Source organism: Camellia sinensis, chromosome 1, assembly GCF_055761805.1.
Source record: "Camellia sinensis isolate YWXY chromosome 1, ASM5576180v1, whole genome shotgun sequence".
Taxonomy (NCBI): Eukaryota; Viridiplantae; Streptophyta; class Magnoliopsida; order Ericales; family Theaceae; genus Camellia; species Camellia sinensis.
The window spans coordinates 247,478,093-247,609,819 of NC_138961.1; the positions used below are offsets into that span (position 1 = coordinate 247,478,093).

A 131,727-nucleotide genomic window follows, 5' to 3' on the forward strand; every position below is an offset into this window, starting at 1 on the left:
CTAATTTTATGTGCTTCCTTATGGTCTTCTGGCAGCTTCCCCTTTTATGAATGCGATGATTGCATCCATCCAGCTTGGTCCCAAGTCTACGCATAATGTTTCTTGTTCGGTGCTCTGTTTATCTATGCTCGGGGCCGACATGTAGTCGATCATAATTGTCCTTGTTTTTCCAGTTTGAATTAAACTGGCTAGGTTAGCCAACGCATCGGCGTGGGTGTTGTCATCTCGGCTAACTTGGAGTAATCTGTAGTTCTGAAATAGTGCTGCCAATCTGATGACTTCCTTTGCATATGCCGACATTCTTTCGTCCCTGGCTGCAAATTCTCCTGTTGACTGGTTAACAATGAGTTGTGAATCACAAAAAACAATTACCTCATCTGCTTCTACTGCTGCTGCCAGTTTTAGCCCTGCAATTAACGCTTCATATTCTGCCTCATTGTTTGAGGCTTTGAACCCCAAACGGATAGACTGTTCTACTATTTCTCCATCTGGAGATATCAACAGTACTCCTGCCCCTGCTCCCTGGCGGTTTGAACTTCCATCGACGAATAGTCTGAATGAATCGCCGATGTAGATGCTGCAGGGTCTGAGCTTCTCCTTCTCTTGCTTTTTTGTTTTTGGCTGGGACTCTTTTTGCTTGTTGGGACAATGCTCATCTTGGCTCGACGGAGCCTGACGTGTGATGGTTTCAGGTGTGAGTTCTGCGACGAAATCGGCCAAGACTTGACCCTTTATTGCTGTTCTCGGCCTGAACTCCAGGTCAAACTGGCCCAGGGTTACTGCCCATCTTGCTATCCTTCCTGTTAAGTCTCCTTGTTGCAACAAGGATTTCAATGGGTGCTCTGTTAGGACCACAATCTTGTGTGCCTGAAAGTAATGGTTCAACTTCTTTGATGCCATTACTAAGGCCAGCATTAATTTTTCCAGTGGCAGGTATCTTGTTTCTGCGTCGGCCAAAGTTTTACTTACATAATAAACAGCCTTTTGCTCCCATTTTTCTTCTCGGATTAGAACTGCACTGATTGCGTGTTCTGAGACTGCTAAGTACAAAAACAGTTCCTCTCCTGGTACTGGGTTGGAAAGAACCGGAGTTGTGGTCAAGTACTTTTTTAGGTTGGTTAAGGCGGCTTCACATTCTTCTGTCCATAGGAAGTCTGTGGCTTTTTTCACCAGGTTGAAGAAGGGTCTGTACTTATCTGAGCTTCTGCTGATGAATCTGTTTAGGGCTGCGGCCCTTCCAGTAAGCATTTGAACTTGCTTTGCCGATGTTGGGCTCTGTAGTTCCAGGATGGCCTTGATTTGGTCTGGGCTGGCCTCAATGCCCTTTCTTGTTACCAGATACCCCAAAAATTTACCTGATCCAACTCCAAAGGCGCATTTCGAGGCGTTGAGTCGGAGCCGATATCTTTTGAGTATGTCGAAGACCTCTTTTAGGTCGGCAAGATGACCCCTTGATTCCTTGGTCTTCACGACCATATCGTCGATGTAGACTTCTACTGTTTTGCCAATCAGGTGTTTAAACATCTTTGTCACTAACCTCTGATAGGTTGCTCCTGCGTTTTTCAACCCAAAAGGCATTACCTTGTAACAGTACAGGCCTTTAGGGGTGATGAACGCGGTCTTCTCCTCGTCTGGAGGGTACATGGCGATCTGGTGGTACCCTCTGTATGCATCTAAAAAACTCATCCTTTCATGTCCTGAAGTAGCATCTACCAGTTGGTCGATCTTGGGCAGAGGAAAGCTGTCTTTGGGGCAGGCTTTGTTGAGGCTGGTAAAGTCTACACAAACCCTCAATTTGCCATTCTTCTTTTTTACTACTACTGTGTTGGACAGCCATGTTGGGTACTGAACTTCTCGAATGGCCTTGGCCTCCAGGAGTCTGTCTATCTCTTCTTCTACTGCTTCGACGTGCATCAATGTCGGTCTTCTGGCTCGTTGAATCACAGGTTTTGCCGACCTGTCGACATTCAGTCTGTGGCAAGTGACCTCGGGGTCAATGCCAGGCATTTCGTAAGGTGTCCAGGCGAACACCTCTATGTTTGCCCTCAAAAAATCTTCCAGTTCTCTCTCTTCTTCTCTAGCTAATCCTGAGTCGAGAAGAAAGAAGCGCTCTTCGTCGCCCTCTTGGATGAAAACTTTTTTTAGCGCCTCTTCGCTCTTTTCGGCTGGTTCTTTCCCGACGTCTTCTAGGACCTCCATGTCCTCATCTTCAACTTCTGCTTTCCTTGGCTCCCGTATACTACAGGTGGACTTCATTGCTGTCATGGAGCAATTTTTTGCTTGCAGTTGATCTCCTCTGACTTCTTCAATCCCATGCTCTGTTGGAAACCGTAGTAGTTGATGCAACGTTGAGGGAACTGCCCCCATTGCATGCAACCACGGCCTTCCCAAGATGATGTTGTATGGTGAGGGCGTGTCAATTACCAGAAATTCCGTCTTGATTTTCTTAGTGCCGGCTTGTACTTCCAAGCTTGTTGCGCCCAGTGGCCATGTCGGCGTTCCATTGAAGCCGACCATCGGGCCGTTGGATTGTTCTAAGTCATCAGGGTGAAGGCCCAGCTCCTTGTAACATCTGACATACATGATGTCACAAGAGCTGCCTTGATCCATTAGGATGCGTTTCACTTGGCACTCCCCTACCTGGAGGGATACTACCAACGTATCATTATGCGAATGTTGGACCAATTCCAGATCGGCTTCAGTAAAGGCTATTACCGGCCCTTGGTATTCTTCTGGCCGATGTCTCTTCTCCCCGACTTGGTAGACATGCTGTAAATGTCTTACCCTCTGGGTCTCCCCTCTGACTTCGTTTTCGTTGACCCTTGAGTGGATCACATTAACTACCCTCGGTCCTCCTGCTTGTGGTAGTTGTGCTGGGGGAGGCGGTGCTGCTGGTGCTTGAGGCAACCTTGCCTGTTCTTCCCTTGTCCTGGCTTCATCGACCAGGTCCCTCAGAAGGCCTTGTCTTACCAGGTCCTCCAAGTGTGCTTTCAAGGCTCTGCAACCTTGAGTTGGGTGCCCTTCTTCATTGTGGTAGGCACAACGTCTACCAACGTTCCTTCCCATGAATTCCCCTGGTGCTCTTGCCGGAGCCCTGAAATAAGGTTGATTTCGAATTTGATCTAGGACTTTATGGATTGGGATCCGGAATACCGTCGTTACCGCCTGTTTACTTCTCAACTCTGTTTCTTGTTTGGTCGGCCCATTGTTGCCTCGGCTTCGCTTCGGCGAGCCGTTTCCCTTTTCTTGCTTTATCTCTTTGTTTCCCGATGTATCTTCTTCGGCTCTGGCATACTTCTCAATTCTTGCCATGAGTTCTTCCATACTTTTTGGCAATGTTTTTGCCAAAGACTTCCGTAGCGGGCAGTCATCTTTCAGGCCGTTCTTGAAAGACAAGACCGCTACCTCTTGGTTGCATTCGGGTATTCGGTTGAACACCTCGTAGTACCTCTTCGCATAAGCCCTAAGGCCTTCTTCCTTGGTGATTCTTAGAGCCATCAAGGCATCAACCCTCAGGGGTTGCAGCTTGTTGGTCACGAACCTGGCCACAAACATCTCGGCCAGGTCTTCCCATGTCTTTATGCTTCCCTTTGGTAATTTATGGAACCAATCAGATGCAATTTCCCCAAAGGATGAGGGGAATACTTTGCAGAGCAACGGCTCGTTCCCGCTATATAACACCATTGAATTCAGGTATAGTCCAACATGAAAGTTTGGATCTGACTTACCATCATAAATTTGAAACCTCGGCATACTGAATCTCTTTGGTGGTTCGAATTTGTCCAGTTCCACCGAGAAGGCTGTCTTCGGTTTTACTGGGGAGTTTACCTCGGCTTCAACATTCTGCTGCCTCCTTTTTAGGTAGTCCCTCAGGTCTTCTTTACTCCTCCCTGGAGCTCGGCTGTCTATGGATTTTAGTCTTTTTGGTACGCTGCTTTCGGCCTCGTGGTGGGCCCGTTTGGATCTTTCTCCATGGGTTGTGTCAAAACAAAGTGCTTGCCTTTGAACATGCCGATGTTCTTTGGGCTCTGGATTCTTCATGTGGTGGGTCCTTCGGGACTCCTCTTGCCTCGGCTCTTCTCGTCCGACTTCCCTGGAAGGCCGGTGAGAATGCCTTCCGCTTCTGGTATGTTGAGGGACGTCGGGGATTGTTTTTCTTCCGCCCTTCTGGGCGTTGGTTGCTGGCATCGGCGTATCTTGCAGCGGGTATGGTGGCTGCATAACATTATTCTGCATCATGAAGTTGACGACTGACTGAAGGTCTGCCAACTTGTTCACCAATTATTTTACTTCCTCATCCCTCCGTAGGCATCTGTACCTCCATACCTGGAGGTTATCTTCATTGTAGTACTTTCCTTGGTCTGTCCTTTTTGACGTGTCGCCCTCCTGAATGACGTCTTTCTCTCTGTGACCCTGGTCACGGGCTTCTGTATTGTGGTTGTCTCCTTCAATGTCAAGGTCAATTGGTCTGCCACTCCCAGCGGGAGCGTCATCCCCAATATTTTCCTGCTGTCCGTTACTGGCCATCTATTCTTCCTTCGTTCCCACAGATGGCGCCAAATTGTGTGGGTGAAAACCTGACCACACTGCCTGCTTAGTGATCAATTGGAGAGCACAGGCAGAATAGATGGCTTCAGCAACCTGAAACAGAAAGAAAAGGCTCCGGCGGTGGTTCTTCCACCCGGGGGCATTCCGACGATCAAGTCAGTATATCTCTCAAAGATAATCAAGTGCAAACCTTAATACTCAAAACATAAATTGCATACCTTTGACCCACGGGGGTGCCTCTCTTTTATAATATATTCAATCCAAGTCCTACTAGAAGTATGACTTCTATGAATTCCAATTCAGTGTCTACTTTGGACTCCTTAAAAGATAAAGATAAACTCCCTAAGAGCTTTATCTTTATCTTGGTTAAGTCCCCTCTTCGTCTCAGGACTCTTGTCCCTTATTCGCTTATCTCGGATTCCGATATCTTCGGAGATAACCTCGGCAACTCCGAGATCACCTCGGCCTAACTACCACGACACGTGGCACCTCGGCTGACACATCGGCGTCACCATGCCACGTGTTGGTATTCAGAAAATATATCCCCACAAGCATTTTAATTTTGGAGAGAATTACATGCAGGTGGGAGACAAAAAAAAATTACAAACATATAGGAGTGTAAATGTCACTTATGCCTCATGTGTTTATAATTTTTTTTCCTTCTCCCATACGTATTTTCCACCTTTATGTAATTCCCTCTTGATTGTATTTGAGGTCTGTATTTGTTTTAGTCAATTATTTGGGCTGACTTAGGACTTGTTGAGTACATTTCAATTCTTCAATACTACTACCTTTTGTTTTTTAAATAAATAAAGGGGACAAAGATAGATGGCATCCGCCTACTGTTTTGTAGTAAACCAAATATATATATATATATATATATATGTATGTTTAAGATTTTTTAAATATTATTTTTAAATTTGGGAATGCATCCTCTCTATATTATTATTTTTCATATTTTATCATACTCTATTTTATGGGCCTTATTCCGATCCTACAATAATAAGCCAAACATTATTTCTGATGTACCTAAAAAAATAAATAATAATAAGCCAAACTAAATCTCATATATTAAATCATCAGTACAAAAAATTAGCTTCATTGAGTATCAATAAACACATAATTTAAAATGGACAGCAACTATGAATTTAAACTTAAACACTAATTTTATAAAACAAAATATGATTTGTTCATTTATTCATCAATATTTGATGAAATTGATTTTTGGCACAGACAATTTTTACTATGAAATTTACAATATGAATGGTTGTCATTGTGATCCCAAAATGAAACCATAAAATAGAGTATGGTGAAATATAGAGGATAATGGTATCTCTTTAAATTTATCTTCAATAAAATGGAGTATTACATACAGTTCTTAATTTATTATAAAATAAAAAATAAAAATAAAAATAAAAACTAACTAACTAACTAACTAAGACTCAATCCTTTACCACATCAGTGAGCCCTGAGGCCTGATTTGTAAAATCTTTTTTAAAGAAAAAAAAAAATCTTTCTTTTAATTGGTTCTTTGTGTTTATGGGCATATCACGATTAACATTCAATTTATTTATTTTTTAAATTTTATTTATTTATTTAAGTTAAAACATAAAAAACCTTATATTAAAAAAATGTTCTAATAGTATGATCAGAGATTATAGCTTAAGATTCTTCTTAACCACCTAATCCATCCCAATGCCCAAATCTATTTTTCAAACCCCCCCCCCCCCCCAAAAAAAAAACAAAAAAAAAAACGCAATTTCTCATGGTCGCGTGAGGTGAGAGTCTGATTTCAACTGATATTTGATGCATCAGACTAAAATTTATGGTCATTCGACCATATATCATTTGGCATTTTAATCATGTGCACAAGAACCCACCACGTGGCAAGTTGTCATTAGATAAAAACAAGAAAATAGGGTTCCAAAAGTAATCCAAAAATGGAGGGACTGTGGCCAATAATACAAATAAAAATTGGAAACTAATGAGGGGTTTCTTTCCTTCCAAGTGGCTTCCTAGAAAGTACGAAGAATGTCACATTCTGGGAATAATAATAATAATAATAATAGTTCTTATGTTTTTAGGTTCGATACGAAATCTTAAAAAGCATATTCTCTAATAGAATTAGGATATGAATCATAGCCTCATTATGTGAGTGAACAAAATCAAAAAAAAAAAATTGGAGTAAAGGAAAAAATTGTGTTTTGGATCACTTTGTTGCCAAGGAAACTAACTTACAAACAGAATTTTCATGTAAAAAAACTCTTCAGTAATGGCATTTTTTAAATTATGAGTTAACATAGTAAGTATTTTAATTTGAAATGAAATTATCACAACAGAGTATATTAGTTTGAAAAAATTCCACTTTTAAATTATGAGTTAACATAGTAAGTATTTTAATTTGAAATGAAATTATCACAATAGAGTATATTAGTTTGAAAAAATTCCACCAATGAAACATGACCAAAAGTACAAGATGCAAAACAACTTTATCAATATTACAATTTGAAAGCGATTACATGTGTTTAACATTTACCTTGTTTATTTCATTGAATGAAGGCCTTTGATCAGAAGAATGAACAAAACACATAATAAGATTAATTAGACTAAAATGTTTGATTTTAAATCTTTGAAATGGATTAGTAGTTGACAACAAAGAAGAAGAAGATAATATTATAAATTAATAGCATGTTCATGGAAGTTAGAGAGATTGTATATATATATATTGATAACCGAGTATCTGAGTTAGTTTACTCGCACTTCGATTAATTTTAAGAGACAAATCCCATCACTCACTTGCGGGGGGACCCATTTAAATTCAGGACGAACGCCCTGTATGGACATGCCGCCAAGGAGCTTACTGATGCTAGTAGATATTGAACTGAAAATTTGGAGAGAACACATTCCTAGATCCCAAATTTTGCTTACTAAGCCAACCTCTTGAGGTTGAGATTGTATATATATACACCTATGTATAGAGGACAAAGGAGATACTGTTGGAAAAATGGTTTAATATAAGCATATTTTTTAGTTCAATTTGAGTGGGCCCCAAACGTCTTTTGGGATGGGTCCGAAGAGGTGACGTGTTCCTTGCTGCGTGGCAAGTCACACACGGTGAAGACGGAACGTCAAAACCATTTATGAGTGAATGGGAAGTTGACGTCGTTTTCGGGTTTAACATTAATTTTTTAGATAAAAATTCTTTTGAATTTTTTCAATAAAAATTATTGTGGGAATTTAATTTAATTCTAAATTTAAATTTTGGATTCCTAAGTGGTTTCCTAAAGTTTGTAATTGTGGGAATTTAATTTAATTCTAAATTCAAATTTTGAGTTCCTGAGTGGTTTCCTAAAATGTTTACCTCTTACTTTATTTATTAAATATTCAATTTGTTTAATATATATATATATTCAATAGTGTAATATATATATATATATATATATATATTATTCGGAGCCTTCTTCAAATTGGTTGGTTTTTTGCAACGGACAGAACAACTCTAAATAGTGTTGCACCTGTTCATTTATTGAAGCACCTTTTCACTTCATTGTGAAACTTGATCGGGGCTAAGGTTTTTTTTGCCTATATATACTGCTATGATTCCAGCGGTCTGGGTTGGGGAAAAAATAAAAATATTGAGTCTGAAATTTTGTCTTTTTGTTTTCCATTTCTTTTTAGTGCATTATTTTTCATATGTAATTTTAGAGATAAATATTTAGAGAGTTAGAACACAGGTTTGGTTCGCCGAACAAATTGTTTGGAGTGCTACTACAATTTGTGAAGATCATTGTATCCTGGGAGATAGACGCTAACCGTAAGCACCGTAGCGGGGCGAATCTGTCTTAAGAACAAAGTGTCACACACTCGACTTGGTCTTAATTATTATGCGGTTCGATAAATAAATCCGGTATGTTATTTATTTATTTTGTTTGAATTTATTTCAAGTTATTTTATTTACACAGAAGATTGTTTCAACAATCTTAAGACAAATTCGAATTATTTTGTTTACAGAATTTTTCGTTTGTTTCCTTTTCTCTTTCTTCTTTTAAGAAAATTATTTTCTATGGATTTACAAAATAATATTCTGGTTAGAAAAATAAATAGTGATTATATGCTATTTGACAGATAGTAGTAATATACTGTCTATTTTCTTTGACAACTAGTAATACGATACTGGTGTCATTAACAATTCAGAATATATTTTCGTAAAATTTTGTCAGAAAATTAATTTTGGTTTTTAGAAATTATTTTCTGAGTTTTTATTAATTAAAATTCTGTTTCGGTATTTTAATTATTGAAGTGTTACAGAAATTTAATTTTTTGTGTGGAATTAATTTGGTTAAATAAAATTTTATTTTATTTCTAAATTAATTGGAAAATAAAAGTTACATTCTTGTTTCTTTTATTTTTACATAATTTAATTCTGTGAATTTGGATTAGTTTTCTGTGTGGAATTAATTTGGTTAAATAAAATTTTATTTTATTTTATTTCCAAATTAATTTAAAATAAAAGTTACATTTTGGTTTGTTTCTTTTATTTTAACAGAACTTATTTCTGTAGTTTTGGTTTAATTTGTTTAAATAAAATTTTATTTTATTTTTAAATTAATTGGAAATAAAAGTTACAATTCTTGTTTCTTTTATTTTTACAGAATTTAAAATTCTATGTTTTTTAGTTTAAATTTTCTGTGTAGTATAAAATTCTAATTATAATTTTATTTTATAATTTAGAATTTATGGCTACTAAAACTGGTCAAACTAATGTTCTAACCAATACTGGTATGGTGATTGCCATTACGCCAACCTCTCCATATGTTGAGACTGTACCAGTGAATCATGGTGAAAAACCAGAAAAGTTCTTAGGTACTGTTTTTAAAAAATGGCAGAAGAGAATTCTATCTAAAGGAGGGGAAACTAAGAAATACAAGTTTAATGACATTTGTTACATTTGTAACAAAGAGGAACATCGTGCCAAAGATCGCCGTTACAAACGTAAAGGCAAAGGAAGATCAAGTAAGAAGGTTGCTAAAGCCAAAATGACCGAAATGGATAAAATTTCCAATGGTGTAGAGGTCATAAATCTTTTTGCAGTTGTTTCTGAAGCAGATCTTGTCGAAAATCCTAAAGAATGGTGGGTGGACATTAGTGCTACTCGCCATATTTGTGCCGACAAAAAGATGTTCACATCTTATTCTATAGTGGACAATGGTGAACAACTCTTTATGGGCAACTCCTCAACTTCCAAAGTTGAAGGACAAGGAAAGATTGCACTCAAGATGACATCTGGAAAGGAACTCACTCTCAACAATGTGCTGCATGTACCGGACATTCGCAAGAATTTAGTTTCTGGATCTTTGTTGAGTAAGAATGGGTTTAGGGTAGTTTTTGAAAGTGACAAGTTTGTACTTACCAAAAACGGGATGTATGTAGAAAAATGTTACATGTCTGATGGCCTTTTCAAGTTAAATGTAATGACCGTTGTACCCTCAATTATTAATAATACTACATCTTCTTCTTACTTGCTTGAGTCTTCAAATTTATGGCATGGTAGACTAGGACATGTTAATTATGGATCCTTGCGTAGATTAATTAATATGGAATGTTTACTTAAATTTAACATTGATTCAAATCATAAATGTGAAGTTTGCGTTAAGACAAAATTATCTAAAACTCCTTTTCATTCAATTGAAAGAAGTACGGAACCATTTGAATAAATTCATAGTGACATTTGTGATTTTAAATCAATTCAAACTAGAAGTGGGAAAAAGTATTTTATCACTTTTATAGATGACTATACTAGATATAGTTATGTTTATTTAATTCGAACCAAAGATGAAGCTTTGGAAACTTTCATTCAACATAAGAATGAAGTTGAAAATCAACTTGGTAAGAAAATCAAGAAACTTAGAAGTGATAAAGGTGGTGAATTTGAATCACCTTTTGGTGAGTTTTGTAAAGAACATGAAATAATTCGTCAAACCACCGCTCCTTACTCACCTCAGCAATATGGAATTGCGGAAAGGAAAAATAGGACTTTAAAAGAAATGATGAATTCCATGTTAATAAGTTCTAAATTACCTCAGAACTTATGGGGGGAAGTAATACTTTCTGCTAATTATATACTTAATAAAGTACCCCGAAAGAAAATGAATCAAACACCTTATGAATTGTGGCATGGAAGAGTACCATCCTACAAATACTTAAAAGTGTGGGGGTATTTGGCTAAAGTAGCTATTCCTAATCCTAAAAAGACTAAGATAGGTCCTAAGACCATTGATTGCATTTTCATTGGTTATGCTAAGAATAGTAGTGCATATCGGTTTTTGATTCATAAATCAAAACATACCGAAATGCATGTAAATACTATTATTAAGTCTCGGAATGCATCATTCTTTGAACATGTATTTCCAAAGAAGACTGGACAAGAGACTAGTACTAATAAAAGATCTTTTGATGCTATTACTAGTCAGGATCAAGAACATGATCAAGAACAAGAGTTAGATCAAAATGAGGAAGATGAACTTAGGCGTAGTAAACGTGCTAGAACCTCAAAATCTTTTGGTCCAGATTTTCTAACATATTTGTTAGAAAATGAGCCTTTAACTTTTAAGGAGGCTATGTCCAGTCCTGAAGCTCCTTTATGGAAAGAAGCTGTCAATAGTAAAGTTGAATCCATCTTGCAAAATCACACTTGGAAATTAGTGGACTTGCCACCAGGTTGTAAACCTCTTGGGTACAAGTGGATTTTCAAAAGAAAATTAAAAGCGGATGGATCAATAGACAAATACAAGGCAAGACTTGTGGTCAAAGGTTTTAGACAAAAAGAAGATCTAGATTACTTTGACACATACTCACCGGTTACTAGAATAACATCCATTAGAATGCTAATTGCCATTGCATCTCTATACAATCTAGAAATTCATCAAATGGATGTTAAAACCGCTTTCTTAAATGGTGAGTTAAATGAAGAAATTTACATGGAACAACCAGAAGGGTTTTCTGTTCCAGGGAAATAAAAGAAAGTATGTAAATTGGTTAAATCATTATATGGTTTAAAACAAGCGCCAAAGCAATGGCATGAGAAATTTGACAAGGCAATGATGCCAAATGAATTTAAAATTAATGAGTGTGACAAATGTGTTTATATTAAAAACATAGATAAAGGTTATGTCATTGTATGTCTTTATGTAGATGATATGCTCATCATAGGTAGTAATAATGACATGATTAAAACTACCAAGAAAATGTTGAATAAACATTTTGACATGAAGGACATGGGCATTGCTGATGTAATTCTTGGTATGAAAATTACCAAAACGTCAGAAGGATATGCATTGTCACAATCTCATTACATTGAGAAAATACTTGACAAATTCAGCAAAGATGATGATCATCTTGCTAGAACTCCTGTAGATGTTAATTTGTATCTTTCTAAGAATGTACAGGAAAAGTATTTCTCAATTAGAGTATGCCCAAATTATTGGAAGCTTAATGTACTTGATGAACTGCACTCGTCCAGATATAGCTTATGCAGTAAGTAAATGAAGTAGATATACGAGTAATCCGGGAGTAGAACACTGGAAAGCAATTATAAGGGTTCTAAGGTATCTCTGATTTACTCGTAATATTGGGCTGAATTATACTAGATATCCAGCATTAATTGAAGGATACCGTGATGCAAATTGGATATCGGATACTAGAGACTCGAAGTCCACCAATGGGTATGTCTTTACTCTTGGTGGGTCAGCTGTATCTTGGAAATCTTCCAAACAGACTTGTATTGCTAGGTCTACTATGGAATCTGAATTCATAGCTTTAGACAAAGCAAAGGAAGAGGCAAAATGGCTTCGCCACTTTCTTGAAGATATTCTAATTTGGCCAAAATCGGTGCCTGCTATATGCATACATTGCGATAGTCAATCAGCTATAGGTAGAGCACAGAGTCATATGTATAACGGTAAGTCACGACACATTCGTCGTCGACATAACACCGTGAGACAACTACTCTCTAATGGAATTATTTCCATAGAATATGTTAAGTCTAAAGACAACATAGCGGATCCACTAACCAAAGGGTTAGCAAGAGAGTTAGTTGAGAATTCATCGAGGGGAATGGGACTTAAGCCCATTAAATAAGAGTTACCACAACGGCAACCCAACCTAGTTGACTGGAGATCCCAAGATCTAGGTTCAAAGGGACAACCGAGTTATGAATGACTCAGAAGAATCACTGGGGAGTCTAACTCCTACCCATTTCTATGATGAAATGGTGATGTCTGCAGCGTTTTAGGTTAAGTAAAACTTTAAATGATTCTTATATCTAGGCAAACCTAGTGGAGTATGGCAGGATACTTTTCATAAGAATCACCTATGTGAGTGTGAACTGGGTCGGTTCTATAAGATTTGTGAAGGGTTACAAGTCTTTAGAGCACTCATGAAAGATCAGGTTGTTCAGGGCCAAAATGAACACAATAGTGAGAACTAAACTGTGTCTGGGGATATACTGTTTGAGTTCTATTGTCTTGGTTTACACAAACGGCTGAACAGTTCAAGACATCATGTTCACTGGTTAGCTAGTAAATCCGATAGTGTCTCATAAGAGAAGGTTCAAAGCCAAAAGCTACCTATCCTTTGCAGAATATTTTCGATTTCTGTACTCTCTGTTTTAGATCATGTTGTTGCATTTTCTCTCCGTCAAATTCCATTCATGTGGGGGATTGTTGGAAAAATGGTTTAATATAGGCATATTTTTTAGCTCAGTTTGAGTGGGCCCCAAACGTCTTTTAGGATGGGTCCGAAGAGGTGACGTGTTCCTTGCTGTGTGGCAAGTCACACGGTGAAGACGGAACGTCAAAACCATTTATGAGTGAATGGGAAGTTGACGTCGTTTTCAGGTTTAACATTAATTTTTTAGATAAAAATTCTTTTGAATTTTTTCAATAAAAATTATTGTGGGAATTTAATTTAATTCTAAATTTAAATTTTGGGTTCCTAAGTGGTTTCCTAAAGTTTGTAATTGTGGGAGTTTAATTTAATTCTAAATTCAAATTTTGGGTTTCTAAGTGGTTTCCTAAAATTTGTACCTCTTACTTTATTTATTAAACTATTCAATTTGTTTAATATATATATATTCAATAGTTTAATATATATATATATATATATTCAAATATATAATAAAGGTCCAACAGTTCTTAAACTGCTACAGTTTCGGAGCCTTCTTCAAATTGGTTGGCTTTTTGCAACGGACAGAACAACTCTAAATAGTGTTGCACCTGTTCATTTATTGAAGCACCTTTTCACTTCATTGTGAAACTTGTTCGGGGCTAAGGTTTTTTGCCTATATATACTACTATGATTCCAGCGGTCTGGGTTGGGGAAAAAATAAAAATATTGAGTCTGAAATTTTGTCTTTTTGTTTTCCATTTCTTTTTAGTGCATTATTCTTCATATGTAATTTTAGAGATAAATATTTAGAGAGTTAGAACACAGGTTTGGTTCGCCGAACAAATTGTTTGGAGTGCTACTACAATTTGTGAAGATCATTGTATCCTGGGAGATAGACGCTACTCAACCGTAAGCACCATAGTGGGGCGAATCTATCTTAAGGACAAAGTGTCACACACTCGACTTGGTCTTAATTATTATTCGGTTCAATAAATAAATCCGGTATGTTATTTATTTATTTTGTTTGAATTTATTTCAAGTTATTTTATTTACACAAAAGATTGTTCCAACAGATACAACATAACTAGAATCAACGAAATGACTTTGAATTATTATTACAACTATGAAAAAAAGATTGGATTAATTAAGACTAATCCTTAATAAAGTAATTCAGAACACGGCTAAAGAAAGCGGGCATTGTGGACTGTAATTTAATTAATTAAGAAGGTGATGTTAGAGTTGAATGGTAAGTAATGAATTATTTTGATTGATTTAAGAAAGCTCATGTTGCTGAAGTTTTATAACTGAGGTTTAAATGATTGGATAATTAAAAGGAGCAATTAATTAATGTACCAATTTAATGTAATTTTGTTGATAGCAACTATATAATATATAATATATGAACAAAGTAAAGAATACAGAAGGGTTCATGTAATGAAAAAGACAGGATGACATGTAATTTAATCAGATTGATATAGTCCATTATATAATTGGGGTGACAACGAATGATTTGCTCGAATCATAACTTTGCTTATTGAAAATGATTTTATTTTTTGCATTAAATATAGTTGGACGTTCAATACATTTCCATAAACTCGAATTTTAAACCTCTTCCTAAAAACCTAGAGGTTACAATCAAATTCAATAAATTTGATTTGATATAGTACAAATCATAGTTTGCGAAGCAACTTATTAGGAAGTCAAAACATTTTATTGATTTGTAATCTTTAATTTGTATCAATAGTTTTTCTAAGCTTTACACATTCATTAAACAAATTTAGTCTTAACTATTATCTAAAAAATATACAAAATGTTTATGTCAATCTTACTTAAGACATTTGAAGAGCATTAGGAGGAATTTATCACACGTCTCATTTAAATGAATGGCGAGACATGTAAAATGCACATTATTTACAAAATAAAACACATCAAAGCCTTTCACTTCGTTACTGAGAGCTGAATACAAAGCATGCTTGACTATTTACGTGTTAGCATTTAACATAAATAGGTGTGTTAAGAAATCATTCCTGCCCTTCAATGTTTGATTAGAGTTTAGTGCTATTTGTTAAAAATGTCATATTCAATACATAAAATTCTCACTAATAGCATGATGGAGAGAGCTAGCTATCAGCTATAACATAAGCAATAACGTAAGTAATCTTGTCTTGTTATTTTGTCAATAGATTGATATGTTGATTTTTATGACACCAATCTATAATGTATATCACTACAAGAAAAAGCACAAATGGCGACTAAAATTCAGAATTTCGTCGCTGAAAGTTGACCAAATGGCGACTAAACTGGATGTAGTCGCCAAAAATGAAGCCTTTTGCCGACTAAAATGAATTAGTCGCCGAATACCAGGGTTTTAGCGACTAAACTGTTTGTTGGTCGCCGAATGTAGCAGTTTTACCGACTAAAGGTTGTTTGGTAGCCAAAAGCGACGGTTTTTGGCGACTAAAATAATTTAGTAGCCAAAAGTGATGGTTTTGGCGACTAAAAACCATTTTAGTCGCCGATTATAGGTCTTTTGCCGACTAAAAAAAGATTAGTCGCTGAAAATAAAGGTTTTTGGCTACAAAAAAAAATTAGTAGCTAAAAACAGTGAATTGGCGACTAAATTTCAATTTAGTAGCCAAAACGGGACGTTTTTGGCGACTAAAAACAGATTTAGTCGCCAAAAGTGCTATTTTTAATTTAAACATATTTTTTTAGCGACAACAAATTAATTAGTAGCCCAAAAATCATAGAATTGGTGACTAAATAATTGATTTAGTCGCCAAAAGTGGCCTACATTTTTTTTTAATAAATAATTTATTTTTTACATAAATTATATTCAATAAAAATAATTATATTTACATATATGGTTTTGTATGAATACCGGTCAAAATAGTATATAAATAATATATATTGCATATATAGTCATGTGATGTTCAAGTGGCATAGTGGAGGGAGTATGTTGGTAAAGGTGTTGGCAGTTGGAATGGTTCACGGTTCGAATCTCAGAAAAACCCAAGAATTTGTTTTTTTTTTTTTTTTACGGAAGAACCTTTGGCGACTAAAATTTTTTACGGAAGAACCTTTGGCGACTAAACTTTTAGTCGCCAAAAGTGTTATTTTGGGCGACAAAATTGTTTAGTCGGCGATTCATGGACTATTGGCGACTAAAATATTAGTCGCTAAATGTGTGCTTTTAAAAAGTGTAATGCACCAATGGCGACTAAACAGTTGGTCGCTAAAGAGCTCTTTTTTGCCGACTAAAAAAAGTTTAGTCGCCGATACCTCTCGCGACCGTGTATGCGCGACAAAAGGGGCGACTAAAAAAATTAGTCGCTGAAAGTACAAACTCGACTTTCGGCGACTAAAAGTGGACTTTTGGCGACTAAAAATTTAGTCGCCAAAAATGATTTTTGTTGTAGTGTATGTATATTTATATTGCATATATGTAGATTTTTTTGAGCTATGCATAGATTATCTTGGGTGAGAGACTACTATGAAAATTAGTCAATGATAGCCCTCCATATGTCATATTAGATATTGACTTGATTAGTTAGTGGGTGTTTGGGAAGTGGCTATTATATTTTAGTAGGCTACTTTAGTTTTTGTGTTTGGAAAGATATGGCGAATTTTTATTTGAGTTGTTGCATTGGAAAATGTATTTGAAATGATGTGAGACTGAAATGACAAATTTGTCCATAATCTTAGTTTTTCCAAAATTGGTCTAAAGGGGTACAATTGTCATTTCCTATCTATCGGACTAGTCTCAACAGTGTAGGCTGCCCACTGCCAGTTGCTCTTTTTTTTTTCTTTTTTTTTTTAAATATAAATAATTGATTTAAGTACTGTTGAGACTATTTAGCTTTTTTCTTGAATAGGCCTAAAATAGCCTCTCACTTCACTTCCCAAACACCGCCTTAAATACATGAACTAAAGATATATATAATTTGCTTTATTATTGTGAATTTTGATAAAGATTTCAATATAAATCCTTCTCTGTGGTTTGTGATTATAAGCTGAATGACTAAACATATGAAATTAAGAAAAAGAATGGCATCTCCAATACAATGGTCAAAATTAGTTTCAAGTATGACAAGATTTTGAAAATTAATGCAATATTTTGATGGCAAGGAGTTTACTTAATGAGTCATAGTAATTGTGTGAGTGATTTTCTGACCACACTGCAATCTTAGTATCCAGCTGGAGAGCACCGACAGAATAGATGGCACCTGACTAACCTGCAACAGAAAGAGAAGACTCCGATGGTGGTTCGCCACCAGGGGGTACTCCGACGATCAAGTCAGTACTCAATATCTCTCAAAGATAATCAATAGTGCTAAACTTTCTAGCTTGAGCATAAAATGCATACCTTAGACCCATGGAGGTGCCTCTCTTTTATAGTTACCTCAATCCTAATCCCAATAGAAGCCTGACTTCTATAGATTCTTGTTCAGTACTTACTTTGGACTCCTCAAGAAATAAAGATAAACTCCCTAAGAGTTTTATCCTTATCTTGGCTAAGTTTCGTCTTTATTCTAGGACTCTTGTCCCTTATCCCTTATCCGCTTATCTCGAATTTTGATATCTTCGGAGATAACCTCAGCCTAACTGAGATGACCTCGGCATAACGACCAGGACACGTGGCACCTCAGCTAACACGTCGGCGTCACCTTGCTACGTGTTAGTACTCAGAAAATATATCCTCACAACTGCCCCCTAGGTTCTATTACCTCAGCATTCTGAGGTGATGGAACCTACATTGTTCGTCCATCTGTGCCCTTTTGTCCGAGATCAAACTCGCCGATCTCAAAGTTCCCTGGACTTTACTGTCCACTTGTGTCAAGTATCAAGTTTCATGCTTTCCAAGCTGCTTGAGATTGCTCCTCCTAACCGAGGTTCCGGTTCCATTAATTCGTAAGCTCCAAGAGCTTTGCAACTGCCCCATTTACACTCTCTGGTGGGCTCCTGATTTCCAGTCATCTATTTGACTCCGGCGATTTTCATATCGGCGTTCATTTCACTTGGTAATTCAGCTATTCTTTACTTGCTTTTAAGCTCAATCTTTCATAACTCTTCTGTTTTACTTTGAATCCGTTTATTTGCCATCTGTTGCATTCTATTTTCGTCTGTCTTCAAGTTTTGAATTGTTTATTGTTTGAATACCTGGCACTGTTCTTGTCATATCCACTTTCTGTTGCTAGCATCGTGTCTGGGTCATTACTTTCTTGTTCTTCACATACTTACTTAGTTCCTGTGCACTTGGCTTTATTCTTGAACTTTGTTGTCTTCTTGATTCTGAATTTTCTCTTTTTGTTTTTCTTGTTGTATTTCCAGATTCTTGCCTTCGTTTCTGTTTTCTGTATAGTCTTAGAACCACGTCCCCTTTTTTGCAATTGATGCCGAGATAATGGTAAAGAAGCTCCCCCAGTTGATTGTCGAGGCTGAACCACTGTCAACTGTTGAAGCAGATCATTCTGACGTTCTTGCTTTAGTCCCTAGTTCTTAGGGTCTTCATTTTTTGTACTTTTGTTTTTTCTGCATATGTAACCTTTTTGCTTCTGAAAAATGTCTGTCATTGGCCGATGTGCTGCTGCTTTGATCTTGAACAAGGAATCACTTTACTAGGTCGAAGTGCCTTTTTTAATGCACATTTGTGTTTTTCTGAATGTTGAATGTTTTCTTCTGCTGATTGCCTGTATGCTTCCCCATACTTAGAATTTTTTTAACTTTTTTCGAATATATTCTGCAAATCATTTCGGAGTAGTACACCTCGGATAAGCATCATTTCGGAATTATCATCAGGTGGACACCTCGGATCAACATAACCATGGTATTTTATTTCTACAAGTGTGCTCTTTAATAGAGATATTCAAGTGTTGCTTCCTTATTTGTATTTGCTTTCTTTTATACATGCTTCTCCTTTCCCAACCTTTTGAGTTTTTAACAAGCTAGTTGGTCATCTTGGATGATTATATTTCGAAAACGTCTTTCGGTGTAATCTCGGCTATAACAAACTTGTAAATTGCTAAAAATTTCAACAAGTGTTAACATTCCTTGCTTATTCCTTCTTCCTGTCTACTAATGTAAACATAAGTTGCACAGACCCTTTCAAGCCAATGTGTTCTTCTTTTTACTCTTGTATGCTTAATAATTTCCATGTCTTCAAAATACACTCTAACTGTGCAATCTCCTCGAGGTGTAATACCTCGGTTGTACCCACTAATCGGTTTTTCCCAGCCTTGGCTTAACACTTGAAAATAATATTTTCACAAGTGTTTATTTACAACTTGATACTCCACTTTTAACAAGACTTCTGTCTTCAAATTTCTTCCAAGTCTCGACAATATGGTAATCCCGGCAAGTATGTAGATACTTCTTTCAACATAACCTTGGCTTAACTTGTAAATTTTTATCAAAAATTTCAACAGGTGTTCAAACCAATCTTTTTTCCCGGCTTAACTTCAACTTTGTAAATTCTCTCAGAATTTCAACAAGTGTTAATCTTCGTTTCGGTTTAACTTCAACTTGTAAACTTTTCTCAAGTTTAAACAAGCGTTAAACATCATCTCGGTTTAACTTTGCTTGTAAGCTTTTCTCAAGTTTCAACAAGCGTTAAACATCATCTCGGTTTAACTCTGCTTATAAACCTTTCTCAAGTTTCAACAAGCGTTAAACAACATCTCGGTTTAACTCTGCTTGTAAACTTTTCTCAAGTTTCAACAAGCGTTAAATATCATCTCGGTTTAACTCTGCTTGTAAACTTTTCTCAAGTTTCAACAAGCGTTAAACATCATCTCGGTTTAACTCTGCTTATAAACTTTTCTCAAGTTTCAACAAGCGTTAAACATCATCTCGGTTTAACTTCAACTTGTAAATTGCTACAAATTTCAACAAGTGTTAAACAATAATCTCGGTTTAACTGCAACTTGTAAATTGCTACAAATTTCAACAAGTGTTAAACATTATCTCGGTTTAACTTCAACTTGTAAATTGCTACAAATTTCAATAAGTGTTAAACAATAATCTCGGTTTAACTTCAACTTGTAAATTCCTACAAATTTCAACAAGTGTTAAACAATAATCTCTCTTTTCTTTGCCCCCTACATGGCTTTCACATGCTCTTTTGTGGACCTTATAAAAGGTCTTCAACCTGGCTAACTGCAGTCTGACCTTGTATGTTTTTTTTTTATTTTCTGGAATCTGAGATCTGTTCACTGAGCTCTTCTCTTCTCGGGCTTAAGTGCCGAGGTCTTGTCTGCTGGAATCTTGGATCTGCTCTCTCAGGTTGAGCTCTTCTTTTCTCGGACCTACTCATCTAGGCCGAGATCATGCCTTCTGGGATCCGAGATCCGAGATCTGCTCACTTAGGCTGAGCTCTTGTCTTCTCAGACCTACTCATTTAGGCCGAGATCATGCCTTCTGGGATCCGGGATCCAAGATCTTGTCTTTTCGGACCTACTTATTTAGGCCAAGATCTTGTCTTCTGGGATCCGGGATCCAGGATCTGGAATCCGGGATCTGCTCACTTCCGTTGAACTCTTCTATACTTGAATGCCATCTCCTTGGAAACACTCATGCCCCCTGTCTTTGTGTCCCTTCTGGAAGGGTCTTCACTCCGTTTATGTCGACACATTCTCCATCTTTGCTAAACTCGTCATTTTCGATAGGTTGATCTTGTACAGTGATGGCCATCTATTCTCCTTTCTTTCCCACAGACGGCGCCAAATTGTGTGAGTGATTTTCTGACCACACTGCAATCTTAGTGTCCAGCTGGAGAGCACCAGCAGAATAGATGGCACCTGACTAACCTGCAACAAAAAGAGAAGACTCCGATGGTGGTTTGCCACCCGGGGGTACTCCGACGATCAAGTCAGTACTCAATATCTCTCAACAATAATCAATAGTGCTAAACTTTCTAGCTTGAGCATAAAAAGCATACCTTAGACCCATGGGGGTGCCTCTCTTTTATAGTTACCTCAATCCTAATCCCAATAGAAGCCTGACTTCTATGGATTCCTGTTCACTGCTTACTTTGGACTCCTCAAGAGATAAAGATAAACTCCCTAAGAGCTTTATCCTTATCTTGGCTAAGTCTCATCTTTATTCTAGGACTCTTGTCTATTATCCCTTATCCGCTTATCTCGGATTCCGATATCTTCGGAGATAACCTTGGCCTAACCGAGATGACCTCGGCATAACGACCAGGACACGTGGCACCTCGGCTAACACGTCAGCATCACCTTGCCATGTGTTGGTACTCAGAAAATATATCCCCACAGTAATAGATAGGTTTGTTCATCTAATCTTTTACATTTCTCACCTAAGACAGATCTTTATCTTTGTAATTGCATAACATAATATATATATATATATATATATGTATGCAAAATGTAATTTCACCATAATTTTTGTGTAGAATATTGTATAAGAAGGATATGATAATGTCATTTGTGTAATTAAATTCAAAATTAGTCCGTGATTTTTTTTTTAGAATGATCTTGTAATGATTTTGGGTGATTCTATTTACACACCACTAATACTCTCACTATACACCATTAATAGATTAAATTTATATTCCAATAATATCCCCCAATAAAATGACTATTAAAGACAACATGATGTGTATTCTACTCATTCAAAAAATTTATATTTAAAAACACAAAATACTATTCACACACGATCATTCTTATAGAGTTTAGGGTTTTAACATATAAACATTGTATTTTTCTCATCATCTTCATTATTAACATGCACTCATGATATCATTCATTATCAATTAATTTCATTTTCTTCTCCATTATACTTATTTTTTAAAGTCAAAATATTATTGTCTTTGAAGATTTGGGGATTAAGAACATTGAAATCAATTAATTTTGAAAATTTATACACCATGGATGATACTGAGATGGTTGGTTCCAATTTAAACATTGAAAACATTGATTTGAATATTGAAAATATTAGTTTATGACTTGTTTTTTTTATTATTATTTAGCTTGTTCGTATGGTAGAAGATGAGTTTGTTGGTCGTGTTCAGATAACCAGAATTGAACTTTTACACAATTGATTTTTTATTTATCTCGTTCATATATTGAGAAGATAAATTTGTTCGTCGTATTCGGATAACCAGAATTGAACTTTTACACAATGTTCAATTATTTATATTTAAATAAAACAATTTTGTTCACGTTATTAAGATTGACCAGATATTAGGGTTTGGTAACGTTTACATTTTTTGTTTATATTTACAAAAATTTTATAAATTGATTTTTGTTTATTTTTAGAAAAACACAAATTATAAACGCGTTTGGTTTGAATAAAATGTTTTAAAAAATTTAAAAACATAAACTAAAAAATATGTTTGTTCAGACCTAAAATATTTATATTTATTTTTATTATTTATGATAATGAGATCACACACATTGTAATTGAAAAAAAAATAATTAAAAAAATTAAATGAAAAAAAATAATTGGAAAAAAAGATTAATTGAAAAAAATTATTTGAAAAAAAAAATTAATTGAGAAAAAAATTATTTTAAAAAAATAATTATTTGAAAAAAAAATTAAAAACTGAAAACGTAAACTCATGTTTTGAGTTTACGTTTTTTCCTCAAATTTATAAACTGAGACAACCATTTATAAACCAAAAAAATTATCAAACAAGTTTTTATGACAGTTTTTAACATTTTTGTAAATATAAACTGAAAACTAAAAATAGAATGGTTACCAAACAGACCTAAATGTTCATACATAAAAAATTAAACATTTTAAATTAGTTTGATTAAAATAAATTAAACTTTTATTCATTATTTAGATATAAATTTTTGAACACATTAAGATCGACAAATGAAGATCAGGCAAAGATAAACTTTTGTTCAACTCTGTATTTATGAACATGACTAATTTGATGAATTTGAAACGACGATGAGAGACGAGAGTTTAAGATCGACAATGAAGATCAGGCAAAGATAGAGGCCAAATGAAACACTCCTCTAGTGATATGAAACGACGAGACAACGAGATGAGACACAATGAGAGTTTAATAACAACTATGGAGATCAACAACGGTGAAAATGGAGGTTGAATGAAACCTCTGCCGACGATGGAAATCAAGACCGACGAAGATGGTCTCTATTAGTTTATGTTCTAAAGATTGTGAGGTTTTTGCTGTATGCAGCGGTGAATATGAAGAGTTTTTGGTGTGTATAATGGTATGTATTTAAATAGTTAATAGTGTGTTAATATAGAGTTAGTAATGACAAGTTAAAGTGTGAATTAAGATATTTTGAATCTTAAAAATTATTTTATGTGTGTACTAAGTAGTAATGGTGTGTACTAAGGTCATGTTTGTTTGGACGGATTGGATTAGCATTCCCATGATTAATAGTCCTAGGATTACGAATTCATTGGATTATGTATCCTATCTTAACTAATAGTCAAGTTTAAAATAATTAGTCCGTACATCAATTGTTTAACCAAATATCGAATTAATAATTTTATTAGACTATTAGTCCAATCCCAAGCTCATGTCCACCCAAACAAACATGGCCTAAGAGTATTAGTAGCGTGTAAATATAATCTCCTAATAATTTTTTTTCTATGAAAGAGTACTTTTTGAAGTGACTATCAATATTACTCTTAATTTTTATAGAATTAAATCTCAATCATTTAAAAATTCCCTCTAAAATTACTTTTTAAAAAATTACTTTTTAAGATCGGGATTCATTTAGAACGTCTCAATTATTATTATTTTTTTCTATGCTATAGTGATAAGCTCAAAATTCTTAAATTTTATGTATAAATTTCCCATTTGGAAGGACTTGATTGTCTCAAGAAGAATAATGTTTGGGACTCCCTTTTGGGGGTCACCCCTCACCCCCCTTTGCCACGTGGCGGGGAGTGATTGAAGGAGCAGGAAAAAAAAGAAAAAGAAAAATAAAATATAACCAATGAGAGAAAGATGGGGTCAAAGAGGGTGGGAGGAAAATGAGGAATGAATCATTGTTGGTCTCAATAATTTCCACATAAGTTGACAAGTTACCACATTTATTACTTCACAGTCTCTGCCCTAAAAGTTGTTTGTGGCCGGTGCGATTTTAATTTTTGTGTGGAATTTAATGGCCAGATTTTTTAGATTCTGTCGAAGATCGTTATATAAATAAAAAAAAATTAATATACATTAATTAAGTTATTATTTATCTTTTTAGCATATAATAAAAGTAAATTAACATATTTTAATTGTAAAATTTCTATTACATAATTGATTTAGAATATCACATATACAATGTCATACTCTGAAATAAACGATCCGAGATAAACGAATAGAGTTAAGTCCATTAGTTGTAGGGCTGTTCAAAAATCCGTTCAAATCGGTAATTCGGACCGAACCAGACCGAATCGTACGGTTTAATTGGGTTCTATTAAGAATTGGTTCGGTTTCGGTTTAAGAAATATGAGAACCGTAAAAACTACTCGGTTAATGGATTTTATGAAAAACCCATGGTTCGAACCGAACCGAATCGAACTGAATTTTAAAAGATATATATATATATATAATATCAAGTTTTATTTTTATTAATTGATTTTTTGTAATTTTAATGATATTAGGATGATATAAATATGTAATGTTGAGTAATATCTTAATATTATTAGTTTTTATCATGAATTAAACATAATTAGTTTGAATAATTATTTTGTTAATATTAACAATTTATTCTTATAAATAGAAATTTTTAAAACCGTGAACTAAACCGAAACTGAACCGTTATTTCAGTTTGGTTCTAGTCCGGTTTTCTAAGTATAATGGTCTGATTTGGTTCTCAAAATCACAGAATCATTAGGATCAATTTGATTCTTAAATTTTCTCATAACCAAACCAATCCAGACCATGTACTCGCCTAATTAGTTGTTTCTATACTCCTATCCTATCCTTGTGGTGAGAGTAAGCACGGCATAATGTGCTATAAAACGCACTGAAAGATTACTATGACAATCAAATTTTAATACTATAATTTAGATATTGTTTGACGTGCCACCAATATTAGTTTTCAGCAATGCTAGATGCAGATAAACACATTTGTATCATATTTCAGTCTCATTCTATATTTTTGTATCATATTTCAGTCTCATTCTATATTTTTGAATCATGCACTTAGCGGTGTTTTAAAAAGTTGGTAAAAAATTAATTTTTTGACTTTCTTAGTCTATTTTATCTTTTAGTGAGTAAAAAATGTGAAAAGTGATGTAATCCAAAATGAGTAAAAAGCCAAAAGTTGACTTTTAACCTCCTCCTTAAAGCACCCCTTAGGCCTCGTTTGGGAACAGGCTAATTTAGTAAACTTTTAGCTATTTGGCTAAAATATGAGCTAAAAAAATTAGTATGTTTGGGATGACTTTTTAATTTTTTACGAAAAGATGTGCAAAAAGTAGAGAGAAAAGAGAATCTTTGACTTTTTGGTATGAATTGTTGGCTTTTTGACTTTTTTAATAACTTTTTAACTTTTTCACTAAACCAGCCTGTTGCCAAACGAGACCTTAGTATCATTGATTAGTTTTAGTAGATCCACCTTTCACATCTTATACCAATATATGGGAAAGAGATTTTTTTGACTTTTTGAGTTAATATAGTATTAAAAGATAAAATGGATTAAAATAATTAATAAGATAAAATGTTATATTAAACTTATAATTATTTTATTTTTTTTCTCACAAATATAATATTCAATTATAAAAGAAATTCAACGCTCGTCCTAAATATAATTATTTTTGTCAAATTAAATTAAAAAATCTATTAAAATAACCAACGTTGTGAACGGACCAATTAAATTATCAACAATGCTTCCGACCCCCAGTGGCACCCCAGTGACGTGTCAGCCTCTCATAGGCTGAAAACAAAAAAAACAAAAAAAAAAAAAAAAAAATTTGGACCAATCACAGTCGATCCCAGCACCCCATTGGGGTCCGAAGCATTTTCCTTAAATTATATCCATCAATGAAAAAGCTTACATGTCATAGAAAAAGCGCACAACAATCAAAACAAAAAGTGCTTTTTCAATTTTGAGTTGGTTTGGAAAGAAATTTTTTAACATGACTTTTTAGAGAAACTTTTGTATATTAATAAGGTATCATGTGATGTTATTTTTTACTAATTATAAATATATATGTCTTTTATTATTTTTTATTAATTTATTCTATTCATAAACTCCATATTATACAAATTTAATTTTAATCACACATTTTTATTTGAGATAAATTCGAGATAATTAAAGTGAAATTCATAGACTTTATTCGTATAATATATATGTAGACTTTGTTACCTTGTTTGTGTTATTTAGCTTTTTTTTTTTTTTTTTTTTTTTTTTTTTTTTTTTGTTTTGGGTAAAAGATGATAGACCTACTTTGAAAAAATCCCAACCCAATTTATAAACCGAGCATTGTACTTAATCCTACCTAATGTTTCTAGGTATTATTAGGGTGTAAAAAAGGCATTGTTGGCCTTCATAGTGTTATTATAGATATAGACAACCACATTGTTCTCTTGTTGCATTTGCATATTACAAATATTCATCAGGCGAGTTTTTATATTTTGAACAAAATGTGAGTTTGTACATTTTGGACGAGTGTATAAAATTTTAGATAGTTTTAATATTATTTAATTTTTTTTTTTTTTTTTGTGTTATGCTGAATTTGATTATGTTGTTTAATTATTATTACAAAATTATATTGCTCATTTGAGGTGTGCTTTGTGACAATTTTAAAAGTGAAATTCTTGATGGTATATTGCGACAATAATAGTTATTAATGTAGTGTGAAAAAAGCTGATATATTTGTGACACGTCAAATATTATCCAACTTTAATAGTCAATTTTAACCAATATATATAGTATTTTTTGCACAAAAATTAAACATTACCTAGGGAAGATAGAATTTGCAAGAGGTATACCTTGTGACATCTTTTGTCATTAAGGGGGCAATAGATTTAAAATTGAGTCTTATATGTCTTTTAGTCCATTGGTTTTATTTTCTACACATTATATTTCCTTTTTATTGCATTTTTGTGATATATTGCATATTTTTGTAATAAATATTACGTAATTTTTTAGTAAAGTTACGATAAATTGTAATTCGAGTTATATATTTTCACTATAACATATAAGAGTTTAGAAACACAATTTTTTCATTTATAAAAGTGAAAATTTTATTGCAAAAGTATTTAAGGTCCAATTTTTGTTATTGCAAGTGTCATCACTAAAAAGTAGTCCTCAAAAAAAGAACTTTTTAGTCACAAAATTTTAAAAATATCACTAAAAATGCACTTTGAAGGACCAAACAATTTGAAATTTTTGTTTTCAAAATGATAATAATTCATTATTAAACATCAAATTTTGTCAATAACACTTTTGGCAATTAAAATATTTGGTCCCTAAAAAATAATTTTATTTCTAAATTTTTGTATGTAAAATATTAATTTGTCGTAGTGTTTTTTATATTATTATGCATGTTTGCGATATTGTTATACATTTTTTCATCAAAACATTTTTGAATCGTAACAAATGTAACATTATCATAAAAATATGTAATTTTATTTATTATTAGTATTATTATTGTTATTAATTTTTGCTGAATTCTTGATTGTTAGATAAAGTTAGGCCACAAACCACAATGTTGAGTAGGGGAGAGGACGAATTGTTCAATGTGGGAAAGAGGGAGGGATGGTTCCACGATTACAAGTGGAGGGTGCGTATAAAACTAGAATTAATTGAATATGGTGCCTCAATTCAAATGCCTCATCATGGGTCCAGATTACCTAGTTCTAGTCCAAAGTGATTATCATTGTAATTTCAAATTCCTGAACATGGATCCAAATTACCTAGTCCTAGTCCAAATTGAATGTCATTGTAATTCCCAATTATTATATTAGCAGTGTTATTATATTTACATTTTTTTTATTTTATATAATCCCTCTAATGAGTGGCTACACAAAATGAATGTAAGGACAATTTTGAGAAAATATTTAAATGTTGGTTAACTTTTTAAATTTTGTTTGTCATGTAATTAGGGGAATTGTAGAAGAAAAAAATTGTGTGAATAAATTATTTTTTATGGGTTTATTACACTTTATACCCCTAAACTATCAACAAATTATTTATTTAGTCCATGAACTATAAATATTAGAAATTAATAAAAGACCTTATCTAGTTAAAATTTTATTTTTAAAAAAAATTAAATTTTTATTCTGTCTTTGAAAAATGGACGTCAATCCATATATGAAATTTCTTTTATAAGGATAAAGGGTAATTATTTATAGTATTTTCTTACTTATTTTCTACAATGGGTACGTGCTTGCCTTTATTTAATATTATATGCCAAATTTCGTTAATAATTTCTAATTGATTGTTTTTAAATTTTTCGTTAAGTTCTTTTTATTACTTTAATTAATTTATTATTTTGTTCTATTACTATTTGCAAAGAAGTGATATTATTTAAATTATCTAATTTTACTTCTTTAGTATATCTAATATTCATATAATTTATTTGTAAGACTGAAAAATCAGACTCTAATATTAATATAAACAAACGATGAAATAAAATACATTTTAAAGACAAAATAAAAATTTAAAAGATTTTTTTGTAATAAAATCTTAATTGGGGATTGTCTTTTACTAATTTATAATACGTATAGACATATATTTTATTTTTGCAAACTTTTTACAAATTAAATAGGTTTGAATTAAATATTTTAGGACTAAATAAATTCAATAGATAGTTTAGGAATAAAAAATGCACCAAACTCTTTTTTTATTTATATATTGTATATTATATATTATTATATATAATGGTGTTTTGAGAAATTAGTAAAAAATTGACTTTTGACTTTTTTAGGCTATTTTATCTTTTTATTGATAAAAAATATGAGAGATAATGCGATTCAAAATGGATAAAAAAGTTAAAAACTAACCTCTCTTTCTTTTCTTCTTTTTTTTTTTTTTTTTTTTTTTTTTTACTTCCCAAAACCCCCCCGGTAATATCAATATCAAATAAATGAAAAAGTGATCAAGGATTCGCGTCTTTGGAATCCCCCCCCCCCCCTAATATCAATATCAAATAAATGAAAAAGTGATCAAGGATCCGCATCTTTGGAATCCTCACTCTTCTTGACTTGTTCATAATCTATCGGCTGCAGTGAATCTTGTTTGAATATTTTGAAAGATCAATTTATTTATATTTATAGAGAGAAGAAAAAAAAAATTTAGACGTTCTAAAAAAAAAATTATAAAAAATTTATATTCTTGTTACTTTTTTTTTATTATATATAAATTTAAAATTCAAACACAACTAATACCTCCTTTGAGTATACTTCATGCATCTATTCGATTATAACATAATTAGTATCAAGTTAAGATATAATTTTAAAAATATTATTTTGACATAATCATAAACGCGATTTTAGGCATAACCAAACTCTAGTTTACCATAGACTTGGCATTTTAATTTTGGAGAGAATTACATGCAGGTGGGAGACAAAAAAAAATTACAAACATATAGGAGTGTAAATGTCACTTATGCCTCATGTGTTTATAATTTTTTTTCCTTCTCCCATACGTATTTTCCACCTTTATGTAATTCCCTCTTGATTGTATTTGAGGTCTGTATTTGTTTTAGTCAATTATTTGGGCCGACTTAGGACTTGTTGAGTACATTTCAATTGTTCAATACTACTACCTTTTGTTTTTTAAATAAATAAAGGGGACAAAGATAGATGGCATCCGCCTAATGTTTTGTAGTAAACCAAATATATATATATGTACGTATGTTTAAGATTTTTTAAATATTATTTTTAAATTTGGGAAAGCATCCTCTCTATATTATTATTTTTCATATTTTATCATACTCTATTTTATGGGCCTTATTCCGAGCCTACAATAATAAGCCAAACATTATTTCCGATGTACCTAAAAAAATAAATAATAATAAGCCAAACTAAATCTCATTTATTAAAAATCATCAGTACAAAAAATTAGCTTCATTGAGTATCAATAAACACATAATTTAAAATGGACAACAACTATGAATTTAAACTTAAACACTAATTTTATAAAATAAAATATGATTTGTTCATTTATTCATCAATATTTGATGAAATTGATTTTTGGCACAGACAATTTTTACTATGAAATTTACAATATGAATGGTTATCATTGTGATCCCTGAAACCATAAAATAGAGTATGGTGAAATATAGAGGATAATGGTATCTCTTTAAATTTATCTTCAATAAAATGGAGTATTACATACAGTTCTTAATTTATTATAAAATAAATAAAAAAAACTAACTAACTAATTAAGACTCAATCCTTTACCACATCAGTGAGCCCTGAGCCCTGATTTGTAAAATCTTTTTTGAAGAAAAAAAAAAATTTCTTTTAATTGGTTCTTTGTGTTTATGGGCATATCACGATTAACATTCAATTTATTTATTTTTTAAATTTTATTTATTTATTTAAGTCAAAATATAAAAAACCTTATATTAAAAAAATGTTCTAATAGTATGATCAGAGATTATATCTTAAGATTCTTCTTAACCACCTAATCCATCCCAATGCCCAAATCTATTTTTCAACCCCCCCCCCCCCCCAAAAAAAAAACAAAAAAAAAAACGCAATTTCTCATGGTCGCGTGAGGTGAGAGTCTGATTTCAACTGATATTTGATGCATCAGACTAAAATTTATGGTCATTCGACCATATATCATTTGGCATTTTAATCATGTGCACAAGAACCCACCACGTGGCAAGTTGTCATTAGATAAAAACAAGAAAATAGGGTTCCAAAAGTAATCCAAAAATGGAGGGACTGTGGCCAATAATACAAATAAAAATTGGAAACTAATGAGGGGTTTCTTTCCTTCCAAGTGGCTTCCTAGAAAGTACGAAGAATGTCACATTCTGGGAATAATAATAATAATAATAATAATAGTTCTTATGTTTTTAGGTTCGATACCAAATCTTAAAAAGCATATTCTCTAATGTTGTGTTTGGTTGAGGGATTTGAGGAGGGATTTGGAGAGGGAAATGGAAAAGCTGGGTGAAATGTGAAAAAAATATACTTACATTTCATATCGTTTCACACACCTTTTCCCTTTCCCTTTCTAAATCCCTCTCCAAATCTCCTAACCAAACACAACATAATGGAATTAGGATATGAATCATAGCCTCATTATGTGGAGCCAAGGTTCTCTCCTTGCAGCCTCGTACTTGCGTCCGTCCTTGCAGGCCTTCGGGTCTACTTTTAGGCCCAATTTTGATAATCCGAACCGATCATATTTTATAATTTATTCAGTATATCATACCTGTAAAAAATCAAGTTGATCGGATATCAGAAAGCATGTGTTCGAAAAATTGAACTAAAAACTATTTTTTAAAGAATTTAATAAACAGTTTTCCGAACACATACTTTCTGATATCCGATTAACTTGATTTTTTACAGGTATGATATACTGAATAAATCATAAAATATGAACGGTTCGGATTATCAAAATTGGGCCTAAAAGTAGACCCGAAAGCCTGCAAGGACGGACGCAAGGATGGAAGCTGCAAGGAGAGGATCCTCATTCCATTATGTGAGTGAACAAAATAAAAAAAAAAATTGGAGTAAAGGAAAAAATTGTGTTTTGGATCACTTTGTTGAGAAGGAAACTAACTTACAAACAGAATTTTCATGTAAAAAAACTCTTCAGTAATGGCATTTTTTAAATTATGAGTTAACATAGTAAGTATTTTAATTTGAAATGAAATTATCACAATAGAGTATATTAGTTTGAAAAAATTCCACCAATGAAACATGACCAAAAGTACAAGATGCAAAACAACTTTATCAATATTACAATTTGAAGGCGATTACATGTGTTTAATATTTACCTTGCTTATTTCATTGAATGAAGGACTTTGATGAGAAGAATGAACAAAACGCGTAATAATATTAATTAGACTAAGATGTTTGATTTTAAATCTTTGAAATGGATTAGTAGTTGACAACAAAGAAGAAGAAGATAATATTATAAATTAATAGTATGTTCGTGGAAGTTAGAGATTGCATATATATATATATATTGATAACCCAGTATCTGAGTTAGTTTACTCGCACTTCGATTAATTTCAGGAGACAAATCTTATCGCGCACTTGTGGGGGGCTCATTTAAATTCAGGGCGAACGCCTTGTATGGACATGCCTCCAAAGATCTTATTGATGCTAGTAGATATTGAACTTAAAATTTGGAGGGAGCAGATTCTTAGATCCCAAATTTTGCTTACTAAGCCAACCCCTTGAGGTTGAGATTGTATATATATATAAACATATGTATAGAGGACAAAGGAGATACAACATAACTAGAGTCAGCGAAAATGACTTTGAATTATTATTACAACTATAAAAAAAAATGATTGGATTAATTAAAACTAATCCTTAATAAAGTAATTAAGAACACGGCTAAAGAAAGCGGGCATTGTGGACTGTAATTTAATTAATTAAGAAGGTGATGTTAGAGTTGAATGGTAAGTAATGAATTATTTTGATTCATTTAAGAAAGCTCATGTTGCTGAAGTTTTATAGCTGAGGTTTAAATGGTTGGATAATTAAAAGGAGCAATTAATGTACCAATTTAAAAATAATTTTGTTGATAGCAACTATATAATATATAATATATGAACAAAGTAAAGAATATAGAAGGGTTCATGTAATGAAAAAGACAGGATGACATGTAATTTAATCAGATTGATATAGTCCATTATATAGTTGGGGTGACAATGAATGATTTGCTCAAATCATAACTTCGCTTATTGAAAATGATTTTATTTTTTGCATTAAATATAGTTGGACGTTCAATACGTTTCCATAAACTCGAATTTTAAACCTCTTCCTAAAAACCTAGAGGTTACAATCAAATTCAAGAAATTTGATTTAATATAGTACAAATTATAGTTTGCGAAGTAACTTATTAGGAATTCAAAACATTTTATTGATTTGTAATCTTTAATTTGTATCAATAGTTTTTCTAAGCTTTACAATTAAACAAATTTAGTCTTAACTATTATCTAAAAAATATACAAAATGTTTATGTCAATCTTACATAAGACATTTGAAGAGCATTAGGAGGAATTTATCACACGTCTCATTTAAATGAATTGTGAGACATGTAAAATGCACATTATTTACAAAATGAAACACATCAAAGCCTTTAACTTCGTTACTCAGAGCTGAATACAAAGCATGCTTGACTATTTAATTGTTAGTATTTAACATAAATAGGTGTGTTAAGAAATCATTCATGCCTTCCAATGTTTGATTAGGGTTTAGTGCTATTTGTTAAAAATGACATATTCAATACATAAAATTCGCACTAATAGCATGATGGAGAGAGCTAGCTATCAACTATAACATAAGCAATAAGGTAAGTAATCTTGGCCCTATTTGGTAGAACTTATTTCCAGCTTATTTCAGCTTTTAGCTTAATTTAAGCTATTTTGATGTATTTGGTTCAGCTTAACAATACAACTTATAACTTTTTGTAAGTTAAAAATCAACTTATTCTTTGAGTGGGAGAGGAGAAACTTAATTTATAAGTCAAAAATCAGCTTATGTTTACAGTTATAAGTTATAAGCTGTTGAATTATAAGCTATAATCACTTTCCCACAGTTCTACCAAACGGGGCCCTTATCTTGTTATTTTTTCGATAGATGGATATGTTGATTTTTATGACACCAATCTATAATGTATATGTATATTTATATTGCATATATGTAGATTTTTTTGAGCTAAGAGACTACTATGAAAATTAGTCAATGATAGCCCTCCATATGTCATATTAGATATTGACTTGATTAGAGCATCTCCAATGGTTCATTTTTTTTTCATCAAATCTGAGTAAAAAAAGGATAATTTTCTCAATCTGATATGAGTTGCTCCAATGGTTGTCATCAAAGGCAAGGGACAACCGGTGGGTTGACTGGCCGGTCGACCGGTAAGGCAAAAAAAAAATTTTTTTTTTTTTTACCTGTTTGAACCTTTTTGACTGGTTTGAACCTACCTATTTAAAAGGGAACTGGTCAACCGGCTGATTGACCGGTTGGTCTCCTCCAACGATCACGCACAGTAATTTGGTGAAACCTGTATTCTGTTCTCAGTTTGATGATTTTTTTGTTCAATTCTCATTTTGATACCAATTTGGTGAAACCGTTGGAGCTCCAAAAAGTGCATTTTTCACCAAATTTCAAATCTGATGTCAGGTTTGCTGAACCGTTGGAGATGGTCTTAGTGGGTGTTTGGGAAGTGGCTATTATATTTTAGTAGGCTACTTTAGTTTTTGTGTTTTGGAAGATATGATGGATTTTTATTTAAGTTGTTGTATTATAAAATGTGTTTGAAATGATGTGAGACTGAAATGACAAATTTGTCCATAATCTCAGTTTTTCCAAAATTGGTCTAAAGGGGTACAATTGTCATTTCCTATCTATGGGACTAGGTTGTCTATCCACTGAGCCTACACTGTCAATGTGACAGTGTAGGCTGCCCATTGCCGGTTGCTCTTTATTTTTCTTTTTTTTTTTTAAATATAAATAATTGATTTAAGTACTGTTGAGGCTATTTGGCTTTTTTCTTGAATAGGGCTGAAATAGCCTCTCACTTCACTTCCCAAACACTGCCTTAAATACATGAACTAAAGATATATATAATTTGTTCTATTATTGTGAATTTTGATAAAGATTCCAATAGAAATCCTTCTCTGTTGTTTGTGATTATGAGCTGAATGACTAAACATATGAAATTAAGAAAAAGAATGACATCTCTAATAATGGTCAAAATTAGTTTCAAGTATGAAAACGATTTTGAAAATTAATGCAATATTCTGATTTGTGGGAATTGGCAAGGAGTTTACTTTAATGAGTCATAGTAATAGATAGGTTTGTTCATCTAATCTTTTACATTTCTCACCTAAGACAGATCTTTATCTTTGTAATTGCATAACATAATATATATATATATATATATGCAAAATGTAATTTCACCATAATTTTTGTGTAGAATATTGTATAAGAAGGATATGATAATGTCATTTGTGTAATTAAATTCAAAATTAGCCCGTGATTTCTTTTAGAATGATTTTGGGTGATTCTATTTACACACCACTAATACTCTCACTATACACCATTAATAGATTAAATTTATATTCCAATAATATCCTCCAATAAAATGATCATTAAAGACAACATGAGGTGTATTCTACTCATTCAAAAAAATTATATTTAAAAACACAAAATACTATTCACACACGATCGTTTTTATAGAGTTTAGGATTTTAACATATAAACATTGTATTTTTTCATCATCTTCATTATTAACATGCACTCACGATATCATTTATTATCAATTAACTTCATTTTCTTCTCCATTATACTTATTTTTTAAACTCAAAATATTATTGTCTTTGAAGATTTAGGGATTAAGAACATTGAAATCAATTAATTTTGAAAATTTACACACCATGGATGATACTGAGATGGTTGGTTCCAATTTAAACATTGAAAACATTGATTTGAATATTTTTTGAACACATTGATTTGAATATTGAAAATATTAGTTTATGACTTTTTTTTAAGAAGATGAGTTTGTTGGTCGTATTCAGATAACCAGAGTTGAACTTTTACACAATTGATTTTTTATTTATCTCGTTCATATATAGAGAAGATAAATTTGTTCGTCGTATTCGGATAACCAAAATTGAACTTTTACACAATGTTCAATTATTTATATTTGAATAAAACAATTTTGTTCACATTATTAAGATTGACCAGATATTAGCGTTTGGTAATGTTTGGTAACGTTTACGTTTTTTTTTTATATTTACAAAAATTTTATAAACTGATTTTTGTTTATTTTTAGAAAAACACAAATTATAAACGCGTTTGGTTTGAACAAAATGTTTAAAAAAAATTAAAAACATAAACTAAAAAATATGTTTGCTCAGACCTAAAATATTTATATTTATTTTTATTATTTATGACAATGGGATCACACACATTATAATTGAAAAAAAATTAATTAAAAAATTTAATTGAAAAAAATGAAAAAAAAAAGTAATTGAAAAAAAAATTAATTTAAAAAAAATTAATTGAAAAAAAAATATTTTAAAAAATAATTAATTGAAAAGAAAATTATTTGGAAAAAAAAATTTGAAAACTGAAAACGTAAACTCATTTTTTGAGTGTACGTTTTTTTCTCAAATTTATAAACTAAGACAACCATTTATAAACCAAAAAAATTATCAAACAAGTTTTTATAGCAGTTTTTTAAATTTTTGTAAATATAAACTGAAAACGGAATGGTTACCAAACAGACCTAAATGTTCATACATAAAAAATTAAACATTTTAAATTAGTTCGATTAAAATAAATTAAATTTTTATTCATTATTTATATATAAATTTTTGAACACATTAAGTTTGTTCAACTCTGTATTTATGAACATGACTAATTTGATGAATTTAAAACGACTACGAGAGACGAGAGTTTAAGATCGACAATGAAGATCAGGCAAAAATAGAGGCCAAATGAAACACTCCGCTAGTGATCTGAAACGACGAAACAACGAGATGAGACACGATGAGAGTTTAATAACAACTATGGAGATCAACACCGGCGAAAATGGAGGTCGAATGAAACCTCCGCCAACGATGGAAATCAAGACCGACGAAGATGGTCTCTATTGGTTTATGTTCTAAAGATTGTGGGGTTTTTGTTGTATGCAATGGTGAATATGAAGAGTTTTTGGTGTGTATAATGGTATGTATTTAAATTGTTAGTAGTGTGTTAATATAGAGTTAGTAATGAAAAGTTAAAGTGTGAATTAAGATATTTTAAACTTTAAAAATTATTTTATGTGTATACTAAGTAATAGTATGTACTAAGAGTATTAGTGGTGTGTAAATATAATCTCCCAATAATTTTTTTGTATGAAAGAGTATTTTTTGAAGTGACTATAAATATTACTCTTAATTTTTATAGAATTAAATCTCAACCATTTAAAAAGTCCCTCTAAAATTACTTTTAAAAAAATTACTGTGGGGATATATTTTCAGAATACCAACACGTGGCATGGTGACGCCGACGTGTCAGCCGAGGTGCCACGTGCCCTGGTAGTTAAGCCGAGGTAATCTCGAAGAAGCCGAGGTCATCTCCGAAGATATCGGAATCCGAAGATAAGGGGCAAGAGTCCTAAGGCAAAGAGGGGACTTAACCAAGATAAGGATAAAGCTCTTAGGGAGTTTATCTTTATCTCTTAAAGAGTCCAGAGTGAACAGTAAATTGGAGTTCATAGAAGTCATACTTCTAGTGGGACTTGGATTGAGTATATTATAAAAGAGAGGCACCCCCGTGGGTCTAAGGTATGCAATTTATGTTTTGAGTATTCAGTTTAATACTTTGAGAGATATACTGACTTGATCGTCGGAGTGCCCCCGGGTGGAAGAACCACCGCCGGAGCTTTTCCTTTCTGTTACAGGTTGCTAAAGCCATCTATTCTACCTGTGCTCTCCAGCAGATCACTAAACGGGCAGTGTGGTCAGATTTTCACCCACACAATTTGGCGCCGTTTGTGGGAACGAAGGAAGAATAGATGGCCAGTAACGGACAGCAGGAAAATATTGGGGATGACGCCCCCACTGGGAGTGGCAGACCAATTGACCTTGACATAGAAGGAGACAACCACAATGCAGAAGCCCGTGACCAGGGTCACAGAGAGAACGACGTCATCCCAGAAGGCGACACGTCAAAAAGAACAAACCAAGGAAAGTACTACAATGAAGACAACCTCCAGGTATGGAGGGATAGGTGCTTACGGAGGGATGAGGAAGTGAAAGAACTAGCAAACAAGTTGGCGGACCTTCAGTCAGTCGTCAACTTCATGATGCAGAATAATGTTATGCAGCCACCATACCCGCTGCAAGATACGCCGATGCCGGCGAACAACACTCAGAAGGGTGGAAGAAAAACAATCCCCGAGGTCCCTCAGCATACCAGGAGCGGAAGGCATTCTCACCGGCCTTCCAGGGAAGTCGGACGGGAAAAGCCGAGGCAAGAAGAGTCCCGAAGGACACACCACATGAAGAATCCAGACCCCAAAGAACATCGACATGTTCAGGGGCAAGTACTCCATTTTGACACAACCCATGAAGAAAGATCCAAACGGACCCACCACGAGGCCGAAAGCAGTGTACCGAAAAGACTAAAATCCAAAGACAGCCGAGCTCCAGGGAGGAGCAAAGAAGACTTAAGGGACTACCTCAAGAGGAGGCAGCAGAATGCAGAAGCCGAGGTAAACTCCCCAGTAAAACCGAAGACAGCCTTCTCGGTGGAACTGGACAAATTCGAACCGCCCAAAAGATTCAGTATGCCGAGGTTTCAAATCTATGATGGTAAGTCAGATCCAAACTTTCATGTTGGGCTATACCTGAATTCAATGGCGTTATACAGCGGAAACGAGCCGTTGCTCTGTAAAGTATTCCCCTCATCCTTTGGGGAAATTGCATCTGATTGGTTCCATAAGTTACCAAAAGGAAGCATAAAGACATGGGAAGGCTTGGCCGAGATGTTTGTGGCCAGATTCGTGACCAACAAGCTGCAACCCCTGAGGGTTGATGCTTTGATGGCTCTACGAATCACCAAGGAAGAAGGCCTCAGGGCCTATGCGAAGAGGTACTACGAGGTGTTCAACCGAATACCCGAATGCAACCAGGAAGTAGCAGTCGTGTCCTTTAAGAACGGCCTGAAAGATGACTGCCCTCTACGGAAGTCTTTGGCAAAAACATTGCCAAAAAGCATGGAAGAACTCATGGCAAGAATTGAGAAATACGCCAGGGCCGAAGAAGATACATCGGGAAACAAAGAAGTGAAACAAGAAAAGGGAAACGGCTCGCCAAAGCGAGGCCGAGTCAACAATGGGCCGACCAAACAAGAAATAGAATTAAGAAATAAACAGGCAGTAACCACGGTATTCCGGATCCCAATCCATAAAATCTTAGATCGGATTCGAAATCAACCTTATTTCAGGGCTCCGGCAAGAGCACCGGGGGAATTCATGGGAAGAAACGTTGGTAGACGTTGTGCCTACCACAATGAAGAAGGGCATCCAACTCAAGGTTGCAGAGCCTTAAAAGCACACTTGGAGGACCTGGTAAGACAAGGCCTTCTGAGAGACCTGGTCGATGAGGCCAGAACAAGGGAAGAGCAGGCAAGGTTGCCTCAAGCACCAGCAGCACCCCCTCCCCCAGCACAGCTACCACAAGCAGGAGAACCGAGGGTGGTTAATGTGATCCACTCAAGGGTCAACGAAAACGAAGTCAGAGGAGAAACCCAGAGGGTAAGACATTTGCAACATATCTACCAAGTCGGGGAAAAGAGACATCGGCCAGAAGAATGCCAAGGGCCAATGATAGCCTTTACTGAAGCCGACCTAGAACTGGTCCAACATTCGCATAATGATGCCTTGGTAGTATCCCTCCAGGTTGGGGAGTGCCAAGTAAAACGCATCCTAATAGATCAAGGCAGTTCCTGTGACATCATGTATGTCAGATGTTACAAAGAGCTAGGCCTTCACCCCAATGACCTAGAACAATCAAACGGCCCGATGGTCGGCTTTAATGGAACACCGACATGGCCACTGGGTGCAACAAGCTTAGAAGTACAAGCTGGCACTAAGAAGATCAGGACGGAATTCCTGGTAATTGACACACCCTCACCATACAACATCATCTTGGGAAGGCCGTGGTTGCATGCAATGGGGGCAGTTCCCTCGACGTTGCATCAACTACTCCGGTTCCCAACAGAGCATGGGATTGAAGAAGTCAGAGGGGATCAACTACAAGCCAAAAATTGCTCCATGGCAGCAATAAAGTCCACCTGTAGTATACGGGAGCCAAAGAAAGCAGAAGTTGAAGATGAAAACATGGAAGTCCTAGAAGACGTCGGGAAAGAACCAGCCGAGAAGAGCGAAGAGGCGCTAAAGAAAATCCTCGTCCAGGAGGGCGACGAAGAACGATTTTTTCTTCTCGGCTCAGGCTTAGCTAGAGAAGAAGAAAAAGAACTAGAAGATTTTTTAAGGGCAAACATAGAGGCGTTCGCCTAGACACCCTATGAAATGCCTGGCATTGACCCCGAGGTCACTTGCCACAGTCTGAATGTCGACAGATCGGCAAAGCCAGTGATTCAACGAGCCAGAAGGCCGACGTTAATGCACGTCGAAGCAGTCGAGGAAGAGGTAGACAGACTCCTTGAAGCTAGGGCCATCCGAGAAGTTCAGTACCCAACATGGCTGTCCAACACAGTAGTAGTAAAAAAGAAGAATGGCAAGTGGAGGGTTTGTGTAGACTTTACCAGCCTCAACAAAGCTTGCCCCAAAGACAGCTTTCCTCTGCCCAAAATCGACCAACTGGTAGACGCCACTTCGGGACATGAAAGGATGAGTTTTTTAGATGCATATAGAGGGTACCACCAGATTGCTATGTACCCTCCAGATGAGGAGAAGACCGCGTTCATCACCCCGAAAGGCCTGTACTGTTACAAGGTAATGCCTTTTGGGCTGAAAAACGCAGGAGCAACCTATCAGAGGTTAGTGACAAAGATGTTTAAACACCTGATTGGCAAAACAGTAGAAGTTTACATCGATGACATGGTCGTAAAGACCAAGGAATCAAAAGGTCATCTTGCCGACCTAAAAGAGGTCTTTGACATACTCAAAAGATATCGGCTCCGACTCAACGCCTCAAAGTGTGCCTTCGGAGTTGGGTCAGGTAAATTTCTAGGATATCTGGTAACAAGAAAGGGCATTGAGGCCAGCCCAGACCAAATCAAGGCCATCCTGGAACTACAGAGTCCGACATCGGCAAAGCAAGTTCAAATACTCACTGAAAGGGCCGCAGCCCTAAACCGATTCATCAGCAGAAGCTCAGACAAGTGCGGACCCTTCTTTAACCTGGTGAAAAAAGCCACAGACTTCCTATGGACAGAAGAATGTGAAGCTGCCCTAGCCGACCTAAAAAAGTACTTGACCACAACCCCGGTCCTTTCTAACCCAATTCCAGGGGAAGAATTGTTTTTGTACTTAGCAGTCTCTGAGCACGCAGTCAGTGCAGTGCTAATCCGTGAGGAAAAAGGGGAGCAGAAGGCTGTCTATTATGTAAGTAAGACTTTGGCTGACGCAGAAACAAGATACCTACCACTGGAAAAATTAATGCTAGCCTTGGTAATAGCTTCAAAGAAATTGAGCCATTACTTTCAGGCACACAAAATTGTGGTCCTAACAGAGCACCCGCTGAAGTCCTTATTACATCAAGGAGACTTAACAGGAAGGATAGCAAAATGGGCAGTAACACTGGGCCAGTTTGACCTAGAATTTAGGCCAAGAACAGCAATAAAGGGCCAAGTTTTGGCCGACTTCGTCGCAGAACTCACACCTGAAGCCATCACACCTCGGGCTCCGTCGAGCCAAGATGAGCATCGCCCCGACAAGCAAAAAGAATCCCAGTCAAAGACAAAAAATCAAGAGAAAGAAAAGCTCAGACCATGCAGCATCTACATCGGCGATTCATTCAGACTATTCGTCGATGGAAGTTCAAACCGCCAGGGAGCAGGAGCAGGAGTACTGCTAATATCTCCAGATGGAGAAATTGTAGAGCAGTCCATCCGTCTGGGGTTCAAAGCCTCCAATAATGAAGCAGAATATGAAGCATTAATTGCAGGGCTAAAGCTAGCAGCAGCAGCAGAGGCAGACGAGGTAATTGTTTTTTGTGATTCACAACTAATTGTTAACCAGTCAACAGGAGAATTTGCAGCCAGAGACGAAAGAATGTCGGCATATGCAAAGGAAGTCATCCGACTGGCAGCCCTATTCCAGAACTGCAGATTACTCCAAGTTAGCCGAGATGACAACACCCACGCCGACGCGTTAGCCAACCTGGCCAGCTCAATTCAAACTGGAAAAACAAGGACAATTATGATCGACTACATGTCGGCCCCGAGCATAGATAAACAGAGCACCGAACAAGAAGCAATGTGCGTGGGCTTTGGACCAAGCTGGATGGATGCAATCATTGCATTCCTAAAAGAGGGGAAGCTGCCAGAAGACCATAAAGAAACACATAAAATAAGGCTGAAATCGGCCAGATTCAGTCTAACAGCGGAAGGTCATCTCTACAGGAGGTCGTTCACTGGACCACTTTTAAGGTGCGTACACCCTTTGCAGGTTGAAGATTTTCTTTACGAGATTCATGAAGGAATCTGTGGAAGCCATGCTGGGGGCAGATCGTTAGCCCACAGGGCCATTACCCAGGGGTACTGGTGGCCCTACATGCAAAAGGATGCCGAAGCCTATGTAAAGAAGTGTGAACAATGTCAAAAGTTTGCACCTTTGATACATCAGCCAGCCGCCGACCTAAACCCAGTATCCAGCCCTTGGCCGTTTGCCCAATGGGGCATGGATCTGGTTGGACAACTTCCCCAGGCAACTGGGCAGAGAAAATACTTGCTGGTAGCAACAGACTACTTTACAAAATGGATAGAGGCAGAACCTCTTGCCAAAATCCGAGATGTGGACGTCAAGAATTTTATATGGAAAAACATTATCACAAGATTTGGGATTCCAAGAGCAATAGTTGCTGACAACGGAACACAGTTCGACAGCAAACTTATCAAAAACTTTTGTGCAAAATTCAAGATCAAGAATTATTTCTCAACACCAAGTTTTCCTCAAAGCAATGGGCAAGCAGAGGCATCCAACAAAGTAATCCTGGATGGAATAAAGAAGAGGCTCCAGGCAGCAAAAGGAAAGTGGGTGGACGAGTTGCCCAACGTACTTTGGGCATATCGGACTACGCCGAGAAGATCAACAGGAGAATCCCCCTTTGCCATGGCCTATGACACAGAAGCAGTCATCCCATTAGAGATTGGCATCCCAGGGATCAGAACCCAGGGAGTAGAGAATGGCACCAATAACATACTCTTAGCCCGAGACCTGGATTTATTGGAAGAACGAAGAGAGAAAGCTGCAATTCAGCTCGCAGTATACCAGCAACAGCTTGCCAGAGCTTACAACAAGAAGGTTAATCCAAGAGATTTTCAAGTTGGCGACCTAGTCCTAAGAAAAGTCGTCGGGAACAAGAAGGATCCCAGGGAGGGCAAGCTTGGCCCAAACTGGGAAGGACCCTACAGAATTACTTCAATATTAGGCAATGGAGCATATCGGCTTGAGGACAATGAGGGCAAAGCATTGCCCAGACCTTGGAATACTTGTAATTTGAAATTTTTCTATCATTAGATAAATATCATTGTTTGGCCGATATCATCAATGAAGTCTTTTCAGAATCTTTCAACATATATGATTGATAAAGTTATGCATGGATGTTTATTGAAGACATATCAAACTCAGGCAAAGTTAAGCCGATGTTATTCCTTAATTCACTTGTTGAAATTTGTAGCAATTTACAAGTTGGAATTAAGCTGATTCCTTATCTTCACTTGTTGAAATTTGTAGCAATTTACAAGTTGAAGTTAAGCCGATGTTATTCCTTAATTCACTTGTTGAAATTTGTAATAATTTACAAGTTGGAATTAGGCTGATTCCTTATCTTCACTTGTTGAAATTTGTAGCAATTTACAAGTTGAAGTTAAGCCGATGTTATTCCTTAATTCACTTGTTGAAATTTGTAGCAATTTACAAGTTGGAATTAGGCTGATTCCTTATCTTCACTTGTTGAAATTTGTAGCAATTTACAAGTTGAAGTTAAGCCGATGTTATTCCTTAATTCACTTGTTGAAATTTGTAGCAATTTACAAGTTGGAATTAAGCTGATTCCTTATCTTCACTTGTTGAAATTTGTAGCAATTTACAAGTTGAAGTTAAGCCGATGTTATTCCTTAATTCACTTGTTGAAATTTGTAGCAATTTACAAGTTGGAATTAAGCTGATTCCTTATCTTCACTTGTTGAAATTTGTAGCAATTTACAAGTTGAAGTTAAGCCGATGTTATTCCTTAATTCACTTGTTGAAATTTGTAGCAATTTACAAGTTGGAATTAAGCTGATTCCTTATCTTCACTTGTTGAAATTTGCAGCAATTTACAAGTCGAAGATAGGCCAAGGTTATTGCTTAAGTTCTCGTAGCAATATGTGGGTTGTTTAAACCCTAGGGAAGATGCTTAACACTTGTTGAAATTTGTAGCAATTTACAAGTTTATGTTAAGCCGACATATGATCACCCGCTGAGGTATACAGAAAGTTACAGGTTAAAATAAAGGCTAAGTATATTGTTCATTACTTGTTAAATTTGTAGCAATTTACAAGTAGGTAAGACTAAGATTACCATTTAATACTTGTTGAAACTTAAAGCTTGCAAAAGTTTACATTCCGAAATATATGTTCTATACTTGTTGAAATTTATGAAAAGATTGCAGGACAGTACCTTGCCGAAGTAAAAGTTTTATGGTTATACCCGAGGTATGTAACCCCGAGAAGATTGCACAAAGGAAGCAACATACAAAAGATTTTTTCTAAGTACAAGACTATGCAGAAGCAGTCAACAGAATACCACAAGATCAAAACATCCAGAGGAAGAACTGTTGCAGTTACATATTGAAGAAACCACGTCGGCCAAAAGAAAGAGTTTTGCATTATCCAGAAAGTAAAAAAGTACAAAGTGCAAAGTACAGAAAAAGAAGGAAAAAATACAAAAGGCAATTTTGTCAAGCTTCTTCAATGTTAGCCACTGCAGGGACTGGGACCTCGGACGATTCTGGAGGAACCTCGTCGGCCACTTTTTCCGCTTGTATCTCGGCATCAATCTCTGCTAATGATTCCTCAACACTTCTTTCTATCAGGAGAAGATTGGACGATAGCTCCCCAGTAGCAGTTTCCCTAGTTGCCTCCTTGGCCTCATCACCCTCCTCATCCAAGGTTAAGTCCATAACCTGCTCAGCAGAAGGAGGGGACTTGGCTATGACGGCATCCTTGGGTTTTCTCACCAAGGCTTCTTCGTTGTCCTCTTTATCTTCATCCTCAGCATCAGCATCAGATTCTGATCCACCTTCAGGTGGAGGTGGAGGAAATGGCAAAGGGATGGCATCAGCATTCCGAATGGGCGAGTCAACAGGGAGATCAAGCTTCTTTATCAGGGACATCCAACCTAGGGAAAATCCCCTGTTGCATGCCTGCCTGACTTGAAGCTTATAATCTTCTGCGACGTCGGCCATGCCTTGGGCATAGGCCTTTTCATCGGCCTCTTTGATTTCGGCCTCTTTGGTGGCTAGAGCTTGTTGGAGTTCTTTCTCCGCTTGGGCCTTCTGAACCTCGGCCTCCCTTTTCTCGGCCTCGGCAACTTTTCTAACGGCCTCAGCAGCTTCGGCCTTCTCAAGAGCTAAAGTTTGAACTTTAGTTGCAGCCTCGGCTTGATCCTCCAGTTTTTTCATTTTTGCTTCAAGGGACTTGATCTCTCTCTTCATAGAAGATGCTTCCCTTTTCATATCAACCAACCTTTGACGATTTTCAAAGGATTGCATTGAAAACGAATGGGTATGCTGAATGGCCTGCAGAAAAACAGAAATGTGAGACAGTACTCTCAGTAAAGAACGGAAGAAAAAATCACAAGTACAGACAGAAATACTCACTTGGACGGAGTGTTGGAGCATGAGAGCGTAATTTTCATACTCACTAAGCTTAGCATTTCGCTCCAAGTCATTCGGAAGGAGAAGAGTAGTGCTGAGGGCGACACCAACGTTAATGTCGTCAGCACTTTCACTAGCCATAATGGGCCTATCCTCCAGGGATAGATCAGGGGCCCAGGGGACATCGGGCTTCTTTGAAGCCGAGGTTGTCGCGGACGATGACCTCACCTTCTTCGATTGTGTAGACCCTGAGGGTTGGCCCTCAGCAGACCTCTTGGTTGAAGTAGAGGCTGATTTTTTGCTTTCTGCTAGTTTAGAAATCGGCAGAGCATCCTCAGCCTCGGCATCTGTAACCCTGGCCTTAGGCTAAGCCTTTTTTACTCTCTTTGGTTTGGGTGGGAGCATTGATTGCGTTGGTACGGCTTCGGCATCAGTTGGAAGATCGGCGAGAAGGTCTTGAACGACAGGCCTTGGACGAACCATCTCGGCAGTCTTTACAAGCCTTCGTCGACGTTTACGCTCAGGAATTGGCATTAAGTAGGGGGCCGAGGTTGATGGAAGATCGGCTGGGTCAGATGTGGACTCTTGATCTGTTCGGGATGTGGAAGCAGTTAGGGTCGTGGCTGTGGGTGGAGAAAGACTCTTCTTTCTTTTTCTTGGGACGTCGGGTAAAGTGGATTTGTATATAGGGATGAAGTTTAGTAACAGTGAGGCCTTTCGTTTGTGGATTGGGAGGTTGAGGAGTGTTTTTAGATCTGTTCCTGGGAAGAAGGATTGACGAAAATTTTTCGGTGGCTGATGAAGATCTGCAGGACAAAGAAACAGACATCAGAAACAAAAAAGTATTAAGGACTTAAATAAAAACAACTAAGTGTTGACTCAGGGCTCTTACTCTTGCCCTCTGTAATTGTTCGAGGAAGAGGGTAGAGGTGGACATCTTCATCTGGGCCAAATTCCCAATTTCCAGAAGCAATGAGAAAATCATCTCCAGCCCCCTTGTTGGAATCTGGGAGGTCGGCTACGATTTTGTACTGAGTAGATCTCGGTTTAAGGTAATAAACGAAACCCCTATCCTTCAGGTCAAGAGGGCACATGGTATAGCAGTATTGAAGGTCGGCCAGGGTAATTCTAAGGTTCTCTTGCCTAGCTAAGGCTATAATACCATTGATCACCCTATAGGAGTTAATAGTAAGTTGCATGGGGTTCAGCTTATAGAAATAAAGAACATGACGGAAAAGCGGATGAAGTGGAAGCCGGAGTCCACATTCGGTGAAAGCTACTATAGGGAAGGGCATCGTATGGTCTGTGGGTATGATGGTGTCACTGTCCCCAACCAGTTTAAGATGAACATCGGCTGGGATAGAGAATTCCTGCCTAAAGTATTCAAGTTTTGTTGGGGTATTTACCCTGTGCCTCCACATACCCATTATGTCAATTTAAAATATGTTTCAGAAAATGGGCGTTTTTAGGAGGGGTTACAAAAACCTCGGTAAAGATCTAAGAAATGGCTGATAAGGCTTATTTCAGTTTTTCCTAAATTTGAAGGTTCTACACACAAATCCCAAACCTAAGAACTATAAAGATCAAGATTGAAGGCACAGATCTGGGGCAGATAAAAAAAAAAGAATTAAGAACAGTGGCAAAGAGAATGGTGAAAAAGTATAGAAGTTCAAGGTATAACCGCAAACTCAAGATACAAATAAATCCAAGGCTTCGAACAAAATCAGTAATGGCAACAGGCAGACAAAAGCACAGAAAGAGAAATTGACATTGAAAGGAATGAATCTTACCGGAACAAGTGAAGCCGGGGCAATGTTCGCCGAGCTCAGAAATTGGTTACAATAGCAGAGAAGGCTTCGCAAGAATGAGGGATTAAGAGCAGTTCCAGAAGAGAGATTAAAGCGATGGTAAATTTGGAGAAGAAAGAGCTTTCAGAGAGAGAGAGAACAAAAAGACAAAATGAAAAAGTGAAGGAAAAGAAGAGGCAAAAAAGAGTTTTGTCAAAAATTTGAAACGGCGGCAAAAATAGGGCAATTATTGCGCCTAGAGCAACGCACGCGTCAGACGGCGCAGACGAACGAACAGACAGCTTCCAGGCGCGTCACAGACACGCTCCAATGAGAACAAAGCACGTGAAAAGGAACGGTTAGATATGCATGACAGCTCATGCGCGTGGGAGAGTACGACCAAAGCCTTGTTCTCCGAAGAGAACACGTCGGCTGAAAGTAGATAATCTTGGCTAATCAGTTTTTGAACCATTACTCAGAAAAGAGGTGACAAAATATCGGAATAGGTTCCATCACCTCAAAATGCCGAGGTAATAGAACCTAGGGGGCAGTTGTGGGGATATATTTTCAGAATACCAACACGTGGCATGGTGACGCCGACGTGTCAGCCGAGGTGCCACGTGCCCTGGTAGTTAAGCCGAGGTAATCTCGGAGAAGCCGAGGTCATCTCCGAAGATATCGGAATCCGAAGATAAGGGGCAAGAGTCCTAAGGCAAAGAGGGGACTTAACCAAGATAAGGATAAAGCTCTTAGGGAGTTTATCTTTATCTCTTAAAGAGTCCAGAGTAAACAGTAAATTGGAGTTCATAGAAGTCATACTTCTAGTGGGACTTGGATTGAGTATATTATAAAAGAGAGGCACCCCCGTGGGTCTAAGGTATGCAATTTATGTTTTGAGTATTCAGTTTAATACTTTGAGAGATATACTGACTTGATCGTCGGAGTGCCCCCGGGTGGAAGAACCACTGCCGGAGCTTTTCCTTTCTGTTACAGGTTGCTAAAGCCATCTATTCTACCTGTGCTCTCCAGCAGATCACTAAACGGGCAGTGTGGTCAGATTTTCACCCACACAATTACTTTTTAAGATCCGGATTCATTAAGAACGTCTCAATTATTTTTTTTTTTTCTATACTATAGTGATAAGCTCAAAATTCTTAAATTTTATGTATAAATTTTCAATTTGGAAGGACTTGATTGTCTCAAGAATTTCCACATAAGATGGCAAGTTATTACATTTACTTCACAGTCTCTGCCTTAAAAGTCGTTTGTGGCCGGTGGGATTTTAATTTTTGTGTGGAATTTAATGGCCAGATTTTTTAGATTCTTTCGAAGATCGTTATATAAATAAAAAAAAAATTAATATACATTAATTAAGTTATTATTTATCTTTTTATCATATAATAAAAGTAAATTAACATATTTTAATTGTAAAATTTCTATTACATAATTGATTTAGAATATCACATACACAATGTCATATGATACTCTGAAATAAACGATCCGAAATAAACTAAGGCACCGTTTGGGAAGGAAATGTTGGGCTATTTTAACCAAGTGAGGACAAAACAAGCTAATTAGCCAAGTGAGGACAAAAAGTTGTTTTGGTGCTGGGCAACAATCAAGGGCAACGTAAATTTACGAAATTACCCCACATGAATTATGGGCAACACCTCAGCACATGAAAAGTAAAATAAAAAACTTTTTCCCCAAAAAATCCTTTTCCCAAGAAAAAACAAAGAAAGTTGAAAAAAAAAATTAAAAACATTTTCTTGTTTTTTGTTAAAATATTTTCTAAAAATAAATTCAAACTCTATTTATAAAAATATTTTTAAATATTTTAATTTTTTTGTTATATATTTGGTTATGATTTAAGTGCAGAGTTGTGAAAGTAGTATGGAGTTTCGAGTTATGTGTTTGGTTATGAGTTTTAAAAATAATTTATTAATTGAGTTTTATTTTATGTATTTGGTTACGATTTGAATGTAGAGTTGTTTTCAAATTGAAAATATTAACGTTTTAAATTATTTAAATTTTTACGATTTAAATTTTTTGAATATTTATTTTAAATTTTTGCCAAAGGTAAATTTTTTAGATTATTTATATTATTTAAATATTTAAAATAAAATTAAAATTAAAATTAAATTAAAATTAAAATTAAAATTAATTAAGTTTTGTTTTATGTGTTTGGTTACGATTTGAGTGTAGAGTTGTTTTCAAATTGAAAATATTAACATTTTAAATTATTTAAATTTTTTGAATATTTAAATTATTTAAATTTTTTTGTTAAAATTATTTTTTGAATATTTAAATTATTTAAATTTTTACGATTTAAATTTTTTGAATATTTATTTTAAATTTTTGCCAACGTAAATTTTTTAGATTATTTACATTATTTAAATATTTAAAATAAAATAAAAATAAAATTAAAATTAAAATTAAAATTAAAATTAAAAATAAAAATTAATTAAGTTTTGTTTTATGTGTTTGGTTACGATTTGAGTGTAGAGTTGTTTTTAAATTAAAAATATTAACATTTTAAATTATTTAAATTTTTTGAATATTTAAATATGTAAAATAAAATTGAATAAAATTAAAATTAAATTATTTACAATACACAGGACAATTATTTAAAACCTCACTTTTTATCATTGTACAGAAAATGAAAAGCAAAAATAAAAATAAAAATAAAAAACACATGATAAAACCATTTGCAAAAAAAAAAAAAAAAAGACCTTAAAATACACCGGACAATTATTTAAAACTTCACTTTTTATCATTTTACAGAAAATTTAAAAAAATAATTTTAAAATCAACATAAAAAAACACATGAAAAAACCAAGACCAAAAAAAAAACAAAACAAAACCAAATCAATGTAATAAAAAAAATAAATATTAAAATGACCAAAAAAAACCATTTGGGTCAACAATTCCATAGCACAGCCGCCGAAATAAAAATAAAACTTTTTTCAAAAAAAAAGGGAAAGTGAGTGGTGACGTCACAGTTGGACAAAATTAGTTATAGAGGCAGTTTAGTAATATTACATATGGACACCTCACCAAAAAGTCAAAAAGTCAAAAAAGTCAAAAAGTCCTTCTCAAATCAGACTTTTTAGCCCCAGGTTAAAATAGTCAAAAAAACTAAAAAGCTAAAAAGCCAACCCACTTCCCAAACGGAGGCTAATAGAGTTAGGTCCATTAGTTATTTCTGTACACTCCTATCCTATCCTATCCTAGTGGTGAGAGTAAGCACGGCATAATGTGCTATAAAATGCACTAAAAGATTACTATGACAATCAAATTCTAATGGGCCATTTTTTGATAAGTCCTATTTATAACTGTTTTGTTCCATAAAATCCAAACTGTTTCTGAATATTCCATTAGGTCCATTAATTGTTAAAGGACGAAATAACCCTCTTCGCCTCTCCCGCGTGAAACCGATTCTGCAAAAACCCATTCCTATTTGAAATATTCAATCCACAAAATTTCCAAAACAAAAACTCAATCGACGAAACGATACTGATATTGCCTCCAGTAACCCTAGATTCCTCTTCGTCTCACCACTGCGAAGCTTCACATCGGAAGGAGGGTGCTTCGTCGTTTGAAGATTCTTGTCGCCCCATTGAGTTTATTTTATCCACTGAGTGTGATCCATACCCACCAACCATGACGAACAAAAGTAAGGAATACCATTCCACCTTCTGCTTCTCAATCATAATGTCATCATTGATGTATACATACACCTTCTAGTTTTCGGATTTGAATTTGTAAACATAGATGTTTTCGGAATTAATTTTGTAAAAATATATGATGTGAACATTCACATTAGTGTTGATTACTCGCTAAACTTACAGTAGTAGACACTGATGTGAATATTCACAACAGTGTATAATGATGTGAACATTCACATCAGTGTATGATGATGTGAATGTTCATATTACTATCACTGTTGATATTGTTCATTTTTTATGTCCACAGAACCCCCAAACTTCACTCAACAATGTGATGGAATGTGATGTAAATATTCACAGTGTAACATCAATGTTGGACTTGTTTGTGTTGTTGGGTGTTGTTTGGTGCAGTTGGTTCCCCCCTATGATTTTTAGCAAATTATTACATAATGTGATCACCCATGTAAACATTCACATTGGCCTCTAACTGTTGTAGTTTTCGGGATTTGTTTTTGCACACATGAATGATGTGAACATTCACATTATTATTGAGTACTGGGTAAACTTAGAGTAGTACACACTGATGTAAACATTCACATCATGTGAATGTTCACATTAATGTCAGAACCCCCAAACTTCACTCAATACTGTGATGGAGTATGATGTAAACATTCACATTGTGACATCAATGCCCAAGTTGTTTGTGTTATTGGGTGTAGTTTGGCCCTGTTGGTTCCCCCCTTTGATTTTTAGCAAATTATAACATAATGTGATCACCCATGTAAGCATTCACATTGGCCAGTAAATGTTGTCGTGTTCGAAATTTATTTCTCAAACATGGATGATGTGAACATTCACATTACTATTGATTACTGGGTAAATTTAGAGTAGTACACACTGATGTGATCATGTGAATGTTCACATTAATGTCAGAACCCCCAAACTTCACTCAATACTGTGATGGAGTATGATGTAAACATTCACATTGTGACATCAATGCCCAAGTTGTTTGTGTTATTGGGTGTAGTTTGGCACTGTTGGTTCCCCCCTTTGATTTATAGAAAATTATAACATAATGTGATCACCCATGTAAGCATTCACATTGCCCAGTAACTGTTGTCGTGTTCGAAATTTATTTCTCAAACATGGATGATGTGAACATTCACATTACTATTGAGTACTAGGTAAATTTAGAGTAGTACACACTGATGTGAACATTCACATCATGTGAATGTTCACATTAATGTCAGAACCCCCAAACTTCACTCAATACTGTGATGGAGTATGATGTAAACATTCACATTGTGACATCAATGCCCAAGTTGTTTGTGTTATTGGGTGTAGTTTGGCCCTGTTGGTTCCCCCCTTTGATTTTTAGCAAATTATAACATAATGTGATCACCCATGTAAACATTTACATTGCCCAGTAACTGTTGTCGTTTTCCGAATTCATTTTTCAAACATGGATGATGTGAACATTCACATTAGTATTGATTACTGTGTAAACTTACAGTAATAAACACTGATGTGAACATTCACATCACTGTATAATGATGTGAATGTTCCAATTACTGTCAATGCTGGTTGTTGAATGTTGTTTGGTGCTTCGGGTTCCATCCTCTGTGTTTCAACCAATTACATGTGCTCATTTGAACACACAGGTCTTCCCCATAAAGTTGATGGCAAGCGAAAGTGAGGGGAATCCCGTTTCAAAACCAAGCCTGATCAAACAGCTGTTCTTGAAGAAGTGAACATGAAAAAAGTGAACTACCGGTCAAATATAACTGGATTGGTCAAACTGTTAAAGGATACGAAATTTACAAGTGGCCAATTGAAGTGCCTTAGAAAAACATCGTTCTGGCCATTATTTGATAGCTTGATCAGTAACGAAATCGACCTCAACCACTGCATGAAATATGATGATGTCATTGTACGTATAGTACAAACATTCAAGCAATCTAGTGGAAGGTTTTACATTGGGGATAAGAACATCCAGATTTTTAGAAGCGACGTATCACTGATTTTTGGGGTGGACTGCGGCACCAAGTCGATGGACCTCTCTTATGGTACAAAACCAACAACCGGCATCATACACCGAATGTGCAAGGATGTTAGTCGGTTAAGTGCTGCCAAAATACGAGAAATTCTGAGGGAAGCATTGAAGGGCACAAAAAAACATGACGATGAGGAGGTCGCAAGATTAGTTTGCATGTATGCATGCGTCAAGCTATTCTTTTCTACATTCGGAGAAACAATTGGATGGGTTTTCTACTCATACATGGACCCATTACACAAGATGATCGAGTATAATTGGGCTGAGAGCATCCGGGCAACCTTGATGGGTTCATTGGGCCAAAACTGTGGAAAACCAGGACGAGACACCGGATGTGTGATGTTGTTAATGGTAAATCAAATCTCATACAACTTATTCTATATTTTATATGAACATATACGGGCTCTGAACACTCTGATGTGAATGTTCACATTTCTCAGCTTTGGTGTGGAAGTTGACAACATTGATGAAAACATTCGCATTACTGTTTCAGTAATGTACAAACACACATTGGTAAATGCTGGTGTAAACATTTACATTAACAGATGTGAACATTCACATCAGTTGTACCACTCACATTACCAGATGTGAATATTCACATCAGTAACATCACTCACCATTAGCAAAATGTGAGCATTCACATAGTAATAACACAGACATGAACAGATGTGAACATTCACATCAGTATCATCACCCACCATTAGCAAATGTGAACATTCACATCAGTAATAGCACTGACACTAACAGTTGTGAACATTCAGGTCAGTAATATCACTCACATTAACAGTTGTGAACACTCACATCAGTAGTATCACTCAACATTAGGAAATGTGAACATTCACATCAGTAACATTACTCCACATTAGCGGATGTGAACATTCACATCAACGGATGTGAACATTCACATCAGTTTTAAGTGATGTAAACATTCACATTACTGGCCTAGTGGTGCACTGTGAACATTCACATTACTGCACCAGTGGTGTAAACATTCACATCAATGTTAATTCATATGAATATTCAAATTACTGATATTTGTTATTTGTTTCAGTATTGGCTGTGTGAGCATACAACAATCTTACAACCCCGCAACCCCAATGCCATTCCACGATGCGTAAAATGGGACCTCACAGCCTTACATAGCAACATGAAGTCCATAACTCTGGCTAAGCTAGGTTTAAATGAGGTAGAAGTACAACCAAATATATTGTGCTTATTCACATAGTGAGACGAGGAACTATGTAACTAACATACTGTCTCGAAATGCAGGTATATGGCGGCGAGCTAATGGCATCACCAACTGAAGCGAAGATGTATCGTCATACAAAATTGAATGTGGAGCCAAAACCTGAGATTTTGTCAAGTGCAGTAGCAAATAAAGATGAAAGCAATGAGGATCAAAGCAAAGGCAGTCAACGCAGTGATGACAGGGATGCATTTTCTGTCGATGCAGTGGACCTGAATGATGTTGGACATTATATCAACCCCAGCTGTAGCACCCCCAATGCTGAGAAAGGAATCATCATAGCACAACCAACTGAGCCCGACATTGTGGAAGTACTCATGAAAGAAAACCAAAAAGCTTGGGCTCTTGTACGGCAATGGGAAGCGAAATACAAACAGTTGGAAGAATCATGAGAGTTGAGGGCAAGGGTGATTGCTGGACATGGACATGAAGACTTGCATGGAGTGGAAAGATACAGAAATTCAGCGGCTGACAAAGTTGGTCATCAACTTGGAATGTGAAAAAACAATACTTCAAGACCTTTTTGACGATCAGTCCGTACACATCATCACTCAAGTTGAAGCACAAAAGGCTCATGACAGCCTTAACAACAATCCCACTGCAGCATTGGAACACATTATCAGCCCCCCATCAAGGGTAAAGCGCATAAAGCAGAAGGTAAGGAAAGAACACAGGTTGGACGAGTTTGAATACCCCAACCTGCCTGGTCAGAAGAAAGGGAAAGAGGGAGCCCAACAGAAATCACATGCAGTCCAAATTGCACAAGATTTAGACAAGCAACCACCAAAAAAGCAGCCAACAAAGTCCAAGAAGTTATCCTTGAACAACAAACTAAAGGTCTGGGCTAACATGAACAAACTCAACAAGCAAAAAGTCCAAAATTTGCACAAGAACGGCGGTGATGAGTAAGTGATCTTACATATCCCCAACTGTTTTTTTTTTTTCCCATCATGTTCAGTTCACACACATACTTAATAAATTAGATCATTTCATAAATGTGCAATGTTGACATTAACATTTTCTGTAATCACAATGCACAGGTTGCTAGTGTGGTGAGGGGACTCAAAGACTAAACATGTGTATTTTGATGACATCATACACCTCATCAAGGAAGAATCAATAACCAACAACGTATGGCAACTGTAAATGTGTACAAAACACACACACACACACACACACACACACACACATACACATAGAGTAAAGACACTGTAAATAATGTACTGCCACCCCTCCGGTTCTGCAGGTGATAGATGCTTATGGTGAAATTCTACTTGAACTACAAGGGCTAGTCAACCCAAGTTTGGAAGATTCATCATTCATCTTTACAAGCACATGTTTGGTAACCACTAGACTTTAATTTTGATTATGTTTCAATACATGTGGATGTTATTCTCAGCATTACATGCTTACATTGTTAATTTAAATAATAGGCAGATGTGAATGTTAACAACAACATAAAATGACCTTTGAGAAGATTCACATTGACAGATGTGAACATTCACATCATTCGCATTGAATATTATATGCTTATTATGTTGATAAACTTAAATGATACACACATGTGAACATTCACATCAGTAATATAACTCATAGTAACAGATGTGAACATTCACATCAGCAGTATTACTCACATTAACAGATGTGAACATTCACATCAGTAGTATTTACTCACATTAACAGATGTGAACATTCACATCAGTAACATCACCCACCATTAGCAAATGGGAACATTCACATCAGTAATAGCACTGACATTAACAGATGTGAACATTCACATCAGTAGCATTACTCACACTAACAGATGCGAACATTTACATCAGTAACATCACCCACCATTAGCAAATGGCAACATTCACACCAGTAATATCACTGACATTAACAGATGTGAACATTCACATCAGTAGTATCACTCACCATTAGGAAATGTGAACATTCACATCAGTAACATAACTCCCCATTAGCAGATGAACATTCAAATCATTAACACCAAACATTGATATAAATACTTGGTACATCATTGTATGTCCTTTGTGTGCAGAAAATCATTGAACAGTACCCCCCCCACAAGAGGAATAAACTAATTGATGTACACATCAAGGAGTATCAAGGCCAGAGATTCTTAATCTTCCCAATACACGACAACTTTCACTGGACAATTGTTGTGTACGACGTGAAAGAGAATGTATGGAGGCATTATAACTCACTGCGCCCAAGAGAAGGCATACATGACCCACATATTGACAAAGCACAAATACTGGTAAGTGGCTGACAAAAATAATACTTGTCGTGATGTGTAATATTTGAACTTGGACGTATGCCCTATGTTGGTTGGTGCCTAATATGAAATTTCATTGTTGGCAGAGGGACTACATCACAGCTTTGGTGCACAACATTGGACCGTCATCACCATTATGGACCAATTTATCAAGCCAAAATACTTCGAAAACAATCATATCAGTGGACATCTGTCCTCAGCAAGCATCAAATTCGTAAGCCTAAAATCGATTTCTACACATGTTCCACAACCTTTACCCACCTAAATTTCAAAATCTAACAAGAAGTTTGCATTTTCAGGGTGGATTGTGGGCCTGCAGTTTGTTACATCATGAGGGCGCATGTATATCGTGAAGACATTGTTGCCAGCCTAGATCGCTTTGAATGGTGTCAAATAAGAGACTCATTAGTACACCTTTTTCTGAACCACAGAAAGACAGTGCAATGTGAAAACCTATAGGTGGGGGGTGTCCACCTATCACTGTTACCCAAATCTGTTATCTACATTTAAGACAATTTAGTTTCACTAGCTTAATTGTAAATCAAGTCTATATCACTGCTTGTACAGATACTTTTCAGTCAATATATGTATATGCATTTTCAGGCCTATTTTGCGTTGGTCATGCACATTGAGATTGTATTTTCTTTTTTTTTTTTTGGATACACATGACATGATGTCAATGTTCACATCACAGAATGATCGTACACTTTCTTCTATTTTAAACCATACTACATGGATGTGAATATTGCTTAAAGTGTTCATGTAACACAATATGACAGGTGTGATTATGATTTTCTTAACACAAGTCAATATTCACATCTAACAATTTGATGATGTGAATATTCACATCATAACTTCTGATTATGCGAATGGCAACAATGATGTCATGAATATTCACATCTTATGAGTTGATGATGCAAATGGTTACATTGATGTAAACATTGCTGTTAACAGTAACAACAATGTGAACATTCCCACCACAGAAATGTTTGAAAGTTGAGCAATGTGAACATTCACATAATGTGAATGTTAACAGCATGCATTCATCCAAAACACAACCAACATAAATGTCAGATTGGTACCTTAAAAAAGTAAAAATAAAACACAAATCAAACACTAATGCATTACTATGTTTGCCAACACAACGTAATCTTATAGTAACCCAATGTTTCCCAACACAACACAATCTTATTTCAAAAATGAATATAAGAATCCAATGTAAAATACAATGTTGAAATGAAAAAAGGTACATCTTATATCGGCTCCGTGCATGATTTTCGATTATGGCTCCCCAACTTATCACATCTCTCGCACCTTATTTGCTTCAGTTTCTCACCCCTTGATGGGATCCTATTCTTCTTCGGCCTTCCGGGTGGTCTTTTCACGGTAGGCGGGTATATAGTAAAGTCCGTGGGATCAAAAGGCGGCTTCTCCACCGATGGTATAGGGAATATAGCTCCCGAATAGGCTGCACGATATGTCTCTACATGAAAGTAATGTTCTACACAATCATTGAGATTCTAGCGGCTCTTCTGAATGGCAATAACAGCATGGTCACACGGGAATCCGTTGATTTGCCATTTGAAGCATGAACATGTACGCCTCGCAACATCAACTGTAACCGATGGTATCGAATGAACTTCAAACACATCCTCGTTGGCTTTGCTAACTTGCCAAGACTTGCTGTCATTGAACGAATCCATAAGCCTTGTTTCGAATGTCGGACAAATAATCTCATTCCATTTGTTTGCTTGGTCACGCCGTGCAGACATTTGCCGCATCAACTGAGTACGAATTTTGTCCACCATTTGAGTGATAGGAAGATTACGTGCTTCTTTAATCCAGTTATTAAATGACTCCGCCGCATTGGATGTCATCTCCCCATAACGCATGCCCCTGCACAGTATATCACAAACATTGTACAATACGGAATTTAACAGGCCTGACCATTAATGTTGACAGATGTGAACGTTCACATTACTGCCATTAGTATACACTGATGTGAACATTCACATCAGGGTATAATAATGTGAATGTTCACATCTGCTACCAGGTTCTAATAATGTGAATGTTCACATTATATGCTTATTACGTTGTCAACTTAAATGATAGACAGATGTGAATGTTAACAACAACAACAAAATATGACACGTGTCAACATTCAAATCTGTAATACATTGCATGACTATTTGACAAATTAACAGATGTGAACATGACATCAGTCACCATTAGCAGATGTGAACATTCACATCATTTACATTGAAGATGAAACACAATTCGAAGATTGTCACCATTATAAACTGAAAATTCACATCACTACCATTCTAAACTTAAAAAATGGAACACCTTAGGAAACTATTATTACCTGAAGTATGAATTTGCCCAGTGCTCAGGTGCTAAGTCCTTGAAAAAATTATGAGCTCGTTGTTTACCCTCCTCTTTTAATTTTGCAAGCTTTTCATGGAACCCTACCATAGTTGGCTCGTAGGCACAGTCACCCAAACTACTTACTAGGTGATCCTTGAATCCATTATCAATTCCTTTCATCCGGTCTCTTAAATTGCTCTTCAAGTGTTGTAAGCAATAACCGTGATGAGCCGATGGGAACATCTTTGGCATAACTTCTAACAGACCAAGATTACGATCCGAAATAAAAATAATATGGCGCTTCCCATCAACAACCTTCCCAAGTTCATGCAAGAACCACGACCAATTAGCCGTGGTCTCCGAATCAACAATTGCAAATGCAACAGGAAATAGACCTACAACACAACACCAATACACAACTGTTCACAATATTCCAAAGTGAATAGAAAAATAGTATAAACGAAATAGGTCATGTGAATGTTCATATGTACATTGCCCTCTTTACTATTGCTGTTTTTGGATTCAGGTTCGTAAACATCAACGATGTGAACATTCACATTAACGACCATTAATAATTCATTGTTGATTGTTGAGTCACTGAAAATGTTAACATTCACAGTACTGTTCATTAATAGATCAACTAACATTAGTATACACTGATGTGAACATTCACATAAGTCTGTAATAAGTCTGATATGAACATTCACATCAGTCTGATGTTAACATTTCTGTCATTAGCATACAAAGATGTGAACATTCACATCAGTGCATACTAATGTCACTGATGTGAATGTTCACATTACTTATAATTTAGCAATCACTCTTTCGTCCAGACTACGCTGCTCAGAGCGAATATTGACATGAATAGACAGGTAAAAAAAACTTCTAACCATTGTTCCCGTCTTTCGCCGTTGCCGCAAGTAGCTGACCTTTGTACTTTCCTTTGAGGAATGTTCCATCCAGGAATAATAAAGGCCGACAAGCATTGAACCCAGAAATACACGCAGCGAATGACACAAAGAAGCGACAAAACTGTTGACTACTCGCATCATAGTCAATATTGACATAACTCCCCGGATTGTACCGCATCACAGCATCCGAATACCACCGCAACTGGTCAAACGATAACGAGTGATCTCCATGGATACCAGCCTTTGCTTTCTCCACACCCAACCATACGACATGGTAACTCACATCTAGCCCATAATCCCTCTTCAAAATAGTCACCACTTCACACGGCCGAGTCAACGGCTTGTCCCTCACAATTTCAGATATGGTACTTGACACCAAATCCGAACTAACTCGCGGATTCTTCGATGTTCGAACATCCGTACCACAAGTATGCACATCAGTAAACCTCTTGATGTAGAAAAAATCATTTGCTCGTTGTGCTCTACAATGTATAGCCCACAAGCACCCCCTCTCCTCCCGCATCGCACACACAGCAGTAACTCTTGTTGTCTCGTTCTTCACGTATGTGAACTTAAACCCACATTGAATGGCATACTTACATAAAACGTCACAAAATTCTTGTGCACCTCCAACAAACCGTTGTCCTACATGTGTAATACCATTTGCCCAAGGGGCTGACAACAACACCTTCTCCTTATGGTGGCAAAATCTCCGTAGTGCATCAATTTCATCCTCAACCCCCACACGCAGCAATCCCAAACTACTTGACTGACCAATATCACCCTTCAACTCAACCACAACTTCTACATGTTGTACCCCCATTGATTTAGCAAGCAGTACCATGTTCTGAAATTCTTCCTCATTATCCAAATGACACTTATTAATCCCAGGTAGTTTACAGAACAATGAAATAGAACCAGTAGACAACTCATCCCATTTCTCACACAAACACTCCACCAAACGAGAATAACACATTGCGCGGACAACATTTATTACAGTTGTACTACAACCATATGTACACACCAATAGCATAAAGGTATCCATCTCCTGTAAAAACACAAAAACACAACAATGAACAGTAATGAAAATCGATATGAAAATTCACATTGTGCAAAAAATAGATGACTACGTGTACATTTCAACTGCTAAATCCATAATTCACAATATGAAGATGTGAACATTCACATTACTATTAACAAGATGTCAACATTAAGCAAACATCAAAGTCCAATGACAACATCAACAATCTTCACATAATATAATGATGTGAACATTCACATCAGTGTATGATGATGTAAACATTCACATCAGTGTATAATGATGTGAACATTCACATCAGTTTATGATGATGTAAACATTCACATTGATATTAACAAGATGTTAACATTAAGCAAGCATCAAAGTAAAATGAGAACATTAACAATCTTCACATAATATTAACAATCTTCACAGAGTCTCATTAAGCAAACATCAATTTAAAATGAGAACATCCACATTCTTCACATATTCCACATTCACAAAATGTGCAGATTCACATTGATATATATACTGATAATCAAATCATCCACACAGAGCCTCATTACGCATGCATCGAAGTCAAATGAGAACTACACAATCTTCACATAATACGAATGAACTCCCCTCCACATAACCACGTAAAATGCATATAATTGAAAAAACAGAGCATTCAATCCATATAAATCCAAAAACAGAGCATCTGATCCATTATACGAATGAAACCATAAACTGAACATGTATTCATAACCAAATTGATACTAACCTTGATCATGCAATCCTACAATCGTACAGAAAGTTGAAAAAAACTGATTTGAACTAGTTATAATCCGGCAAATGTAACAACCGAACACCCTCCTTTTCGTCGTCTTCACTCGCAAACCACAGAACCAGACTCCAACAGCAAGGATGAAACCCTGGCACAACCAATCCTTGCAACGAGCATGCAAAACATAAACGTATCTCTCGGAATTGGATTGATGATGAAAAGCGTAAAATAGAAACTGCCAAACTGCATGAACGAAGAAACAGGCACCTATTACGTATTAACACTGTACATATATATATACAGGGGCAAAATAGTCCAAGAAATTATATTAAATTAGAAAAATGGACCTTATGGAATATCCAGAAAAGTTTATGGGACTAATTAGGTTATAATATTCTTTAGTGGACCTAATGGGTTATAACAACTCTAGAATGGATTTATCAATAAAAATCTCAATTTTAATACTACAATTTAGATACTGTTTGACGTGCCACCAATATTAGTTTTCAGCAATGCTAGATGCAGATAAACACATTTGCGAAATATTTCAGTCTCATTCTATATTTTTGTATCATGCACTTAGCGGTGTTTTAAAAAGTTGGTAAAAAATTATTTTTTTGACTTTCTTAGTCTATTTTGTTTTTTAGTGAGTAAAAAATATGAGAAGTGATGTGATCCAAAATGAGTAAAAAGCCAAAAGTTGACTTTTAACCTTCTCCTCAAAGCACCCCTTAGGCCTCGTTGGGAACAGGCTAATTTAGTAGCTTTTTTACTATTTGGCTAAAATATGAGCTAAAAAAACTAGTATGTTTGGATTGACTTTTTGATTTTTTACGAAAAGATGTGCAAAAAGTAGAGAGAAAAGAGAATCTTTGACTTTTTGGTATGGATTGTTATTTTTTGACTTTTTTAGTAATTTTTTGACTTTTTGACTAAACCGACCTGTTGCCAAACGAGGCCATTGATTAGTTTTAGGCCAAGTTTGGCATTTTCCAAAAAATTTAAAAAATCAAAAAGTCACTATTCTATTTAAGTCACATCATCATATTTAAGTCACATGACCTCTCTAACATATCACTTCAAACCCAACCCAAATCCAACCCATATTTCATAAAAAGTCAAAAAGTATACTTATTTAGTCTTCCCAAACTTGGCCTTAATAGATCCGCCTTTCATATCTTATACCAATATATCGGAAAGAGATTTTTTTGACTTTTTGAGTTAATATAGTATTAAAAGGTAAAATGGACTAAAATAATTAATAAGATAAAATGTTATATTAAACTTATAATTATTTTATTTTTTTTCTCACAAATATAATATTTAACTATAAAAGAAATTCAACGCTCATCCTAAATATAATTATTTTTGTCAAACTAATTATTTTATTTTTTTTCTCACAAATATAATATTTAAACTTACGTGTCATAGAAAGTCAAAACAAAAAGTGCTTTTTCAATTTTGAGTTGGTTTGGAAAGAAATTTTTTAACCTGACTTTTTAGATAAATTTTTGTATATTAATAAGGTATCATGTGATATTTTTTTTTACTAATTATAAATGTATATGTCCTTTATTATTTGTCAAATACTCAACATAAATGTAGTAGATTATATTGTCAAAATCAATCATAATAGTAGAAGGTATCACATGACATATACTCTATTCGTATACAAAAATTACTCAACTTTTTGACTTTTTAGCTAATTCAACCTAGCTAAATTAGTTCAGTTTGGGAAATTTTTTTTGAATTTTTTAATTTTTTTTATAAAAGAAAAAATGAAATAATTATCATTTAAATATGATATTTTATTTTTATTTATTTATTTTTTAGTCTCAACTTAAATCAACTCACTTGTCAAAGGAGGACTTTGTAGAGTTGCTTGTTTTGTTGTACAAAGTTGGAACAAAACAGTTTTAATTTTGGTTATACCTGTTTTGAAAAATGCCATGCCGTGGTGAAGTCATCTTCTATAATATTTCTTTTTTTTTTTGGGTTAAACATCTTCTATAGTATTAGACACGAAGTTAACAATATTTATACGAAGTAAATATGACAAATATAGGATAGTTAAGTACACTGCACCATTTTGATTTAGTAATGTTTTACTTTAAAAGATACTTTGAAAAGCATCCCAAAAAAAGAAATAAATTACACTGATCTTTATTAAAAAAAAATTAAAAAATATAATAAGTTTTATAATTCTGACAAAATTGTATTGAATTCTTTTAAAATTTTAATTTAAATAACACTTGATTTTCTTTTCATCAATAATTTGTTAGTTATGTAGATTAAAAACAAAAAAATAATAAGTTACCATTTCTTTATATTGAAATATACATTTTACTTTTTTTGTCTTTGTGTTTTTATGCCATTTGTATCAGTTCCTGCCCTTTAACCTAACTAAAAAAGAAATCATTATAATTATATTAAAACTATGAGATTGATTGTATTTTTTTTAAATCTAAAATAAATAAATAAATATATGAATTAAATTTATTCTGAATATGAACCATAGTATACTTCATTTCTTATATATATATATATATATTTTTTTTTTAATAAATACTTACTTCTTTTTTCTTTTCTTTTTTTTCATTTTGTGTCCCCAACTTTTGGTGATTCTTTGTGTTTTAGTCACTGTCACAAAAGAATAAAGATAGGTTAAAAGCCAACCTGTTTTAATCAATAGGAATACCGAAAAGCTTATGGTTATGGTTGTTTAGACAACAATGACTAACTTGTAGTATTAAACAATCCATGAATCACTTCTTATTCTATAAATTTAATCAAAATCTCCCAATTGTCAGGTTATGAGGCCCCACGATAAGCTGATATCTCAATTAACAGTGTTATCATCGATGCCAAAAATTCGAATTATTATTTAATGGTTTTGATAGTGAATAAATTATATCTATAGAATATTATATGTTGATTACATCGAAAAGTACATAGAAAATATCCACAAATTTGGTATTAAAATACTATATACATACCTTGACATATCCGATGGGCTAATGCATCTTGTTGTATTTAGGACAAAAATTAAAGTAATATTATGTGTATAGAAGAAAATCATAAATAAGTGTACAAAAAAAATTAATATGCATGATTAAAATTGATTTTAAATTTTGTAAAGGCTACACTTAGAATGAATATGGGCCTCGCTACCTTAATATTTTATGTGTGCTTTTCTGTGCACGTTGCATTATTACAAAATTGTTACTTGCCCTAATTTAAATGTTCATTATGTGTCATCCCTTGAAAAAAATGACTAAAACAATTCTGGATAATCAATTGAAATTATAGGTGCATAGCAATATGATATGAGCTTTTTCGTAGATTGAGCATTGATATTTAGATAAATTATATTGACATATACCGAAATTTGAAAAGAGTGCATGGATGGACCCAGTGATTGAGATGTATCTGTGGAATTGAAACCGGTGGCGTAGAATAATTTTTGGGTGTTCTAATTCTTTTGTTGAACTTTGAATTTATTTAGTTATTATGATTTATTTTTAATTTTTTCGGCCGAAAAACTTTGATGATTTGGTGATCATGGTCTCACAATTTAGCCACGGCCCAAAAGCAAAAAGTACCTGCCCAAACATGTCAACATCGAACTTGGGCCTGATAGTAGTATACGGCCCAAAAATATTTTCTCTTTCTGGTTTGGCCATAAAAGTAGTGATATGTTAGCAGTAACATTTTTGAGCAATTTTATGCTTTTAGCAAAGTTTTTAATTTTTTTTTATCAATTTTTCATTATTTAGATGCTTATAAAATATAACCCCTTAAAATTTTACAAAAATGAATCAAATTGGAAAAACAAAATAATTAACTTTTTTGGGTGAATAGAAATGATTAACTTGATTTTTCAATAAAATAGGGTTTTTTTTTCAAATTTGATTTATTTTTTATTAATATAAAATTTTATTTTAAAAAAATGAAAAAGAAGAAGAAAAAAATCATTAAAAACCAAAATTTGTGCAACCCATTAGTAGCCCAACTAAAACTGGAACACCTACCCACCAAAGTCCTGGCCCTGTATGCCAGTATATTTCTTCGCAAAAACAGAAGCAATCTTTTGGGAACCTTACTGATAAATTCCATACAAAAAATTCAAAATCCATATAATTTTAAAACAAAATATTTATACCAAGTCCTACATATTTTTAATTATTACAAAAAAAATTACAAACATTGTTACATCCCACTACTGTCGAACTTCCATCGGACGGTCACCGGACACTTACCGCAATGTTCAATATCACTGAGAAGTCATTGGAGTATCGCCGAAAGTTCACTGGGGTGTTCTGAACGTCACTTGAAGTTGTCAGAATGCCCAGAACGTTCGATAGACGTTAAGAACATCGTTGGAGACTCACCGGAATGTCCAGAATCTTGAGAGGAAAAAAAAAAGAATAAATTGAGAAATTAGAGCGAAAAAAACATAATAAAATGTGGTAAATATCAATAAATTGGAGAAAAAAAAAATGTAACAAGAAAAAAAAAACAATAATGGGAAAAAACATGTTATTTTTCAATTTTTATAGGGTTTAAACAAATAATCTCCAATATTAATCAAACTGAAAAGTAAGCTTTGAAACTGTAAAATAATACAATTTCAAAACAAAAATCCATTAAGCATTTATCCCTACTAATCAAATTGAAAATTTTGTTATAAAACTGTAAAAATTTACAGTTTGTACCGCCTGTAACTAAAACTCGAAAACAACTCATTTACAACTTAAAAATTTTCTTTATGAAAATAGGAAAAAAGAAGTGTATAACAGAGAAAATGTAGAAAAATTAAGAGATCGAAGAAGAGAGAGGATTGTATTCTGACAATTATTTTTTATTTAGATCTATTCGGATTTGATGTAGATATTCTTTGTCGGAAACATATCCTCTTTATCATTGGCGAGGGTGAAGTAAGAAGTCGGTGATTGTCAATAAATCCTGATCGATAATTGTCGTCAGTCTAGTCACCCTAAAAAAAAAAAAAAAAAAGGTAAAAGTCAAGGAATGAAGATCGGGTGTAATGACATGGCACGATTTTATTTTTATTTATTTATTTTTGCAGCACAACATACAAACATAGGTCCCGTTTGTTTGGAGTTATAAGAAGGGGATTGAGACTACTAATACCTTATGGCCATATTTGTTTGGGCAGACTGGATTAGCATTCTCATGACTAATAGTCCTAGGACTACGAATCCGTTGGATTATGTATATTATCTTAACTAATAGTCAAGTTTAAAATAATTAGTCTGTACTTCAATTGTTTAACCAAATATCAGATTAATAATTTTATTGGACTATTAGTCCAATCCCAAACTCATGTCCACCCAAACAAACATGGCCTATTTGTTTTGAGAGATGGTCTTGGGACTACTAATACCTTGGTATTATTAATATCATTGGAAGGGAGATTCATAGTGAGTAGGTAGAGATGGTATTAGAAAAATAGTAAGGGGATTAGAAATTTTTTTATTTTTTTATTTTGTATATATTAAATTTTTTTTAAAAATATTAATGTTTAATTTTTATATTTTTTATTTATTTTATTATTTTATATAAAAATAATTTAATAATTTTTTACTGTTAATTCTCTTACTAACAATTGCTTGCTTCTCTGGAAAAGAGTGAAATTTTTTTTGAAAATAGTTTCTAGTTTGTATGCTCTGTGACCGCCCACCAGTAGAAAAAGCGAAGCGAAGCGCACACTTCTCCTCATCCCACCAATGGATCCAAAAACAGGAGGAATGGCGAGGAGGGAGAGTGTTATCGAGCACAAGGTACACGCGAGGGTAGGACTCCTTGGAAACCCTAGCGATGTCTACTATGGCCGCACTATCTCTTTCAGCCTCTCAAACTTCTCTGCCTCCGTCCAATTACAGCCCTCTCACGACCTCATCATCTCCCCTCACCCTACTCACGATCTCGTCCAATTCCATTCCCTCCCCCATCTGGTACTCTGTGTGTGTGTGTTCTGATTGGGTTTATTGATCTGATTTACTCTCATCGTTGATACTTTATATTGTTGTTGAGCGATCTGCGAAATTTTGATCGACTCTATTGATGGCACTTGCTTGCTAGCTACTCCTTTGTATGTTGATTAGATTTTTATTTTAATTGTATGATTAGAGCTTCATTGGTAAATTTATTTACTTATTTTTAGTTACATTTATTGTAGAAATTTTTTATGAATTGGAACTTGATGATTCCTAGGTAATGTTTTAAATTCTGATTAGTTGTTGTTGTTGTTGTTGTTGTTGTTGTTTTTTTGTTTTTTTTTTTTTTTTTATGGGATTATTAGCGTTATTTGTTTTGGGGCTTTGTTATTGAATTGGTTATGGGTGGTTGATTTCATTCATCTGATTGCTATCTTTACAATGTGATGACATTGACAGTGACACATAGTTAAAACAGCTGAAGCATTCATTCCTACTGTGAAATGTTCTATTTTATGTCACTTACTGATTCGACATGGGTGCTTCACTCATTTTGAATATGTTACTTAGAGGAATGGGAATGGAAAGGTTGTGTACGCCACATGCTCTAAAATGTGGTATGATAGGGGTAGGGTTGTATAGATGACATTATTAGAATTTAACAGACTAATAATTACTAAATATGATAGCAATCACATTTTAATAGTTAGACATCCAATAAAATATAGTCATAAAATAAAAATGAAAAAAATACAGTTCTAGAAATATTACCGTTCATTCGTTCTATATTTGGTTATGCAAACATTCCATTCTCTCTAAATTTTAGTTAATTATATTTGTTTTTTTTTCCCTCCCATAAAATACATTTAAAGAAATATATAGGATCAATTTTGGGATCGCTAAATTTTCTGTTTTGAAACAAAAGTGTACCATATTTTGGAGCGTGTTCCAAAAGTAACACTATTATGAACTGTGAAGTAACGACATAACGTGTTTCACCCCCTTGTCAAGCAATTTACTTTACTCTCTCTCTCTCTCTCTCTCTCTCTCTCTCTCTCTCTCTCTCTCTCTCTCTCTCATCAGATTACTTGTATTGATTTTTATTTTTTTTAGAAAGTAATTGTGAAATGCACGAACAATTTGGACTAAACTTGAGCTTTTTGAAGCTCATTGTGATTGGAGGTTACCTTGAAACTCTTGTTGTTTGGGAAGGGAGGAGGTGGGGATTCCTGTATTTCTATCTGTAATTGAGAAAATTGTTTGTCGAAAAGTAGGGATTTGATTCCTCGTTTTTTGATGTTCCTCGTGCTTGTGCATGCATATGATTTTGAATTAGAATGAGAAATGAGTTCTTCTCATACTTTTTATCTTTCAGGTCTATAGGTTGGACAATGAAGGTTACTATGGAGGTGTGCGTTTGCTTATGGCAGTTTGTAAAGTTTTTCACAATTATTGCAAAGACAACTTGATCGATCTTGAGGGAGGGAATTTCACTCTATCATATGATACTAATATTCCTCGCCAGGTGAAACTTTCAACCAACAAATTACAATTCATTGTCCTAATATCCCCTAGTAACTGTATAAGTCACTGATATAGCTGCCGTGAAAATTTTCCAATAGCTTTAATCGTCCCTCAATAGGTTATGATATTGATTTGGAACTTGTGTTCAACTTTTTCATTCAAAGAGTCATATGTTACTCTATGTTTTCTCTCTCTCCGCACACCCATTCCCCTCTTGTTGTAAACTCAGAAAAGAGACATAAGCAGTACAAGGAGAGATATTCATATGGAGAGGTTCTCTTTGCAAGGTTGTTCTGGTTACTTGTATTAGGTAAGGCCATCACCTTTATGGTAATCTTCTACTCAACGCAACTCAGATAAGCCTTTGTACCAATTATTTTGGGTCCGCTACATGGATCCAATTACCTCTGGTTGATTTTATTTGAAATCGTATCTTCTGTTAAGTTTAAGGTATGCCTGCCATTTCTTATTACCTCAACCCATTTTCTCCTTGGTTATACTCTACTTCTTTCCCTACCCCATGTGGATCCAATCACTCCACTCCTTGTAGGACCAGTAATTGGTCTACGTGTACATGATCCAATCATCACACTCCTTGTAGGACCAGTAATTGGTCTACCTGTACATGACAAGTCTTGTTACTCCAAAAATAAATAAATAAGTAACTTCTGTGCATGTCAGCTGAAAGATTGGTTTACTTGCATTTATTTTAAACCAACAGTATGCTTAAGTCATAAAGTAGCTTTAACTTTAATTTTTTTTTTTAATAGTACATAGCATCTAATTTTATTAAATGTAAGTTACAGTTATGTTTGCCCCTTCCATATTTATATTGTCTGATGGTTTATTTGTATGCATATGAATTTTTTTTTGTTATTTCTCCCCTTTGGAGAGTGAGGCTTGCGACTTGTGCATCACAGCTTTTGACGTTCCTTGCACAGATTGCAAACAAAGAAAGACACTAAAATAAAAAAATGAAGCTCTAACTACTGTCAATCATCTCTGGAGCCTGGAGGTGTTATTGTATTCTGTGAACAATCCCTTAAACTATGTCCCTCTTGAGGCTGCTTACTGCTTTTCTATTGGCATCATTACTGATGTTGCCTTTAGCTGTTCCCATTTTCATCTTTGAGACACTTGTCTTCTGAACATCTTTTCCATTGGATGTTTCAAGTAGTTGCCCCAAAAGGATACTAACATTTTTGTTGTTAACCATAATTAGTTTGTACATTTGTTCATTGTCTTATTGTGGATTTCATTCATGTGATTTTCTTATTTTAGAACTCACTGGCTCAAAGATATCCTTTATTTAATACTTCTCCATATATGCAATTAACAAATAATCATCAACACGTAATATTTTCTGAAAATAATATAGAATCTTGTGCTTTACTTGTTAGCCTTAATTACTACATCTCATTATAATATTCCCATATGTTTAGTTAAATATATGGAAGAATAAAATTGAAAACCTCGACTGTTGTGCACTGGTCAATCTTTTACGCTCAAGCATTCTGATTTATTTAATAAAAAGTTGTAGAATACTTGAGATTGAGAAACTTAGGCTGTGTTTGGTTAGCTTCTACAAACATATTTCCACCCCTTGTTTTGAGTGTCTTGTTTGTTTAGAGTTTTTAAAAATTAGGCTTTGTTTGGTGGGACTTTTGAAATTTAATTCTACCCCTTAGTTTGAGTGTATTGTTTGGTTACAGCTTTAGAAAATTAATTTCACACCCATTTTTCAAAACACCAAATTTTCAATATTATATGTCACATCACTTAAAACTCATAACTAAACAAATTTTTCACGCTCAAATCATAATTCCAAAACTCACAAACTCAAAATATAATTCTATTCTCAAATCATAATTTTTTTTATTTTTTTTTTTTTTAGATTCATAAGAAACATAGAACAAGAAAGAAGTTCAGATACAGCAAACAGAGGGCTAGTCCCTCTCAACACTAGCTCCAGTCATGTCTTCAATAAGGAAAATAGTAATTTCAGGTGGGGGGTTGTCAAGAAAAACAACATGTTCATTTTTTTCCACTCCCAAGTTAGCTAGGAGGTCAGCAGCTTTGTTTCCCTCACGCAGGGTGTGCTGAAGAGAGCTGTTGCTTCTTCTAAGTAGGAACTTGGCATCTTCGATGAGAGCTTTATATGGGGAATTATGGTCTGGACCATGCAGAATTTGGTTGATTGCCTGGGCAGAATCAGATTCAATTTGTACATCTCTAGATCCTTTCTGAAAGAGTATGGTCAAGCCTCGGTAAATGGCCCAAATCTCTGCCTCCAAGCTGGAGCAATGTCCGAGCTTTCCATAGTATCCCCAAACCCAATTACCAGTTTCATCTCGCAGCAGTCCCCCATAGCCGGCCTGTCCTGGGTTGCCTTTCAAACATCCATCAGTATTGAGCTTTAGTTTACCTGCAGTTGGGCAACACCAATGAATTAGATTAGGAATTGCAGGGGATGGGCAGAGAGGGGATAGAAAGGCCTCCTCAATCTCTTGAACATATTGGAAGATGTTCTTAAGATTGAGCTGAAGTGGGTTGGACAGATTGTCAAAAATCAGTTTGTTTCGGTCTTTCCAAATATGCCATAGAGTAACAATGAAAACAAGGTACCATTTTTTCCCATAAAAGAATTTTTTGCTTTTCATATTCACAATAACCCATTCAGGTAGAGGCAATTTCTGGCCCTCTTCCCACCAAGTAATATTCTGGATGTTGGTCCAAAACTCTTTCGAGATTACACAGTCTCTGAGCAAATGTGCCATGTTCTCACTGTGATGGCCACATCTGGGGCAATCAGCAGTGGGAGCTAGATTCCTGACCAATCTTAACTGGTTTGTCAATAGTCTATCTTTTAAAATCAACCAGAGAAATAGTTTCAGCTTTTGTGGGATCGAAATTTTCCAGACCCATTTCCAGTTCCTGTGATCTAAGTCAGCATTAGTAATGAATTTAAAAGCAGAGGCACAAGTAAAGTTACTAGATTCCGAAGGGGCCCAGGCAAGGATATCAGGGAAGGTAACATATATGGGTCTGTGCATCGTTAGGATTTCAGTGAGGTCTTGTTTGGAAACAAGAGTAGACAAAGTAGTGATGTCCCAATTACCTTTTGCATCTAAAATGGAGCTAACCTTGACAGAGTCATCAACCGGGTATCTGCTATTCTGTTGGGATAGAGGTTGAGAACCACACCACCAATCAGTCCAGAGGGATATGTTCTTCCCATCCCCAACAATCCATTTAATTCCCTTCCTAAGGATGTGCCTAACCTTACAGATACTTCTTCAATAGTGAGAAGAGTTTTTCTTCATAGGCCAAGTAAAAAGGTTATGTTGGTGCAGGTACTTGGTGTGAAGAACTTGACACCAAAGGTTATTATTATCACTCAAGATTTTCCATCCAAGTTTGATTAGGAGGGTGGTATCTGATCTCTAGCTTTCCTGATACCAAGACCACCATCAGCCTTGCTTTGACACACATTATCCCAATTAACCAAGTGAACCTTTTTTTGAGTGTCAGAATCTCCCCACAAGAAATTTCGATTAAGTCTGTCAATGTCATCACAAAGTTTTCTAGGGAGTTCCATGGTTTGCATGGTATAGGTGGGTATGGCAGAGGTTACAGCTTGTATAAGGGTTGCTCTACCAGCTAGGCTAAGGGTTCTAGCTTTCCAACCTGAGAGTTTGGTTTTTATCTTATCTAAGATGTCATTGAACAAGTGTCTGGTAACTCTCTGATGAAGAAGGGGGGAACCAAGGTATTTGCCAAGGTTGTGGGTGAGGGGAATTCCACTTTGAAAGCTAAGGGCTTTAGCATGATTCCTAGGAACATTAGGGGAAACATAGAGTTTGGATTTGAGAAGATTTACCTTCTGCCCAGACACATTGCAAAACTCAGAAAGGGTATCCATGATGATATCACAAGTAGATGAAGTAGCTTGAGCAAAAAGAATAAGATCATCAGCAAAAAACAGGTGGGATAAGGATGGGCTATGTCTGGAGGCTTTGAGTCCTTTCCAAGAGCCCTCATGAACCTTACAACGAATCATATTTGATAATCTTTCCATACAGAGAACAAAGAGGTAAGGGGAGAGAGGGTCTCCTTGTCGGAGACCTCTCCTATTTTGAATCCCATCAATGATTTCTCCATTCCATAGGATGGAAGAGTGATTATTGGTAACACAGCTCATTATCAGGTCAACCCAAGTACCATTAAGTTTAAATTCCAGAAGAGTATCTTTAATGAAGGTCCAAGAAAGTCTATCATAGGCTTTCTCTAAGTCGATTTTGAAAATCATGCCACCCTTTTTGCCTTTCTTATGCCTTAAAGTGTGCAAGATCTCTTGGGTGATAATGATATTATCCGTAGTGGTCCTACCAGGGATGAAACTACTTTGATTAGGAGAGATGATGTTGTCCAAGAGAGGTCTAATACGGCCCACAATAATCTTAGTTATAATTTTATAGTTAACATTGCACAAGCTAATGGGTCGAAATTGTGTAATAGTTTCAGGACAATCAACTTTGGGTATTAGAACAATAAGAGTTTCATTCACCTTAGGAGGCACAGTTTTGTTGCGAAAGCACTGTTTAACAAATTGACAGACAGAGTTACCTATAGACTTCCAGTAAGTCTGATAAAAAATGGCTTGCATGCCATCTTTCCCTGGCGCTTTGAAAGCACCAATGTCTGTAACAGCCCTAAGAATCTCAGCATTGGAAATGGGGGTAAGGAACCCATTATTGTCGTCATGAGTAAAATAGGATGAAGCTAAATTATTCCAGTGATCAAGTTGGATAACATCTTCACAATAAAACAGATTTTGAAAATAGTCAAGAATGGCAACCTTTATCTAATTAGTCTTAGTGAGCCAAATACCATCAGGGTTTTTGAGAGCATTAATTTTGGTTTTCCTTCTCTTATTAATAGTGGAAATGTGAAAGAACTTTGTATTTCTTTCCCCAAGAGTGATGTGCTTAGCCCTAGATTTCTGAAACCAAAGAGTTTCTTCTTGGAACAGAGTCGCATTATATTGTTTTAGAAGGTCTTGTTCAAGGACATGCAGATTATGGGAAAAGTTACTAGCTAGAGATTTTTGAATGCCCTCTATCCTCGCAAGGAGATGTCTTTTCCTCTTAAATATATTCCCAAAGACTTCTCTATTCCACACAATCACTCTACGCGTGAATTCATCAATAGATTCAAGGAGGTTATGATGCATATTAGTCCAAGAAGAGTGAATGATATCAATAAGGCCAGAGTGAGACATCCAGGCAGCTTCAAACCTGAAAGGCCTCTGAGTAGGATTAAGAGGATGCACACCTTGGGTATAGACTAGCAGAGGGGAGTGGTCTGAGTAGGTGCGAGGGAGGATCCTCACAGTTGCTTCTGGAAACATAGTTCTCCATTCAGGATTGCTTAGGGCTCTATCAAGTCTCTCCATAGTGTTAGCCAAACCTTGGCGATTGTTGGTCCATGTCATTTTGGGCCCTGTGCTACCCAAATCGACTAAGTTACAGTTGTTGATCCTCTCTAAAAACTTCTGTGTTCTTGCAGAGGTTGTAGGTGAGGTGAAGCTTCGACGTTCTCCCTGATTCGCATAGTCGTTGAAGTCCCCAGCGACCAACCAAGGCTTAGACATGGTTGCTGCCACCTTTTCCAAATCATCCCACAGTTTCTCCCTCAGGACAGGGTTTGGACTGGCATAGACGGCAGCAAGGACCCATTCCTCAAAATCTTCTTTATGAATAGTGGCATGAATAGCTTGGGGACTTACCGAAGAGGCTCTTACATTGACCTGAGTAGTGTCCCAAATGATCCAAATCCCTCCTACTCTGCCGACAGGGTCAACAAAGGTTGAGGCTGTGAATCCCAGGCGGTTAAAGAAATCTCCCATGGAGCTAAAAGGCACTTTAGTCTCCATAAGTATGATGATCTCAGGTTTATGGGTACGGATGATCTCCACAAAATTCCGTTTGAAATTGTTATTACCGGCGCCGCGGCAATTCCAGAAAAGAAGTTTAAATAAATCTATAGAAGGGAATTGAAGGGGTGATTCAGTTACCAGATCTTTAACAATGGTTCGAATCCTTCGCCGATCTACCTCTGCTGACCTCATGGAGGCAAGTTGGATCGAGTGCAGAGGACTCTGGTGCTGAGTTGCCCAGGTTGGGGCGATTGTCATTCGGAGTTGTTCTATCCACCAGATGAAAGCGATTAGGTGAGTTACTTCATTCTCGGGTTCTAACAAAAGGCTCACAGTATCCTGTTGATTCCGATGCTCGATCACCTCCGGGGGGGAGTTTTCCCGGGTCATGTGATCTGCTCTCTCCATCATTTGTTTCACCTGGGTCTAGTGGTTCCCGATCTGGGTGTAAAGGATGAATAGGGTTGGGACTGGGTTTGTAACTGGTGGGTAAGAAAAAGTAGAGATTGGGTTAACTTCAACCATAGTAGAGTCTGCTGGACTTGGGGTGGTTTCCAATGTAATGAACATGTCAGAGGTGTTCTGTTGAAATTGATTCGCAGTGAGATGTGTTGTCATCTTGGTTTGATCACGAGAAGTGCCCTCTGCTTGCAGAACAATGGCGTGTGAGGCTGAACTTTCCCCCATTTGCTGCCAGACAACTTGCTGGTTGCTACGGGTGCCTATCTCCTTAGCTCTATTATGCTGGAGCCCTTGTTGATGTTTACCCTTGGAAGCTGGATTTTGTATTGGACCACTTAAGGGGCTGGGTTCTCCTTGGGCTTTTCCCCCTGTATGTTGAGTAGTCTGCCTACCCGTTTGAGCAGAACCAAGTCCATCTTGGCCCTCTTCCAAATACCGAAACGGATTGGTGTTAGTAACTGTGCTAGTGGGGTTTTGGGCCCTTTTGTGTTGGGCTGGTCTCTTAGGGCGTTTAGTCACTAACATCCATGGGCCAAAAGCAACATCTTCTTCAGGAGGCTGGTGCAGGTGGCCGTTATCAATCACAGGTGAATGCTCAGATGTAGCAGTACCGGAAACGGCTATATTTTCCACCACCGGTGGAGCACTGGTGGATTTGAAACGACATGCCTCCTTACGGTGATCAATTCTGCCACAGAGAAAGCAGAAAGAATGCAAAGATTCATATTCAATGTTATATACCCTACCCTCTAAAAAGAATTTGGGCTTTAACGATTTGCTAAGATCTATCTCAACACAAACTCGAGCAAATTTTCCCCGTGTCGCCATCGCAGTATTCCAATCAATTTTAAGAGGTTTACCAATAATTTTGGCTATTGCAAATAGAACTTTTTCTTGATAGTACTCAATCGGAAGCTCAGGAAACCGAACCCAAACTGCGGTTGTGGTTTCAAATGCTTCCGATGGTCTAAAATTAGGTTCCCAACGTCGCACAGTTATGTAGTGATCCATGATGACCCAAGGTCCACCTGTGAAGACATTAGCAAAGTCAGTCGGATCTGAAAATTTAAATAGAAAATAGTTGCAACCCAGGTCAATTGCATTAAATTCACCCTGGAGACCCCAGAGATTTCTGACTCTGGAGCAGAGCATTTTGTAGCCAATATGTTTCCCTAACAATTGGATAATAAGGGCATTCTCCCATGGTTTCCTAATCTTATCCAGAAGCTTCTTGGGGAGAGATATTGAAGGGAGGCCCTGCTGCTCTGAAGAGGTTCCTTGTATAGTAGTCTGGTCCTTTGGATCGTCATCATCCTCCTCATCAGACGATAGAATATCCACTCTACTGTCAAAGATGTAGTCTTTATTATGAGCAGAAGTTAAGGCTTCTTTGAAAGACTTAGGAGGGGCAGAACCCATATCTTGGCGTCTTTGATCGCCAAGATCATCCGTGGGGAGTTCTGTTTCCATATCAATCGCCTTGCCTTTGCTGCCTTCCGTGGTAGACTCGGAGCTTTTGATTTTCTTTGTACTTCTGATCAAATGATCTTCTTCTTCGGAAGATTTTCCTTGTGTGAGTGATTCACAGTGAACAGGAGATTGCATCTTCTCAGGAATTCTTTTCTGCAGTAGCCCTCTCTATCTCTGGTGCACTTCAATTATTAAATCATAATTCTAAAACTCTACCAAACGCAACCTTAATTTCACACCTACTTTTGAAAACTCTTTCCAAGGCGGAAAAATTTAGGCTAACCGGTTGGCCTCCCAGACGTTCGGCCGGTTGACCGGAACAATGCTATTTTATTTATTTAATTTTTTTTTTACAACTGACACCTGTTATTTTTTATATTTTAAATATAAAAAAAAATCGGAATTTTTAAAAAAAATTTATGAGCTTTGAATAGAATTTTGAGTTGTGTGTTTAGTCATGAATTATAAGTTTTTGTATCAAATATCATATGTCATATCAAAAATTCAAAACTCTTTTCAAAACTCATAACCAAACAAATTTTCCACACTCAAATCATAATTCCAAAACTCACAAACTCAAAATACACTTTATTCTCAAATCATAATTCCAAAACTCTTCCAAACACCACCTTAAGTGTTCACTTGTTCGAACAACTATAACAACTGTTTGCAGTCATGTTGTTTGATATCATGCCTTGGACTTGCTGAGAATGTAATGGGTTTTGACTTCCAATACATATATTTTATTGTATTTTGCAAAATGGACATCATTGAAACTCATATACCCCCTAAACCACAACTGGTTAGAGTTTTATTCCATTGTTTTGCTTGTAAATGACAACAGGGCACTTGTGTTTCTGTTTACATATTTTGAACAAAAATAATTTCAACAGTTTTGTGGCTGTCACTATTCTTTCTAGCATACCATGTTGATCAGTACTTCTCACTTTCAACTGTCCATTTTATGGCAAGACATGGCTTAAATTACTATTTATTTTATTTTATTTTATGTTTCAGACAGGGCTTTCTGGTTCCAGTGCTATTGTATGTGCTGCACTTAACTGCCTTCTTGACTTCTATAAGGTTAGGCATTTGATTAAAGTAGAGGTCAGACCAAACCTTGTCCTCGATGCAGAGAAGGAACTTGGGATTGTTGCTGGTCTGCAGGACAGGGTAGCACAGGTCTATGGGGGTCTTGTTTACATGGTAAGTGAGCTGAAAGCATAGATGTTGCATAAATTTTAAATCAGTATCTAAGCCATTAAACTTTTGTTGGTTGTAGGATTTTGGCAAGAAATACATGGATGACTTGGGCCATGGAATGTATACACCCATGGATATCAATCTTCTCCCACCTCTCCATCTTATCTATGCTGAGAATCCAAGTGATTCTGGAAAGGTTAGAATATGGCTCTCTCTCAGTTCCTATCATTTTATTTTATTTTATGTTCTATTCCTTATGGACAAGATAATCTACCTTACACGAAAAATTAAGTAGTTGTACTACATTTCTTAGCTATCCATATTTATGGAGAATTGGACAATCATTTCTAACCTAGAGAAACTCTTTTCTAAAGGGAAACAAACATGATATGGGCATGAATTTAGTATGAAAATAATGGAAATGTTACACTTTTGAGAAATGTTTTAAATATGTTTTGGGGTAATGTATTTGGAAATTGAATTGAAACTGTAAAAGAAATTTACGAAAAACTGAGAAGAAACTTTGCAAAAACTACTTGGAAATTCTTAAACTACGCAGAAATTACTCTAGAAAAACTTTAAAATATGATACTGTTGTAAATATATGGATTAATGGAAGACCACCATGATCTTTTCAAGGCATATGTTTAAGAATGTGCTCAATGTTAGCACAAGCTACATATATGCATCTTGGCCAGAGGGAGCCACAATCACTACTTTAGAATTAGAGTTGAGTTGATTTTTACAGTAGGTCTTCCATTTTAGATAATATAATATGGTATGAACTTCTCTGATTTTTTGAAGATAGACAAACTTATAAAATAATAATAAAAGCCACGTTTCCAGTGATCTCGTGTCTATAGTTTTTGTTAGAGAACCTTGATTTGTGATGATATCTGCTGTGTTGTAAAAGGTTCCTGGCAACTTCTCTTCACACTCCTTTTTTGTCAGAAGGTTGTTCTTTTGGCATACTATTGTGGACTTTGATTTTCTTGATTGGTTGAAAGCTATATATTGATTGCACATAACATATGTTAGTAGATTTTTATAATAAATGTTTGTGGCACAAGCAACTTTGTGGCATGAGGTTAGGCTAGAAATCTGCTTTCTGTCATCTAAATTGTGGGTTTCAGAGGATTGCATCCAATATTGGGTTGGAATGCCCATTTTTCACAAAATATTTATCTATGCAGGTACACAGTACAGTCCGGAAAAGGTGGCTTGATGGTGACAAGTTCATAATATCGTCAATGGAATTAGTTGCAAATATAGCTTTAGAAGGACAGACAGCGTTATTGGAAAAGAACCATACCAAATTTGCAGACCTCATGAACCGTAATTTTGACCTTCGAAGGTAAAGTACCTGTGGTATCCAACAGTTTTAAATGACAGTCGGGTGAACATGCTATTTCTGCCACCTGAATTGTAATGCCGAATCATTCCTCACAAATAGGCACATATTTCATTTATTATTGAACTAGTTTTTGGACCTTACACAGGGCCATGTTTGGAGACAATGCTCTTGGTGCTTTAAACATAAAGATGGTGGAGACAGCTCGAAGTGTGGGTGCTGCAGCAAAGTTTACTGGTAGTGGTGGTGCTGTGGTTGCATTCTGTCCCAACGGACCTTCACAAGTAAAGCTTCTAGTGGATGCGTGTCAAAAAGTTGGATTTGTCATTCAGCCGATTGAAGTGGTTCCTTCTTGTCTAAACGAGATTGATCTGAAAACCCTATCACCACAGTAGATGTAACTTGAGATCAAGGTACTCCTATTTCCTTCGATCTATTTCTTACCCTAAAAAAGCCCCCCCACCATTTTCCTTGGTTGAACCTTGATAGCCATTTTTTTAAAAATAAACTAAAAAACTGTAATTATATTTTAGTAAGTAGTGAAATGTCTAGCACATGAATTGGGATCAGTTACATTGTTAAGTGTTACATTTTCTTTTTTATCACAATATTCCAAGTTAGCATTTTCATTTAACAGTGATTTATTGTTATTTTTGGGTATGCAGAGCATTACTCTTACTGAAGAGTATTATCTACCATTAATTTAAAAGAACAAAAAGATTGGATATATCTTCAAAAGAAAATCTTCCTTGCCAAAATAAATTACAGCGAAAAAAAATCTTCTTTCACTCAGAAGATGGATACTTCCATTACACAAAACTTGCTCAATCAGATTACTTTTTTTGGATGATTCAATAGCCATCTCTGAGAAAGAAGAATCTACGGTAACAGCAGTTTTTACTGTAATATGCTTTGCCATTGTTGCTATGATTCAGTGGTTAACATACAGAAGACCTGATTTGAACTCCCTTCTCCGAGCACTCAGCTGCCCGGTTCCATTAATTATCGCACAACGATGACAAGAGCTCATGTGGCGATGCCCAAACTGGAAGATCAAGTAATGATTGCTTCATGCTCTCCTCTTGCAAATTGCAAATGGCTTCGGCCATATCACAAAGGTTAGACACACTTTGAATAACTGCTTCTTCTGTTTCTGCCTGCAAAATGCAAAGTTCAGAGCCAACCAATCACAACAAATCTCAAATCTTCTGGGGCTTTAAAATTTGAACAATATTTAAAACTGCTACAATTAATTAATTTGCTGTTCAGCACGATTAGCTCTGTTTGGCTGCTGAGAAATTATGTGAAAGAAAACAGACTGAAATTTTCAATCTTTTTTTTTTAAATACCCAACTGCTCCTAATTGCATACTTGGTTTAGCTGGAACTGCGTTTTCCCATTATCTGCAAACCAAAACAAATAATACGTGATAAAATATTTTAATCTTTTAATTTTTTTTTTTACTCCTATTTATTTTCTTTCATTTTCCGCAGTTTTCTGGGCAACCGAACAGTTAGAATGACAAACGTAAACTTTACCCGATGTAACAAGTCGTCGAGGAGTCGTTCACCGCCAGTGTCCGACGACTTCTCCGACAGGGCCGGCGGCGGCGGCGTCTGTTCGTCGCATTGTTGTTGGTTTTGGGATTTCTCTTGCAATGCCCTCAACATGTTTGATAAATGTTCCCACTGGTCAATCTCTTTCTGGTACTTGTCTCTTAGTTTCGTCAGTGCCCTTTTCTTCCTTTCCCTTCGGTTCTTCTCTTCCGCCGCCGGATCTGGTGGCGGAGGAGGAGGCGCGGAGGAGGAGGAGGAGGAAGAGGTGGGGTTGAGGCGACGGCGCTTCTTACGCTTGTAAACGAAACCATCGGCGTTGATAATAAGCTCCCACTCGTCTTCTTCCCACTCCGCTGTGGCCATGAGAGAGCGGGAAAACTAACAAATAGAAAGTGAATGAAAACCGCCAATTTGGAAAATGGAGGGAATTCACATATCGATATGTGGATGGAGGAGAGAGGAGAGAGGAGAGAGAGATAGTTAAAAAAAAAATGTTTGGTGGGTATGAGAAATTGAATTGAAATTTTAATTGGTCCGTACTTTAGTATTTTCTTCAAGCTTGTCTTTATCATAACATTACAAAATTAATTAGGCAAATGCTAATAGGGAAATTATTATTTATTTCTATGATAAGTTAGGGTGATGCTCTAACTTAATTGTTGTTAGTTGAATTAATGGGATGTAGACAATACTTTTAAGGGAAAATTAGTCTGAGGTCTCTCTCCCATATTTAGTAATGGAAGAGATCCACAATATTATTTTATGATGTCTAAGGTCCCTCAACCCCCACATTCATATATTACAGAGAAATTTCTCAAATCAAACCTCATTCTCCCCCCTCTCTCTCTCTCTCTCTCTCTCTAAAATACATACACATCATACTAACATTTTGTCGAGTGATATTACACAGTTTACGCCATGTTAAAACGCTTCAAAATGACAAAACATCAAACCTGCGTGACGCTGAATTTCTATCCCAAGCTCAATCCATAACTGAGTTGTTTTTCAAGGAAGGACCTTCTAGATTTTTCCTTTTTGATGTGGATCAGCTTATCATAAACACACCACGGAAAGCTAAGGAAATGCTCACGATTCGTTCCCTCGTTAGAGCGACCCCAATAACTGGGATGATAGGTAACATAGTACTAAGCAGATGCTTTTGCATATACGTCATCGGTTTCAGCACCTGATTCACTTCCGCTTGTGTTGAACCATGACCTTGCTTCCTTCCTCAACGACCTCACCGCAAAGCCAACATCTTTCGCAGCTTTTTTCTGGTCAAAAAATTTCAACATTGTCATAATACTGCCACTGAGTATTTCACCTTCTGTTTTGATCCCATAACAATCCATAAGGTTTCCCAACTTGTCATCATACACATTTTTCAAATGGGTATGCTTTTGTCCATTTGATTTTGGGCTGTCAAAAGTTCCAAAACTATTTTTGCATTGTTGTCTAAAAATTGGGGTTACAGTACTTTAGATGAAATCTGGGTGTAGTTTTCGAGTTGGGTTTTTATGTTTTGGAAAATGCTGGGTTTCTGTGAATGATCCTTTTGACTGTGGGTTTTGTCGGCTTTGTTTGGCAAATTACTGTCTTACAGGTTTTATCTATTACTCAAATTTCTGATCTGTACTGATTTGTGGATATATACTTAGATGTATGTTCTCTCTGTGTGTCTTTTCTGTATTTTTTGCGAATTTCTCTAGGTTGTGGAGTCCAGAGAAATTCTGGGTTGAGAGAATTTCTGCAGAAAGGTTTTGTCTGGGAATTTCTCTGGGTTAGGGAATTTCTCTGAGTATCTGTCTATGAGCGTGTTCTGGTTAGCTCCTCAATTCATCATTCTTGGGATTGGAGATGGGTTTACACTTGTTGGCCTACAAGAGTACTTCTATGATCAAGTTCCAAATTCAATGAATTTGTGTGTGTACGTGTGGTATATATATGGTGTGTGTTTGGAGTAGTGAACTGAATTTTTTTTTTTCATTTGAACTGAATTTTCTCTGGGTTGAAACCAGAGAAATTCTCTGGTTTTTTAATTGAATTTTCTCTGGGAGCAACCAAGAATCAAATTTTCTCTGTACTCTGTTTTCTCTCTCTCTCTCTCTCTCTAATTTTATAAACACACTTGTGTGCTTGTTTTTATGGAATTTGATCTGGTATTGTCATAATCAATTCAGTGGGTATGGCAGTGAATGAGAGTGGGAGTGGAGGCAATGGTTCATGGTTGATAAATTCCGAAGTCAGAGAAATTTGGTGAAAACACATTTTCTCTGACAGTGTCCATGAAAGGCTAAGGAGGCCAGAGAAATTCAAAATTTCTCTGAACCAATTTTCTCTGACTTGAATTTTCTCTGGACCAATTTTCTCTGGATTGATGTTGAGGGACCTTAGACATCATGAAAATATTTGATGTCCTTTATACTATAAAATCATAATATCAGGGACCTTAAAAAAAATACCCCTACTTTTAATAAATGGTGTGGAGTAATATTTTAAAACAAAAAAGAGTAAAAAATAATCGTTTTTTTGAAAATTTTAACACAAGACAACGTTGCTGTTTGATGCAACTTATTGTAAATTAAAAATTGATAATATTTGTTTTTTAATAAATGGTGTAGAGTACTATTTTTAGACAAAAAAAGGGTAAATAATACTAATTTTTAAAAAAAAAAAAATTAACACAAGATAGTGGTTCTGTTTGGTACGGTTTATTGTAAGCTAAAAGTTGATAATCAAAAATCAGAAACCAAAAAATTCATTCTCCAGCTTTTAAATAATCAATTTTTCTTAACATATTTAAGTTATTTCTGCCTAAAAAACTACAGACAAAAGTTACACTAGATAGTTTGGCATAAATTTCTAAATTAAAATAAATTATAATCACCTCTATAATCCACGCTAAACACCCCGGTGTATATTATTAGAATTAATTGCAATGTTTTATTCTTAAATATTGTGTGATTTTGATTTTTAATATTTTAATTATGTAAATTTAATTATTATTTTTAATATATAGAAAATGAGTAAGGTTAGGAGTATCAAATGAATTATTAAAATTTCACCAAATAATCACATAATAGTGTGCGAGTGATTTGATAATTTATATGGTATTCCTATTTATTTATTTTTTTTATATATTTTATGGAAGGACGATTTACATTAACAGTCCTTATAATTTAAGATTTGTGTCACTTTGATCTCTAATTTTTCAATTGCAATACATTTAATTCTGAATTTTAAATCTTGTTCCAAATAAGGACAATTGAAGATATCATTACTTAATTTTAATGAAAAAATTGTTAATTTGTAAAATATAAACTAATTTGATAAAATAAATGTCAAAAAAATATTTTAAAATTATTTTTATCCACTAAAGTTAAAATTATGTAAAATTGATAAATTTTTTAGACATATATTTATTTTTTTATCAAATTGATTTTTATTATGTATTTGGATTGGATGATGATCATATAATAAGTGGTTGTTTTTATTTTTATTAAATTAATTTCTGTTTTTTTTAAAGTCAAATATGGTGACAATTTTGATATGATTATTAAATCAATTTTATTAAATAAAAAATTCCAAAATTAAAAAAATTTATATATTAAATATATAAATTACAAATTAAAATCTTAACAATTACTCATTACATGATTATCATCTAAACATATAATAAAAGTTAATTTGATAAAACAAATAAATAAATAAATGTCTAAAAAATTTATTAATTTTACATAATTTTATTTATGATGAGTAAAAATATTTTTTTAATATTTATTTTTATCAAATTAATTTATATTTTATCAAATTAATAATTTTATATTTAAGTAAGTAATAACTTTAATTATTCTTATTTAAAATAAAATTTAAAAATAAGATCAAATATGTCGTGAAAAATCATAACATATTCGCCCTTGATGAAATTTTGAAGCACTCATCGTCAGGGTGCATACGAAGTGCAGTAGCAGTCGAAAGTTCATTACATCACAGAGATCAAACCAAACCTAATCATAAAAACACGCACGAATTGAGAATAAACGGCAATGCAAAACTGATGAATCAACCATGAAGTCAATCTACTTATCCCACATTTCTCTCATCTTCCTCCGCCATAAACCTATACCTAAATCTAAACCCAGACCCCTACTAGTACTACTACCCTCAACACTCTCTCTCCTCCACTCCAATCCCATTCTTTCACCACGACGACCCTTTTCCACCACTTCAACCCCATACCCACTTCAATACGATCTCATAATCTCTCGCTCCAACTCTTCACCCAATCCCCGCCACCGCCAACCCCTCCAAATCCCTCAATCCAATCCCACCGACTCGCCAAACTCAGACCCCGATTCAGAATTGGGATTCGATGACTGGGTCGATCGGAAACTAACATCCCCATCCTCGGAAACCGATAAACTCAGACCCGTATTATTGGGTGATTTAGAGATGGACAAGTCTAAGAGGAAGTACTTGAATAAGAGGCGGAAGAGAATGTATGGGTCGGACTCTGATGATGAAAATAGGCGTGGTAACGATGACCAGTATGTTGAATTGAAGCCTGAAGTCGTTGAGTTTCGCACATTGCATAAGAGAGAAGAGGAGTTGTATTTCTACGATGCGTTTGCGTATCCTTGGGAGAAGGATAAGCATTATAGGATGGTGTATCAGTTGGAGAAGAAGTATTTTCCTGATCAGTGTTTCGATAAGGCGTTTCTTCAACCCGGTGAATCGAATTCCAATTCCAATTCCAATTCGAATTCGAATGCGAAAGTGGATAGGAAGAATAAGAGAATGGGTAACAGTGGGCAGTTGAAAGATATGGCTGTGGATGGAAGTGATGAGAAGGGTTTGGTTTTCTTTGAGGATGTAGAGAAGGGAATGGATGAGAGAGATAAAGGGTTGGGAAAGGATGTTAAAATTGATGTTTCGGAGAAGAAAGTTGAGGAGTTCTTCAAGTGTTTGAAGAAAGTCCCCAATAAGGATGTTGAAGTTGCTAATGCAGAGCCATTTGTTTCGACAAGGAGTACTGGGCTACCCCCAAAATGGGATAGTCCCAGTGGAACTGTTGTTCTAGTCAATAAACCCAAAGGTGAGTGAATCTTAGCTTTAATTTTTTTTGTCAAATTTAATATCTTTGTGACGGAAATAGGTATATATATTGATTTTGTTGATCTTTATGGAGCTTTATGTTTGCCTTTGCGACCAATATGATTAATTTCTTCAATTGTTAGGGAGGTATAGGGATTTAGAGTACTATGTGATGTGAACAGGCAGTCAGATTCACTGACTCAATATACAAGGTAGAATTGTTAACATAAAGAAACTCAATGACAGAAAATCCTTCTAGTTATATCAGAGATCAAACGGATGGGTGATACACATTTTCAAGTTTCAACTCATTATTTTTGTTTTGAAGTTTGAAGAGTACTGTTGGAAAAACAACTTAATATGAGGTCCTATTATCACCTGAACTAATTCTAGATGCATCTAGGTTATTGTGAATTTTGCATCTATTCTGAGTGGAATATATTAATTTCTATGTTATTTTTTGGGGGGGAAATAGAATTACTACATGTTGATTTGTCTGTTAAAATATTCCAGAAGATAATTATAGTATGTCTGTACAGGATGGACTTCATTTACAGTTTGCGGAAAGCTGCGCCGGCTTGTCAAAGTGAAAAAGGTGATTGGTCTTTATTAAATCTGGGTGGTTGGCTTTCATATCTCCCACAGAGATGCTTCTCTCAATAATGTATTGTTATCTGTTATAGGTAGGCCATGCTGGAACTCTTGATCCTATGGCAACTGGTCTATTGATTGTATGTGTTGGTAAAGCTACAAAGCTGGTTGATAGGTAAAAATTCAAATATAATCTATTATATTCAACAGCTCTTGAGTTATCTTTTTCTTTTTGACAAGCACCATTGGTATGTGAGCATGCATTCACATCCAAGTGTATGCATTAGATTTGTGGATCCCCTCTTCTGTTAGCATGAACATGAATTAGATTTTGTTCGTCTTCAGGAAGAAATCTTCTGCTCACTAAGAATTGAAAACTTGTGACTACATTATGGCAAAATTGCTCAAATGTACTTTCTTTAAAGGTTCTGAATACATGTTTTGCAGGTATCAAGGTATGATTAAGGGTTATAGTGGAATATTCCGTTTAGGGGAGGCTACCTCAACCTGGGATGCTGATTCACTGGTGTGTTTGTATACTCCAATATTCATAAACTCTTTAGTTCCATTAACTATAATATTCATGCTATTTTCCTTTTTCCTGATATGAAACATGCGAACTAAAATATCCATGCCGCTGTATATGCATTATCCATCTGTTTTTCTTTAAAAAACACCTTTTCAACCCTATCTTTTTTCTTTTACCAAGTTGACTCGGTATTTTTTGAGGTTAGACGAGTACCTATGAGGCACAAACACATCGCACAGGGGGAAGTACATGTGTTGATCATGTGTTGGACACATGCATCTCCATGCCAAAAAAAAGGGGGGGCGGGGGGTGGGGGAGAGTGAGAGAGAGGTTCCTTTTTGGTTTTCCTCCTCAAATATGGTTTTAATTGGGTTGATCTCCATAGACTTTTTTAGTTTATAGGCAGAAAGAATGAAATGACAAAAAAAAAACACAAAAAACAAATAAAAGGCCCACTCTATCTTATGTATTTTTGGATCATTGTAAGCTGATTGACAGTCTATTGAGATGAGGCTTACATTTTTGTTGCCTTTATAGAATTGTTGTCCTGAAAAATTTGTCATTCCATTTCAATGTCTCTAATCTTACACCACCCTCTTATTCAGGTCATCCAACGTGAGCCATGGGAACACATCAAAGATGAGGACATAAAGAAAACTGCTGCATCCTTTTGTGGGGAGATATGGCAAGTTCCTCCAATGTTTTCTGCCATCAAAGTAAGTTTTCCTCCTTTATTTTGTTACAAGCTTGCTGAAACAGGAAGAGAGTCGTTGCAAAAGAATGGCATATCAGTTCCAAATGAGTTTTGTCATACAACGAAAGGAAGTGGATTGATCTATTGACTTTTGGTAATAAAAGTTTTTAATTTGGTGGATGAATATGGGACTGAAGTACTGGTATAAGAGTTATTTTCATCCTTATCCTTTTGATTTTTTCATTCAACCTTTTTTGTCCCTGCTTATGGTGTAATAAGGTATTTTTGAGATATAACTTTCTTCTTCGGCTTTTATTGGCTCAATTTTGGCATTGCTTGTATAGTATTTTGATGTAGATGATCATGCATAGTGCATATGGTTGAAGTGAGGTTACATTTAGCTAAGTTACTTCCTTTGAGACTAAATTTTGGCATCAATTGCATATTGTATTGTATTAAAACCAAAAGAATATAATTGAACTTTGACAATACTTGGATGTAGATTGTTGCCTATAGCACAGTTCAGTTAAGTAAAGTTACATATAGGTTAGTTACTTAAGTTTGACTTAATGTTACATGAACAAGTTGTGAACCTTTTGGACGCAACATCACAAGGGTGGGAACATGCACACTACCATTTTGAAACTAGATATGCACTTAAAGTCAAAATGCATTGCCAGTAGGAGTGTTAAACAGAGAACGGAATTTTTTTTATATTTCTTTGCTTCATGTTTACTTGGATATACAGACCCAGTTATTGTAGCGTGATGGAGATGAAGTATTGATACATAACCAAAAAATGAAAAAGACCAGGCAAACAGGAAGAACAAAAAATGATAAAAGCGCACACACACAGACCCTTTGCTTGTCAAAGGTTGTAAGATATAAATATGAATGCAAACCTGAATTCAGCTGTGTTCTTTTTGCCTAGAATTTGAGAAGAAAATGTATGAAACACATCCATGTGGCATTAACTAGGATTGATAATCATATCATTTTATTTATTTATTCATAGGAAATTGCTCACAAATTTTTAGGTTGTAATTATTCCTTGTGAGATATATAATTAATATTTTCCTTCACGTTCCTTAGAATTATGTGTGACGATGATATGGTATTGAAATGGTATTGTGTGGTTGTATGATTGCTTATATGTTTCTACACCTTGTGATAGGTTGGGGGTGAGAAGATGTATGAAAAAGCAAGAAGAGGAGAAAGCATTGAACTTTCACCGAGGCGGATTTCAATTTTCCAGTTTGATATCGAGCGAAGTTTAGATGACAGGTTGTCTAAAGCTCAGCTTGTTGCTTCTGTATAACCTATTTATCACATTAATGTTGTCATGTACTAATTGTGGGTTTTGTATATGGTGGTTCTGCTAGCCTGAGATGGATCTTATTTTGAATTCTTGCAATTCTTTCTTTCAGTGATAAAAACAAATAAATGTCATGCTAATTGTGCTCAAATAATTTCACATTGGTGATTACCCTTTGAAAATTAGATCAAACGCAGTTTGAAAATGAAAATAAATTAATATTCCGGAACTTTTGAGAACCTTTCTCTCATTAGTGGGAAACAAAGATATAATTTATGTGTATGGTTTTATGCATATTAGGAAAAGTGTCTATATGAACTAACAAAGGACATTGACTGATGAAGTTGATATGTTACATACTATCAGGTAGCAATAATCTTTTTGTTTTTGTAAGTTTGTCTTATTTTTTGTCTTATTTATTGCAGACAAAATTTGATTTTCCGGGTGACATGCTCAAAGGGGACATATATTCGATCTCTTTGTGCAGATCTTGGGAAGGCTCTGAACAGGTAGTGTAAATGGTCAATTCTCATTTATCAAAAAAAAAAAAAGTCAATTCTTATTTTTTGTGCCTGTGTGATTTCTTTGGTCATTGTTCTAGCATCTCTCTCTCTCTCTCTCTCTCTCTCTCTCTGTGGTCGTTCCACTGAAAGAACGGACTGTTTCTTTGACTTCTGCCCATCTTAATTGCTTTTCAAACAAAAGCTGGAATGATGTGTCATATTGAGATTTAGTTGAGAAAGTAATTATCCAAAACATTGTATAAACATGAGAGCTGCTTCTTTAGAGTTTTTATTACTCTTTACCCTGATATGTATAGAATCTGTTTTCCTTTGTTTACAGATACAAATTCCTCTCAAGATAGAGAATGTCATATTGATTAAAATCTCTATATTGCATTTATATAGCTATTTTCTCCAATCTTCACTTCAGTAGAAATAACCATGACTGAATGTTTTTTTCGCAGTTGTGCTCATTTAATAGCTTTGAGAAGAGATTCAATTGGTAAGGCCGTTTCCTTACACTCAAGTTTCTAGTGTAGTTCCAATCTTTTGCATTGCTTGTTTGCCTTCGTTATATTATCTATATAGGAGTTATATAATTTCAAAATTTTTATGTTGATTGAATGTGAAATCTTGTACAGTAAAAGATGAATTCAATCACTAATGGGTAGTCAAACCCAAAAGATGTTGTGAGGTTCATAAAGCACATTTTTAATCACTAAACCACCCTAGGTGGTCTCTCAATCAAAATCACAGCAATGCAGCCAGGTTTGGATGCCCATATTTGAATCAGAAAAAGTCTACATCCATTTATACTTTTAAACACACACCCATAGAGAGAGTGAGTGTGGAGCCCACATTCGCTCGCACACGCACACACAATGGGCTGTTGAAAACTTGAAATATTTTATGGAAACAAGCATATAGTGTGTATGGTGGATCCAAAACAAAATTGAGCCAACTTTAGGATTGAATAGCTGCACTCAAATGTAGCCCCTGTTAGAAAAGTGTGATGGGAAAATGGAGATTGGAGGGTTTGTTGAACTCTATAAAACCATCCCTTTCAAAGAATTAAGGGGTCAAAATGAAGATGTTTCTATTGGATGAGTAGTGAGAAAAAGAAAAAAAGAAAAAGGGTTATGGTATGAAAACAAATGTACTTCGCAGCATGATTAACAATGAAAAACAATTTTATTTGAGGTCTTTTCCTCTACCCTATTTTTGAAGTGCATTGTTAATGGTTACTCATTTTTTTCTGGTGCAGGGCAATATTCAGCTGATGATGCATGGGATTTCAAAGAATTAGAAGAATCAATCACCAAAGACTATCTATAATTTATTATTATTATTTATTTATTATTATTATTTTTTGGTTGCTGCTGCTGCGTCCCAAAAATATCTGAAGCAGCAACATTGATCAAGGAACACCCTTTTTAGTCCTTTATTCTTGTATGCATGTAACAGCTGCTTCTGCATTTTATTTGTTCTTGGGTGAAAATTGTGAATGTAAAATGCTGCTGTTCCTGTGATTGTTTCTGTCATGGGATGGTTATTTCAAAATATTTACTTGTAGGTCAGTTTATGTATATATGTACTACACTCTGCATACCTATGAATGTGCTACAAAAATTAACCAATTGAATGTACAAGGAGAACAAAAAAAATTGCCAAGTAATCAAAATTTGAGGTAGTTATATAGAGGTAGTTTTACAGTGACAATTTGGAATGGACATTAATGTGATTGGTAGTTCACGTCGATGGAGTTGTATGTTTTATATATACAAAAATGCTATAGACCATGAAAATGTATCATGAATCTTATCCTGAAAATAAGTGTGGTATATATATAAAGTTAGTCTCGCAATGATAGTAAACCATTGATTGATTTCTCTTTTTGGGTAATTTTTTTAAGTTTGTAGTATTGCTGTTTAGTCAAGAATCTACATGCACATACAAGTTTTTGCAGCCTTAGGTCCAGGCTACACATAAAACACAAATCCTGAACACATTGGCATCCCAAAATTCTACATATCCCTGGACAGTTAGAAAGCCAATACTAGCCCAAGCAACAAGGCTTGAATCTGTTGATTTGAGTACTAATTTTGCCACCAACATTGGCAAATGAAACATCAAATGAGAAGCCCCTAATACCAACAATACAATATGGTAAGTAATTTTAAAGGTCAATTGATTTGAAAGTCATGCAATGATGAAAATTTCTTGTTGCTTGAGTAATAACTTCCCAAATAATGTTAAGAGATAATTCTAAAGTACTCTGATTCTCTTCATTACCCAAGCAAAAAGGAGACGATGCCATGTAAGGAAACTTTGAAAAACTTAAAAAAAATGAACGATGAGTCTCTTCTTTGCTTCTCAAGCTACCACCATGACTATAGAACCCTGAGAATGGATTGGCAGCTTCGAAACCTCCACTAAGATAGTTGTCTATATGTCTGTCCAACGAACTGTGGAATTGGGTGGATCAATTCCCATCACCTCATAATAGACCCTCTCTGCTGCAATCATTCTATCCTGAAACATCGACCACTCTCTTCTACACCTCTCCCTCACCTGAAACAAAGAGAGTAGAAAATTTAAGGCACTTCTTGTCACATTAAATGCTCTCCAGTACGCATGTGATTTACTCCACTAGTGAATATGATAACATGAAAAGAAATGTGAAAGCTGTTGAATAGCTTGATATACATTGTCAAGCGCCCATTTCTTAATAGCTTAAACTTTTGGGCTAATTGGTGACTTAACATGGTATCAAAGCTCAGGTTGAGAGGTCTTGGGTTCAAATCTCTTCATTTTCATTTGATATTTGATTTGGTTTCTTCTTCTCTGTTTGACTTTTAACTTTTGGAATAATTGGTGACTTAACAAAACTGAAATGGAAAGAGCAAGGATACATGCAAAAGCTAGGAGTCAAGGACAAGCAAGTAAGAGTCAGCCCAACTGAAGGAAATTTAGTTATAAACGAAGAAAGATACATTCCAACCCCTCCTAAGGTAAGGACATGTGTGCTGCTCTCATTGATAGAGCTCATGTGTGAATTAATTACAATACATAACCATAGTAGTGGATAAACAGAAACTGAGGTGTTTGGTACATACACCTTCCCATGGTGCCTTCCCATTCTCAGCTCGACCCTGTTGAAAGAAGAAATCAGGGTTACATATTATTCCTCACGCAATACATATGCCAACAGTGGTTGAAGGCTTGGGTTTTACCTGGTTCCCAAGTGAAGGAACAGTCTGATGAACAATCCACTGAGAATCTACCACTCCTATCTTCTCATGAGCAGGCTGTTCTCGATAGAAAATATGAGAATGAAACAAGGAACTTGAGGGTATTTATAAGCCAGAGCTAGCAATGATTAGTGAAAGTAAATTGCCAAGAAGCACATACATTTCTAAGAAGGTGGTGTATCTGTAAACACTGACACCTGTCATATTATTTTTAAATTTTTTTTGACTTGAACATGTTTCAGACTTGTGTCCACCACTTAAACAAACATGAAACACGTTATAAATTTGAACAATATAACTTGGCAGATACAATAATATAAAAATAATAATGTAGATTTATATATTAATCCCCCCTCATAAACTTTAAGAATTAGTATTATGTTACATTTTTTATTATTATCTTCGTATAAAATACTCGTATATATGACATACAATAAATATATAAAACTATATATTTTGCACATGTCTCCCATGTGTCTTGTTCCAAATTTTTTGAAAATTGCCAAATGAATGTTAAGGATATGAAACATGTGCCGCAAAGAACACTCTGAATATATCCTTTACGTGTCGCGTGTCCATGTCTATGCTTCTTAGGTAAAAAGTGACAACTCACCTCTACACATTTTCGAAGAGCGAAATCAAGACCCCATCCATGAACCAAGTCATTCTGAATTTACAAGATAACGATTTTAAGACTTCACTAAGACAGCTTAAGCTTGTCATTCTGCTTCCTCTTGGGAAGACAAGGATTGACAATAAATTGAACATGAAGATAATGCTTCTTACCTGCATCATATGCCAAGCACAGCGCCATGCACCTCGAGAAAACACAGGTGCCATGATTTCAACAAATCTGTGAATTGTAATGCAGAAGTATTCAGTAAGACCAATTTACCCAATGCAGAAATTATGGGACAAGCAGAGCATATGTTTTGAATGATATTTTATAGATGTAAAACTGTATACATACGCTGCGCATGGTGGCAAATGTGGATCAGCGCACCAGCCAGGCCTTTCCTCTGTTTCTCTGACAGGGAAAAAATAACAAAATTAAAAGACAACCAAGAAAGAGCAACGGATTTGTCCAATAAAGCAAGTCATAAATGCAGGTCAGGGACTAAGAGAGTTCCATTGTTCTCACTTGTGAACTTCGGTGTCTTCCTTCTTCCTAGTCATCTGCCATGTAAAACCACTACTTGGTTCCAAACCAGGCTGCGAAATCTCCAATCCGTGCTTCCTCACCAGTTTAATGTATCTGCATTACGCAATAATAAAAAAAACCTTAAATCATGATTCATTTAAAATGCATCTCCACTCACAAAAGGATGTTGAAATATTCACTCACTCCTCTGCATCAAAATGCTCCAACCCAAGGTCCTCATCCCAGATAAATATATAGTCATAGGGTGCCACAATGTCAGGATGTAAAAAACGTTTGGCATACCACCTTGCATCAATTTCAGGAAGTTTGGTCAAATTAAGTAAATAAATAGAAAGGGAACTCAAACAGGCTTTAACAAACATCCACCATAGCCTATCAGAATGAAGTTAGTAGGTAGAAAGAAAATGTTTAAGACCCCTAAAAAAAAGCTTCCACAATTTGGCCTACAATAATATGACAAGATAGATGTCAACTTTTGATTTGTTACACACTCCACCATGTAGGGCCTAACTCCCTTGCCACATCATTGTGGATGAATTTAGGAGTCTAAATTATGGATCTCTAGCATTTCTTGTAGGCATAATGGCATAAAAATATTTACCATTTAGTTTGCTTCCGAACACTAACGTGGATAGCCCGCTTTGACCACTCAAATTCTTCCCACTCACTTGTTCGACCATCATAATGAAAAAGCAGAATGGTGAAGTTCTCTGAGAACTGTAAAAGCATGTTAAGTTGTTGGTACATAAAAACACAAGGAGAGAGAGAGAGAGAGAGAGCATCCTAACCTTTTTTACAGCTGCATCGATATTGTTTCTCTGATCATAACCAACAGTAAAGGTTACAAGATACTTTGGCCTGAGAACTAGGTCCTGCAAGCATTACCTTTCGCAATCAATTAACATAATTTAAGGCCATCTATTTGAAGAAAAAAAAGAGAGAGTCATTTGTGGGATGATTCTGACTGATTATTGGACAGATGACCCTTTACCAGATACCAATTGCAAGAGATTTGCATTACCATCAAAATGATTCATTAATCATGGCGGAAAGTCCAGTCGTCTACACCATTGCCATGTTTAAATATGGAAGTTTATGGTAGCCCTCCATATTGTGAAGGCCCAATACAAGTAGAATCTCGCATTTAATTTCCATGTCATTCTTGTCATAATTTTTTTTTTTTTTTTGGTCAAGTACTTTTGTTTCTATACCTTCTTTTCTCTGTATCTGGTATCTCATATCAAAGAAGTTTTGCATGATCATTGATTTTTTTTTCTTTTCTGAAATCATTGCTTATGTATCAGCATAATCTCAACATCCAAATGAAGTTTTTATCCTTAATAGTACTTGCTCTCTACATGTATCAAAGAGCATGCTGTCTACTCCCATGAATGGCTTCCACAAACAAGTGCATTAATATCAATCTAAATAAAGATGGAAATGCATCATGTTGTATGCAATATATTCCTAAGATGGACTAGTTTTCTGGTGAAATATTCAGTTCCCACAACCAAAGGGGAAAAAATCAAGGGTCAAATATGGCTCTAATATTGGGGCATGGTAGAAGGAACACACCTCACTTGGCAGACCCCACAATCTACGGAGATAGAAATCTGACTGGGATTCAATGATGCCTGGGGGGAGCCTCTCAGCACCTCGAGGATTTGTTGGTACCCAAATCTGTGCATTACAATCACAGGGTGGAAGTTAATACTAGAACTGAATATTATGCCTAAAGAGTTTATGACATCAGACAGGAGTCAGTGCAAGTGTCATTTGAATATTATGTAACACAACAGAATAATTAAACAACCTAAAAATCTAGAATTTATCCTCTTAATTGTGCCTAATCTTCGGCAAGGAACAGACTGGAAAGTATGAGTACAATGAAGATATTCAACTCAACAGAGCCTTCTCCCATTTACGTGGGGGCCAAAGAGTTCAATTTACCATATTTCTCAAAAAGGAGTAAAGTACATTGTTGAAAATTATACAAGATATGTTATGGTTTCATAGGACTTTCAATAGGGCCAAGCTAGCCCCAAACCCACCAGACAGAAAAGGGGATGAGGGGGGGAAAATAACAACAGTTCTGGAGCAGCAATGGTAAGGCAATACTTCTGATGCACTGCTCTTAATATATATCAACCGTCTACACCCAGATGCTCTTGCTCAACTAAAGTAACAAAAAAACTAGAGTACCTTTGTATCATTACGTTTGTGAACTTCATTCCTGGTGCCTCTGTTATGCTTCAGAGAAGACCAGATATTCAACAGTGCTTGGGTTGAGAGACCTGAGTACTTGTCCTCAATATATGTAAGATCAATGGAAGGGAAAATGGTGGATTTTAAGTTCATCTGCCAAAATTAAAAGCAAGCTGATTAGTTTTATTATTGGACAATAAAACAATAGATGCACATTACTTAAATATAAATATCAAAGATGTCCCTTGCAATTAGGGAGTGGGCTTGGGCTGGGGCTGGGGCTGGAGTTGGAATAAGAAAAGATTGAGTACCTTAGTTAATGACAGTGTTGGAAAGGACGCTCCCAAAAAGAAGCCAAAAATAATCCCAGCAAAAGTTGTTATAATGAGCCTCATTGTTTCATTTGTTCTTCTACTACTTCCACTGCATCCAAAAATTAAATCAATGTCTGCAAGATGCTGCTATTTTCAACAAGAAAAATTCTTATGAACTTGTGAAGGCTTCATTAGAAATCTTAATTATTTTAATAATGCACACAAACATATATAAATATATATATATATATATATATTTATATACAAATGTGTGTGTGTGTGTGTGTGTGTAGAGTCAGAACGAGAGAAGAAAGAAGAGGCCTTTGTTATTGATGGAATCGATTGTTTAGAGTTATGAACCTGCGTGGAGGCATCATAAGTCAGAGTCTTCTGATTATATAATCACAAATACATAAGCTGGAACCTGGCAAACAATAGTTGCTCAACATGCTAATCACATTCGAATTTTGCAGTGCTTTAAGAAAGAGAAAGACACCCTCATGGTAATAGGATTAACCCTGAAAAAAGAAAAACAAAAACAAAAACAAAAGCAAAAGCAAAAATTGAGATTAGATTTAAATCATACTTTTCCAGATTATGATAAACTAGAAAGATGCATCAGAATTCAAACTTCTGACTCTCTCTCTCTCTTTCTCTCTCTCTCTCTCTCTCAAAAATAAAAAAAGAGAAAGAAAGAATAAAGCTTTGCTAGAGTGTAACACTACATTGACTATTTTGATGTAACCTTGCATTGACTATTTCGAACCCAAATACAAGGCAGGATGCATGATGTGAGTGACCAGTTAGAAGTCTGCCCATTTTCTTTTGCGCATGTTTGATCCATTTTGGAACAAATTAATCAAAAGGTTTAATCAGAGATTTCATTATCTATTTGAGCTGAGCTGTCAACTAAGGTGTTACCACAATTGTCCATAAATGCATCTGAGCAAGAATCAAAATACATCTTGAACCACAGAATATGCAACTTACTGCCAATTACACATATTTGGAGAATCAAAATTTTAAAGATCTTCGCTCTGCAATCTCGTGGTTAACAACATTTCTATTCTATCATCTACCATATCATATAATCTTAGGTCCCTTTTGACCAAAACAAATACAAATAATGTTACATCAAAAAGAGATTTGATCCGTTAAGGGCACAACAATACACATATCGAAGCCTTTTAAAACTAATGTCCTTAGCCTTACATACAATCAAACCATCCAATGTAAACATTATTTGATCAAATGGGACCTATGTGTAGAGTAGTTCGGTTCACGACAGCGAAATGTTATAACAGAGTTTAGCTGAACCACACATTCTCAAAATTTGAACCCATGAAAGAAACAAACGTACAAATAAATCGAATTATAAATATATATATATATATAGTTTTATTTTAATAAAATATATATATATATATATATATATATATAAAGATTGGCTTACATCACAGAGAAGAGAGAGGACGAGGTCTGAGCTCGAGAAACCCTAAAAGTCTGAGAATGCTGAGATTTACAACTCCGAATCTCCGACGATCCGAACGAGGCACAGTAGCAGTAACTGGCAACCCAACGTGTTGACACTTGGGGGTTTTATGAATGAAGAACCAAACAGGGTAGAAAGGAGGACCGATTAAACGGTGGAGTTTCCGAAGAAGGAGGAAGGAGAGGCGAATCCTGATTTTCTCGGAGAATTTTCTCGGGAATTCAGATTGCAGGAAATTGTTGAAATTGAAAATGAGTCTGGGACGATGCACTCGGAGCATAATTAATTAATAGGAGTAATAAACAATTTTATTGGGCACAGATCCTCTGTTCACATGTCTTAACTCAACAGTTTCTTAATCAGGTTTTAATTTATTTATTTTTTTTAAAGAAAAAATATAAAATTTTGAGAAAAAGCAAGGTTAAGGATAAAATAAGAAAAAAAGTTACCACATTTTTTACTAATGTGGGACCCACAAAATTTGATGTTCACTTTAAATTACATTATTATGACCATTTTTTGAGAATTTTTTACCATTATTATTATTATTATTATTATTATTATTATTTTTGTAAACTGGATGCAATAATAAAGGAGGTTACATAAGCCTGGGATAGCAGACACTCGAGCATCATCAAATAATTGAGTGCAAACAGGAGGGGAGGGTAAGTTCAAAAAAAAAAAAAAAAGAGGAGGGGGAGGGTTGATAAAAATTTAAAAAATTTCAACTGTAGCCTTTTATGTTTGTAAACAAATCAGCACAATCATTGGCTTCCCCATAGATTTGATTAATTGTTGGTGCTTCGAGACAATTCAAAGGGTACCTGCAATTATCAATGAGATTATTAAGTTGATGTGAGTCCATGGTGCCACTTGCTCAGAGTTGTTTGAGCAAGATTGTATTTGTTTCAATCTCTAAGTTAGAAAGATTCTTATCCATAACTAATTTAAGCTCATCCCTCAGAGCCCAAATTTCAGCAGCAACACTTGAAGTAACATCAATATTTTTGCAAAAGCCCACAATCCAATGACCTAAACGGTCCCAGACAAGGCTTCCTATAGAAGTTTTGCCTAGGTTTCCTTTTGAAACATCATCCATATTAAGCTTGAAACACTATCGATATTAAGCTTAAACCAATTCTCCTTAGGTAGACTCTAACTAATAGACACAAATTGTTGGACTTTTTGCAGGCGAGAATTTGAGAGATACTGTCATTCGAATACCTGAGCGATAGCTATAGAAGGTTTAAAAGATATGTTAGAATTGAAAATCAGAGAGTTTTTATTTTTTCAGATGAGCCAACAAGAGATAAGAAAAATGATAGACCACAAGGCTAAAGAATAATGGATGAGGGAGGTTTAACAGTTGAATTTAATCCAACCAGTGATATTGTAGTTAAAAGAATGACAAATATGAGAAGGGATACCAATAGAATTCCAAAAAGTTTGAGCTATTGGGTAGTCTCTGAGAGTCTCAATTTTGAGGTGGACCAAAAAAGTTTTTATCCTAATCCTATGTTGAAGTGTCAATTAGTGGAAGAATTTGACTCTAGAGATTGCTTTGACTTTTCAAAACCAATTCCAATCATTCAAAGGAGGTGCAGTGGGGAAGGATTTTAAGCCTCCGTTTGGGAAGTGGGTTCGTTTTTTGATTTTTTGATTTTTTGATTTTTTTAACTATTTTAGTTTGGGTTAAAAAATTTGGTTTGGAAAGGGTTTTTTGGTTTTTTGATTTTTTTGACTTTTTTTGTAAGAGAAGAATGCAATAATTATGGGTTGGATGTGATATTTTATTTTTTGTGGCTAAAATAGCCTATTTTGTCTTTTATGACTAAAATAGCCAAAAAAACCCCGTTTAGCTCTTGGCAAACGGAGCCTTAAGCTGAACTATTAGAAAAGCTGTCATCACTTAACTTGTTCCAAATGACCATATTTACCATTATTTATGACCATATTTTGATGTCACTTTAAATTACATTAATTAAATTTTTTAATAGATTCTGCATGATATTAATATAAAAATTATTAACACATAAAGAAATCATGTAATTAAACACAAATACTTTATGCACTTTAGGGGACTCACATGAATGTTTATGTTTTACTTATAGTAATTTTTTGAAAATATGTTTTCGTTTGCCTAAAACAAATGACTCTAAAAATAAAAGTAAAAGTTTTAAAAATCTTTAAAGAAAACAATAAGTCAAGTTTTGTAAACTCTTTTATAAAAGTTAGTTTTTATTTTTATTTTTATTGTTCATTCTTAAAAGAAAATTATCATATCATCTAGTCTTAATAGATTTAAACAATATTTTAACTCAAAATTAAAAAAATAACTAAAAATAAAAATAAATTAATAAAAGGCAATCTAAAAATAGTGAAAGAGACGTACCACTATGAGCCATGCTATTTCGGCTTTGAATAATATTATATGTATCAATTAATGTATTAATTAATATACTAACAAATGATGTGACATAATTTTAAAAATTTTAGATACTTATAATTTATATAATAAGTAGGATCAGTAATAATGGTATAACATTAATTGATACACTAATATATATATTAATTGGTATATATAGCACCACCGTTTGACTTTACACTGCTGGCCTATTTGATTTGGATTTAGTAATAGGCTTTCAAAAATTTTAAAATGCTCTTTGTGGCCATTACATATAAACAAATTTCAATTTTTCGTATAATTTAAATCACTGGCTTTAAATATATTTAAACTAGCGGTAACTCGTGCTATCGGATTTTATAAATTTTAAAAAAAAAAAATCATTATAAATATGTTAAAGTAATTTAATATTTTATCTTGTGGTATACATAAAATTTATAAGTTAATTTTTATGTTTATAACTTTTTAAATTATTAGTTTAAAAAAATTAAAAATATATATATAAATCTATTTAGTGCAATTTTGATAATTTGTAATTAAAAAAAAAAGAAGTTAAACATTAGTTATGATATACCTCTTCTTGTTATGAAAATATACAAATTTAAAAATTATAATTAAGATAAATATACAATTTTATTATTAAATGTGAAGTGAAGTAATATTTAACAATAATTGATATGATGTTTCTGTTATTAATCCAATCATTTAAATTAAATTTATTTTGGTCTTAATTTCATAACTAAAAATACAATATGAATATAATACATACACAGATTTCTAGTCTTTAAGAATAAGAAGGTTTTAGAATATTTTTAATCTTTCATCATTTTCTTTGATTTATTTATTTATTTTTGTCTAATTTGATTTTAAATTTGAAAAAAAAAATGATTTGATATGAATTACTTTAACTTTTTCATTTAATTTTTTAATCAATTTTTAAAAGAACTTTCATTCTTATCCCATTTTTTTTTCTTTTCATCAATTTTGATGAAAAAAATAATATAATTTCCAACGTTTCATCTTTTTAAATTTTTTATCAAATTATAATTTGATAAAAAAAATATTAAGGGTTGAAGATTTTATTAATTTAAATTATAATTAAATAACATCTTGAAATAGTGAAAGTTTGAGTATGTGGTTGGTTGAAATCTAATTTGATTAATTCTCTTCTCATATTTACATAAAAATTGACACTTATGACTACATCATTATAAGTCGGACTATGAAAAGTTTTTGGAGGTGTCAAATATTTTTCATTTGTAAATATCCTATCTATTAAAAATAATAATAATAAAAGAAAAAGGAAAAAAAATATGAATCTTTTGGATATATGTTTATCAATTTTGTTTTGTAGACATAAGCAACTGGTGTTTTAATTTAAAAAAATTAAAAAGTATAAAAAAAAAATAGATTGGGTTTTTTGGGAATAAAAAAAGTCATCTAACTCCTCTATATACTATTTTAATCACATAAAAAAATAAAAATTACATTTAGAGATTATCCCTATATATTATGCTATTATGTTCAAATATAATGGTAATAAATTAATTACTATATATGAAAAGTTATACTAAACTTTCATTTTCAATTAATTGAATTATGATTAACAAACTAACAAATAGCAGTACCGGTATAATAGGATATAAAGAGGATAAAAATAAAAAATACAATGATATTTAAAAGTTTTAAATTTACCTAGTTATACAAAAATTTAATGTTATAATATAATCTTAAATTCTCAATAAATTTTTACATTTTCTACAAAATAAAATGACAATAAAAAATAAAAAATAAAAAAATCGATACCCATTTTTTTAATTCAATTTTTCAATTTCGCATTGAAAAAAACAAAAATCGATCAAAATCATTGGCACATAATGAGCATAGATACTTCGATTGCAACCATCATCATCAATAATTCTTCTCCACCATGTAAACCTGTAAACAAACACATACATCTCACTATAACTGAAACCAAAACCAAACCAACAACAAAGAAACAGAATCACACAGGGAAAAAAATAAAATTAAAAAAATAAATAAATTTATGGAGTGGTAGGATATTACCCTCAATAACTTAGACCTCGCCTCGCCTAATCCGTCAGCTCCTCCGCCAGTGTCTGCGAGGTCTAGGAGTTGGGATGACTAATCAGATTATTCTTTAAATAAGACTTGAAAATTGATTAATTTGTCCCATTAAGTGATTTAAAATTTTCATAGATATACATAAAAAAAAATAGATAATTATATTATTAAATCATAATTCAAATTTAAATATTGTCATATCCTTTTGAGATCTATATTTAAATTCTTATCTTCTTTATTTTTGTGTGATTTCTATTTGGGGTTTTTTTTTTCTTCAATTTATTTAAGATGAAGTTGTGGGTTTCTATTTTTTTTAAAATTTAATTTATCTATGGTTTCTATTTGTTTTTAATTATTATTATTTAAGTAAGTTATGATGTGAGCTAGATATGCGATAGATATGTGAATTTTATTGATTTAAAGTATGATGGTGTGAGATATATTAGATTTGTTTAGATATATTTTAAATATTTTTAAAATTTAAAATTGGATATTGAGAAGCAAAAGAAAGATTTTAACTGAATAAAGAAAATTTATATTTATTAATTTTATCTGTTTGTATATCTAACTTTTATTTATTTTTTTGTTATGTTATAATATAATGAAAAAAGATTATTTGATTTTTTGAGGGAGAGAAAAGAAAGGCAAGTTTTAATATTTTCTCTTCGAAATCGATGAGAGAAATTAAAATGGAGAGATTATGAAATATTTTTATTAACTTTCCATTTGAAATCCATAAATTAAGGTATAATTATTTTCAAAATAATAAAATAGATATGAGAGAAGTTGAAAAGGTGAAGTAATTATTATTTCCAAAATAATTAAATAGGAATGGGAGAAGTTGAAATGGTGTGTATGGGAAGTCAAAAAGGTTTGGGAGAAGTCAATAAATGCTGAGTTTTTTTTTTTTAAATAAAAAATTAAAAAATTAAGATTGAAATATTAAAACTCTCACAAGGTTTGTGAGTTAAAAATGTCACGACCCAACTTCAGGGCTTAGGGTTGGAATCACAACTTACTAACTTATTCTTATTCGAAGCAAATTAAGCTGCGCAATCAAAAATAAAAATAATTAAACAGAAATTTTACTTCATTTTACTATTTAAGAAAGAGGAAATACATTTCTAGGGCTTTCATTATTTTATTATTCAGTGACCAGCCCCGAATAGAAACAAAAGGGAGCAAAAATATATAAAAAATAAATAAATAAATAAAATAGTGATTCAACATCAGTCCATATGCAGGTTCCAATTTGTGGGGTTATGGATTCCCCTATATCTCGTCACCTGAAAGGGTAACAGCTATAAGCACACAGCAGAGTGAGAAATATTATGCCAAGAGTGTAGGGAATACAAAATAACCATGGATAATTAGTTAGGCTAAAATATTTACATAATTTAATTTGAAATAACAATTTATTTAAAGTGGCAAAATACAGAAATCATGAACATAAATAATCATAACCACGGTATAAAACAGAACAGAACAAAGGTCACAGAAATGACAATCAGAACAGAGGTCAATGGATCTATGACAAACAGAGGACCACAAAGTGGCCAAACAGATGCTCATGGGTATTTAAGTCCCCCAAGGCGTGGGATTCCCGTGGTTATATTTACAAAACATAATTGTTTATAAGGTTATAGCCAAATATATTCTAAAATTTAAACAAACAAATCTATGGGTTTCCTTTTAAGTAAATAGAGTTTAGAAAGTAACCCACGTAACTGAAATATTTATAAAACATAACTTTTATTTATATAACTTAATAAAATATAGCTTGTATAAAATAAACTATGGTAACTCAAAACATTCGTAAAACATATAATGGTAAATCAAGGTATAATATAACTCACCTTAATTATAACCATTAGCCTTACTTTACTATCAGAACTTCCCTACTATAAGTTTCTTACTCTTAAGTTACGTACCTCTCTCGATTTTCCACTCTTGCTTTTTTTCCTCTCTTAATTCACAACACCCTTGTCCCTTATATACTGCTAACCGAGCCCTGAAGTAAATGACACGTAGCCTCTCTCTATAGAGGCCATCATGATGCTAGAAGATTGAGTTCTTAATTGTAGATTCAAATATGAGATTTGAATCTTTATAGATAAGTATAAATCTTCTTAATGAATATACATACATGGGCCTTTTTTTTTTTTTGCTTGGGCCGAAATTCACAAAGCATTGCTGGGCCAACTAGCTTATAAATTTTCTTTTTCTTTTCTTTTTATTCATTTATTTATTTGTTTTGGCGTTAAGTTTTTCAAAGTTCCTAATGTAAATTAAATTGCATCTTATCATTTAGCATCGTAAAATTAATTATTTTATTTTACTTTACAGATTACTATTATTATTCAATATTATTATTTATTTACTATTTTTAACTTTAATTTGACCCAACTAGTATTATAATTCCATGAATGTGTTAATTTTCCCTCAAATAATTTCTAATTAATCCTATATTTGATAATCCAATGCCAAATTAGATTTATATATTTATTTATTTAATAGTCTATCATTACATACAATCATAATTATATATAACTCTAAATATTTATGTGGTACTTAATTAAACGTTTGGGGTGTCACATTTCTCCCCTTTCTAATTAGAAGTTTGTCCCCAAACTTGACGTACCTTAACTTTCGAAGAGGTGTGGGTATTTGGCTCGCATTTGACCTTCTCTTTCCCACGTAGCTTCTTCGATGCGATGATTTCGCCATAAGACTTTTACCAGCGATATGGTCTTATTTCGGAGAACTTGATTACGACGATCGAAAATCTGCACTGGTTGTTCTTCTTAAGAGAGATCTTCTCGAACTTCCAAGTTCTCATAGTCGATGACATGTTCTGGATCTCGGAGATACCGTCGGAGCATTGAAACGTGAAACACATTGTGGATATTAGATAGCTCAGGAGGTAGTGCAAGGCGATAGGCTACAAAACCAATTCTTTCCAGTATCTCGAATGGCCCGATGTAACGTGGGTTTAGCTTTCCGCGCTTTCCGAATCGGATCACTCCTCTTGTTGGTGAGATTTTGAGAAACACATGATCCCTTACTTGAAATTCCAAGTCTCGTCTCCGAGTATCCGCATAACTTTTCTGGCGGCTCTGAGCAATGCAAATTCGCTGTTGGATGAGTTGGATTTTCTCACTTGTGATTTGCACGATTTCGGGGCCTAACAATTTCCTGTCCCCGACCTCCGTCCAGCACAGAGGTAATCGACATCTTCTTCCATACAGGGCTTCGTAAGGTGCCATTCCAATGCTTGCCTGATAGCTGTTGTTATAGGCGAATTCCACCAAAGGTAGGTGCTCATCCCAGTTACCTTTGAGGTCCAACACGCATACATGTAACATGTCTTCCAACGTCTGGATTGTTCTTTCGGATTGCCCATCGATTTGTGGATGATAGGTCGTGCTGAACTTCAGTGTAGTTTCCAAAGCTTCTTGCAATTTATTCCAGAAGTGAGACACGAAAAGAGGGTCTCGGTCAGACACGATCGATATTGGGATACCATGCAACTGAATAATCTCCTTGATATATAAAGTGGCAAACTTATTCAGAGGGTACATGATTTTGATTGGTAGAAAATGTGCTGACTTTGTCAATCGGTCTACTATAACCCATATTGCATCATTCTTTGAAAAAGACTGTGGTAGCCCGACCACGAAGTCCATAGTAATGTGTTTCCATTTCCATTCAGGAATAGGGAGTGGTTGCAGCAGCCCTGCAGGTCTCTGATGTTCTGCTTTAACATGTTGACAATGCAGACATTTGGAAACATGGCTTGCTATATCTCTTTTCATTCCGGTCCACCAGTAGTGTTCCTTCAGATCATAATACATCTTTGTGTTGCCAGGGTGGACTGCAAATCTCGAGTTATGAGCTTCCTCCAGTATCTTCTTCTTGAGTTCTGGGATGTCGGGTATGCAAATTCGATTCCGAAATTTCAGTATTCCATTGCTTATAATGAAATCAGGATCAAACGTGTTTCCTTGTTCCTCGTACCTTTTCTTCAAGAGTTTATCTTCCCATTGGCGTGCTTTAATTTCTCCAATCAATGTAGGCTCCACGGTTACATTGGCGAGCAACCCATTGACCTTGCGGGAAACAAGAGTGCATGCCAAACTTCTCGTCGACTTTCGGCTCAGTGCGTCTGCCACCACGTTAGCTTTGCTTGGATGGTGATGGATCTCTATATCGTAGTCTTTCATAGATTCTAATCACTGCCGTTGCCTCATATTTAGTTCCTTCTGTGTGAATAGATATTTTAGACTCTTGTGGTCAGTATAAATCTCGCAAGTTGTACCGTAGAGATAATGACGCCAGATTTTGAGAGCAAAGATCACCGCAGCCAATTCCAAATCGTGCGTCGGGTAGTTTTTCTCGTGAGTCTTTAATTGTCGTGACGCATAAGCAATGACTTTTCTGTCTTGCATGAGAACGCAACCCAACCTATTGTATGAGGCATCACTATAGATTACGAACCCATCTGCTCCGGTAGGGAGTGCTAGTATATGGGCTGACACAAGTCGACCTTTTAATTCTTGAAAGCAACGCTCCTGTTTATCAGTCCACTCAAAGGGTGTGTTCTCCTGAGTTAGCTGGGTCAAGGGCGATGCTATCTTTGAGAAATCTTGCACGAAGCGTCGATAATAGCCAGCTAGACCTAAGAAACTTCGGATTTCTGGCACATTAGTAGGTCGTGGCTAGTCCACGATTGTTGTAACTTTTTGGGGGTCAACCGATATGCCATCTTTATTAATGACGTAGCCGAGAAAGTGTACACTAGTGATCCAGAATTCGCATTTCTTCAACTTGGTATAAAGTTTATGATCACGTAGTGTTTGTAGAACTATTCGCAAGTGTTGTTCATGGGTTTCTAGTGACTTAGAGTATATGAGGATTTCGTCAATGAAGACGATGATGAACTCATCAAGATAGGGTTTGAACACTCTGTTCATGAGGTCCATGAAGGCTGCTGGGGCATTTGTGACGCCAAAAGTCATGACGAGAAATTCGTAGTGCCCGTAACGGGTTCTGAAAGCAATCTTTTCAATGCTTTCCGTTTTAACTTTTAGTTGATGGTAGTGTCACGACCCAAACCCGCCCCTATGGGTTTAGCACCGTAACCGGCCAGTAATCCGAGATTACCGAAGGCCTGCTTAACAGTCAGACAATATTACAGAGTACAGGGGCATGGCGGAAGCCAAAACAGTAAATGAAAAATGTCCAATGAGCTGTGACAGTCTGTATGCAAAAAGACTTTTCATATGTATATACATGAACAGTATAGAACAGTATGTACAACATTTATAGTCGATCAGAATAGGGACCTAATCCCTGTTAGACAGTACAGTACAGTGCTATTAGTCTATACAGTTATTACAAAACAGATATAGAGACAGACGGGGGAAATTAAAACACCCCTAAGCCATAGCTTGGCAGGCTCGGAACCTCACAGTGAGGCACAGTGGTTGGCTTGACAAAAAGGGAGTCTAACCCACGCTCCTAGCTCCGGTCTGGTGCCTGTACAGCTACATATATATATAAACAGTGAGCTAAAGCCCAGTGAATAACATAATGCGTAAAGAGGTTAAGAATGAATGTCCTTACAGTATTGAAAACAATCATTTCAATCAGTATGTCAGTTATTCAGTCATTACAGTCATATGTGGTACATCCATTAGCATAGCAATATAGTAAACGGTAGGTCTTAAGAGACCGAACAGTCAATGATGGCCATCATATCAGTAAACAGTAGTGTTTCCAACATGGGAACCGACAGAGATCTCTGTAACAATAGCAGTAACAGTAACAGTAGTTGCTAAGGATGCCACAATACAGTTCACAATTAGGACATCATTCATTTAGTAACAGTATCATTTTAGAAAACAGTACAGTTCAATTACTCAGAAGATAATCATATTTGAACATATCTTTACACAATTGTTACTCACAGAGTTCTGGGCTACAGTTGAGCTAGAGCGCGCCCTTAGATGCAAACCCTACACAGTTTACAGGATGAACACACACTAAGTTCACATTCGGGAAAGTATAACTTAATCTCTATCTTGACTCGGTGCGGTTCTACATCTATATCCTCATTAAGATGCTTTAAACTAGGCCTAGGAATGCCTAGAATGGAATAAGGATGCAAAGATGCACTCTAAAAACATTTTCAGAAGTTTCAGAAAACAGGGGTCACGCTCGAGCGTCGATTACTCCGCTCGAGCAGATATGCAGACAAAGGTTTCCGCTCGAGCGCAGACTTACCCGCTCGAGCGTACTGCAAAACAATCAAAAGTGCTGGATAGGTGAAATTCACGCTCGATTGGGCGCTCGACACCCGCTCGAGCGTAAGACACAAGTTACCGCTTAAGCATAAATTACCGCGCTCGAGCGGACTTCAAAACAGTGTAAAGTGCTGGGAGCACGAATTTCACGCTCGAGCGCCAGTCACCCCGCTCGAGCGTGAGTTCAAAATCTGGAATTCCCAGATTTGAACCTCAAGCTCAAATTCAACTTCAAATGTAACAAATTCGATTCCTTTGGGCCCATTTCCTGGAAAACACTTGTAAATACATAGTATGACATGATTTAAAGCTCAATTTGTAAAATCAAGGCCCAAAGGTGAGGGAATTAAGCCCAAAGGTGAGGGAATTAAGCCCAATTTCAAACCAAACTTTCAAGAACATGATGAATGTGTAACATGCATGAATTCAACAACTTTAAAGCTTCAAAAGCTAGTTCAATTGAGCCAATTCTTTCCAAAACATGATGAAATCATGGACTATACCAATAATATGAACATGCATGTACCAAATTCCATGTAGTGAACCTCAAAATGCTAGGATATAAGCATGCATGCATGGAATGAGCTTCAATTCAACATATAAGGACCAATTCTAGGCTTAAATCACTAGAGGCTCATGAACCATGCAAGAATCAACTCAAATACACAATCAAGAAGGTAATTACTCTACCTTAAGTCTTGTATTCAAGTGTAGAAACTCAATTTGCACAAATCCTCTACAATTTCTTCAAGTTCTCTAGCCAATTCTCAATTGAACAATCTTCTCTCAAGACTCTCTCTCTCTCTCTCTAGTCGGTTGCTCTCAAGGAAAAATAGGCTGATGAAACGTTTTGTTGTAATGTAATAAAACTCAAGGTGTAATACAAGTGGCCCACTAGATGGCACTAAGGTAAATAAGTCCAACTCTTTCAATTTGGCTTAAATTAATCTAGTTTAATCATACCAAATCACATTTCAGATAAATATGCTATAAAATCATATAAATTCTAATGATCATGAAACATCAATCAATTTCTGGTTCGGCCGCCGATAAGGCCTTCAATTCGCAGTTTAAACATAAAACCTGAACAGATAATTTACCAAACGAACAGATAGAAATATACTTAAATGCGTATACTCAATCAATCAGTCAACTCAGAATATTCAATCAGTTCTAGATTTCAGTCAGTCAGTCAATTAACATGCTTAATCTCAGTTTAGCAGTAATCAGCGGTCAATCAGTGATCAGTGGTGAGGGTTGCTACAGGTAGCCAGAACGTAAGTCAATTTTGAAAAATACTTCTGCGCCTTGAAATTGATCGAACAAGTCATCAATTCACAGCAGAGGATATCGATTCTTGATGGTAACCTTATTCAGTTCCCGGTAATCAATGCATAATCTCATCGTGCCATCCTTTTTCTTTACGAACAATATTGGAGCTCCCTAGGGTGAGGTACTAGGCCGAATGAAACCTTTGTCCAAGAGTTCCTGGAGCTGAGTCTTCAGCTCTTTCAATTCTGCCATCGACATGCGATAAGGATTTTTTGATATAGGCTGCGTGCCAGGTTGGATTTCAATGGTGAATTCGATCTCCCGATCAACTGGAATACCGGGTAGATCTTCAAGAAAGACATCCGAGAATTCTCGAACTACAGGAATTGCATCAACGGTGGGGGCCTCTTTTTGTGTATCAATCACATAACAAATATAACTACCACAACCCTTTTTTAGAAGTCGTTGGGCCGCCATAGAAGATATAATACAGGAAGGGTTAGAAACTTCAGTCCCATCAAAGACAAGTTCGGGTTGGTTTGGTAACCTAAGAGAGACCTTTTTAGCTTTACAATCGATAGAGGCGTACGTGGTTGGCAGCCAGCCAATCCATACCTAAGATTACATCAAAGTTTCCAATGCGGAGGGGAATCAAGTCTACATATAAGGTTTTGCCTTTTAGGAATACAACACAAGATCTGTACACATCAATACTACAGACAGACTTACCAGAAGGAAAAGACACAGACAATGTATATCCTAATGGTTCGGGTGTTGATGTCAACTTAGCAGCAAAGTGTGGTGCAACAAAAGAATGAGTTGACCTAGAGTCAATAAGGACATGAGCTAAAAGACCACAGACAGAAAGTGTACCTAACACCACATTTTCGGTAACTTCCGGTTTTCTAGGTACCAAGGAGAAAGCCCGACCTTGGCAGTTTTGATCCTTCTTTTCTCCTCCAGGTCTCGTGGGTCTCCTGACTGGGCTAGAGGGGTTGGCTGTAGGGTTAACCATCTTTGGGCAATCCCTTAGCAAGTGGCCAAACTGTCCGCATCTAAAACATGCTCCCGTGTTTTGATGGCATTGTCCCCAACGAGTCCTCCCACAAGTGGGGCAATTTGGAATAGTGCCACATCGGGGGTTGGTAGGACCTTGATGGCCTGAGCTGGTTGTGCCCATATTCACCTTTTTTTGAGGTGCAACACCGGGTCTTCTATTATCCCTTTCCCAGAATCGCTTCTTGTAGCTTGGTTCTCCGGAACGCGAGGCTTTAATTCCCCTTTCTGCTATGTACGCTCGGTCCACCACTTCTGCATAGGTTAGTAATTTCAAGACCTCAAGTCTATCCTTAATTCCAGCATCCAATCCTGCTTCAAATTTTCTTGCTTTTCGAGTTTCATTGGGGATGACGTATGTTGCAAACCGAGCGAGTTGTGTGAACTTGCTCTCATATTCGGCCACCGTCATGGTTCTTTGCTTAAGATGTATGAATTCGGATGCCTTCTGTTCCCGCAATGAATCTGGAAAGTATTTTTCGTAGAATACTTCCAAGAATCTTGCCCAAGTCGTAATTTCTTCTTTGGCCAGAGTGAGAAGCCACAATTCCTGTGCATTGTCTTTGAAAGTGAAAGTGGCGAAAGTTACCTTTTGTCTCTTGGTGCAGGGTAGGGCACGAAAAATCTTTTCCATGTCTTTAACCCAAGCATCTACTACCATTGGGTCTGAGCCGCCGGTAAATGTGGTGGGTTTCAGATCTTGGAACTGTTTTATGTAACCGGCTCTTCTCGCCGTTCTGGCGTCCCATTGTTGATGCTAGTTTGCAAGGCTTGCAAAAAGCTAGTAACCGCTATTTCCATTACTCTTTCCATCGATTCAGTGCCACTAACTGATGACTTACTTCTATTACCATTATTAGCCATTCTACAAGTAATAAATGAGGCATTATATTCTCAACGCAGCATATATATATATATGTAGCACAATTTATATTTATATGAACTGCCAACATTACACATTTTTTATTTTTATTTTTTTACAATTCATATTGCATTAGTCAGAATATGTTAGTGTCTCATCCCTGTGGTAAACAAAAACAAAAGTCAACAAAAAGGGATTAGAACACATCAAGATCAGTATACAAAAGATTTTCTACTACCCAGATCTAGAGTGGTGGGTCAGATGGGCCGAAAAACCAGGGGAAATAGTGCTGCATAAAAAGCTCAAACTCCCACCCCAACTGGACTACACCAAAACACATCTATGCTACCTGGACCGTGAAAATGGGGATAGACCGTATATGACTCACAAATGCTTGGTCGACAATCCAGCCAGGTGTCTCAACATAAGACAGGTCATTATCAAAGTCAACATTTTGAATATTAATGATCTCCGGTGGGTTAGGGACTGTGGTGAAAATATAATCCTCGGGGTACACGTTCCCCCTCCTGGCTGCAAACTCTAGGGGTAGAGGGCCTATAATATAATGCGGGCGGTCGTGAGCCGGGGCGACGCCAAGGACGTGAGATGGTCCAAGAAAACGTCTGCGCGTATGGACAAGGTTGTGCCTCCATAATAAGTGTGGGACGTCGGTAGGGTCAACCTGGATATAAATTGGCCGACCTATCAACCGGCCAAGGCCTAGGTGTAATCCCCTGACTATTTCCTCGGAATCTCCCCAACCCTCAGGTGAGGCGGGGGCGGGGTGTTCGACTAAGATTTCATCTAAATTGATGGCCTGGAGGTCATTCCAAAAAGCATCATCAAGATAAATCTCTGACATCCCTACAACACTAGAATAAACGTGAGATTTTACACAGAAAGACTAACGGTGCAGGTAAATATTTATTATTATTTTATTTTATTTTATTTTTATTTTACTATATTTTTCTTAGCTATATAGTTTTATTTATAGATTTATTTATAACTTTTTAAACTTCCTGGTCAAATTAAAATATATATATTTTTTTGAATCGTTGCTCTGATACCACATTTGTCACGACCGAACTCCAGGGGTTTAGGGTTGGAATCGCAACTTACTAACTTATTCTTATTCGAAGCAAATTAAGCTGCGCAATCGAAAATAAAAATAATTAAATAGAAATTTTACTTCATTTTACTATTTAAGAAAGATGAAATACATTTCTAGGGTTTTCATTATTTCATTATTCAGTGATCAGCCCTGAATAGAAACAAAAGGGAGCAAAAATATAAAAAAAAAAAGAAAGATAATATAGTGATTCAACATCAGTCCATATGCAGGTTCCATTTTGTGGAGTTATGGATTCCCCTATATCTCGTCACCTGAAAGGGTAACAACTATAAGCACACAGCAGAGTGAGAAATATTATGCCAAGAGTGTAGGGAATACAAAATAACCATGGATAATTAGTTAGGCTAAAATATTTACATAATTTAATTTGAAATAACAGTTTATTTAAAGTGGCGGAATACAGAAATCATGTACATAAATAATCATAACCACGGTATAAAACAGAACAGAACAGAGGTCACAGAAATGACAATCAGAACAGAGGTCAATGGATCCATGACAAATAGAGGACCACAAAGTGGCCAAACAGAGGCTTATGGGTATTTAAGTCCCCCAAGGCGTGGGACTCCCGTGGTGATACTTACAAAACATAATTGTTTATAAGGTTATAGTCAAATATATTCTAAAATTTAAACAAACATATCCATGGGTTTCCTTTTAAGTAAATAGAGTTTAGAAAGTAACCCACGTAACTGAAATATTTATAAAACATAACTTTTATTTATATAACTTAATAAAATATAGCTTGTATAAAATAAGCTATGGTAACTCAAAACATTCGTAAAACATATAATGGTAAATTAATGTATAATATAGCTCACCTTAATTATAACTATTAGCCTTACTTTACTATCAGAACTTCCCTACTATAAGTTTCTTACTCTCAACTTACGTACTTCTCTCTCGGTTTTTCACTCTTGCTTTTTTACTTTCGTTTTTTCCTCTCTTAATTCACAGCACCCTTGTCTCTTATATACTGCTAACCGAGCCCTGAAGTGAATGACACGTAAAGGCCATCATGATGCTAGAAGATTGAGTTCTTAATTGTAGATTCAAATATGAGATTTGAATCTTTATAGATAAGTATAAATATTCTTAATGAATATACATACTTGGGCCTTTTTTTTTTTTTTGCTTGGGCCGAAATTCACAAAGCATTGTTGGGTCAATTAGCTTATAAATTTTCTTTTTCTTTTCTTTTTATTCATTTATTTATTTGTTTTGGTGTTAAGTTTTTCAAAGTTCCTAATGTAAATTAAATTGCATCTTATCATTTAGCATTGTAAAATTAATTATTTTATTTTACTTTACAGATTACTATTATTATTCCATATTATTATTTATTTACTATTTTTAACTTTAATTTGACCCAACTAGTATTATAATTTCATGAATGTGTTAATTTGCCCCCAAATAATTTCTAATTAATCCTATATTTGATAATCCAATGCCAAATTAGATTTATATATTTATTTATTTAATAGTCTATCATCATATGCAACCATAATTATATATAACTCTAAATATTTATGTGGTACTTAATTAAACGTTCGAGGTGTCACAAAAAATATCTTTTTTCTTATATAATATATAGATAGATATAGATATAGATAAAAGAAAGTGTTTTATTATTTGACGGGCCAAGTCGGCTGACTGTGAATGTAACACAATTAATTACACTATTTAGTTTATTATTTTTTGCACTGCTAATTGACAAATAAGTGGATCAATTTGAAAAAAAAATAAAAAATTAATAAGTGAGTAACATTAAAATAAGTTTGGAAAGACTAAATAAGTGCACTTTTTGACTTTTTATGAAATATGGGTTGGATTTGGGTTGGGTTTGAAGTGATGTGTTAGAAAGGTGATGTGACTTAAATAAGATGATGTGACTTAAATAGGATAATGACTTTTTGACTTTTTGAATTTTCTGGAGGATGCCAAACTTGGCCTGAAGATTGATTCAGATTGTTTGGTTGAATTTTAAATTTTCTTTATTTTTTTCTTTTAATTCAAATCTAGTTTGGTATAAATAAATAAAAAATAGAAATTCCAAAAAAAGTTTTTATGCCTTTCTATTTTTGGGGTGGAAATAATTTTTATTTTTAAGAAAAAAAAATCTAAAAACTCAACTAAACAAGATGATTAACTATCCTTAATTATGAGAGTCATTTTTTATATTGAATTATTTATTTTTATTATATATATTTTTTGTACTGATTGTTGTACTTATAGATGTATTGTTAGATTTGTTGGAAAATAATAATGATTTTTTAGCAACTTTAATTTGAAATTAAAGTGGGACCCAACAGCCAGTTGATGTGGGTCTAAGTAGTTTTGTATTATTTTAAGTGAGAAGATTGTAATACAAAAATAATAAGCTGAAACCATTGAGTTGTGAATGAGAATTGTCTCATAAAGTGAGTGTAATGACCCAAAATCTTTTTTTTTTTAAATAGCCAGTGTATAATTTAATTGAGCAAAATTTTCAAATTTGATTGTTGTGTAAATTCTATGCGAAAATAGTTTGGTTTTGTATTTTTTTAAAATAATTTCCGATCTCAAAAAATTATGAAATTTTTATATGTTGTTCCCATATGAGTCTAGCACGTTGGATAAACATTTCAGAATTATATGATGAGTATTTATTTTATGAAAATTCACAGACTGATTGGTGTTCAGTTTAATTTATAGCAGAATTTGAAATTGAGGTAGAGACTTTCTTCATGTTATTACATTAAGGCTATGTTAGAGTTATTTTGAGAAAATATATCATTATAAGAGGTATTGTATATATATATAAATATATATATATTTAGATTATTGTTTGGTAATTTTTGGAAGAAAAATTTTGTTGAAATGTTAAAAATGTTGGCATTTTGAGATTGATTTGGAAAAATCATTTTGTGTTGATAAATTTGCAAAAAAATCTGAAAATAAAATTTAATAGTTGTATGTATTGTATCTACATCATGTTATGATTAGATGATTTATTTTAAGAAATATAAAGTTGAATTTTTTTTATCTTTGATTTGGAATTTATTTTTGAAAAAAATAAATTAATATTGAGGAATATGGAGTAAATGCTTAAGTAGGAATTATAGAGTTGTTTTGAGATTAAAAACTCTAAAAGTGTTATATTCATGATATTTTATAAAAGATGATTTGTTGATAATTAAGTTATAAAAATGTGAAATGTGGACTTTCGAATTCATAACCTTGAAAATGTTATTCTTGGGCATATTTCATAATTTTCGATGTAAATATCATGTTGGTTAAATAATTTTAGAAAAAGTTGTGAAATTGTTATTGGCAGAAAATTTAGTAAAAATGTTACCTCTTTAAATATCTTGGCATGAAAAATGGTTATGTTAAAATATAGTTATGTTTGAGGGATGAGGCATGTGAAGTTAGATTTGGTATTATTAATTTGAAATTTTTTTAATATAATAAACTTATTAATTTAGTGGATTAAATTAGTTTTTGTTGAAAGATTATATCCGTTATGGTTAAAAGTGTGTTATTAAAGATTATACCATAACTTTTGACATAGTAGGATGTAAATGGTAATATTTAATAAGTAGGGATTTCCTTTGAGTTATATATATATGTTTTTGCAGGATCTAGATGATTTTCTAAATCATCCTTTGATTTATTTTGAAAATTGATTGTTGATTGAAGAAGATGAGAGATTTTTTTTAAAAATGGGTTTACTTTCTTGTTCTTTTAAAATAGAAATTGAGAGTTTTGAACTATGTGGATTGAAGAGAGATGTTTTTGGTGACTTTCTTTCAATAAATGAAGATGAATGGTTTTGGTGAGAAAACCTAGAAATTAGGGGTTTTTAAGAAAGATGTTGACGATCTTTGAAGATGTTGTTATATTTATTTTGTATGCCAAAATAAATGATGTTTGAAAATTTGTTTATTTGTTTACATAGAAATGATGATTTTTATAGAATATGAGAATTGTTGGAGTTTTAGAAATTATTGTTAAAAATGTTGATATAGTCTTGAAGTGACTGAATGGTTGAGATTACTCTATGTGTGAGAATTATGTTGTCCCATGGATGAATTGGAATAAAAGTATTTATATTCATCTTGATGTACGGGAAAGAAATCAACCTTCTCGTATAATCCTGTTGACCAAGTCTGCGCTCCTCCGTACGACGTCGCCTTATCACCTGAAAACACAAACGTGAGCTAGCCGGCGGGTGCGTGCCGGAAACCTCTCCGATGCCTATGTCAGCAAACTTGACAAATAGACAAAGCTCTGTGTATTCAGAAAGCAAAGTTGTGTGTTACCTCTCTCAAGGTGATGTTTGTGAGCTTTTATAGGTTTTGTGTGGCACAATCCTAGTACGACTTCTACTCCTCCATGCAGAGTCATGCTAGGATTCATACTCCTAAAAGATAATGCTTATCCTTTAACACTCCCCTTACTGCTTAAACCAAGTGAGATGGTTTTTACCATGGCCGAACTCCATCATGACCGAAGTAATCATGGCTATGTTGAGCCGCAGAGCAGGCTGAACTAACCTTAGTTCGGTTCTTCCTTTTACTCCTCCTTACCTCGGTCCTCTCATGTTCAACCCATGGCGCGTTCAGACCGAGCTACCGAGTAGCAAGGTTGTAGCCGTTCTAACCACAATACGCCATGACCGGACTAACTCTGAGTTGCTTCCGGGCAGGAGTAACTTTACATTTCTCTCGGGCCGGAGTAATCTTTTACCTTTCTTGGGCCGAAGTAATTTTACATTTCTCTTGGGCCGGAGTAATCTTTTACCTTTCTTGGGCCGAAGTAATTTTACGGCCTTTTTACCGAGCCCTTCGTACTTTGGGCCATAACGTCCATCTCATAGCTCGGTCCAATTTTCACCAAAATTACCCTCTCAATTGCCCCTTAATTCCATCTGCACAGCATAATTGGGATTACCTGTCTGTCAGCCAAGCTGAAGTTTTTAAGCCTTTCCAGCCGAGCTAAAAAACCCTTTAGCCTTTCCAGCCGAGCTAAAAATCTTAAGTCTTTCAGCTGAGCTAATTTTATACCGGGCTTTGCTTGTCCGGTCAAAACGTCTCTTCAATCACAGCGACTGATTCGTTTCTCCTTCCCAGGACACGTGGCACGCTCTGATTGACTGAGGACGACTGTCATGCCGTCTTCATACTTCGTGAAATTTGAACAGTCCCGCCCTTTTTCCCTTTACCTAAAACGAGCCTCTTCATTTTTGACATACTTTGCAACTTCTCTCTCTGAGCCTCCATTGTTTCTTCATTTTTCGAGCTCGTGTTTTGCTGCCTTCTGCTCCCATCTTCAGTTTCTTGCTTCTTTATCTGGTTAGTATTGCACCTTTACTTTGTTTTTCGTATTTTGTTTTCTATGTTCTGTTTTTCTGTGTTTTTGCAAACACGTTTTTTCCGTTTTGCTTTGCTCTGTACTTCTATGGAAAAAACTTAACAGTAGAACACATGAGTATATGAAATACTCTGTAGAAAATAGGTTTTTGATCCAAAATCACGATGCAACCGAACTAGGATACTGTTTAAGCTAGGTAAAAGTCTAGTCAGCTTACAACGGATCTAACGCTTCATGTTTACACCAGTAGCTTTGAATAAGGAATCACTTCTTGATAGACCTTAGCCGAGGTAACCAACCGAACTAGGTTTACACTTAGTATACAGAGATACCTGAACTCCAACCGATCTAGGTCTTTGGGGCCAAACCAGCTTTCTTAGTTTTTTAGATGGAACTTAGAAAGCTGCCCCTAGGCGATCAACCGGTCAAACAGAACCGTTTCCACAGCCGAGATATCTACATGCTTAACAAGCCCGAACCAATAAAAGCCCTACTCAAACCGGGCTACCAATTATTTTGCAGAAACCGAGATAGAACCTGTAGCATCCACATAGCCGAAGTAGGGCTCCTATTTTTTTACTTCTATTTTGTAGCACGGTCCAATGATCTGTGCTTAACCCCTTTGTTTTCTACTTTGCAGACTTAGGTTTCCCAGGCACTCCTCCGCGCGCTCAACCGAGCTACTGAGACAATTTTTTGGACCGAACTTTAATTTATTCATAATTTATACAATAAATGGGAAAGTATAGGTATCTAGTAAATACTCCAGGCGGCTTAGCCGAATTCAAAAAAGACTACAATATACCTGATGACATCCACCTGATTTTAGCCAAAAAAGATGTCATTCCTTAGGGTAATGAAGGATTTGTTCCCTTTACCCTTTTGTCCATAATTGAGACCGGACTGCGATTTCCGGTCCAACCCTTAATTTGTGAGTTTCTTAGGCAAACCAGACTATGTCCAACCCAATTATCCACCAATTCATACCGTATCATAATGGGAATAGCCGAACTAAACCGCCAAGCCGATCTGAACCTCGGTCTGGCCGAAATCTTCCACCAATATTCCATTGGTTCGAAAGAAGATGGGTGGGTCTACTATTTAAGAATACGCCGTCGCCGAGAGAAGATAATAAAACACACACCGGATAAAGACTTAAACGATGACGACTTTTTCTGGGTATCTGGGAACTTTGAGGATCACCAAGCCCAGATTCTTGGCCGAAGGATCAATTGGAAAGAAGGAGAACCCGGTATATTTACTTCGGTTTTCTTGCGTGCTATTTTGTATTTCGGTTTCTTGGTCTTTCAGCCGGACTAATAGTTCTTCTTTCGTAGATTCTGTCCACCTCCATTCTTTATACAGCTACCCAAATCTAGCGACTTTGCGCACCACACTACGGTATCCAGAACGTAGTTGGGCCAAGTTGCTAAAGTTCGAGCCGACCTATAGATACAGCGACCGCCGAAAAGCGAGGGTGACCGACTTTCTTCTAGAGAAGGCCCCAGAACCGGACCCAACCTTGCCAGAAATCAGACTAATCCCACTAACCGCTGAAGAAGAAATGGCAAAAAGAAACAGGGTCAGGGCCCTCTTGACCGAGACCAACAGATCCGAAGTACCACCACCAAGTCAAATGCAGCCTGCCGTTGTGGCCCTTCTTTCTCAACAGCCTTCTTCATCACGCCCCTCTAAGCGCGCCCGATCTACACCGACCGAACAACAACTTGTGGATGAGGACGAATCCATCCCTCCACCGAGCCCTCAACCCAGCCTTCAACCGGAGCAATTTGACTGAGCTGATTCCTCCAAGTGGGCTTCAATTCTCACCTTTCAAGACCGAAATATCCAGGAGACTGACTCGGTCGTTGCTGAGAAGGATCACTTGATGGCTTTCAATCTAGCCAAGAGTGTTTGCCTTCCGAAAGATATGGAGAACCACAACAAGCAACTAAACACCGAGCTGAAGGCCATCCGATCTTCAACAAAATCAATGATCCTGGTAAGTGGCTCTTCATTTTCTTTGTCTAACTTTTCTCAACTGTCAATCCGGCTAAAGAGAGTTACTACTCTTTTGCAGGCCATTCAGAAGAACAATATTGCACATAAGAAAGTGATGGAGCTGCGCAAGACTACCAGGCAGGTCATCGCAGATGCCGAGGCAAAGACAGCCGAGCTTGAGCAAGCCAAGAAGCTGATAGCTGAGCTACAGTCTGAGAACGGTCGCTTGACCGGACTTGTTAGCTCAGCTGAAGCAGAAAAACAAAAAATTGTTGTAACGGTGAAAGACAAATACTTGCGCGAGTTGGTCAAACTTGAGGGCAAAAAAGACGCCGAAATAGCCGATCTGAAGAAGAAGGTCGGTGATGCCAACGCCCAAGGTTTCAAAAAGGCGGAGGGCCTCTACATTCCACAGTGTGAGGGGGCGAAGGATTTATTCTTCAAGTGTGGCTGGAGGAGTGCTGTGGAGCAGCTCGGCTGTGGGCCCGAAACCGAGGTCTACAATGCTCCGCAGTACTTCATTCCGGCCTCACTAACGGAATATGCTGCTTCGGTCCAAGAACAATTTTTGCAGGATTCAGATGATGAAGATGAAAATGAACAAACTGTTACTCCGGTAGTCAACGAGCCGGTCGATCAATCAGCTCGGTTGGAGGCAACGGTTGAAGACCTAACTGTTGAGCCATCGACTGATATCGTTCTGCCAGTTGCTACTGAGACTGATCTTTCATCTGCAACCGGTGTTCAAGTTGATATTGACGCCGAAATTGAAGACCTTTTCACTTGATTTTGTACTTTTCTTCTTTGTTACTTTTTGTTTTTGTAACCGGGCTATGCCCCTCATTTGTATTTGCCTTTTGATGAATGAAAATTTGCTTGAACTCTTACTTCGGTTGATCTGTATGTTTGTACTTGTTATGATTTTTCCATGATCTTTTTACTTTCAACTGTTATCTCGGTTTTGGCTGGTCAATCTAACTACGCTTACTAGCCAACCACTCTTTAGCCGACATAATTACTTCGGCTGAGGAGTACAAAGAGTTAATTTAATCCAGCTAACCACTCTTCAGCCATACCCTTACTTCGGCTGAAGAGTATAAAGAGTTGGTTTAATCCAGCCAACCACTCTTCAGCCATACCCTTACTTCGGCTGAAGAGTACAAAGAGTTGGTTTAATCCAGCCAACCGCTCTTCAGCCATACCCTTACTTCGGTTGAAGAGTGCAAAGGGTTGGTTTAATCCAGCCAACCATTTTTCAGCCATACCCTTACTTCGGTTGAAGAGTACAAAGAGTTGGTTTAATCCAGCCAACCACTCTTCAGCCATACCCTTACTTCGGCTGAAGAGTATAAAGAGTTGGTTTAATCCAGCCAACCTCTAAGCTAGTTTTTTCCAGGCAACTTAGAATAATGTTTGGTTATTCCGACCAAACATCCTGCAGCCTGGATCCTTATCCTGGGCTTAGGAGGGGTGTTGGTTTATTCCAGCCAACCACTCTTCAGCTATACCTTTACTTCGGCTGAAGAGTACAAAGAGTTGGTTTAATCCAGCCAACCTTTAAGTTAGTTTTTCCAGCTAACTTAAAATGTTTGGTTATTCCGACCAAACGTCCTGCAGCCTGGATCCTTATCCTGGGCTTTGGAGGGGTGTTGGTTTATTCCAGCCAACCACTCTTCAGCCATACCCTTAGTTCAGCTGAAGAGTACAAAGAGTTGGTTTAATCCAGCCAACCTTTAAGTTAGTTTTTCCAGCTAACTTAAAATGTTTGGTTATTCCGACCAAACGTCCTGCAGCCTTGATCCTTATCCTGAGCTTAGGAGGGGTGTTGGTTTATTCCAGCCAACCTCTAAGTTAGTTTTTCCAGCTAACTTAGAATAAAATGTTTGGTTATTCCGACCAAACGTCCTGCAGCCTGGATCCTTATCCTGGGCTTAGGAGGGGTGTTAGTTTATTCCAGCCAACCTCTAAGTTAGTTTTTTCAGCCAACTTAGAATAAAATGTTTGTAATGTACCTAAAACTAACTTTTACAGAGAACAACTCATGCTGAAAAGAATCGATTGTTTTATTGAGGAAAAAGAAATTACACATGTTTGAAAAGAAGAAAGCTAAAAATAAAATAACTTGAGATTGGCCGTGTTCCATGGCCTAGGGATTGTTTTGCCGTCCTTGTTTTCTAGGTGGTATGCCCCTTTGCCTGCTAACCCAACCACTTTACAAGGACCTTCCCAGTTTGGCCCTAACTTGCCATCTCCTGATACCAAGGTGTTTCCCATCACTTTGCGCAGTACCCAATCTCCGATCTTGAATTGTCTTGGATGCACTGTTTTGTTGTATTTCTTGGATAACTCTTGTTGGTATGAGGCAATGTGAACCAGTGCTCTTTCTCTTCTTTCTTCCGCAAGGTCGAGTTCCAATGCTATGGCTTCTCCATTCAAGTCTGGATCAAAATTTTCGCTTCGAATTGTGGGGAGGCCAACTTCCAGTGGGATTACTGCTTCCATTCTGTAGGCTAAGGAGAATGGTGTCTCTCCTGTTGATCATCGTGGTGTGGTGCGGTAAGCCCATAAAACATGAGGAAGTTCATCCGCCCACTTGCCTTTTGCCTTCTCTAACCTTTTCTTCAGTCCATCCAAGACGACTTTATTTGATGCTTCTGCTTGGCCATTTGCTTGAGGATATGCCGGTGTAGAATTATAGAACTCTATTTTGTACTCTTCACAAAAGCCTCTGAAGATTCTACTGTCGAACTGAGTGTCATTGTCTGAAATTAGGGCTTTTGGTATGCCAAACCGAGTGATGATGTTTTGCCAGACGAACTTCTTTACATTTTTTTCCTTGATTGATGCCAATGCTTCTGCTTCCACCTATTTTGTGAAGTAGTCTGTTGCTGCGAGAAAGAACTTTCTGTTGCCGGGTGCTGTTGGAAGTGGTCCTACTATGTCCAAGCCCCACATTGCGAAAGGCCATGGGCTAGTCAATGGTAGGAGTTCTCTAGCTGGTTGATGTATTTGGTGTGCGAATTTCTGGCATTTCTCGCACTTCTTCACATATTTCTCCGAGTCCGCCTGCATGTATGGCCACCAGTATCCTTGTGAAATGGCCCTGTAAGCTAGCGATCTTCCTCCTTGATGGCTTCCGCACACCCCTTCGTGTATTTCGAACAAGAATGCTTCCACTTTGCTGGGATGAACACACTTTAGGTAAGGTCCTGAGAATGACTTTTTGTATAATGCCAAGGATGGAAAGAGCCAAAATCGCTGTGACTTCGCTTTTATTCTGTTGGCTTCTTTTTTCTCTTCTGGTAAGATGCCGTCTTTTAAGAACAGGATGATGGGATCCATCCAAGATGGGCCTAGCTCTGCGCAACATGCCTCTTCTGCTTCGGGGTCTTCAATGCTTGGTCTTGGTAAGTAGTCGATGAGCAATAGATGAGGGATGGATGTATCTGCCATTGAGGTAAAGCCTGCTAGTTCGTCCGCTCTGCTGTTTTCCTCCCTACCGATTTGTTCTATCCTTCCTACTTCAAATTTCTTGATCTCTGTTCCGACCAATTCTTGGTACTTGGCCATCCTATCATCCTTTGCTTCATAGTCGCCAGAAATTTGGTTTACCACCAGCTGTGAGTCGCTGTAGACCATTAGTTTGGTGGCCTTCATGTAGTATGCTGATTTGAGTCCTGCGAGAAGCGCTTCATACTCCGCTTCGTTGTTTGATGCTGGGAAGCCAAGGTTGATTGCTTGCTCTATAACCAGGCCGTCTGGTGAGATGAGGACTATGCCAAGTCCTGCACCATGCCGGTTGGATGCTCCATCCACAAAGAGCTTCCACATCTCTCCAACGAACAACTTCCAGCAAGTGGAGGGGTCAGATGATGTCGTGGGGTCAAGAATGTTGCTGGTGTTTTCTTCAAGGTCCGTGCTTGCTGTCTGCTCCTCGCTATCTGATTGTACTGTTGGTGAGTCGTGGTTTGTTTCTTCCTTGCTGTCTTTAGTCTGGTCTGCCTTGGAGTTTGACCGAGTGCTTTCTCCTAGGGGTTGCGCTATTCCGGCGTCAACTTCCATCCCTAGTTCGGTTGTGTCAGTTAGGTCGACTGGGCAGATATGATGACTTCTAGGAGTAAACTCTGCGACGAAGTCTGCCAAAGATTGGGCCTTTACTGCGGTTCTGGGTTGGAACTTGATGTCGAATTGCCCCAACTCTACTGCCCACTTCAAGATTCGCCCAGAAAAGTTCGCCCTCTCGAACAAAGCTTTTAGTGGAAAAGTTGTGAGGACGACTATGGTGTGGGCATGAAAGTAGTGTGCCAATTTCCTGGAGGCCATCATTAAGGCCAATGCTAATTTTTCCAAGGGCAAGTACCTTGTTTCGGCCCCTAGCAATGTCTTGCTGACATAATAGATGGGCAGATGCTGGATTCCTTCTGCACGAACCAACACTGCGCTAATTGCGTGCTGAGAGACTGCCAGGTACAAGAAGAGTTCTTCACCAGGTACTGGGGTAACAAGTAGTGGTGGGGAAGACATATATTCCTTCAAGCTTTCCAGAGCTTGGTCGCATTCTTCGTCCCACTCAAACTTGGCCTTTAAGACATGAAAAAATGGTCGTAATCTGTCTAACGACCTGCTTATGAACCGATTGAGCGCAGCTGCCATGCCGGTGAGATGCTGCACTTCTTTTACTGAGTTTGGTCTCTTCAAATCCTGGATTACTTTGATCTGGGAGGGGTCTGCTTCTATACCCCGGTTGGTAACAAGGAAGCCCAGGAATTTGCCAGACCCTACTCCGAACGTACACTTGGACGCATTGAGGCGCAACTTGTGCTTCTTTAGGATCTCAAACATCTCGCCTAGGTCCTTGAGATGGTCGTTCTCATCCTTGCTCTTGACCACCATGTCGTCGATGTAAGCCTCCATTGTTCTGCCTAACAATGGTTCAAACATCTTGGTCACCATTCGTTGGAATGTTGCCCCTGCGTTCTTTAGGCCAAAGGGCATGACCTTGTAACAGTACAGTCTTCTTGGAGTTGTAAAGGATGTGACCTCCTGGTCTAGTTCATGCATAGGGATTTGGTGGTAGCCTCTGTATGCATCCAGAAAGCTAAGTCGGTTGTGCCCCGCCGTTAGGTCTACCAGTTGATCTATCCGTGGTAGAGGAAAGCTGTCTTTTGGGCATGCCTTGTTGACTGTTTTATAGTCGACGCAGACACGCCACTTACCATTCTTTTTTGGTACTACGACTGTGTTGGAGATCCATCTTGGGTAATGTACTTCTCTAATTGCTCCTGCCTCCAGCAGGTTACCTACTTCTTCCGCCACTATTTCGGCGTGGTGGAGTGTTGATCTGCGTGTGCGTTGGATGACTGGTCTGGCGGATGGGTGGACATTAAGTTGGTGACAGATGAAGTTTGGATCAATGCCTGGCATGTCGTAGGGCGTCCAGGCGAACACTTCGATGTTAGAGGTTAAGAATTCTAAGACCTCTAATCTCTCAGTGCTGGACAACGACGAACCGAGTAAAAAGAACTTATCCGGGTTCTTTTCATCTATTCTTACCTCTACCAAGTCCTCCACTGCTTTCTGATCAGCCGCTTTGCCGACATCTGCGAATAACTCATTGCTCTCAGGTTCTTCCACCGAATGAACATATCCTTTGGCAGCGCGACTGCCGTTTACCGTGACGAAGCATTGTTTTGATATGATCTGATCTCCATAGACTTCTTCAATTACCCCGGTATCGTTGGGGAACCGCATTACTTGGTGGTAGGATGACGCTACTGATCGCATGGCATGCAGCCATGTTCTACCCAAGATGATGTTGTAAGGGGAGGGGACCTTCAATACCCAGAACTCCACTTGTTTCGTCACGCTTCCTGCTCTGACTGGAAGAATTATTTTGCCGACGGGCCATTCTGGCATGGAGTTGAATCCAATTAGGGGAGATACGGCAGGCGCCAAGTCTTTGTCTTGCAGCTTCAATTGTTTAAATATTTCGTAGTACATGATTTCACATGAACTACCCTGGTCAATTAGAATCCGCTTGACGCCAAAATCCTTGACTCGGAGAGTGACGACTAGGGCATCATTGTGAGGACAGTATATTCGATCCAAGTCTTTATCCGAAAAAGACATGACGTTTGTTGCCTCTGTTTTCTCCTTCTTGATGGCAGGTTGGGCACTTAGCACCTCTCTAAAGTGCTCAGCCTTTTTAATTGATCCCCTGAGCTCGCATACACGCTCAGGTTCAAAGACTCCATGTATCACATTGATAACGCCTTGAGGTGGGGCGTCAATTGGCATTCCGTTGGAGTGGTTATGGTCCTGGGGGGCCGGTTGGGCCCCTTCTTCGATGTACTTATCCAGGTGACCTGCTGCCACCAATTCCTCTAAGTGCTGTCTCAATGGCGTGCAATTTTCAGTGCGGTGCCCCTTTTCTTTGTGGAAGGTGCACCGTGATCTTTCGTCATAGTCCTTTTGAGCTTCTCCTAGCTTGGCTGGTGTAGACACCCCATTTTGACCGACCTTAAGATTCAGACATCACCAGTTGAGCGCTCGGTGATATTGCATATGTGCTCGTTCAGAAGCTTCAGAGTCGCGGCCGTGAGCCCTGCCTCCGGACTTCCGAACCCTCTTCTGTGCCTTGCCTTGGTTTGCGAACCAGACTCGGTTTTCTCTGTTTCTTTTCCCGAGGGAAGGGAGAGGTCCCGTAGACCATCTCTCAGTGGCCATGGGCTACATTTTATGGTCATAGGCCATTTCGCCCATTTCGGAGTCCGATTTCCGGTTTTTCGGGACCGTTGGCCGTGTGCCTCGGTTCGGGATCGCCTAACCATCTCCGTTTGTTCTGAATTTTGGCATACATCTTATTTTCTCCCTTTTAAGGGACACTGGGGTCGGAGAAACCCACTTCGTGGCCGAATGCCACTTTCGGTGCTTAACAGCCCGTTTTCGGGACCCCGAACTGCGTGTTTTGGCCCCCGAGCATTCGTTTTGCATCGGTTTTCGTTCATTTTTGGCAGGTGCCTCTGTTTCATCACCAGGAAGGTCACTGGAGGGTGGGAGGCCAGCAATTATCTTGGCAACCAGTTATATTCCATTTTCGCCCTCCGACACTCGTTTTTCTCACTTTCGAGCCAATGTTGAACACCTTGGAGCCATTTTCTTCAACCCCAAACCACATATTTGTGATGTACACACATGGGAGGACCCTAAAAGTTTATGGCCGGCCATTAATTCCATTTGAACCTTTTGAACCCCTCCTCAAAATGGCTTGTTCTCTCTCCTGCTTTAGAGTTTCCAAATTCGAACCACAAGGTTGTGAAGAGGAGACCTGGGAGGCCACCTTTTTGTGGTGGCCGGCCACTAAATCAAGTTGACCCTTTTGACCCCTAGCCGGCCGGCTAGGGGGGGTGGCCGGCCGGCCACCTGCAAGCCCAAAAGGTGGCCGGCCATGATCCTCTCAAAAGGGACTTTACAGCTGTATGGCTGTTTCCCCCAGAAAATATCTCAATCCGGGGGATATTTTGTGGGGGAAAGCCTTGGTCCTTTTCCCCCACCCTTTCCTTCCATGCTCCCCCTCCTTTTGGTCCTTATAACCAGCTGCAAGCATTGGTTTTAGAAGTTAGAAAAATTAGTCTTCAAGCCTTGATACACAAATCCTCCTCCATCTCTCTCATTTCCTTGAAAACCTCCAAGTCCAACACCACCATTTCTTCTACACCACCAACCCCCACCCTTCCATCCTCCATTCCAGAAGTTTGAAGGTGTTCTCCAAGGCCTAAGGGTGCTGCAAACTCAAGCCAAGGAGCATCCAAGACTTGTCTTCAAAGCAAAATGAAGAATCAGCAAACTTCCGGAGTTTGGCACGCTTTCCAAGAATAACTGCTAAACAGAGGCTGATTGGGGCATCCCGGTGGATTTCCGTACAAGGCAGCCCAGACATGCATCATTTATCAGAAGCAAGGCAGTCCCTGGCTTGCACGCCAGTTTTACAGTTTTCTTAGTTAATTTGTTAATTAATTAGGAATTTGTATATTATTCGGACTGTAATATTTGGACTGTACTATTCTTTCATTTGGGACTGTATATTTATTCGGACCCTCTGCGCGAGGGCACAACTGTAATAAGTGTGCGTGTGTGTGTTGTATGTCTTCCAACCCCACGTCTTTCTCCCTTTTATTTATCCACTTATGATGGTTAGATTAGAGCATATTTCAATTAGCATACAGTATGACAGCATGTTTGCATTCATTCATCTGTTTTGCATGCACCGGGCTCGGCGCATCATACTAACTGCATTGTGTTTTCAATTCTAAGTTGAATACATGTTAGCCGAGCCTGCTATAGTTGCATTTTGCATGTGTTGCATTAGGCATTTCTGTGTATTTAGGATCATGCATGATTTCTAATGAGCTTCTGTTTTGGCTTGGAGTACTCGGTGAGTTTTATGCTTTAGCATCCTTGCATGCGTGTGAGTGACTGCCATGAATAGCATGCTTACCATGAGGCTACTTGCTTATGTGATATATCTGCCTGAATGCCTGTGGGTGAAGGTTGGGTTACTTGGATTGGAACAATTCATCAAATGTATGTTTTAAGCCCACTAGATAGTGGCAAAATCATGTTTTCTAAGCCCACCTGAGGGTGGCAAATCCACGTCTTAGCCTACTTGCGAGTAGCACCATCAAACCATTTTCAAATAAACAAACATGAAATGTTTTGTTCCAATTCAGGCGATCCAGTCTATACTTGTATGCTGTGTGCATCACATAGTAAATCTAGGCTAATAACCGGAATAAGAACACACAATGTTTTCAAAAATAGATATCATGGTTAGTAGAGGCCGATCTTTGATCGGGCGAGCGGGGGTGCTCACGAAGTGACCTTCCCCAATCGTACCCAAGTTCCCGAGCCGAGGCAACTTTGGTGATGACGGACACGTGGCCTTTGGCACCGAGTCAGGGTTTCCTAAATTCCCCCATTAAAAAATATTTAGGTGGCGACTCTGTATCTAGCAAAGCAGTCCATGTTTGGCACTTCTTTTCTAAAAATCTGTTTTCTCAAAACGATTTGCCGGATTTGGACTCTTTGGTTCAGATTAAGAACCGTGACAAATTTGAGAGTCCGAGCTGTAGTGACCCCAAATGAACAGAACGGGACTAACCCTCCCGGGGCGTTCGGGGACGTCTACAGCTGGCCACTTGACGAAAGACTTATCTCTTATTTCACTTAGAATTCGATAGATCGGTTTCTTGAAGACCGTGGTTATGGCCGTGCGAACCCTCAACCATATTTTATCTGGGTCCTCTCCATTGTCACGTCTGCCACGTCCGTTTCTGTTCTGGCGATCTACTGCATTGACCTTTGCTGAGGTTTTCTTTTCTGGTACTACGGTCGCCCCAGATTTTGCTTTGGCACGTGCGCCATCCTCTTCTACCCTGATGTGCTGATGCACTATTTCCATCAAGGCTTCCATGGTGAGGGGTGGCGTCATGGTGATCGAGTCCCTTAGTCTGTTCTCGACTGGAAGGCCTCTTTTATACTGTGCAATGGTGAGATTGGTGGGGCAGTCCCCAATCTGATTGAATGTCTCCCAGTAGCGACTATTGTAGGATCTTAGGGTCTCTTTATCACCCATGTCGATGGAGAGTAGCTGGTCGATTTCCACCGGGGTTTTAGTGTTTGTTCGGAACCTTGTTACGAACGCCTCTGCCAATTGCGCCCAAGAGGCTATGCTGCCCTTTAGAAGTTTCTCGAACCAAGTCAAGCCTAGGTCGCCAAGGCTAGATGGGAAGAGTATGCACATTAAGGCCTCGTTTCGCCGGTATACAGCCATGACCTGGCGAAAGTGACTCAAGTGTGAGTAGGGGTCCGTCTTCCCTTCACATGTAGTGAATTTGGGCTGAAGGAAGCCTGATGGTAGGGGCACGTTTTCAATCGCCGGAACAAACGGCAAAGTCTGCAGCCTTGCTAATGCTTTGTCCGTTGGTTCGTAGGCAAGGCGCAATATTGGCATTCCAACCTCAACACTTTCATGCGTCCGAAGAGCCAACCGGTGTAAGGCAGAAACTCTGTGTGGATCCCGTGCCCTGGCATCCTCCTTGCATCGTGCCTTTTCTTCGAGCACGGTTCGTAAGTCGGATGATCTGGGTAGCTCCGTCTGTCTAGATCTGGTTTAGTGCGAATGTGAGGGCCAATATGTGCTTCCTTCAGTGTATGATCTTTCAGATCTCATCCTCTCAGACCTGGAGTGACGAGTTCTGGAAGACCAGGATTGAGTATCGCCTGTCTTGAGGCTTCTGCTCTCTCCTTGCGAGGGTGTGGTATTCCTACTACGATTTTCTGAGTGGCGAGGGGGCGTCTTGTTTTTGCGCCCCTCTCCTGTCGCCACTTCTTTTCCCTTCATCTGGTGCTTTAAAGCTTCCATGTCCGCCGCCATCTTTCTTATTAATTCATCTTGCTCTTTGACGCGGTCTTCCAGAGCTTGAGGATCAATCCTCCGTTTTTTCCTGTCAGGACTTTGCGAATGAGAGTGACGGGGGCTGTTATTCTGCCTCCCCCTAGTATCCCTCCTGGTGTTATGTCGTTGGGGCTCCAAATCTGCCATGGGAGGGATAGAAGGTAGTTCTTCACGCCTTGCGCCCC

At 36.1% G+C, this 131,727-nt stretch overlaps 9 protein-coding genes across 14 annotated transcripts; 4 read left to right on the top strand and 5 right to left on the bottom strand.

Moving 5' to 3' along the window:
- Positions 1–9,329: 9,329 nt before the first annotated feature.
- On the top strand, positions 9,330–55,052 carry LOC145823057 (uncharacterized). Its single transcript, XM_082922025.1, has 4 exons — positions 9,330–9,679; positions 53,855–53,927; positions 54,466–54,600; positions 54,684–55,052. The coding sequence occupies exons 1-4, from the start codon at positions 9,330–9,332 to the stop codon at positions 55,050–55,052; spliced, it is 927 nt and encodes a 308-aa protein (XP_082778151.1).
- Positions 55,053–55,080: 28 nt separating this feature from the next.
- Positions 55,081–57,457, top strand: LOC145823058 (uncharacterized). Its single transcript, XM_082922034.1, has 6 exons — positions 55,081–55,558; positions 55,718–55,791; positions 55,907–56,002; positions 56,702–56,920; positions 57,025–57,152; positions 57,238–57,457. The coding sequence occupies exons 1-6, from the start codon at positions 55,081–55,083 to the stop codon at positions 57,395–57,397; spliced, it is 1,155 nt and encodes a 384-aa protein (XP_082778160.1). The 3' UTR covers positions 57,398–57,457.
- A 10,151-nt stretch (positions 57,458–67,608) lies between these two features.
- On the top strand, positions 67,609–80,542 carry LOC114300528 (glucuronokinase 1). Of its 4 annotated transcripts, none has more exons than XM_082900829.1 (6): positions 67,609–67,978; positions 69,336–69,485; positions 78,372–78,560; positions 78,637–78,753; positions 79,751–79,911; positions 80,057–80,542. In XM_082900829.1, the coding sequence occupies exons 1-6, from the start codon at positions 67,751–67,753 to the stop codon at positions 80,301–80,303; spliced, it is 1,092 nt and encodes a 363-aa protein (XP_082756955.1). In that variant the 5' UTR covers positions 67,609–67,750; the 3' UTR covers positions 80,304–80,542. The 4 variants fall into 4 exon arrangements, with proteins under 4 accessions (XP_082756955.1, XP_082756964.1, XP_082756961.1 ...); XM_082900838.1 differs by having other exon boundaries at positions 67,654–67,816; XM_082900833.1 differs by having other exon boundaries at positions 67,655–67,978; positions 78,438–78,560.
- A 93-nt stretch (positions 80,543–80,635) lies between these two features.
- LOC114300544 (cryptic loci regulator) lies at positions 80,636–82,142 on the bottom strand. Of its 2 annotated transcripts, XM_028245416.2 has the most exons (3): positions 81,447–82,142; positions 81,280–81,311; positions 80,636–81,065 (listed from the first exon to the last, which is right to left on the bottom strand). In XM_028245416.2, exons 1-2 carry the CDS (start codon positions 81,825–81,827, stop codon positions 81,285–81,287), a joined length of 408 nt encoding a protein of 135 aa, XP_028101217.1. In that variant the 5' UTR covers positions 81,828–82,142; the 3' UTR covers positions 80,636–81,065; positions 81,280–81,284. The 2 variants fall into 2 exon arrangements, with proteins under 2 accessions (XP_028101217.1, XP_028101210.1); XM_028245409.2 differs by lacking the exon at positions 81,280–81,311.
- A 3,205-nt stretch (positions 82,143–85,347) lies between these two features.
- LOC114300507 (Pseudouridine synthase family protein) lies at positions 85,348–91,776 on the top strand. Its single transcript, XM_082900851.1, has 9 exons — positions 85,348–86,559; positions 87,098–87,153; positions 87,242–87,324; positions 87,597–87,675; positions 88,284–88,394; positions 89,547–89,656; positions 90,113–90,196; positions 90,655–90,692; positions 91,455–91,776. The coding sequence occupies exons 1-9, from the start codon at positions 85,533–85,535 to the stop codon at positions 91,523–91,525; spliced, it is 1,659 nt and encodes a 552-aa protein (XP_082756977.1). The 5' UTR covers positions 85,348–85,532; the 3' UTR covers positions 91,526–91,776.
- A 456-nt stretch (positions 91,777–92,232) lies between these two features.
- LOC114300517 (lysine ketoglutarate reductase trans-splicing protein (DUF707)) lies at positions 92,233–98,971 on the bottom strand. 2 transcript variants are annotated; one of them, XM_028245380.2, is made up of 15 exons: positions 98,576–98,971; positions 97,483–97,640; positions 97,120–97,231; positions 96,806–96,961; positions 96,179–96,283; positions 95,392–95,475; positions 95,205–95,320; positions 94,787–94,888; positions 94,583–94,696; positions 94,412–94,468; positions 94,228–94,294; positions 94,055–94,108; positions 93,424–93,498; positions 93,307–93,342; positions 92,233–92,761 (listed from the first exon to the last, which is right to left on the bottom strand). In XM_028245380.2, the coding sequence occupies exons 2-15, from the start codon at positions 97,497–97,499 to the stop codon at positions 92,636–92,638; spliced, it is 1,221 nt and encodes a 406-aa protein (XP_028101181.1). In that variant the 5' UTR covers positions 97,500–97,640; positions 98,576–98,971; the 3' UTR covers positions 92,233–92,635. The 2 variants fall into 2 exon arrangements, with proteins under 2 accessions (XP_028101181.1, XP_028101185.1); XM_028245384.2 differs by lacking the exon at positions 94,055–94,108 and having other exon boundaries at positions 98,576–98,960.
- Positions 98,972–105,907: 6,936 nt separating this feature from the next.
- On the bottom strand, positions 105,908–107,326 carry LOC145823061 (uncharacterized). The gene is made up of 2 exons (XM_082922042.1): positions 106,895–107,326; positions 105,908–106,381 (listed from the first exon to the last, which is right to left on the bottom strand). Exons 1-2 carry the CDS (start codon positions 107,324–107,326, stop codon positions 105,908–105,910), a joined length of 906 nt encoding a protein of 301 aa, XP_082778168.1.
- Positions 107,327–110,851: 3,525 nt separating this feature from the next.
- Positions 110,852–111,157, bottom strand: LOC145823062 (uncharacterized). The gene has a single exon (XM_082922045.1). The coding sequence runs from the start codon at positions 111,155–111,157 to the stop codon at positions 110,852–110,854; it is 306 nt and encodes a 101-aa protein (XP_082778171.1).
- Positions 111,158–111,248: 91 nt separating this feature from the next.
- Positions 111,249–112,397, bottom strand: LOC114300835 (uncharacterized). Its single transcript, XM_028245723.2, has one exon. The coding sequence runs from the start codon at positions 112,395–112,397 to the stop codon at positions 111,249–111,251; it is 1,149 nt and encodes a 382-aa protein (XP_028101524.2).
- Positions 112,398–131,727: the final 19,330 nt, after the last annotated feature.

What these genes read in the sequence shown, in the direction of transcription:
- LOC145823057 (XM_082922025.1), top strand. Translation starts at nt 9,330, where the DNA reads ATGGTGATTGCCATTACGCCAACCTCTCCATATGTTGAGACTGTACCA. An exon ending in GTCGAAAATCCTAAAGAATG is followed by an intron (nt 9,680 to 53,854) that starts GTGGGTGGACAT and finishes CACATTTCTCAG; the next exon opens with CTTTGGTGTGGAAGTTGACA. An exon ending in CTAAGCTAGGTTTAAATGAG is followed by an intron (nt 54,601 to 54,683) that starts GTAGAAGTACAA and finishes CTCGAAATGCAG; the next exon opens with GTATATGGCGGCGAGCTAAT.
- LOC145823058 (XM_082922034.1), top strand. Translation starts at nt 55,081, where the DNA reads ATGGACATGAAGACTTGCATGGAGTGGAAAGATACAGAAATTCAGCGG. An exon ending in AAATTTGCACAAGAACGGCG is followed by an intron (nt 55,559 to 55,717) that starts GTGATGAGTAAG and finishes TAGTGTGGTGAG; the next exon opens with GGGACTCAAAGACTAAACAT. An exon ending in TCTTTACAAGCACATGTTTG is followed by an intron (nt 56,003 to 56,701) that starts GTAACCACTAGA and finishes CTTTGTGTGCAG; the next exon opens with AAAATCATTGAACAGTACCC.
- LOC114300528 (XM_082900829.1), top strand. Translation starts at nt 67,751, where the DNA reads ATGGATCCAAAAACAGGAGGAATGGCGAGGAGGGAGAGTGTTATCGAG. An exon ending in ATACTAATATTCCTCGCCAG is followed by an intron (nt 69,486 to 78,371) that starts GTGAAACTTTCA and finishes TTTATGTTTCAG; the next exon opens with ACAGGGCTTTCTGGTTCCAG. An exon ending in ATGGGGGTCTTGTTTACATG is followed by an intron (nt 78,561 to 78,636) that starts GTAAGTGAGCTG and finishes TGTTGGTTGTAG; the next exon opens with GATTTTGGCAAGAAATACAT.
- LOC114300544 (XM_028245409.2), bottom strand. Translation starts at nt 81,827, where the DNA reads ATGGCCACAGCGGAGTGGGAAGAAGACGAGTGGGAGCTTATTATCAAC. An exon ending in TCGACGACTTGTTACATCGG is followed by an intron (nt 81,066 to 81,446) that starts GTAAAGTTTACG and finishes TGCATTTTGCAG; the next exon opens with GCAGAAACAGAAGAAGCAGT.
- LOC114300507 (XM_082900851.1), top strand. Translation starts at nt 85,533, where the DNA reads ATGAAGTCAATCTACTTATCCCACATTTCTCTCATCTTCCTCCGCCAT. An exon ending in GCTACAAAGCTGGTTGATAG is followed by an intron (nt 87,325 to 87,596) that starts GTAAAAATTCAA and finishes CATGTTTTGCAG; the next exon opens with GTATCAAGGTATGATTAAGG. An exon ending in CAATGTTTTCTGCCATCAAA is followed by an intron (nt 88,395 to 89,546) that starts GTAAGTTTTCCT and finishes ACCTTGTGATAG; the next exon opens with GTTGGGGGTGAGAAGATGTA.
- LOC114300517 (XM_028245380.2), bottom strand. An exon ending in ACAAACGTAATGATACAAAG is followed by an intron (nt 96,284 to 96,805) that starts GTACTCTAGTTT and finishes TGTAATGCACAG; the next exon opens with ATTTGGGTACCAACAAATCC. An exon ending in GTGCTTGGCATATGATGCAG is followed by an intron (nt 94,109 to 94,227) that starts GTAAGAAGCATT and finishes TTGTAAATTCAG; the next exon opens with AATGACTTGGTTCATGGATG.
- LOC145823061 (XM_082922042.1), bottom strand. Translation starts at nt 107,326, where the DNA reads ATGAAAGACTACGATATAGAGATCCATCACCATCCAAGCAAAGCTAAC. An exon ending in AAAGAGATATAGCAAGCCAT is followed by an intron (nt 106,382 to 106,894) that starts GTTTCCAAATGT and finishes AACAGCTATCAG; the next exon opens with GCAAGCATTGGAATGGCACC.
- LOC145823062 (XM_082922045.1), bottom strand. Translation starts at nt 111,157, where the DNA reads ATGGCGGCCCAACGACTTCTAAAAAAGGGTTGTGGTAGTTATATTTGT.
- LOC114300835 (XM_028245723.2), bottom strand. Translation starts at nt 112,397, where the DNA reads ATGGTAGTAGATGCTTGGGTTAAAGACATGGAAAAGATTTTTCGTGCC.